General features: G+C 46.8%; 1 protein-coding gene across 2 annotated transcripts; it reads left to right on the top strand.

The window, feature by feature from the left end:
- The first annotated feature begins 50,753 nt into the window (after positions 1-50,753).
- On the top strand, positions 50,754-133,141 carry LOC134927130 (ly6/PLAUR domain-containing protein 2-like). Of its 2 annotated transcripts, none has more exons than XM_063921173.1 (4): positions 50,754-51,152; positions 72,444-72,500; positions 118,330-118,449; positions 130,741-133,139. In XM_063921173.1, the coding sequence occupies exons 1-4, from the start codon at positions 51,101-51,103 to the stop codon at positions 130,971-130,973; spliced, it is 462 nt and encodes a 153-aa protein (XP_063777243.1). In that variant the 5' UTR covers positions 50,754-51,100; the 3' UTR covers positions 130,974-133,139. The 2 variants fall into 2 exon arrangements, with proteins under 2 accessions (XP_063777243.1, XP_063777242.1); XM_063921172.1 differs by lacking the exon at positions 50,754-51,152 and adding an exon at positions 51,906-52,119 and having other exon boundaries at positions 130,741-133,141.
- The last annotated feature ends 11,038 nt before the right edge of the window (positions 133,142-144,179 follow it).

Genomic DNA, 144,179 nt, shown 5'->3' with positions numbered 1-144,179 from the left:
TGAGTATACTGGGTCCTAGAGACAAAAGCTATGTCGATTTCTGCTTGACGTGTCCTGTAGAATATACATTGGACAGATGATGCCGACTTAAGAGGCATATGGAAGGCTGAGGATTGTGTGGAGAAAGGTTCTCGGGCCTGGTCTCCACAGCTATAGCTGGTAATTCTGATATTTTGCCTTATATTCCTGCACAGCCTAGGAAAGCACGACATTATTAAATGCAGCTTGTCGAATAAAGAAACAAGAAAGTCTGAGGTGCGTCCTTTCTTGTCAGAGCCGGGGGCAGAGGAAAGAAGCTGTACAACACAGCTAGTCCCCAGGAACAGAAGTCCTCCCCGGCCTCTACAAAAATCCACCGCATGTCGCTGGGGCTCCACAGGCGGAGCTAGGCCCGGTGGGGACACGCCTTCGTAAGTTCAGCCACAAGTGGGTTCACTCCCTGTTAGATCCCTGGGCAATAGAAATTGTATCGCAGGGATACAGGCTGGACTGTGAGAAGATGCCCCCTCACCGAGGACCCGGCGGGCTTCCCCCCAAGAGAGGGAGCCAGTGTTAACTGCAATTCGTAAATTGTATCTTCAACAGGTGGTGGTCAAGGGTCCTCTCCTTCAACAAGAGGGTGTTATTATTCGACCATGTTATAATCCCGAAACCAGACGGTTCGGTTAGACCCATATTGAATTAAAATCCCTGAACATATACCTGAAAAGGATCAGGTTGAAGATGGAATCGCTAAGAACGGTCATTGCAAGCCTGAAATGAATCGGGACATAAGGGAGCATACCTTCGTGTCCCCATTTATCCACCTTATCAGGCGTACCTCATGAGGTGGATAAATGGGGACACGAATCCTCGGTACGGGATTGTCATTACCAATTTCACCAAGGTAATGGCGGATATGATGGTGCTCCTACGGAAGCAAGGTGTCACTATTATCACATACTGGGATGATCTCCTCATAAAAGCGAGATCAAGAGAGCAGTTGCTGGACAGCGTATCACCTTCTCTGGAAGTGAAACGGCAACACAACTGGATTCTATATATTCCGAAGTCGCAGTTGGTTCCTACAGCTCATCTGCCTCGCCTAGGCATGATCCTAGACACAGACCAGAAGAGGGTTTATCTCCCGATAGAGAGAGCTCAGGAGCTCATGACACTGGTCAGGAATCTATTGAAAACCAAAACAGGTGTCAGTGCTTCACTGCACTCGAGTCCTGGGAAGGATGATGGCATCATACGAGGCCATCCCCTTCGGCTGGTTCCATGCAAGGACAATGGAACTTACTGGACAAGTGGTCCGGATCACATCTTCAGATGCATCGGTTAATCACCCTATCCCCCAGGGCCAGGGTGTCTCTACTGTGGTGGCTGCAGAGTGCTCACCTTCTCGAGGGCCGCAGATTCGGCATTCAGGACTGGGTCCTGGTGACCACGGATGCAAGCCTCCGAGGGTGGGGGGCAGTTACACAGGGAAGAAAATTCCAAGGTTTGTGGTCACCCCAACAGACTTGCCTTCACATCAATATCCTGGAACTAAGGGCCATATACAACGCCCTAAGTCAAGCGGAGTTCCTGCTTCGCGACCAACCGGTTCTGATCCAGTCAGACCGCAGGGGCTCATGTAAACCGCCAGGGCGGCACAAGGAGCAGGGTGGCGAGGGTAGAAGCCACCAGAATTCTTCGCTGGGCGGAGAATCAAGTAAGCGCACTGTCAGCAGTGTTAATTCCGGGAGTGGACACGACCTCCACCCGGGAAAGTGGTGACTTCATCAGGAAGTCTTCACGCAGTTTTGCAAATTGATGGAAACTGCCTCAGGTGGACTACATGGCGTCCCACCTCAATAAAAAGATAAAAAAGGTTTTACGCTGGGTCAAGGGACTCTCAGGCGATAGCTGTGGTCGCACTAGTAACACCTTGGGTGTTCCAGACGGTCTATATATTCCCTCCTCTTCCTCTCAGACCCACGGGCTGAGAATTGTAATAAACGGAGGAGTGTGAACAATATTCTTTGCTCCGGATTGGCCAAGAAGGACTCGGTACCCGGAACTGCAAGAAATGCTCTCAGAGGACCCATGGCCTCTGCCTCTCAGTCAGGACATGTTGCAACAGGGACCCTGTCTGATCCAAGACTTACCGCGGCTGCGTTGGACGGCATGGCGGTTGAACGCCGGATCCTAGCGGAAAAGGGCATTCCGGATGCAGTTATTCCTACGCTGATAAAGGCTAGGAAAGACGTGACAGCAAGACTTTTTCACTGTATATGGCGAAAATAGGTTGCTTGGTGTGCGGCCGGGAAGGCCCTACAGAGGAATTCCAGGGAGCTCGATTCCTGCACTTCCTACAGTCAGGAGTGACTATGGGCCTAAAATTAGGATCCATAAAGGCCAAGATTTCGGCCCTATCCCTTTTTCTCTCAAAAAGAACTGGCTTCACTGCCTGAAGTTCGGACGTTGTTACAGGGGTGCTGCATATTCAGCCCCTTTTGTGCCTCCAGTGGCACCTTGGGATCTTAACGTGTGTTGGATTCCTAAAATCCCACTGGTTTGAGCCACTTAAGACCGTGGAGCTAAAATATCTCACGTGGAAAGTGGTCATGCTTTGGACTAGGCGTGTGTCAGAATTGGCGGCTTTGTCATGTAAAAGCCCATATCTGATCTTCCATATGGAAAGGGCAGAATGGAGGACTCGTCCCCAATTTCTCCCTAAGGTGGTATCATCGTTTCATTTGAACCAACCTATTGTGGTGCCTGCGGCTACTAGGGACTTGGAGGATTCCAAGTTGCTGGACGTAGTCCGGGCCCTGAAACTTTATGTTTCCAGGACGGCTAGAGTCAGAAAAACTGACTCGCTATTTATCCTGCATGCTCCCAACAAGCTGGGTGCTCCTGCTTCAAAGCAGACTATTGCTCGCTGGATCTGTAGCACGATTCAGCTTGCACATTCTGCGGCTGGACTGCCGCATCCTAAATCAGTAAAAGCCCATTCCACGAGGAAGGTGGGCTCTTCTTGGGCGGCTGCCCGAGGGGTCTCGGCTTTACAACTTTGCCGAGCTGCTACTTGGTCGGGTTCAAACACTTTTGCAAAATTCTACAAGTTTGATACCCTGGCTGAGGAGGACCTTGAGTTTGCTCATTCGGTGCTGCAGAGTCATCCGCACTCTCCTGCCCGTTTGGGAGCTTTGGTATAATCCCCATGGTCCTTACGGAGTACCCAGCATCCACTAGGATGTCAGAGAAAATAAGAATTTACTCACCGGTAATTCTATTTCTCGTAGTCCGTAGTGGATGCTGGGAGCCCGTCCCAAGTGCAGACTCTCTGCAATACATGTATATAGTTATTGCTTAACTAAAGGGTTATTGTATGAGCCGTCTGTTGAGAGAGGCTCAGTTATTGTTCATACTGTTAACTGGGTATAGTTATCACGAGTTGTACGGTGTGATTGGTGTGGCTGGTATGAGTCTTACCCTGGATTCCAAATCCTTTCCTAGTAATGTCAGCTCTTCCGGGCACAGTTTCCCTAACTGAGGTCTGGAGGAGGGGCATAGAGGGAGGAGCCAGTGCACACCAGATATAGTACCTAATCTTTCTTTTAAGAGTGCCCAGTCTCCTGCGGAGCCCGTCTATACCCCATGGTCCTTACGGAGTACCCAGCATCCACTACGGACTACGAGAAATAGAATTACCGGTGAGTAAATTCTTATTATATATATATATATATATAAGACCAGCGGTGCGGCTGCGTCACTCTGGTTTCCAGAAAGAAATACAGATACTCTCTGTGTAGTTTTACAAAAGTTTATAAAACTGAAAGCTCATACCGTGTGGGGTATAATGTGAATTTCAGCTCAGTGGCTTAATGTGAATTTGGCTCATAAGATGTGGTGTAATGTGATTTTAAGCTCATGCTGTGTGGCGTAATGTGAATTTGGCTCATACTGTGTGGCATAATGTTAATTTGGCTCATAAGGTGTGGCGTAATGTGAATTTGGCTCATAAGGTGTGGCGTAATGTGAATTTGGCTCATAAGGTGTGGCGTAATGTGATTTTAAGCTCCTGCTGTGTGGCGTAATGTGAATTTGGCTCATACTGTGTGGCATAATGTGAAGTTGGCTCATAAGGTGTGGCGTTATGTGAATTTGGCTCATAAGGTGTGGTGTAATGTGAATTTAAGCTCATATCGTATGGAATAATGTGAATTTGGTTCATATTGTGTGGTGTAATGAGAATTTCGGATCATACTGTGTGGCGTAATGTGAATTTCAGCTCATGCTGTGGGGCGTAATGTGAATTTTGGCTCATGCTGTGTGGCGTAATGTGAATTTCGGCTCATGCCATGTGGCGCAATGTGAATTTCGGCTAATGCTGTGTGGCGCAATGTGAATTTCGGCTAATGCCGTGTGGCGCAATGTGAATTTCGGCTAATGCCATGTGGTGTAATGTGAATTTCAGCTCATATGGTGTGGCGTAATGTGAATTTTGGCTCATACCATGCGGCATAATCTGAATAAGGGGCACTACTGTCAGTAGCTGGTGAGCATGGGGACATATGTGACAAATGCTGGTGTCCTGCAGAGGAGGGGTCTGATGCCATAGAAAGAGGCAGATGTAGCTCTGATTGCACACGTGTAAATTATAAACCTTACTTGTGTTATATTAAAACTGAAATGTTCGGCCCCCTAAATCTGCCATATTTTTCAGAGTGGCCCACTCAAAATCTGGGTGTTGGTGTTGGGAGGGTGCGTGGGGAGGGAATGCACATGCACCTAGGTCCACCACTCTCTAGTTCAGCCACTCGGTCAGGGATAGGTTGGGAAAGTGTAAGCAGCAATAGGGTGCAGCAGCAGCTAGGACTCAGGGATATGCCATAGCGGACAGTCAGTACCGGCCGGCGGTCGCACCATTATGTTTTATTTTATTTCTCTGGGGTATATTAGATCTACTTTATTATTAGGAAAGAGAGAAATTAGATTAAGCCATGTAGTTTTACTGCAAGAATGTAAAAAAGTTCTAGACATGTCCCTGTGTGGTGCTAGACACGCCCCAAAAGGCGGTGCTAGACACGCCCCTCCTGCGGTGCACCCCCTAATACAATTAGCTGCGCACGCCTATGTATGGTAGAGTGAGAAGGGCAGGCAGTAGGACTCAGAGCTTCATTTTGGTAGAGAGAGGAGGGCGGACAGTTGTATTTGGAGCCTCACTTTGTTAGAGAGAGGAGGGCAAGCAGCTGTACTGTTGTAGATGGAGGAGGGCAGGCAGCAGGTCTCGGAGGCTCACTTTGGTAGTTGTAGGAGGGCAGGCAGCATGACTCAAAGCCGCACTTTTCTGATGTACGTCATGACTGGGTGCAGGGGGAAAGGAGTGTCCAAAACGGGCCACTTAGCAACTGCATTTCCTTCACCCACGCTTGGTTGCACCTACGATTTTGCTCCCGGGAACCCAAACCAGAAATCACATATTCCAGCTCTTCACCAGAACAGGCTCTCATCGGAGCCCGTCTCCTGGCCAGAGGATTTTAGTAAGTCTGTGTGAAAGTATTTATTTTCACATTGCAAATTTGGGTGAAAAATTTGGGTGAAAAATATATATCACAACCACATTAAAAATGTGGATTGTGACACATATGCCCCAAAATCCTGTGTTATTTTCTGTCTTACAGTATCCTAACAGTTTAAAAAAAAAAAAAGCTTTTTCCATTATAGTATAACGTAGTGCAGAACACATTACTTTTATCTATTGAGATTGAAGACCATGGAAATCTGAGCAAAATCAGGAATGGTAGAGTCAATGCAGTGTTGGAAAAATGTGGCTGCAACCAGCTGGCTCCGCCCATGCCCTGCCCACAGAACAAGAGTAGTTACACAAAACATAGTCGAGGTAAATGCATCTTTTTCTTTAATTAACCTAAAAAAATAAAAGAATTAAACAAAGATAGCACAAGACATAAGAACACAAAATTGTTTTATATCATCGATAACAACTGTTACTCATGCGGTATAAAGACTTCTGCAGTCTGCTTAGAGTTCCCTGACCTACAGGCTCATATTTTTATGTGGTTATGGAGCATACAGGGTTGGAATGGCCCACAGGGGAACAGGGGAAACCACCGGTGGGCCCTACTGCCTCAGGCCCCGCCTCCTTGTCAGATCAGGTTTCAGACTGTGCATTTGAATTATACATATGTTACCTTATACTGCACAGGACTATGGTGTATTCTCTACAGTGCATTGTTGTCATTAATCTGGTACATTATCATGCATGAACTAGCAGTATTTACTATAATATTTATCAAGGGGCCCCGACCATGCACTCTCTAATGGTTAGCCAAGCCTCTGTGGCAGCTGGCCACACCCCCTCTGGAGACTGACCACACCCCTAAACGTGGGCTCCTACCACTACATCCCCCCGGTGGGCCCTTTATGCCCCAGTCCAACACTGGGAGCATCTAATATCTTTCTATTTCATTATGGCACTTCCTGAAATATACATTTTTAGAGTGATTAGTAGTCTGGTCTAATGTCTCGCCAGCATTGCTAATTGCCGGAATATCAGAGCCTAGATGGGACCAGGGACGGACTGGAGCTGTAATTCGGCAACAGCATCCCTTATTTTGTGTGCCTCCCAGTACTCTACTTGCCCGGCATGAAGAGAGAAGGGGCGGGCCGTGGGTGGGGTCATGGCCCCTCCTCTCCTGAGGACCATGCCTCTTCACCGGAGACCATGCTTACCATCACTGGGAGGAAGAGTGTGGGAATGCCGGAAGCTATTTAATTTTCCTTACTGCTTGCTGGATCCTCCTCACTTAGGGGGATGATTTATCAAATCTTCTGAAGAGATCAAATTCTGGCTATCATTGTGTAAGAGAGTACTAGATAAATGTGGGCAACACATCCATTGGTGCTCTGTGGAAAGTATGTTAAATCCCTCCCCCTCATTACATACTCTAGAATGTAGACCAGAGGTTCTCAAATGTGGTCCTCAAGGCACCTCAACGGTCCAGGTTTGAAGTATATCCATGCTTCGCCACAGGTGACTAAATTAGTAAGTCAGTCAATTTGATTTAACCATTTGTACTGAGCCATGGATATACTTAAAACCTGGACTGTTGGTGTGCCTTGAGGACCGCGTTTGAAAACCTCTGGTCTAGACATACTGTACAGTATGCCCAAACTTGTTCTTTCAAAAATACTAGCAAAGGGGAGCCTCTGTAAGGTCCTTAATGTCAATGAGATCCACCTAACCAAGTCCTCTATATAGACCTTTTTGGTCTATTATATTTTCATGGGGGGGGGGGGTACTCTTTCCTGTTCGCAAACTGAACCCATGGAATATGAATGTTCTACTTTCATACTTTCACTGTAACCATTGAGTGTTCCGCTCACTTGCTCCAGAAATGATCCTGCTTATTCCCCACTGGTTTCCCATGTACATGATCCAGGGGTGATAGACACAGCACAGTAGGCATTTTGGTAGCTTAGAGGGGCTCACCTTGATAACCATAGCTTTGAGTGGACAGGATATGAGTATGGATGAATTTATCATAATTAAAAAATCTTTTACTCAAGCTATGCCAGTTTATTAACTTTGGTTGTCATTCTGTAATTGCCAGATATTAATTACATTAGGATGGCTCGGGGTGAAATACACTATACCGGATTAACTGTTTTAATAGCATATGTTGATGAACAATGTCAATTAGTTTTTAATCGTTCGAATGAATAATTCTTGCTTCATTTTAACATGTGAGTAAAGCGACTAGCCCCGGCATGCATACATATAGTTTCACATTCGCTCTATAGGCATGGGTTGCCTACCAGTAGTTTAAAAGTCAACAGTACGAGGCCATTATGACGTCTACTTCCTCTGCAATGATAACAACTGTTTATGTTGATTAAGTGTGAAAAATATTTATTGGGAAGAGTAAGAGGAATATCATGTTGCGATAAATTGGATAATAATTGGCCTGACGCTTCCATGGCATGTAACATAACAATGACCTCACGTATAACTCACCTCATTATGGCCAACCAGATGGACATCAACAAATATTCTCCCTTTTTCATCCTACTTTGGACTATTTATGCTAAGCAGGCTGGACTATAAATATATGTTGCTGCTCATTCTACTACAGTATATGCACTGTACTTGTCGAAAGGTCAAAATGAGAGGACTTATCATTTGTTTCCTAGTTGCAGCCTTCTCTTTGGACTTGGGTAAGAGTTTGAGTATATTCATTGTTTGTGTGTTTGTTTGATTGGGATTCAGGCTCCAGACTAATGGATATGAGACCAAGGATCTTGAGGACTTGCTAAGTTAGACCTGCTAGTTTGATGTACTGTGTAGTAATCTCATGCTCTCGCCCTAGCGACAGAGGACAATGGCGGAACAATGCTTATGGATGTATTTTTAATGCTTATATTTCCATGGTTTATGTATTTCTTTTAAGCATTTTTTTTATATGCATTGAATTCAAATTTTAAACATAGGACAAAAGTACAAAAGAGTAGGCCATTTACAGGTACAATTGAGCATCTGACTGAGGTGGTACACAAAGAGAGGTCTTGGCTGATCATAAGTAGATATGAAGCAGTGCAGAGGTAGGCAAATCAACAGATATACAGTATAAAGAAAGACATGAAGCAAGTACAGTAACAAAGACATAATAAATGACAGGGGAGGGTAAAATATAAAGACTGGGGGGAGGCCTAAGCTGGTCCTTGGAGAATCTAAACCAGTGGTCTCCAACCTTAATTGGGGTGTGAGCTACTCAAGATAAATTAAACCTTCCGAAGAGCTACTAAATGTTTTTAAACAAAAAATCTAGCTAATAACCCAAAAAATTGAAGGTCATTTAATGTCAAAAAAAGTTTCACAGAAAAACAACATTGCATTTAGTTAATACAGTGATATCTTTGCAACTAGTAACTAAAGTTTAAGAACAGGTCATTTTTAGTGAGATGCCTGGCACTGAAAATTTCCCACGATTATTTTAAAATTTAGTAGGTAACCTTATTGTAGTGTAAGTGGAATGTTCTATGGAAGGTTCTCTCTGCCAGCCCACTGTTGGCATATTCTTTAGAGGCCCTTTGTGGAGCTATTGAAATATATAGATGGCCTCTGTGGGAGTAACTCGCCCCTACAATGATGGAAATGCAGTTGACTCCTGTGATGTCCAGATGGAGGACTGCTGTACTTAAATGGGTGCTGGGGCTCTCTCAGTGTTGAGATCGGACCCATGGGACTTGTGGAGAGCGGCCAGCGGGTGGGCTGCTGGCTGGTTTCCGTCAAACTGCCCTACGCACTGGCCTATGCCATCAGGTGATTGCCGTAAGGCGAGCTACCCAAATTACGACCATGAGCTACGGATTGGTGACCACTGATCTAAACAGTGTGGAATAGAGAACAGGAAAAATAAGATCTGAAAAGCCTTGAAGGAGCTAAACTTCTGAGCTGATGCATTATTATAAACAAACCAATTGCAGAAGCCTGGATATATTTATGGGAATTATCATGTACAGTAAGTTGGCAGATATTTTCTCCATGTTTGCCAAGCACCATATTTTATTCTGGAGCTTCTCGCGGGACTGGGTGATCTGGATGTTTCCCCTGACCGACAATAAGCACCGGGCAGCATTTAGAGTTTGTACATAAAGTTTATCAGCATGCCAATCCAAACCCTCCAGTGGGCAGCCAAGGACAAATGTCCAAGGACTGAGACAAGCAACTGCATCCCAGGACCGCCCACCAGATGTGTTCGAATGGGCCTACATGTCCGCATCTCCTAAAGCACCGATCCAAAGCAGAGTCATACTTTCTTTTCAGCCCAGTAGGTACCAGATGTCACCAATAATCGAGTTTAGAGGCATTGTCCATCACTAAAGAGAAAATAGAGGGTTTTGAGACCTCTTTCCTCACTGTAGTTCAAATGTCCTCATCCGGTGGCTCAATAGATCCACTTCCCACTATAGCTCATGGCTTGGGATAGCATTCTGTTTATTATGGATTCAGAGGTTCTCTAAAAAAGGACAAAGGTCTAGTGATGAGGTGATTGGGAAGAAACATAATGTCTCATTTAGGAAAGTTGAGCAGCCTAATAGTTTGCATCTCACGTTTTTCCCGTAGGGTACCTAGAGAGGTGCATTGTCTGGAGTCTAGAACATCAGAGACCACCTTGACACCATTGTCAGTCAATTAGGAGGTGGCTTCAAATGTGTAGTTTCCAATAGTCCCATATGGAGCATTATAAGCTGACAATAGGGTGGGAATGTACCCTTGTATATCTACTGAGGGATGGTACACAAAGGATTAATGGCAGGGAGAATACCTTACCAGACTTGGCCTCCAGATTTATCCATCTTGGAGTTTGGGATCATGCTACAGTTTGGCATAAATGGGTAGCCTAGTAATAGAGATGGATGTCTGGAACCCCGGTCATGCCAATATACAGATAGGTGGCACATCTAACATTTAAAAGCTTGTATACAAACATGTATTACACATATCTTGATATACATTATAAACTGGACACTTACTATTTAATGCTCTTCCTTATGTGATATGACTTCTCTGGAAGATCAATGATTGACTGTCATTACTGTAGTCCATTGTTATGTTTTGTTATTTGTGCAATCTTGCATCAAATAAAAATTGATTGGCGGGAAATAAGGAAAGCTAGTATACTGTATGGTGGTTTGATTCTCCACGCAAATTGCAGACCGCATCACCTTGATTGGGAAGGTCTGGAAGATGTAGCGTAGTCGAGGCAGAAGATTCGTCTTAACACAAACTATGCTACCCAGCCAGGAGATAACGGGGGGAGATGTATCAAACCTTGGAAAGAGATCAAGTGAAAAAGCTGCCCAATCAGCTTCTGCCATTTATTAAGCCGCGACATTAAAAATGAAAGATGCCCTTTGGTCGCTTTCACCCACTTCCACACTTGATCTCTCTCCAAAGTTTGATACATATCCCCCAAATTCGGTTTTGCTATATATGAAGATCCAGCTGTATGGATTTAGAAAGGAGTGTTTTAATAACACTATGGGAATATATAATATATGGGTCTATATTCTAAGCCTTGGAGAGAGAGAAAGTGGAGAGACATAAAGTACCAACCAACCAGTTCCTGTCACGTTTCGAAAACAGCCTGTAACATGGCACTTAGGAGCTGATTGGCTGGTACATTATCCTCGTCCATTTTATCTCTCTGCAAATCTGCGCTTTCCTCCCCTCACACACAGCAGCCAGCGGCTGCAAGAATTGCGATGGTGAGTGAGTTGCAAACAGATTTGAAGCTTGGCTGGTGTTTGCATAGCTTTTCGCACGGTGTACGCAGACTTGCACGGGGAGGGTATTTACTCTCTATGGGCGGCGGCTATCGCAGAGGAGAGATCAGGTTTATCCCTAAATCCTTTTAAAGCGTTTCTGTAAACAATGAAGACGTATATTTGATTCATTTAAAGTGTGACTATAACCAAGATATTAACTGTTCATTTTCACATCATTTTTATTTCTAAGGGAGTTCAATAAGCTGTTACTATTGCCCGTCTGTGACTTCCAGCTCTGAATGTAAAACCACAATAAACTGCACAGATCCTAACATGGTGTGTAAGACGGAAATACGGAGTGATTATGCAGGTGAGTACTTCACTTGTATAGTAGAGTGGCTGGCCCAACACATGGGGTAACCCCCAACCTGACCCGACCATGACCATAATACATCTATTACACCCTAGACAGACACAGGACACTACACCCCAACATGACCTGACCTCTGGACATGACCATAATACATCTTTTACACCCTATACAGACATAGGACACTACACCCCCAACATGACCTGACCACTGGACATGACCATAATACATCTATTACATCCTATACAGACATAGGACACTACACCCCCAACATGACCAGACCACTGGCCATGACCATAATACATCTATTACACTCTATACAGACATAGGACACTACACCCCCAACATGACCTGACCACTGGACATGACCATAATACATCTATTACATCCTATACAGACATAGGACACTACACCCCCAACATGACCAGACCACTGGCCATGACCATAATACATCTATTACATCCTATACAGACATAGGACACTACACCCACAACATGACCTGACCACTGGCCATGACCATAATACATCTATTACACCCTATACAGACATAGGACACTAAACCCCAACATGACCTGACCACTGGACATGACCATAATACATCTATTACACCCTATACAGACATAGGACACTACACCCCAACATGACCTGACCACTGGACATGACCATAATACATCTATTACACCCTATACAGACATAGGACACTACACCCCCAACATGACCTGACCACTGGACATGACCATAATACATCTATTACACCCTATACAGACATAGGACACTACACCCCCAACATGACCATAATACATCTATTACACCCTATACAGACATAGGACACTACACCCCCAACATGACCTGACCACTGGCCATGACCATAATACATCTATTACATCCTATACAGACATAGGACACTACACCCCCAACATGACCTGACCACTGGACATGACCATAATACATCTATTACACCCTATAAAGACATAGGACATTACACCCCAACATGACCTGACTGCTGGCCATGACCATAATACATCTATTACACCCTATACAGACATAGGACATTACACCACCAACATGACCTGACCACTGGACATGACCATAATACATCTATTACACCCTATACAGACATAGGACACTACACCCTCAACATGACCTGACTGCTGGACATGACCATAATACATCTATAACACTCTATACAGACATAGGACACACCCCCAACATGACCTGACCACTGGACATGACCATAATACATCTATTACACCCTATACAGACACAGGACACTACACCCCAACATGACCTGACCACTGGCCATGACCATAATACATCTATTACACCCTATACAGACACAGGACACTACACCCCAACATGACCTGACCACTGGCCATGACCATAATACATCTATTACACCCTATACAGACATAGGACACTACACCCCCAACATGACCTGACCACTGGACATGACCATAATACATCTATTACACCCTATATAGACATAGGACACTACACCCCCAACATTACCTGACCACTGGCCATGACTATAATACATCTATTACACCCTATGCAGACATAGGACACTACACCCCAACATGACCTGACCACTGGCCATGATCATAATACATCTATTACACCCTATACAGACATAGGACACTACACCCCCAACATGACCTGACCACTGGACATGACCATAATACATCTATTACACCCTATACAGACATAGGACACTACACCCCAACATGACCTGACCACTGGACATGACCATAACACATCTATTACACCCTATACAGACATAGGACACTACACCCCAACATGACCTGACCACTGGACATCACCATAATACATCTATTACACCCTATACAGACATAGGACACTACACCCCCAAAATAACCTGACCACTGGCCATGACCATAATACATCTATTACACCCTATACAGACATAGGACAGTGCACCCCCAACATGACTTGACCACTGGCCATGACCATAATACATCTATTACACCCTATACAGACATAGGACACTACACCCCCAACATGACCTGACCACTGGCCATGACCATAATACATCTATTACAGCCAATACAGATATAGGACACTACACCCCCAACATGACCTGTCCACTGTCTGTGAACATAATACATCTATTACACCCTATACTGACATAGGACACTACACCCCAACATGACCTGACTGCTGGCCATGACCATAATACATCTATTACACCCTATACAGACATAGGACATTACACCCCCAACATGACCTGACCACTGGACATGACCATAATACATCTATTACACCCTATGAAGACATAGGACAGTGCACCCCCAACATGACCTGACCACTGGACATGGCCATAATACATCTATTACAGCCAATACAGACATAGGACACTACACCCCCAACATGACCTTACCACTGGCCGTGACCATAATACATCTATTACACCCTATACTGACATAGGACACTACACCCTCAACATGACCTGACCACTGGCCGTGACCATAATACATCTATTACACCCTATACAGACATAGGACACTACACCCCAACATGACCTGACCACTGGCCATGACTATAATACATCTATTACACCCTATAAAGACATAGGACATTACACCCCAACATGACCTGACTGCTGGCCATGACCATAATACATCTATTACACCCTATACAGACATAGGACATTACACCACCAACATGACCTGACCACTGGACATGACCATAATACATCTATTACACCCTATACAGACATAGGACACTACACCCTCAACATGACCTGACTGCTGGACATGACCATAATACATCTATAACACTCTATACAGACATAGGACACACCCCCAACATGACCTGACCACTGGACATGACCATAATACATCTATTACACCCTATACAGACACAGGACACTACACCCCAACATGACCTGACCACTGGCCATGACCATAATACATCTATTACACCCTATACAGACACAGGACACTACACCCCAACATGACCTGACCACTGGCCATGACCATAATACATCTATTACACCCTATACAGACATAGGACACTACACCCCCAACATGACCTGACCACTGGACATGACCATAATACATCTATTACACCCTATATAGACATAGGACACTACACCCCCAACATTACCTGACCACTGGCCATGACTATAATACATCTATTACACCCTATGCAGACATAGGACACTACACCCCAACATGACCTGACCACTGGCCATGATCATAATACATCTATTACACCCTATACAGACATAGGACACTACACCCCCAACATGACCTGACCACTGGACATGACCATAATACATCTATTACACCCTATACAGACATAGGACACTACACCCCAACATGACCTGACCACTGGACATGACCATAACACATCTATTACACCCTATACAGACATAGGACACTACACCCCAACATGACCTGACCACTGGACATCACCATAATACATCTATTACACCCTATACAGACATAGGACACTACACCCCCAAAATAACCTGACCACTGGCCATGACCATAATACATCTATTACACCCTATACAGACATAGGACAGTGCACCCCCAACATGACTTGACCACTGGCCATGACCATAATACATCTATTACACCCTATACAGACATAGGACACTACACCCCCAACATGACCTGACCACTGGCCATGACCATAATACATCTATTACAGCCAATACAGATATAGGACACTACACCCCCAACATGACCTGTCCACTGTCTGTGAACATAATACATCTATTACACCCTATACTGACATAGGACACTACACCCCAACATGACCTGACTGCTGGCCATGACCATAATACATCTATTACACCCTATACAGACATAGGACATTACACCCCCAACATGACCTGACCACTGGACATGACCATAATACATCTATTACACCCTATGAAGACATAGGACAGTGCACCCCCAACATGACCTGACCACTGGACATGGCCATAATACATCTATTACAGCCAATACAGACATAGGACACTACACCCCCAACATGACCTTACCACTGGCCGTGACCATAATACATCTATTACACCCTATACTGACATAGGACACTACACCCTCAACATGACCTGACCACTGGCCGTGACCATAATACATCTATTACACCCTATACAGACATAGGACACTACACCCCAACATGACCTGACCACTGGCCATGACTATAATACATCTATTACAGCCAATACAGACATAGGACACTACACCCCCAACATGACCTGACCACTGGCCGTGGCCATAATACACCTATTACACCCTATACTGACATAGGACACTACACCCTCAACATGACCTGACCACTGGCCGTGACCATAATACATCTATTACACCCTATACAGACATAGGACACAAAACCCCAACATGACCTGACCACTGGCCATGACCATAATACATCTATTACAGCCAATACAGACATAGGACACTACACCCCCAACATGACCTGACCACAGCCGTGACCATAATACATCTATTACACCCTATACTGACATAGGACACTACACCCCCAACATGACCTGACCACTGTCCGTGACCATAATACATCTATTACACACTATACAGACGTAGGACACTACACCCCAACATGACCTGACCACTGGCCATGACCATAATACATCTATTACACCCTATACAGACATAGGACATTACACCCCAACATGACCTGACCACTGGCCATGACCATAATACATCTATTACACCCTATACAGACATAGAACACTACACCCCAACATGACCTGACCACTGGCCATGACCATAATACATCTATTACACCCTATACAGACATAGGACACTACACCCCCAACATGACCTGACCACTGGACATGATCATAATACATCTATTACACCCTATACAGACATAGGACACTACACCCCCAACATGACCTGACCACTGGACATCACCATAATACATCTATTACACCCTATACAGACATAGGACACTACACCCCAACATGACCTGACCACTGGACATGACCATAACACATCTATTACACCCTATACAGACATAGGACACTACACCCCCAACATGACCTGACCACTGGACATCACCATAATACATCTATTACACCCTATACAGACATAGGACACTACACCCCCAAAATAACCTGACCACTGGCCATGACCATAATACATCTATTACACCCTATACAGACATAGGACAGTGCACCCCCAACATGACCTGACCACTGGCCATGACCATAATACATCTATTACACCCTATACAGACATAGGACACTACACCCCCAACATGACCTGACCACTGGCCATGACCATAATACATCTATTACAGCCAATACAGATATAGGACACTACACCCCCAACATGACCTGTCCACTGGCTGTGACCATAATACATCTATTACACCCTATACTGACATAGGACACTACACCCCAACATGACCTGACTGCTAGCCATGACCATAATACATCTATTACACCCTATACAGACATAGGACATTACACCCCCATCATGACCTGACCACTGGACATGACCATAATACATCTATTACACCCTATACAGACATAGGACACTACACCCTCAACATGACCTGACTGCTGGACATGACCATAATACATCTATTACACCCTATACTGACATAGGAAACTACACCCCCAACATGACCTGACCACTGGCCGTGACCATAATACATCTATTACACCCTATGCAGACATAGGACACTAAACCCCAACATGACCTGACCACTGGCCATGACCATAATACATCTATTACAGCCAATACAGACATAGGACACTACACCCCCAACATGACCTGACCACTGGCCGTGACCATAATACATCTATTACACCCTATACTGACATAGGAAACTACACCCCCAACATGACCTGACCACTGGCCGTGACCATAATACATCTATTACACCCTATATAGACATAGGACACTAAACCCCAACATGACCTGACCACTGGCCATGACCATAATACATCTATTACAGCCAATACAGACATAGGACACTACACCCCCAACATGACCTGACCACAGCCGTGACCATAATTCATCTATTACACCCTATACTGACATAGGACACTACACCCCCAACATGACCTGACCACTGTCCGTGACCATAATACATCTATTACACCCTATGCAGACGTAGGACACTACACCCCAACATGACCTGACCACTGGCCATGACCATAATACATCTATTACACCCTATACAGACATAGGACACTACACCCCAACATGACCTGACCACTGGCCATGACCATAATACATCTATTACACCCTATACAGACATAGGACACTACACCCCAACATGACCTGACCACTGGCCATGACCATAATACATCTATTACACCCTATACAGACATAGGACACTACACCCCAACATGACCTGACCACTGGACATGACAATAATACATCTATTACATCCTATACAGACATAGGACATTACACCTCCAACATGACCTGACCACTGGCCATGACCATAATACATCTATTACACCCTATACAGATATAGGACACTACACCCCAACATGACCTGACCACTGGCCATGACCATAATACATCTATTAAACCCTATACAGACATAGGACACTACACCCCCAACATGACCTGACCACTGGACATCACCATAATACATCTATTACACCCTATACAGACATAGGACACTACACCCCCAAACAAGACCTGACCACTGGACATGACCATAATACATCTATTGCACCCTATACAGACATAGGACACTACACCCCCAACATGACCTGACCACTGGCCATGACCATAATACATCTATTACATCCTATACAGACATAGGACACTACACCCCCAACAAGACCTGACCACTGGACATGCCCATAATACATCTATTACACACAATACATACATAGGACACTACACCTCCAACATGACCTGACCACTTTCCATGACCATAATACATCTAGTACACCCTATACAGACATAGGACACTACACCCCAACATGACCTGACCACTGGCCATGACCATAATACATCTATTACACCCTATACAGACATAGGACATTACAACCCCAACATGACCTGACCACTGGCCATGACCATAATACATCTATTACACACTATACAGACATAGTACTCTACACCCCAAAATGACCTGACCACTGGCCATGATCATAATACATCTATTACACTCTATACAGACATAGGACACTACAACCCCAACATGACCTGACCGCTGGACATGACTATAATACATCTATTACACCCTATACAGACATAGGACACTACAACCCCAACATGACCTGACCTCTGGACATGACCATAATACATCTTTTACACCCTATACAGACATAGGACACTACACCCCAACATGACCTGACCACTGGACATGACCATACTACATCTATTACACCCTATACAGACATAGGACACTACACCCCAACATGACCTGACCACTGGACATGACCATAATACATCTATTACACCCTATACAGACAGAGGACACTACACCCCCAACATGACCTGACCACTGGCCATGACCATAATACATCTATTACACCCTATACAGACATAGGACACTACACCCCAACATGACCTGACCACTGGCCATGACCATAATACATCTATTACATCCTATACAGACATAGGACACTACACCCCCAACAAGACCTGACCACTGGACATGCCCATAATACATCTATTACACACAATACATACATAGGACACTACACCTCCAACATGACCTGACCACTTTCCATGACCATAATACATCTAGTACACCCTATACAGACATAGGACACTACACCCCAACATGACCTGACCACTGGCCATGACCATAATACATCTATTACACCCTATACAGACATAGGACATTACAACCCCAACATGACCTGACCACTGGCCATGACCATAATACATCTATTACACATTATACAGACATAGTACTCTACACCCCAAAATGACCTGACCACTGGCCATGATCATAATACATCTATTACACTCTATACAGACATAGGACACTACAACCCCAACATGACCTGACCGCTGGACATGACTATAATACATCTATTACACCCTATACAGACATAGGACACTACAACCCCAACATGACCTGACCACTGGACATGACCATAATACATCTAATACACCCTATACAGACATAGGACGCTACAACCCCAACATGACCTGACCTCTGGACATGACCATAATACATCTTTTACACCCTATACAGACATAGGACACTACACCCCCAACATGACTTGACCACTGGACATGACCATAATACATCTATTACACCCTATATAGACATAGGACACTACACCCCCAACATGACCTGACCACGGAACATGACCATAATACATCTATTACACCCTATACAGACATAGGACACTACACCCCAACATGACCTGACCACTGGACATGACCATACTACATCTATTACACCCTATACAGACATAGGACACTACACCCCAACATGACCTGACCACTGGACATGACCATAATACATCTATTACACCTTATACAGACAGAGGACACTACACCCCCAACATGACCTGACCACTGGCCATGACCATAATACATCTATTACACCCTATACAGACATAGGACACTACACCCCAACATGACCTGACCACTGGCCATGACCATAATAAATCTATTACATCCTATACAGACATAGGACACTACACCCCCAACATGACCTGACCACTGGACATGCCCATAATACATCTATTACACACAATACATACATAGGACACTACACCTCCAACATGACCTGACCACTTTCCATGACCATAATACATCTAGTACACCCTATACAGACATAGGACACTACACCCCAACATGACCTGACCACTGGACATGACCATAATACATCTATTACACCCTGTACAGACATAGGACATTACAACCCCAATATGACCTGACCACTGGCCATGACCATAATACATCTATTACACACTATACAGACGTAGTACTCTACACCCCAAAATGACCTGACCACTGGCCATGACCATAATACATCTATTACACTCTATACAGACATAAGACACTACATCCTCAACATGACCTGACCGCTGGAAATTACTATAATACATCTATTACACCCTATACAGACATAGGACACTACAACCCCAACATGACCTGACCACTGGACATGACCATTATACATCTATTACACCCTATACAGACATAGGACACTACAACCCCAACATGACCTGACCTCTGGACATGACCATAATACATATTTTACACCCTAAACAGACATAGGACTCTACACCCCAAAATGACCTTACCACTGGCCATGACCATACTACATCTATTACACCCTATACAGACATAGGACACTACACCCCAACATGACTTGACCACTGGACATGACCATAATACATCTATTACACCTTATACAGACATAGGACACTACACCCCCAACATGACCTGACCACTGGACATGACCATAAAACATCTATTACACACTATGCAGACATAGGACACTACACCTCCAACATGACCTGACCACTTTCCTTGACCATAATACATCTAGTACACCCTATACAGACATAGGACACTACACCCCAACATGACCTGACCACTGGACATGACCATAATACATCTATTACACCCTATACAGACCTAGGACATTACAACCCCAACATGACCTGACCACTGGCCATGACCATAATACATCTATTACACACTATACAGACATAGGACTCTACACCCCAAAATGACCTTACCACTGGCCATGACCATAATACATCTATTACACTCTATACAGACATAGGACACTACAACCCCAACATGACCTGACCGCTGGACATGACTATAATACATCTATTACACCCTATACAGATATAGCACACTACAACCCCAACATGACCTGACCACTGGGCGTGATCATAATACATCTATTACACCCTATACAGACATAGGACACTACACCCCCAACATGACCTGACCTCTGGACATGACCATAATACATCTTTTACACCCTATACAGACATAAAACACTACACCCCCAACATGACCTGACCACTGGACATGACCATAATACATCTATTACACCCTATATAGACATAGGACACTAGAGCCCCAACATGATCTGACCACTGGACATGACCATAATACATCTATTACACACAATACAGACATAGGACACTGCACCCCCAACATGACCTGACCACTGGACATGACCATAATACATCTATTACACCCTATACAGACATAGGACATTACACCCCCAACATGACCTGATCACTGTACATGATCATAATACATCTATTACACCCTATACAGACATAGGACACTACACCCCCAACATGACCTGACCACTGGACATGACCATAATACATCTATTACACCCTATACAGACATAGGACACTACACCCCCAACATGACCTGACCACTGGACATGACCATAATACATCTATTACACCCTATACAGACATAGGACACTACACCCCCAACATGACCTGACCACTGGCCATGACCATAATACATCTATTACACCCTATACAGACATAGGACATTACACCCCCAACATGACCTGATCACTGTACATGATCATAATACATCTATTACACCCTATACAGACTTAGGACACTACACCCCCAACATGACCTGACCACTGGACATGACCATAATACATCTATTACACCCTATACAGACATAGGACACTACACCCCCAACATGACCTGACCACTGGCCATGACCATAATACATCTATTACACCCTATACAGACATAGGACACTACACCCCCAACATGACCTGACCACTGGCCATGACCATAATACATCTATTACATCCTATACAGACATAGGACACTACACCCCCAACATGACCTGACCACTGGCCATGACCATAATACATCTATTGCACTCTATACAGACATAGGACACTACACCCCCAACATGACCTGACCACTGGCCATGACCATAATACATCTATTACACCCTATACAGACATAGGACACTACACCCCCAACATGACCTGACCACTGGACATGACCATAATACATTTATTACACCCTATACAGACATAGGACATTACACCCCCAACATGACCTGACCACTGGACATGACCATAACACATCTATTACACCCTATACAGACATAGGACACTACACCCCAACATGACCTGACCACTGGACATGACCATAATACATCTATTACACCCTATACAGACATAGGACACTACACCCCAACATGACCTGACCACTGGACATGACCATAATACATCTATTACACCCTATACAGACATAGGACACTACACCCCAACATGACCTGACCACTGGACATGACCATAATACATCTATTACACCCTATACAGACATAGGACACTACACCCCAACATGACCTGACCACTGGACATGACCATAATACATCTATTACACCCTATACAGACATAGGACTGTGAGCAGTCTTTTCCTAGCATTGATAGCCAGTGTTACTGGGTTGCTTAGAATCGCATCAACGTTAATATGTAATAGACTTCCAGTAACTGCCGTAAGTGGTGATAGAAATCTTTCTTAATGTCCAATATTGAATTGATACATTTGTTCCGTGGTTTTATGTTATGTTATGTTAACTCTGTGAAAATAATCTTTTAAAACATCCATTATAATCATTAGCATTTTTTGTGTGTGTCATAATATTATGTTTATTTTCCCATTCCAGCTTTTCCTTTTGATGGCTATGAGCCCGTTGTCCGAGACTGCGCTTTGCTTTCCGACTGTATTAATGAAAATAATAATTTCAATGTTGGAACGACGAATCCTATCCTTTGCTGTAAGGAAAACCTCTGCAACAACCAAGGAATCACTCCGGAGAACCTGGCAGCAGCGACTGGGCCAATAATTGGGATGTATGTGTTGGGCGTTTCAGTGGCCCTGATGGTAGTAGGGCTGTGACACCGGGATCTCTGGACCAGCGGCTCTGTGTGCTGTTTCCTGATATGTGTCTTCACAGTCATATACTACACAAAGGGCCTAATTCAGACCTGATTGTAGCAGCAACTTTGTTAGCAGATGGGCAAAACCATGTGCGCTGCAGGTGGGGCAGATGTGCAGAGAGAGTTAGATTTGGGTGGGTTATATTGTTTCTGTGCAGGGTAAATACTGTCTGCAATTTCAGTTTTAACACCCCCAGGACCGTCTTTTCGTATGGGCTTAATGGGCTCTTGCCCAAGGGCCCCAGGAGTAAAAGGGCACTAGCCTGATAGCTAAGGGTCCCCTCTTTCCAGGGGTACCAGATTTTTTAAATCGGCCCTGGGGAACCAGAGATATCCAATTTCGAAGCAGTGGTCCCCATCCAACGCTGTTAATTGCTTTTCCCAGCCAGATATCTCGGGTTCTGTCTGACTTTGAGTATTTCTGAGGGTATATTCCAAAAACCGGGACTCTCCCCTTTTTGGTGGACACTGGCAACTTGTCTCTACTATGCCCAGAACCAGAGATATCAGCCTTCCAGCAGCTGGTCCCTGCTCCAGCTCCACACGCCTAATATGCAGTTTTAGATTTTCATTGGTGAATTGCTCTGGCTTCTGACCTCTGATCCCCAAGTCCCCAGTACCTCCCGAAAGGTGGGACTATCTAGTGTTTTATCCCATTGAAAGCTAAGAAATCTATTTTCAGGAACTTGAGATATCTGCAGTCAAGCAAGCTGCCCTCCCACCGGAAAATGATAAATATTAAGCCCACTCCACTATCCACCCCTCTCCTACTTATTAAACACCCCCTACCACCCTGGAAGTCATGTACCAGGGCTTCTTCATTCAGTACAATGCCACCTTCTACAGTTTAGCCCCATCTGTGCAGTAAAGGAGTAATTAGCAGAAATTACTGCTCCAGGTCCTACATGCTGAGCGGAAGATAGAACACCCTCTACCGCCCACGGGACATCAAAGCTGCCGCTGATAGCTCCTCCCACCCCTACCGCTGCAGCATGGGTAGGGGGCCCAATGCATTGCTGTGCCCAGGGGCCTACACTGCTGTTAAGATGGCCCTGAACACACCCCACCGAAATCTAACTCTCTCTGCACATGTTATATCTGCCCCCCCTGCAGTGCACATGGTTTTGCCCATCTGCTAACAATGTTGCTGCTACGATCAGGTCTGAATTAGTTCCAAAGTCCATTTTTAATCTTTAGCTATTTCCTTACAAATGCTGGGGGTCATTCCGAGTTGTTCGCTCGCAAGCTGCTTTTAGCAGCTTTGCACATGCTAAGCCGCCGCCTACTGGGAGTGAATCTTAGCATATCAAAATTGCGAACGAAAGATTAGCAGAATTGCGAATAGACACTTCTTAGCAGTTTCTGAGTAGCTTCAAACTTACTCGGCATCTGCGATCAGTTCAGTGCTTGTCGTTCCTGGTTTGACGTCACAAACACACCCAGCGTTCGCCCAGACACTCCCCCGTTTCTCCAGCCACTCCCGCGTTTTTCCCGGGAACGGTAGCGTTTTTTCGCACACTCCCATAAAACGGCCCGTTTCCGCCCAGAAACACCCACTTCCTGTCAATCACATTACGATCACCAGAACGAAGAAAAAACCTCGTAATGCCGTGAGTAAAATTCCTAACTGCATAGCAAATTTACTTGGCGCAGTCGCACTGCGGACATTGCGCATGCGCATTAGCGACTAATCGCTCCGTTGCGAGAAAAAAATACAGAGCGGACAACTCGGAATGACCCCCCCCCTATAAACAACTATGGTGGTCATTCCGAGTTGTTCGCTCGTTGCCGATTTTCGCTATGCTGCGATTTGTTGCTAAATGCGCATGCGCAAGGCACGCAGGGCGCATGCGCTTAGTTATTTAACTAAAAACTTAGCAGTTTTGCTGTTGTTCGTGCGGCGCTTTTCAGTCGCACTGCCGATCGGTGAGTGATTGACAGGAAAGGGGCGTTTCTGGGTGGTAACTGAGGGAGTGTGCTAAAAAACGCAGGCGTGTCAGGGAAAAACGCGGGAGTGTCTGGAGAAACGGGCGAGTGGCTGGCCGAACGCAGGGCGTGTTTGTGACGTCAAAACAGGAACTAAACGGACCGAGCTGATCGCAATCTAGGAGTAGGTCTGGAGCTACTCAGAAACTGCAAAGAATTATTTAGCAGCAGTTCTACTAATCTTTCATTCACTATTCTGCTAAGCTAAGATACACTCCCAGAGGGCGGCGGCCTAGCGTTTCCAATGCTGCTAAAAGCAGCTAGCGAGCGAACAACTCGGAATCGCTTGTCATCTCCATCGCTCTGCTAATGGCAGATAAAAGAGAAGAAAACAAGATGGGCCGGTTTTGCGCTGACTGATGACTCCATTCTTCATCTTTTGCAGTCTTGATATGGATACTGAAAATTTCTGTGCATTATGTATAATTGTGTATATGACTATCAGACGGTGGAGTTCACTTTTAATTCATTCCATTGGTAGTCTTACTTATTCTAATAAACTTGTTGACTGTTGATTCTGTTCATTGTATTGTTCGGCTGCTTGTTATATGTTGTTATCTTAACCACTTAAACAACTACTTTTTCCCCCCACAAAACCGCTCAGAAATTGTAATAATTTTTTTAAAATTACTTAATATATTTTAATAAAATCTTAAAATATGTTATTTTAAAAAATATATTATTTTTATTATTATTATCCTTTATTTATATGGCGCCACAAGAGTTCCACAGCATCCAATTACAGAGTACATACACAGATAATCAAAACAGGAAAACAGTGACTTACAGGTAAAAATAATATAGGACAAGTACAGGGTATTAAACATCGCTACAGCAGCAGATGACACTGACATAAGTGTTAGGGTGGCAGAAAACCGCGGGATTTGGTGCCGTTTAAGTAAGCGAAGGATAATCACATGAGGGTTGGGGGCCCTGCTCGTGAGAGCTTACATTCTAAAGTGGAGGAGCAGCAGACAGGGGTGACACAGAGGGTTAGGATGAGATTAGGCTGAGATTGGTAAAGAAGTGGGTCTTCAGAGCCCGTTTGAAGTTTTGTAGAGAGGTGGGGAAGTAAATATTCATGGGGGTATATCTGGCGGGTGTTTTGGAGATAAAGTACCAGCCAATCAGCTCCTAGCTGCCATGTTACAGGCTGGGTTTGAAAAATGACAGTTAGGAGCTGATTGGCTGGTACTTCATCTCTTTCCACTCTGGGCCTAATTCAGTAAGGATTGCTAGCTAGCAGAATTTGCAATCCTTCTGAACGTGTGCTGACCGCCGCCTCCCCTTTGATGAAGCAGAAAATGCGATCGCATCGCAATTTCTGCTTCATCATAGAAATTAAGGTTGCCTCCTGCCGGCGCAGCTTGGTTGTGCCATCTAACTGATCGCGGCAGCTGCGTGTGGTGTCACACAGCCGCCGCAATCACACCCACGCCCCCCGTTTCCACGTCGCTGCCCCTGTTTGCCCACCTCCGCCCCTGCAATGCTCCATCTCCGCCTAGGAAATGGAGCGTTGCCGCCCTCGCCCCACCAATGCCTCTGCCTGACAGGCAGAGGCGTTCGCTTTTTTGTGGCCCCCCTGCAGAAAACGCGGGCGCAGGTGCAGGACGGGCGCTACGCATGCGCCCGCATCCTTTTCGCAATTTTTGCAGTTAGATAGTGTTTTGCGATGCAACCTGAATTAGGCCCTTTATCTCAATCCAAGGCTTAGTAAATAGATCCCCATAGTCACAGACTAAACAAAGAAGAGGAGGCGATTGACACAAGCAGCAATATAGGGGGTCATTCCGAGTTGATCTCTCGCTACGGATTTTTGCAGCGCAGCCATCATGGCAGAACGGGGCTAATCTGCGCATGTGTATGCACCGCAATGCGCAGGCGCATCGTATGAGTACACAGTGGTTCGTTACCCAGCGATGGCTTCTACGACGATTCCGTTCGCACAGCCAGTCAGAAGGAGATTGACAGGAAGAGGGCGTTTGTGGGTGTCAACTGACCGTTTTCTGGGAGTGTTTGGGAAAACGCAGGCGTGTCCAGGCGTTTGCAGGGATGCTGTCTGACGTCAATTCCGGGACCACAAATACTGAAGTGATCGCAGCGGCTGAGTAAGTCCAGAGCTACTCAGAAACTGCACAAAATGTTTTTGCAGAGCTCGGCTGCACAGGCGTTCGCACACCTGCAAAGCGAAAATACACTCCCCCGTGGGCGGCGACTATGCGTTTGCACGGCCGCTAAAAGTAGCTAGTGCGCGATCAACTCGGAATGAGGGTTATAGTGCGGACACCATTGGGATTTCTTGCACTGAAGTTTGGATGAATATGCCCTATTTGTACAGGAAGCACATGGACCTGTGTGACAAGATGCCGGCGTTTGGAAGAAATGGGATATTTTGCATATTCTGATAGGAGGCAAAGGGCGTAGTGGGTGTTACGAGCTGAAGGGTGATAGACAGACTTCTGCCTGGTCTGCCATCTCATGCATATTTGATATATGTCAGTGAGGGAGGTGCATTTACATTGTGTTCCCTGCTCAGCGTGAAGCCTCTTTCTCCCATAGAAGGGCACAATATTTATGTGTCACCTCTGAATATTGGGGACTCGCAGAGCCGGCCATAGGCATAGGTAAACTAGGCAATTGCCTAGGGCATTTGATATGCTTAGGGGCATCAGCAGCTTCTGCTGATTAAAATGATATGCAGCATGCCTATATTCTATGTGTAGCATTTCATATGCAGATACAGCCACAGTCTCACACAGTATATAGGCATGATGCATATCATTTTAATCAGCAGAAGCTGCTTGTGCATCCTAGCCACATAGCAATGCAAATAATATGCATTTTCATAAAAAAAAAAATGTGCCCGACGTTAGCATTGATGCAAGATTTATGAGGACACATCTGTATCCAAGCAGAGGCAGAGGTCACAGTGTTAGTGGCAGTGTGAGTGCTGTGTGCATGTGAGTGGGTTGGTTGTGCAGTAGTGTTTGGAATATGTATAAGGAGCATTATGTGTGTCATGTAAAAATGCATTAATAATGTGCAACATATGTGTAAGGGGCACTATGTGTGTCATTATGTGTATAAGGGCATTAATAATGTGCGGCATATGTGTAACAGGGTACTACTGTTTGTGTGTCATTATGTGTATAGGGGCACTAATAATGTGCAGCAAATGTGTAGGGGCACTATGTGTGTCATTATGTGTATAAGGGCATTAATAATGTGCAGCATATGTGTAAGGGACATTATGTGTAAAAGGGCATTAATAATGGTTGTCAAAATGTGTAAGGCGCATTATGTTTATAAGGACATTAATAATGTGTCTCATATGTGTAAGGGGCATTACTGTGTGGCATTATGTGTATAAGGTGCTTTACTATGTGGCATTGCATATAGAAAGGGCACTAGGATGTGGTGTAATGTGAATAAGGAGCAATTCAGTGTGATGTAATGTGAATAAGGGATTCTACTGTGAGGAGTAACGTTTATAAGGTAAAGTGATACTACTGTGGGATGTAATATGAATTATGGACACTATCGCATGATCTAATGTGATTAAAGTTGCAGTACTGTGTGGCGTAATTGGAATTGGGGTTACTATTGTGTGGCCATGCCCCTTGCCAGCAAAAACACATCCCTTTTTGGGCTGTGCGCCAAATGTGCCAACTGTTCCTATTTAAAATATAGGGGGTACAAACTAGAGATGAGCGGGTTCGGTTCCTCGGAAACCGAACCCGCCCGAACTTCATGTTTTTTTACACGGGTCCGAGCGACTCGGATCTTCCCGCCTTGCTCGGTTAACCCGAGCGCGCACGAACGTCATCAGCCAGCTGTCGGATTCTCGCGAGGCTCGGATTCTATCGCGAGACTCGGATTCTATATAAGGAGCCGCGCGTCGCCGCCATTTTCACACGTGCATTGAGATTCATAGGGAGAGGACGTGGCTGGCGTCCTCTCCATTTAGAGAAGAGAGTGAGACACAGTAGTAGTAATTTTGGGGAGCATTATTAGGAAGAGTACTACTATACTACTACTACTTGCTGAAGTGATATAGATTAGATAGTGTGACTGTATTAATTATCTGACTTGTGGGGGAGACACTGACAGTGGGGAGCAGTTAGAGTCTGAGAGCAGGACTCAGGAGTACATATAACGTACAGTGCACACTTTTGCTGCCAGAGTCAGTGCCACACTGCCATTGTGACCACACTGACCACCAGACCAGTATAATATATTTTGTGATTGTCTGCTTAGGAGTACTACTTGCAAGTTGCTGATAGTGTGACCAGTGACCTGACCACCAGTTTAATAATCAATCACCACCACCAGTTTAATATATATATATATATATATATATATATATATATATAATTGTATATAATATATATATATATATATAATATTGTATACCACCTACCCGTGGTTTTTTTTTTTTTTCATTCTTCTTTATACATACTACTATAGTAGCTTACTGTAGCAGTCTGCGGTGCTGCTGAGCTGACAGTGTCCAGCAGGTCCGTCATCAGTCATTACATAATAAATATATATAAATGTCCGGCTGCAGTACTAGTGATATTATATATACATATATATTGATTTCATCTCATTATCATCCAGTCTATATTAGCAGCAGACACAGTACGTTAGTCCACGGCTGTAGCTACCTCTGTGTCGGCACTCGGCAGTCCATCCATAATTGTATACCACCTCCCCGTGGTTTTTTTCTTTTCTTTCTTCTTTGTACATACTACTATAGTATAGTAGCTTACTGTAGCAGTCTGCGGTGCTGCTGAGCTGACAGTGTCCAGCAGGTCCGTCATCAGTCATTACATAATAAATATATATACCTGTCCGGCTGCAGTTCTAGTGATACTATATATACATATATATTGATTTCATCTCATTATCATCCAGTCTATATTAGCAGCAGACACAGTACGTTAGTCCACGGCTGTAGCTACCTCTGTGTCGGCACTCGGCAGTCCATCCATAATTGTATACCACCTCCCCGTGGTTTTTTTTTTTTCTTTCTTCTTTGTACATACTACTATAGGATAGTAGCTTACTGTAGCAGTCTGCGGTGCTGCTGAGCTGACAGTGTCCAGCAGGTCCGTCATCAGTCATTACATAATAAATATACATACCTGTCCGGCTGCAGTACTAGTGATATTATATTGATTTCATCTCATTATCATCCAGTCTATATTAGCAGCAGACACAGTACGTTAGTCCACGGCTGTAGCTACCTCTGTGTCGGCACTCGGCAGCCCATCCATAATTGTATACCACCTCCCCGTGGTTTTTTTTTTCTTTCTTCTTTGTACATACTACTATAGTATAGTAGCTTACTGTAGCAGTCTGCGGTGCTGCTGAGCTGACAGTGTCCAGCAGGTCCGTCATCAGTCATTACATAATAAATATATATACCTGTCCGGCTGCAGTACTAGTGATACTATATATACATATATATTGATTTCATCTCATTATCATCCAGTCTATATTAGCAGCAGACACAGTACGTTAGTCCACGGCTGTAGCTACCTCTGTGTCGGCACTCGGCAGTCCATCCATAATTGTATACCACCTCCCCGTGGTTTTTTTTTTCTTTCTTCTTTGTACATACTACTATAGGATAGTAGCTTACTGTAGCAGTCTGCGGTGCTGCTGAGCTGACAGTGTCCAGCAGGTCCGTCATCAGTCATTACATAATAAATATACATACCTGTCCGGCTGCAGTACTAGTGATATTATATTGATTTCATCTCATTATCATCCAGTCTATATTAGCAGCAGACACAGTACGTTAGTCCACGGCTGTAGCTACCTCTGTGTCGGCACTCAGCAGTCCATCCATAATTGTATACCACCTCCCCGTGGTTTTTTTTTTTTCTTTCTTCTTTGTACATACTACTATAGGATAGTAGCTTACTGTAGCAGTCTGCGGTGCTGCTGAGCTGACAGTGTCCAGCAGGTCCGTCATCAGTCATTACATAATAAATATACATACCTGTCCGGCTGCAGTACTAGTGATATTATATTGATTTCATCTCATTATCATCCAGTCTATATTAGCAGCAGACACAGTACGGTAGTCCACGGCTGTAGCTACCTCTGTGTCGGCACTCAGCAGTCCATCCATAAGTATACTAGTATCCATCCATCTCCATTGTTTACCTGAGGTGCCTTTTAGTTGTGCCTATTAAAATATGGAGAACAAAAATGTTGAGGTTCCAAAATTAGGGAAAGATCAAGATCCACTTCCACCTCGTGCTGAAGCTGCTGCCACTAGTCATGGCCGAGACGATGAAATGCCAGCAACGTCGTCTGCCAAGGCCGATGCCCAATGTCATAGTACAGAGCATGTAAAATCCAAAACACCAAATATCAGTAAAAAAAGGACTCCAAAATCTAAAATCAAATTGTCGGAGGAGAAGCGTAAACTTGCCAATATGCCATTTACCACACGGAGTGGCAAGGAACGGCTGAGGCCCTGGCTTATGTGCATGGCTAGTGGTTCAGCTTCACATGAGGATGGAAGCCCTCAGCCTCTCGCTAGAAAAATGAAAAGACTCAAGCTGGCAAAAGCACCGCAAAGAACTGTGCGTTCTTCGAAATCCCAAATCCACAAGGAGAGTCCGACTCCAATTGTGTCGGTTGCGATGCCTGACCTTCCCAACACTGGACGTGAAGAGCATGCGCCTTCCACCATTTGCACGCCCCCTGCAAGTGCTGGAAGGAGCACCCGCAGTCCAGTTCCTGATAGTCAGATTGAAGATGTCAGTGTTGAAGTACACCAGGATGAGGAGGATATGGGTGTTGCTGGCGCTGGGGAGGAAATTGACCAGGAGGATTCTGATGGTGAGGTGGTTTGTTTAAGTCAGGCACCCGGGGAGACACCTGTTGTCCGTGGGAGGAATAGGGCCATTGACATGCCTGGTCAAAATACCAAAAAAATCAGCTCTTCGGTGTGGAAGTATTTCACCAGAAATGCGGACAACATTTGTCAAGCCGTGTGTTGCCTTTGTCAAGCTGTATTAAGTAGGGGTAAGGACGTTAACCACCTCGGAACATCCTCCCTTATACGTCACCTGCAGCGCATTCATAATTAGTCAGTGACAAGTTCAAAAACTTTGGGTGACAGCGGAAGCAGTCCACTGACCAGTAAATCCCTTCCTCTTGTAACCAAGCTCACGCAAACCACCCCACCAACTCCCTCAGTGTCAATTTCCTCCTTCCCCAGGAATGCCAATAGTCCTGCAGGCCATGTCACTGGCAATTCTGACGATTCCTCTCCTGCCTGGGATTCCTCCGATGCATCCTTGCGTGTAACGCCTACTGCTGCTGGCGCTGCTGTTGTTGCTGCTGGGAGTCGATGGTCATCCCAGAGGGGAAGTCGTAAGCCCACTTGTACTACTTCCAGTAAGCAATTGACTGTCCAACAGTCCTTTGCGAGGAAGATGAAATATCACAGCAGTCATCCTGCTGCAAAGCGGATAACTGAGGCCTTGACAACTATGTTGGTGTTAGACGTGCGTCCGGTATCCTCCGTTAGTTCACAGGGAACTAGACAATTTCTTGAGGTAGTGTGCCCCCGTTACCAAATACCATCTAGGTTCCACTTCTCTAGGCAGGCGATACCGAGAATGTACACGGACGTCAGAAAAAGACTCACCAGTGTCCTAAAAAATGCAGTTGTACCCAATGTCCACTTAACCACGGACATGTGGACAAGTGGAGCAGGGCAGGGTCAGGACTATATGACTGTGACAGCCCACTGGGTAGATGTATGGACTCCCGCCGCAAGAACAGCAGCGGCGGCACCAGTAGCAGCATCTCGCAAACGCCAACTCTTTCCTAGGCAGGCTACGCTTTGTATCACCGCTTTCCAGAATACGCACACAGCTGAAAACCTCTTACGGCAACTGAGGAAGATCATCGCGGAATGGCTTACCCCAATTGGACTCTCCTGTGGATTTGTGGCATCAGACAACGCCAGCAATATTGTGTGTGCATTAAATATGGGCAAATTCCAGCACGTCCCATGTTTTGCACATACCTTGAATTTGGTGGTGCAGAATTTTTTAAAAAACGACAGGGGCGTGCAAGAGATGCTGTCGGTGGCCAGAAGAATTGCGGGACACTTTCGGTGTACAGGCACCACGTACAGAAGACTGGAGCACCACCAAAAACAACTGAACCTGCCCTGCCATCATCTGAAGCAAGAAGTGGTAACGAGGTGGAATTCAACCCTCTATATGCTTCAGAGGTTGGAGGAGCAGCAAAAGGCCATTCAAGCCTATGCAATTGAGCACGATATAGGAGGTGGAATGCACCTGTCTCAAGCGCAGTGGAGAATGATTTCAACATTGTGCAAGGTTCTGATGTCCTTTGAACTTGCCACACGTGAAGTCAGTTCAGACACTGCCAGCCTGAGTCAGGTCATTCCCCTCATCAGGCTTTTGCAGAAGAAGCTGGAGACATTGAAGGAGGAGCTAACACGGAGCGATTCCGCTAGGTATGTGGGACTTGTGGATGGAGCCCTTAATTCGCTTAACAAGGATTCACGGGTGGTCAATCTGTTGAAATCAGAGCACTACATTTTGGCCACCGTGCTCGATCCTAGATTTAAAGCCTACCTTGGATCTCTCTTTCCAGCAGACACAAGTCTGCTGGGGTTCAAAGACCTGCTGGTGACAAAATTGTCAAGTCAAGCGGAACGCGACCTGTCAACATCTCCTCCTTCACATTCTCCCGCAACTGGGGGTGCGAGGAAAAGGCTCAGAATTCCGAGCCCACCCGCTGGCGGTGATGCAGGGCAGTCTGGAGCGACTGCTGATGCTGACATCTGGTCCGGACTGAAGGACCTGACAACGATTACGGACATGTCGTCTACTGTCACTGCATATGATTCTCTCACCATTGAAAGAATGGTGGAGGATTATATGAGTGACCGCATCCAAGTAGGCACGTCACACAGTCCGTACTTATACTGGCAGGAAAAAGAGGCAATTTGGAGGCCCTTGCACAAACTGGCTTTATTCTACCTAAGTTGCCCTCCCACAAGTGTGTACTCCGAAAGAGTGTTTAGTGCCGCCGCTCACCTTGTCAGCAATCGGCGTACGAGGTTACATCCAGAAAATGTGGAGAAGATGATGTTCATTAAAATGAATTATAATCAATTCCTCCGTGGAGACATTCACCAGCAGCAATTGCCTCCACAAAGTACACAGGGAGCTGAGATGGTGGATTCCAGTGGGGACGAATTGATAATCTGTGAGGAGGGGGATGTACACGGTGATATATCGGAGGATGATGATGAGGTGGAGATCGTGCCTCTGTAGAGCCAGTTTGTGCAAGGAGCGATTAATTGCTTCTTTTTTGGTGGGGGTCCAAACCAACCCGTCATTTTTAAGTCACAGTCGTGTGGCAGACCCTGTCACTGAAATGATGGGTTGGTTAAAGTGTGCATGTCCTGTTTATACAACATAAGGGTGGGTGGGAGGGCCCAAGGACAATTCCATCTTGCACCTCTTTTTTCTTTAATTTTTCTTAATTTAATTAATTAATTAATTTTTCTTAATTTAATTTTTTGCGTCATGTGCTGTTTGGGGAGGGTTTTTTGGAAGGGCCATCCTGCGTGCCACTGCAGTGCCACCCCTAGATGGGCCCGGTGTTTGTGTCGGCCACTAGGGTCGCTTATCTTACTCACACAGCTACCTCATTGCGCCTCTTTTTTTCTTTGCGTCATGTGCTGTTTGGGGAGGGTTTTTTGGAAGGGCCATCCTGCGTGCCACTGCAGTGCCACTCCTAGATGGGCCCGGTGTTTGTGTCGGCCACTAGGGTCGCTTAGCTTACTCACACAGCTACCTCATTGCGCCTCTTTTTTTTCTTTGCGTCATGTGCTGTTTGGGGAGGGTTTTTTGGAAGGGCCATCCTGCGTGCCACTGCAGTGCCTCTCCTAGATGGGCCCGGTGTTTGTGTCGGCCACTAGGGTCGCTTAGCTTACTCACACAGCTACCTCATTGCGCCTCTTTTTTTCTTTGCGTCATGTGCTGTTTGGGGAGGGTTTTTTGGAAGGGACATCCTGCGTGACACTGCAGTGCCACTCCTAGATGGGCCCGGTGTTTGTGTCGGCCACTAGGTTCGCTTTGCTTACTCACACAGCTACCTCATTGCGCTTCTTTTTTTCTTTGCGTCATGTGCTGTTTGGGGAGGTTTTTTTGGAAGGGCCATCCTGCGTGCCACTGCAGTGCCACTCCTAGATGGGCCCGGTGTTTGTGTCGGCCACTAGGGTCGCTTATCTTACTCACACAGCTACCTCATTGCGCCTCTTTTTTTCTTTGCGTCATGTGCTGTTTGGGGAGGGTTTTTTGGAAGGGCCATCCTGCGTGCCACTGCAGTGCCACTCCTAGATGGGCCCGGTGTTTGTGTCGGCCACTAGGGTCGCTTAGCTTACTCACACAGCTACCTCATTGCGCCTTTTTTTTTCTTTGCGTCATGTGCTGTTTGGGGAGGGTTTTTTGGAAGGGACATCCTGCGTGACACTGCAGTGCCACTCCTAGATGGGCCCGGTGTTTGTGTCGGCCACTAGGGTCGCTTAGCTTACTCACACAGCTACCTCATTGCGCCTCTTTTTTTCTTTGCGTCATGTGCTGTTTGGGGAGGGTTTTTTGGAAGGGCCATCCTGCGTGCCACTGCAGTGCCACTCCTAGATGGGCCCGGTGTTTGTGTCGGCCACTAGGGTCGCTTATCTTACTCACACAGCTACCTCATTGCGCCTCTTTTTTTCTTTGCGTCATGTGCTGTTTGGGGAGGGTTTTTTGGAAGGGACATCCTGCGTGACACTGCAGTGACACTCCTAGATGGGCCAGGTGTTTGTGTCGGCCACTAGGGTCGCTTAGCTTAGTCATCCAGCGACCTCGGTGCAAATTTTAGGACTAAAAATAATATTGTGAGGTGTGAGGTATTCAGAATAGACTGAAAATGAGTGGAAATTATGGTTTTTGAGGTTAATAATACTTTGGGATCAAAATGACCCCCAAATTCTATGATTTAAGCTGTTTTTTAGGGTTTTTTGAAAAAAACACCCGAATCCAAAACACACCCGAATCCGACAAAAAAAATTCGGTGAGGTTTTGCCAAAACGCGTTCGAACCCAAAACACGGCCGCGGAACCGAACCCAAAACCAAAACACAAAACCCGAAAAATTTCCGGTGCTCATCACTAGTACAAACACCAAAATAAGGACTGCTATGGATGAGGGGTGGTGGTGCTGGGAAAGAGGTACAAGGTCAGAGGCGGAACCAGCGGTGGTGCTAGGGGGCACCAGCCAAAATTTTGCCTAGGGCATCATGTTGGTTAGGGCTGGCTCTGGGGACTCGGCCTATGATTGTAGAGACACCTATTTTTTTCACCTTCCACAGACACTTTACACAGGACATTGAATTTATAGGCACAACTCCACCCATGCAATAATATGTTATGTAGTGACAGGTTGTACAGACATCCGTGATGTTCCCTCACTCTGATTAGGGTAGCATGTAAAGTTTGCGAATAGAAGCAGTGGACCAGGAGAAATGACTGATGGGTAATGTAATAAAGCGGACACTGAATGGAGTTTGAAGTAACATTTTTCCAGTGTACCTATTTTCATCAAAACCCGCAATCCAGGGTAACTAGTTGTCGCGGGATACTGCTGGGAGAGTATTATATGCAGTATTGTGACACGCAGGACATGCATATGCCAGAGAGGAGTAGAGGAACATTTGTGTTACAGACATGTTCTCACTTACTGCTTGTTTGTAGTTGTACACTATATGGTGCAATACACTGAAGCGCTCTGAGATGGGCAATAGTGGGTGATGGGGTGAGGCAGTGGTTGACTGGAGAGGCAGCAGGAGATGGGGAGGTAGTGGGTGATTAGGCATAGATGACATCTATGAGGTGGCTGCAGGCACAGACATTTATTGGTTTATTTACTGGGGGTGGGGTCCGGGGCCCATAACAGAGCAGAATGGTTGGCTTGGGAAGGAAGAGGGAAGGCAGAGAGTGACAGGGATAGGCAGTGAGTGATGGAGAGGCAGAGGGTTACTGAGGAGTAGGGATTCACAGGATGATAGTGGGTGATGGGGACTGAGGAGACCGGGGTGAAAGGGAGGCAGTGATGGGGAAAAAGTGGGTGATGGGGAGGCATTGGGTGATTGAGGAGGCAGTGAGAGATATGGAGATAGTGAGTGATGAGCACAGACATTGGGTGATTGGGGAGGCAGTGGGTGACAGGGAAATTGTGGGTGATGGGGAGAGGCAGTGGATGACATTGTCAGGTGACTGTAGGCAGAGACACTCATTGGTTTACTTAATGGTGGGGCCAGGGCACATGGCAGAGCAGTGTAGTTAGCTTGGGAAGGCAGAAGGTGACAGGGAGAAGGCAGTGGGTGATAGGGAGAGGCAGTGGGTGACTGGGGTGATGCAGAGGCAGTGATGGGGAGGCAGTGGGTGATTGGAGAGGCAGTGGGTGATGGGGAGGCAGTGGGTGATTGGGCAGGCAGTGGGTGATTGGGCAGGCAGTGGTTGACGGGGAGGCAGTGGTTGATTGGGGAGGCAGTGGGCGACATGGAGATAGTGGGTGATGGGGAGAGGCAATGAGTGACATCTGTGAAGTAGAGACACTCATTGGTTTACTTGCTGGTGTGGCCGGTTCCAGGCCCTTGCCAGAGCAGCGTGGCCCCGGCCCCACTAATAAGTAAACCAATAAGTGTCTTTGTCTGCAGAGGCTCCTCCTCTCTGCTTCCTGAGTGACTGGGTCTGGCTGGGTGCTGACAAGGGGGCGGTGCCACCAGTGATGATGTCTCGATCTCAAAAGGGGCAGGCAGGAGGAGTAGTCCTGGCCCCTTTCTGCAGTGCTCAGTCAGTGAGATGGGTTGGCACTGCAGACAGGGGGCACCGGAAGTTCCGCCCATCATTTCTGGCAAGCCAGCATCGCTGAATGGGAGCGGACATCACCGGTACCACGTAGGGAAAGATAGGGAAAGTATTAATCTATCCCACGCCAAGGTGGCATACCCCCGATTGACATTCTGCTTCAACCTCCCTAAAACCGCTAAAAAGAGTCTAAACATTGATTTTATTTATTTTAATTGTTTTTATTTTATTTATTTCATTGAGTTCATTTTGTTTATTTTTAATTGTATTCATATATGCATACATAATGGGGGTCATTCCGAGTTGATCGCTAGCTTCTGTTGTTCGCTGCGTAGCGATCAGTGAAAAAAAGGCTAATCTGCGCATGCGTATGCACCGCAATGTGCACATGCGTCATATAGGAATGAAGTCCATTGTGGTTTTGCACTGGTTCTAGCCATGATTCCAATCGCACGGCCGTTCGCAAGGAGATTGACAGAAAGAGGGCGTTTATGGGTGTCAACTGACTGTTTTCTGGGAGTGTTTGGAAAAATGCAGGCGTGGCCGGGCGTTTGCTGGGCGGGTATCTGACGTCATTACCGTGTCACTCGTTGCAGCAATCATCGCACGGGATAAGTAACTACAGGGCTGGTCTTGTTTTGCACAAAATGTGTTTGCAAGCGCTCAGCTGCACAGGCGTTCACACTCCTGCAAAGCTAAAATACACTCCCCCGTGGGCGCGACTATGCGTTTGCAATGCATGGCTGCTAAAAACTGCTAGCGAGTGATCCACTCAGAATGACCCCCCAATGTCTTCTTACACAACACAGAAACACATATAGCGCTCGTTACCAGCTAATGCTGGATTGATCCCCGTTTCCAGCTTGGTCAATCAACTGTTCTAGGCACTACTCTTCACTATATATATTTATATCTTAACAGTCCGGAGAGGAGGAGAGTGTGTGTATATGTAATCACCGGGACAACCTTTTTCAGCACCTACTGTTCCGGCACCCTACCACCTGTACATACATTCTTTCTGTCGTGTATCTGACCGCCATCCATATCCCAGTGTCCTCTCTCTATGGCCACAAGACTTCCATGCTGTAGTGTCGTTGTACGTTGCTGTGTTGTGTACAGACGGCCATCTGTGTATTGAGGCAGCGCATTGGTTTCTCCAAAGTGTTGTGGCGCAGGGAGAGTGGCGGGCCCTGGAGGCAGCCCGGGCCCCATAGCAGCTGCATCCCCTGAACCCATGGTAGTTTCGCCACTGATTCTGTTGCACAGAAGTGTTTATATCTCATAGTGAAAAATCTAAATAGCTGTTATAAGTTGTTTTAAATCTGTACTATGTTGAAAAATAATAGTGAATTATAGTGAATAAGTGTGGTATACTAACCACTCAATGGGGGTCATTCCGAGTTGTTCGCTCGTTATTTTTTTCTTGCAACGGAGCGATTAGTCGCTAATGCGCATGCGCAATGTCCGCAGTGCGACTGCGTCAAGTAAATTTGCTATGCAGTTAGGTATTTTACTCACGGCATTACGAGGTTTTTTCTTCGTTCTGGTGATCGTAATGTGATTGACAGGAAGTGGGTGTTTCTGGGCGGAAACTGGCCGTTTTATGGGTGTGTGCGAAAAAACGCTACCGTTTCTGGGAAAAACGCGGGAGTGGCTGGAGAAACGGGGGAGTGTCTGGGCGAACGCTGGGTGTGTTTGTGACGTCAAATCAGGAACGACACTGACTGAACTGATCGCAGATGCCGAGTAAGTCTGGAGCTACTCAGAAACTGCTAAGAAGTGTCTATTCGCAATTCTGCTAATCTTTCGTTCGCAATTTTGATAAGCTAAGATTCACTCCCAGTAGGCGGCGGCTTAGCGTGTGCAATGCTGCTAAAAGCAGCTAGCGAGCGAACAACTCGGAATGACCCCCAATGTTCCGATTAGATTAGCGGAGGTTGAATCAGGATGCACATGTTTGTAGCCTTAGTTTAGGTGAGGCCAGCAGGGCGTTTAGTGCAGTGTCTTAAGTGCTTAGTTCTAAAGTATCATGAGTATTTGAAATCAATATTGACGTTATACTGACGTTAAACCGAAGGGAAACATACCATAACCCAACACTACCGCAGAAGGACTACTTCAAAGCCACAAAATCTCCTCAGCAAACACCTGATGTTTGCATAACTTGCCCACTATACTGAACATCCTGTTTTCTAAACTGCAAGAACTTTCCATTTCACCTGCAACTACCTGTACTGTGGGGCTGATTCAAAGCTGATCGTAGATGTGCTAAATTTAGCACATCTACGATCAGATTCTCAGACATGCGGGGGAACGCCCAGCACCGGGCAAGGGTGCAAAAGCATTGCACAGCGGCGATGCTTTTGCTCCCAAGTAGCTCCCTGCCCGCGCAGCCTACCCGCCGCGTCCTGGGTCACAGCGACTGTGTGTGACATCACGAAGCCGCCGCAGCCCACCCCTGCAACGGTCCGGACACACCTGCGTAGTCCGGACCGCGCCCCGCCAACTGCGTTCTAACGCTGTTGACACGCCTCCCTCGGGACCCGCGACAGACTCTGCCTGTCAATCAGGCAGAGGCGATCGCAGCCCTGAGATGCTTTTAGCATCTCACTGGACTCCTGGGGTGCGCGGGCGCACTCTGCAAAGGACTTCAGACTGTGATCGCTGCTGCTGCAGCAATCCAGTCTGAATTAGGCCCCTGTATTTGTACTTTCAATTTTTCACAAACATCTGAATGCACATCTGAACCAATGTCTTTTGCCTACTATATACTTAATAGTCCTGACTGAATTTGCAACTTCCCATTTTATTATTTACTAGTCTTCATTTTATTTTTAACATCCTACATTATTTACCTACTGTCTTCCACTACCTCACTGCCTCATTGTATGCCTTCTACCTCCTTCATAAATACCTGTATCATCTGATGTGCTTTCCTGCCCAACACCTATTTGTACACTTGCCATCATTTGTCCTCCTACCCCCAATCCCTACTCCCTGAGTCGTTCCCTGAGTTGGTCCCTGATACTGATCTTCTCAGCCAGCTCTCACCTTCTCCCCAGACTCAGCCCACCCTCCTTCACATGCAACCCAGCCAATCTCATCCACATCTCCTCCGTCCCTTCCCTCTCATTCTCTTGTCCGCTGTGGAATGCCAGATGCATCTGCAATAAACTGCCCGTAATCCACAACCTCTGCATTTCTCACTCTTGTAACCTTTTCGCCATTAACAAAACCTGGCTTTCCTCCTCTGACACCTCCTCTCCTGCTGCCCTCTCCTTTGGGGTCCTCTCCTTCACTCACTCTGTCAGACCTTACAACCACCAAAGGCAGTGGACTGGGCATCCTCTACACCTTTTGCGTCTGCCTATCTAAACCCTTCCTTTCTTTTTCCACCTTCGAGGTCCACTCTATCCATATCTTCTACCCCATTCATCTCTTTGTTGCTTTCCTCTACCATCCCCCAGACTCCTCCTCCCCCCGATTCCTCAGCAACCTTGCTGCCTGGCTTCCCCACCTCCTCTCCACTGACATACCCTCATTCTTGGCGACTTTAAAATCCCTATTGACATCACTAATCCAGCATCCACCAATCTTCTTGCCCTTTCCTACTACTTCAACTATTTTCAATGAACCACCTACCACACCCATTGTCTTGGCCACTCCCTTGACCTTGTATCTCTCTGACTTCTCCAACTCTCCCTTCCCTCTCTTTGACCACCATCTACTCTCCTTCACTGTCTCATCTCCTTCACTACTCCCAATACCCAAGTCCACCGTCACAAGATGCAATCTCGAAAACCTTTGTCTCTCCTTTATCCACCATGGCCTGCCCCAACCATATGGCCTTCTTCTACAACATTACCCTCACCTCTGCTTTCAGTTCCATTGCCTCCATCTCTTCTGTCCCCCTCCGCCGTTCCTAACCCCAACCCTGGCACTCCAAACTGACCAAGTTTCTGCAAAAATGATTGCGCACTGCTGATCACCTCTGGAAGAAATCTTGCTCTCTGGTGGACTTCCTCCACTTCAAATTCATTCTCTGTTCCTACAGCTCTGCTTCCCATGGCAAGCATTCCATCTTCCAGTCACTCATCTCCTTTCAGTCCTTCAATCCCCGCTGCCTCTTTGGCACTTTCAACATTCTCCTTTGCTCACCCCCTCCTCACTGTGACTGAATTTTCCTCCTTCTTCTCTTCCAAAATTGAAGCAATCCGTAATGAAATCTCCTCCCATCTCCCTGCTGCAGCCCCACCATTTGCTCCCCATAGCCACCCCACCTTGTGTTCCTTCCATCCCACCATGGGTGACAAAGTCCACTCCCTCATCTTGTCCTCTCCCTCCTCCAACTGCCCCCTGGAACCCCTCCCTTCTCACCTCCTCTGCTCCCTCTCTGTCACTACCTGGTCTGACCTTGCTCACCTCTTCAACTTATTCTCTCTACCGACTCCATTTACTCACAATTCAAGCATGTCTCACCTATTTTTAAAAACCTTACCTCGATCTATCCTCACCAACTAGCTACCACCCCATTTCTGTTCTTCCATTGCCTCCAAACTACTTGAGTGGCTTTTCTGCAACCATCTTACCAGCTACCTGACAACTCCATTCTTGATCCTCTCCAATCTGGCTTTTGCCCACTTCAATCCACCGAAATTGCCCTGGTGAAAGTCACCAATGACCTATTTTTGGACAAATCCAGGGGCCACTTCTCTCTGCTCATCCTCCTGGATCTCTCTGTGGCCTTTGGCACCATGAGTCAACCTATCCTCAGACTATTGATCTCTCTAGCACCATCAATGCCTAGTTCACCTCTTATTTCACCAACCACTCCTCTGTGTCTTCCTCTGGCTCCACCTCACCTCCTACCATCCTTTTTGTTTGTGTTCCACAGGGTTCTGTCCTTGGTCCCTTGCTCTTCTCCCTGGGAGAACTCATCAGTTCCTTCAACCTCCAATATCACCTCTACGCTGATGACACACACTATACCTCTCCGGACCTCTCCCCTTCCATCCTCTCTCAGGTATCCAGCTGCCTCTCTGCCATCTACTCCTGGCTGTCTGAGTGCTTTCTGAAAATCAACATAGACATAAGCTTACTCATCATCTTCCCACTAACAGAGTCTCCAGCCCCACCATTTCTCTGCCATTGTTGATAACACTATCACCTACCCTGTTTCTCAACTCCGATGCTTGGGTGTTACCCTTGACTCCACCCTTTCCTTCACATTCAATCTCTGGCTTAATCCTGTCATGTCCAGCTAAACAACATTGCATGCTTCAGGCCGTTCCTCTCCCAGATTGCTACCAAACTGTTTATCCACTCACTAATCATTTTTCGCCACAACTACTGCAACGTTCTCCTCACTGGCCTCTCACGTTCCCATTTCGCTCACCTCCAATCTGTTCTCAATGCTGCAGATAGACTTATTTTCCTCTCCCGTCATTCCATTCCCCTACAAAATCCTCTTCAAACTCCTTACCCTCACATACAAGGCCCTCTCTAACTCCAATGCTCCCTACATCTCCAACCTCATCTCCTCAGCTCCATCTCCTCCTGCCCCCTCCGATTTACTTGTGACCATCGTCTCTCATCTATACTGGTTACTGCACCTCACGCTTGAATCCAAGATTTCGCCCATGTGGCCCCTCCTTCAGTGGAACAAGCTTCCTTCATCTATCAGGCTCTCCCCGGCGTTGCTTCAAACATGCACTGAAAACCCACCTGTTCATCAAAGCAAACCCTTCCATCACATAACCTTGTCACCAGGTCACTCACCCTCCTACCTCGGCCATCTCTACCTCACCTACTGTACTTCCTGCCTGCAGGTCTCCATCCACAAGGTCATGCCTCATGTCATCTTTCTCCCCTCTCCCTTAGATTGTAAGCTCCTAGGAGCAGGGTTCTCCTCCCTTCTGTTCTCAAAGCTCTCTTCTCTAGCACTTCATTGACAGCCTTCACCTACTTCCAGTAGTAGTGACCATTTAGCCCAGACTTCTTCTCGCTCTTCGCTGTTCACCTCTTCTGGTTGCTCTACTCCTGCTAGCTGTGCCGTCACTATTGGAGACAGGTTCCACCCTTCGCCGATTACTCCCTCGCTCAGCTTGCTTCCTAGCTATATTGTGTAGTGAGAATTTTAATGCTAATTGCTACTTGTACTCTGTTTATGTTCTGCCTCCTGTAATGTAATGTTCTGTACTGCGTACTGTCCTACCGTTGCCAGATTTACTGCGCTGCTGACCACCTGTAGCGCCTTATAAAGAAATTTAATAATAACCTTAAAAACTCTCAAAGGCGACTTCTTTTAAGCTAATGAACATTGGAGTATAACAAATGGAAATTGTGTTTGCTTCATAGCAGGAACGTGCAGTCAGGGGAGGTAGGTGGCAGTGCCTCCCCTGTCATTAATGATTAAAATAATATAAAGAAGATACATATGACACATATTCTGTGTCATAAGTATCTGCTTTATATTAATCGAATCCCATTCCCTGCCTATATGTGTTTGGGAGGCACCGATCGTGGTGCCTCCCGGTGTGAATGGGAAAGATATGGAAACGGGGGCAGGCGCGGGCCGGGCCTAGCAATGGGCATTAAAAGCCCATTGAAAATACATGGGAAAGCGGCACCATTAGAGGTGCCGCTTTCATACAGGGACATGCTTTCAACCCATGAAAGCACGCCCCTGTCAGTGAGGCCACAGTGATTGGCCAGCGGATCCGTCACTGGATCCGCTATCAATCACTGTTGTGGGCGCGGTGGAGGTGCGGGCATCGGCGGAGGTGCTGGCGGCGGAGGTGCGGGTGGCGGAGGTGCGGGCGGCAGTGCAGTGTTTGGCAGCGGATCCAATTTCAAAAATGGCGCCTCAGCGTCATTTTTGAAATTCAAGATGGCTCGCTGCGTCATCGCCCCGCCCCCTCCGGCTGACTTATATAAGTCAGCGCGAGAGAGCGGCTGTCAGTCAGATGGCGGAGGAGAAGCGGAGAAGAGCTCCTCAAGACAGAAGACGCCGCCCACCAGGTGAAGACGCTGGAAGCCCTGGGGAAGGCGGCGGCCATGCAAAAGAGCTTAAAGGCCACCGCCTCCCAGGTGAAGACGCCGGAGGAAGATGCTGGAATCCCTGGGGAGGCGGCGGCCTTGCAAAAGAGCTTAAAGGCCACCGCCTCCCAGGTGAAGACGCCGGAGGAAGACGCTGGAATCCCTGGGGAGGCGGCAGCCTTGCAAAAGAGCTTAATGGCCGCCGCCCCCAGGTGAAGACGTCGGAGGAAGACGCTGGAAGCCCTGGGGAGGTGGCACCCCCCCAGGTGAAGACGCCGGAAGCCCTGGGGAGGCGGCGGCCATGCAAAAGAGCTTAAAGGCCACCGCTCCCAGGTGAAGGCCCTGTCGAATAAACTTTTTTTTTTTAAAGACAGTGTGGTGTTTTTATTTTAATATTTTCTTTACAGGTGGACTACAGGTGCCAGCAGGCCATTTATGTCCAGGCATGCTGGCACTTGTGGTTCTCCAAGTGCCAGCATGCTGGGGCAGGCTTGCTGGGACCTGTAGGGCACCTGTAAAGAACAATATTACTATTCTTTACAGGTGGACTACAGGTGCCAGCGGGCTATTTATGTCCGGGCATGCTGGCACTTGTGGTTCTCCAAGTGCCAGCATGCTGGGGCAGGCTTGCTGGGACCTGTAGGCCACCTGTACAGAACAATATTAACAAGGAACCCCGTATCCACCGCCACCACGGGTGCGGGGCATAGCACTGGGCTATCAGCCCAGTGCTGGTTATTGCTCGGTAGGGGGGCCCCATTTTTATTTTTTGGGGTCCCCACTTCCGAGGAATTCCAGCCCTGAGCTGACTAGTTTGGGGGGGGCAGATTAATGCTATGGCAGGGGACCCCATACCGCGTGTCTCCCCTACTATGGCATTACCCCCCTGGCTGGTTCTGCCTGGTGCTGGTTTCACCAATGTAAGGGGGGGGGGGGGGGGGGCTACACTTTTCCCCCCCACTCTATTGCAGGGGGGGGATTGTTAGCTGCTTGTGCCTCCCCAGCCACTGACCTCACCGCATGCCACTGCAGTGCTGTTTCTTGCGGCGGGCGAGCCGTGCAACCGCACGAGGCGCCGCCGCGGCACTTCTTGAACACTTTAAAATCCCCCCTCCTCCATCCTCCCGAGTACCCAGCTCGGGGGGCGGAGTTTCGTGGAACGACGCGGTGCGCCGAGGGGGAGTCAAGCCAGCGGCGCCGCGAAGAAGAGGGAGAGGCGGCTAAGAGCGGGAAGAATCGCTTCAACTGTAAGTCAGCCTCTCCCTCTCTCCCCCCCCCCCTCTGCCACCTGCCATCATATATAAAAAGGGGACACTCGCCTGCCATAATGTGTTAAATGGGGACACCTGCCTGCCATACTGTGTAAAATGGGGACACCTGCCTGCCGTACTGTGTAAAATGGGGACACGTGCCTGCCGCACTGTGTTAAATGGGGACACCTGCCTGCCATACTGTGTAAAATGGGGACACCTGCCTGCCGCACTGTGTTAAATGGGGACACCTGCCTGCCATACTGTGTAAAATGGGGACACCTGCCTGCCGCACTGTGTTAAATGGGGACACCTGCCTGCCATACTGTGTAAAATGGGGACACCTGCCTGCCGCACTGTGTTAAATGGGGACACCTGCCTGCCATACTGTGTAAAATGGGGACACCTGCCTGCTGCACTGTGTTAAATGGGGACACATGCCTGCCATAATGTGTAAAATGGGGACACCTGCCTGCCACACTGTGTTAAATGGGGACACCTGCCTGCCATACTGTGTAAAATGGGGACACCTGCCTGCCATACTGTGTAAAATGGAGACACTTGCCTGCCGTATTGTGTAAAATATGGACACTTGCCTGCTGTACTGTGTAAAATGGGGACACGTGCCTGCCGTACTGTGTAAAATGGGGACACGTGCCTGCCGTACTGTGTAAAATGGGGACTCTTGCCTGCCGTGCTGTGTAAAATGGGGACACTTGCCTGCCGCACTGTGTAAAATGGGGACACGTGCCTGCCGTATTGTGTAAAATGGGGACACCTGCCTGCCGCACTGTGTTAAATGGGGACACCTGCCTGCCATACTGTGTAAAATGGGGACACCTACCTGCCGCACTGTGTTAAATGGGGACTCCTGCCTGCCATACTGTGTAAAATGGGGACACCTGCCTGCTGCACTGTGTTAAATGGGGACACATGCCTGCCATACTGTGTAAAATGGGGACACCTGCCTGCCGCACTGTGTTAAATGGGGACACCTGCCTGCCATACTGTGTAAAATGGGGACTCCTGCCTGCCATACTGTGTAAAATGGGGACACCTGCCTGACATAATGTGTAAAATGGAGACACTTGCCTGCCGTATTGTGTAAAATATGGACACTTGCCTGCCGTACTGTGTAAAATGGGGACACGTGCCTGCCGGACTGTGTAAAATGGGGACTCTTGCCTGCCGTGCTTTGTTAAATGGGGACACTTGCCTGCCGCACTGTGTAAAATGGGGACACGTGCCTGCCGAAATGTGTAAAATGGGGACGCTTGCTTGCCGTACTGTGTAAAATGGGGACACCTGCCGGCCGTGCTGTGTAAAATGGGGACAATTGCCTGCCGTACTGTGTAAAATGGGGACATGTGCCTGCCGTATTGTGTAAAATGGGGACTCTTGCCTGCCATAATGTGTAAAATGGAGACACCTGCCTGCCGTATTGTGTAAAATGGGGACTCTTGCCTGCCGTATTGTGGAAAATGGGGACACTTGACTGCCGTATTGTGGAAAATGGGGACACTTGCCTGCCGTAACGTGTAAAATGGGGATTTAATGTATCAAGGGCATTGCGGTGTATGGCATAATATATATTTTTATTTTTTTCCTGTGCTCACCGTCATCTGTCGGTGCAAGGTGAAAAACTGGGGTGTAAGGTAGTCGATTCAGACGAGGCCACGCCCATTTTACAGAGACCGCGCCCATTTTATTGAGTCCACGCCCCCTTTGCCGGGAGCGCGCATACCTTTTACTTTTTATATCTATGGGGGGGGGGGCGCATTTTTTTGTTATGCCAATGGGGGGGCGCATTTTTAAATCTCGCACTGGGAGCCAAATTGGCTAGAAACAGCCCTGCGCCACTGCTTCATAGAGCACCTGAATGACTGACCAGCCAAGAATAAACGCTCAGCCTGCAGGATTTAGGAACATAATTGAGGAATCATGCTGTAGCTGTGTGTGTACAGTTTGCTTACCAAGTTTGGGTTTTAGGCAATCTACATTACATGTAACTTTGTTGCATTTTTGTGGCATTACCACTATTAGTAGTGTGAGTCATTGCAAAGAAATAGTACACATTGGGGGTCATTCCGAGTTGATTGCTCGTTGCCGATTTTCGCAACGAAGCAATTAAGGCGAAAATGCGCAAGTATTTTAGCTCAAAACTTAGTAGATTTACTCACGGCAGAACGAAGATTTTTCATCGTTGAAGTGATCGGAGTGTGATTGACAGGAAGTGGGTGTTTCTGGGCGGAAACTGACCGTTTCCTGGGAGTGTGCGGAAAAACGCAGGCGTGCCAGGATAAAACGCGGGAGTGTCTGGAGAAACGGGGGAGTGGCTGTCCGAACGCAGGGCGTGTTTGTGACGTCAAACCAGGAACGAAACGGTCGGAGCTGATCGCAGTGTAGGAGTAAGTCTCGAGCTACTCAGAAACTGCTAAGAATTTTCTATTCGCAATTCTGCTAATCTTTCGTTCGCAATTCTGCTAAGCAAAGATACACTCCCAGAGGGCGGCGGCCTAGCGTGTGCAATGCTGCTAAAATCAGCTAGCGAGTGAACAACTCGGAATCACCCCCATTATTCTGTAGTAATTGTTCCTTAAAGTTTTTATTATATCTGTTGAAGTTGTACTTCCACTTATAAAACAATGTAATTAAACCAGCTAATTAAAATTAGGAATTAGGTTAACGTTCCCCGAGTACAAGTAAGGTGCAATATTTATAGTGTTGCATTACTATATTATAGTGTGTGAAGTGTTATCGCTACTGTAATTAAATTCTTAAGGAGATCTGAGAAACAAACTGTCAAAGAGCTCCAGATTAATAAAGTGGATATTATTGTATTAATGGTGTAAATTATTGCATTGGGGTTTGGGGACCACCTGCCTCTCTGCTGTGGGTGTGGAAAAGAATTCACATTGGGAACCTCTAGCGTGGTGAGAAATTCCATATTAAAGATCCAGAAATATTAATTGGCTATTACATAAGCAGCTCTATTCATTAACCCTGACACCTAAGTAATAATATATTGAATCACCTAGCAATGCGGCATATTATTGTTTAAACTCTCTAACACAATACAGGACAAGTGCATCTGTGTGTAAACACTTTAAGCAACATGCCTTCTAATCTCCCATAAGGCACTAATTCTGCGTGTTATTTACAGCAGCCCCCGTTACCTCCCAGTCACCGCTCGAGATTGCTCCATAGTCTGCGTATACAGGGGGGTCATTCCAAGTTGATTGCATGCTGCAACTTTTTCATCCCGTGCGATCAACTAGACCCCGCCTATGGGGGAGTGTATTTTTGCATAGCAAGGCTGCGATCGCTTGTGCAGCACTGCTATGCAAAAAAAGTTTTGTGTAGAACAAGACCAGGGTAAGAGTTAATTACCCTGTGCGATCAATCCAGCGTTGCAGGTCCCGGAATTACATCAGACATCCGCCCTCCAAACGCCTGGACATGCCTGCGTACGCCGCACCACTCCCAGAAAATGGTCAGTTGACACCCACAGACGCCCTCTTCCTGTCAATCTCCTTGCGATCGGCTGTGCGAATGCATTCTTCATTAAATCCATTGCCCAGCAACGATCCGCTTTGTAGCTGTACGACGCGCCTGCGCATTGCGGTGCATACGCATGCGCAGTAGTAACCTGTTTGCATCGCGCTGCAAAAAACGTCAGTGAGCGATCAACTCGGAATGACCCCCATAGTTCTTCGTACGTGCGCCCAACGCATGCAAAGATGAAAAACATCGCTACACTGCGTTCGATATCGCCGCTGCATCCGAATCAGGCCACAAATTTATAAATGCTAAATATTCCACATAATTAATCAGAACATACAATATTTTATTTGGTACAGGTTTTGCAGTGAGGAGATTCTATCTTTACTGTGACATATATCTTTCTGTGTCTCAGGCTGGTTTGTTAAGTATCTAAAAAAAAAAAAGGAAAAAAAGGAATTTTTGTGGGTGGCAGGATATAAGTAGTAACTGCCGGAACCTCCTCATTCTGCCCCGAAGGTGGATACTTGAAGTAGCAGTGTAAGGGAAATCTGTTGTCCTAAGCCAGGAGTGAGTGCTGTCTGGGGGACCTGCTGAAATCTGAACCCTCTGCTCACCGTCAGCATTTTATTAACTCTTTAAATAATGAGATTGCACATTCATGAGTGATTTTATGAACTGTGTCAACCGAGGTGACAGCTGGAAGAGCTGGTTTCATTCATTCTTGGAAAAGAACATCTACAAAAAAAAGGAACCAACGTCTACGCCTCTATCATTTTCACAATCCTCTAACGAGGGCAGAGGACCTTTTCTACATCGCTCACATCCAAGAGGAGATTCTGTAAAACTCAAGAGAACTGAAAAGTCAAAATGAAACCCTTCCTCATATCTGCTGTGAGCCTGGCTCTGTGCCTCCTGCTAGGTAAGGATCCAACTATTTGCTACCTGTGTTAAACTAGAGAATTGCCTAAAGCCACAATGCTCAGTACCTAGCACAGATCATTAAAAGCCAAGTGCAAACCTAAACGTTTCAAAGATGACATGTTCTACCTAGTCTGCCGTTTACTTACAGCATGAACGGGTTGTTCTAAGGCAGGGATGTGATTATTCCAAAGATGTGCAAATATGTTCTCTACAGTTCTTTCTAAATTGCAGTATGTCTTCTGTAATTCTATTCTAAGCATCTAGTATTCTTCCAGTACGATAATATGTTGTGCATTTACTCCTGTGCATTCCGAATATGTTTGCAAGTAGTGTCCACCTGCTCTAGAGCTCCATATACTTTGGACAATTCTGCCCTCCTGAAGCTTGTGGGTACATTCTCTAGCAGAGTGTATCTAACCAATGCCTTTTTGTGAAGTCTGTTTGTGGCATACTGGAATGTTAGGAGACAAGAGATATTTGAAAGTTCCAAAAGCCATTTGATTCTTATCAGTGAGTGGGGAAGTTTATGGCCCACAAACCAGTTAAACCAGTCACTTGCAGACCCTGCCACATGAAGGGGGTTAGGACTGGAAGTGTAGGGGGTTTTGAGTAGAAGGAACAAAGCACAGGCTAGGGGCAGTGTGAGCTGAGGACTGAGATGGAGGGCACAGGCTAAGTGACCAGGAGAACCACAGTCTGGGGACTGTGGAACAAGCATGGTACTCCACAGTACCTGGCATTATGGAGAGAAGAGCAGCGTGTGGGTGTTGCTATGAAGAGAGGGAGAGCCCATATCTGCAGTGTAACAGGAGAGCCAGCAGCTTCAGTGAGAGATGGAGAGTGCAGTGTGAGAACCACAGTATGCAGAGTACAGTGGATGGAACCAGGAACAAAGGGGATCCCACCTTCAGGGGTACCCAAGAAGCAGGACGGGAGGTGTGAGTCTTCGGGAGAGGACTATCTGGGTGAGTGGTAGGAAACCACGTGTGGTGGAAGGCCCCCAGTAACGTGCCCATGAGATATCCCATTTAGATAGAGCCTCAAAAACTGTTTAGGCCTCTGTATATGCATCACAGCCCCATCATGCCCCTTGATATGCCCCATCACCCATTTACAAGTACTGTATGCCCCACATGTGCCTCAGAGATCACTCCTGCCCCCTTATACTGTATGTCTCAGAGCCCATTCATGCCGCTTACATGCCTCAGAGTCTATTTATTTCTCCTTATATGTCTCAGAGCCAATTTAGCCCATTCATGCCCCCTCGATTAGTGTGGTGACGGTCGCCACCAGGCCGAAGCGTAGCAAGTGCAGCTAGCTCACAAGGGGACATGCTGCACTTGAGGTTGGGATTCCACCATCAGCAATTCGACCACCAGGATCCCGACAGTTGGGATTTCATGCTGAATCCTTCAAAATAGCATCAATTCTTCTAGGTACACTTGCACACAGTTTTTGAAGGAACTCAGCTGGAAGGTTGTTCCAAACATCTTGGAGAACTAACAGTAGATCTTCTGTGGATGTAGGCTTGCTCAAATTCTTCCATCTCTTCATGTAATCCCATACAGACTCGATGATGTTGAGATCAGGGCTCTGTAAGGGCCATATCATCACTTCTAGGACTCCTTGTTCTTCCTTACGCTGAAGATATTTCTTAATGACATTGACTGTATGTTTGGGGTCATTGTCCTGCTGCTGAATACATTTGAAGCTTATCAGACGCCTCACTGGTGGTATTGCATGATAGATAAGTACCTGCCTGTATTTCTCAGCATTGAGGACACCATTAATCCTTACTAAATCCCCAACTCCATTTGCTGAAATGCAGCCCCAAATTAGCAAGATACCTCCACCATGCCTCACTGTTGCCTGCAGACACTCATTATTGTACCACTCTCCTGCCCTTTGGTGAACAAACTGCCTGCTGTTACAGACTGTAACTCATCAGTCCAGAGTACCTGCTGCCATTTTTCTGCACCCCAGTTCCTATGTTTTTGTCCATAGCCATGGCCACGTTTCCACTTCGAAGGTATGGTGTTTTGGCCGTAATTCTTCCATTAAGACCACTTCTGGCACAAACTTCTCCGAACAGTGGATGGGTGTACCTGAGTCTCACTGGTTTCCTCTAGTTCTGAGCTGATGGCACTGCTGGACATCTTCCAATTTTGAAGGGAAGTAAGCATGATGTGCCTTTCATCTGATGCACTAGGTCTCCTTGGCCGACCACTGTGTCTACGGACCTCAACGTTGCCCGTTTCTTTGTTCTTCTTCAAAAGAGATGGAACAGCACATATATACTGAAACCCAGGTATGTATATCTTCTATATATTTGCCCAACTCTGTGATTCTGTGCCTGGCCGTAACGCTGGGCGGAGTCACAGGCACAGATCTGGCCAGGAACAGTCCCCTCTCCATCTCCGCCCAGTCCCCTCCCCATCTCCGCCCAGTCCCCTCCCCATCTCCGCCCAGTCCCCTGTCTCCCTTCTCCCGGTACACTCTCTGGTGACAGAGCAGCCGCTGACTGTGAGCGGAACTCACACTACCCGCCTCACAGACTAGCGGCTGCTGCAGAGTTCAGGGGGACATGCTGAGCACTGGCAGCTGCTCTCGCTCCCCCTCCCACCCGCGGCAACCACCCGCATCTGCCCCCACCCGCGGCACTCTCGCCCTCTCCCCCTCCCGCAGCACCAACATCCGCGGCACTCCCGCTCAGAGGCGTCACTTACTGTTATAACACCCGGTGCGGTCGCGGGTGAAAAGGGGGCGTGGCTTCGTGGAAGGGGCGTGGCTTTACGTCCCGACCCGCTTTTTCGGCACATTGTGGGTCGGGGGATACGGCCTTCACCCGGACACTGCTGAATCTGCAGTGCTGGCTTCTGCGCTGTGACAGGAGCCGGGTTGCAGCATCCAGCTGCTGTCACTGAGCAGGAGCCGGCACTTTGGTGTCACCCCTCAGAGGGGAACACCCGGGTGCGGCCCGCACCCCCCGCACCCACGTTGTGGCGCCACTGCTCCTGCCCCCTCCCCCACCCGTAGCACAAACACCCGCCGCATCCACTCACCACCCGCGGCACTCCCGCCCCCTCCCCCACCCAGAGCACAAACACCCACGCCACCCACCCGCGGCACTCCCACCCTCTCCCCCACCCGCAGCACCAACACCCGCGCCACCTACCCGCGGCACCCACCGCATCCACCCACCACCCGTGGCACTCCACCCCCTCCCCCACCCGCACCACCCGTGGCACTCTGCCCCCTCCCCCACCCACAGCACCAACACCCGCTGCCCCCCCTGCGGCACCCAACGCATCCCCCACATCCGCTCCCACCCGCGGCACTCCCGCCCCCACCCGTAGCTCCCACACCTGCAGCACCCCCGCCCCTCCCCCACCCGCAGCAACCCTGCCCCTCCCCCATACCCACCCTCTTCCCCACCCGCAGCACCAACACTGCGCCACCTACCGCGGCAACCACCGCATCCACCCACCACCCATGGCACTCCACCCCCTCCCCCACCCGCAGCACCAACACCCGCACCACCCGTGGCACTCTGCCCCCTCCCCCACCCACAGCACCAACACCCGCTGCCCCCCCCTGCGGCACCCAATGCATCCCCCACATCCGCTCCCACCCGCGGCACTCCCGCCCCCACCCGTAGCTCCCACACCTGCAGCACCCCCCGCACCTCCCCCACCCGCTGCAACCCTGCCCCTCCCCCATACCCACCACTCCCCCCCGCTGCACCCTTCACCCAACCCGCACCACCACCACATCTGCCCCTCCTGCACCCGCACACCCCCCAACCCTCGGAATCCCAGCAGCTGCCTCCCACCACCCAACTGCACCACCACTGCTCCAGCCCCTGCCCCCCTCCGCACTTGTCCCCCCACCCATGGCACCATGCCCCCACCCCCAGCACCCCCCTTCCCCATCCACGGCACTCCCACACCAGCTTCTCCCACACCCACATCACCCCTGCTCCCAACCCCCCACCCATGGCACCCACGCCCCTCTGGCACCCCCGCCCCTCTCCTACGCACAGCATTCCTGCTCCCGCACCCCCACCCCTCCCCTACCTGTAGCACCCGCCCCTGCAACCGTGGTACACTCAAACCCAACCCCCCAAATGCACCACACCGGCAAACCGCCCCCTCCCCCACCCTTGGCACCCCCCCACTCCACCCCCATACCCACCTCTCCCCCCGCTACACCCCTGCATCCTCCACTCCACCCGCACCACCACCGCATCTGCCCCTCCTGCACCCACCCCTCCCCCATCCGCAACACCCCTGCTCCTGCACCCCCTTCCCCACCCACGCCACACCCCCAACCCTCAGAACCCCCGCAGCCGCCTTCCACCCCCCATCCGCACCCGCCACTGCCCCCCCACACCTGTCCCCCACCCATGGCACAATGCCCCCATGCCCAGAACCCCCCCCCCCTCCCCTACCCACGGCACTCCCGCACCAGCTTCTCCCACAGCCCCCCCAACCCTCCCAAACCCACATCACCCCTGCTCCCAACTCCCCACCCATGGCACCCCGACCCTCCACTATGCACAGCACCCCTGCTCCCGCACCCCCACCCCTCCCCTACCTGCAGCACCCCCCCACCCGCCCCTGCAACCATAGCACCCTCACCCCCACCCACCCCCGACCGCACCACCCCGGCTAACTGCCCCCTCCCCCACCTGCGGCACCCCGCCCCTTCTCCACTCCACCCCCATACCCACCTCTCCCCCGCTACACCCCTCCACCCCACCCGCAGCACCACCACCGCATTTGCCCCTCCTGCACCCGCCCCTCCCCCATCCGCAACACCCCTGCTCCCGCACCCCCTCCCCCACCCGCGCCAACCCTCGGAAACCCCGGCAGCCGCCTCCCACACCCCAACCGCAGCACTACTGCACCCGTCCCTGCCCCCCGCACCTGTCCCCACACCCATGGCACCACACTCCCACCCGCAGCCCCCCACTCCCCCACCCACGGCACTCCCACACCAGCTTCTCCCACAATCCCTCCCACACCCATATCACCCCTGCTCCCAACCATCCACCCATGGCACCCCGCCCCTCCCCTACGCACAGGACCCCTGCTCCCCCATCCCTCCCCTTCCTGCAGCACCACCCGCCCCCGCAACCGTGGCACCCACCCAACCACACCACCCCGCCAAATAGCCCCCTCCCCCACCCACAGCACCCCTGCACCCGCCCCTCCCCCCCAACACCCACACACCTGCCCCTCCACCACCTGCAACACCACCACAGCCGTCCCTCACCAACTGCGTTAACCCAGCACCAGCCCATTGTGTATAAGTGGCGCTGCTACCTGTGCACACTGTGTGTATAAGCGGTTCTGCTACCTGTGGGCACTGTGTGTATAAGCGGCTTTGCTACCTGTGGGTATTGTGTGTATACGCCGCTCTGCTACCTGTGGGTATTGTGTGTACACGTGGCTCTGCTACCTGTGCTCATTGTGTGTATAAGCACCTCTGCTACCTGTGGGCACTGTGTATAAGCGCCTCTGCTACCTGGAGGTATTGTGTGTATAAGCGGCTCTGCTAGCTGTGGGCACTGTGTGTATAAGCGGCTCTGCCCCCTGTGGGTATTGTGTGTATAAGCGGTTCTGCTACCTGTGGGTCATGTGTGTACATGTGGCTCTGCTACCTGTGCCCATTGTGTGTATAAGCGCCTCTGCTACCTGTGGGCACTGTGTGTATAAGCGCCTCTGCTACCTGGGGGTATTGTGTGTATAAGCGGCTCTGCTACCTGTGGGCACTGTGTTTATAAGCACCTCTGCCCCCTGTGGGTATTGTGGTGTATAAGCGGTTCTGCTACCTGTGGGTAATGTGTGTATAAGCGGCTCTGCTACCTGTGGGTATTGTGTGTATAAGCGGTTCTGCTACCTGTGGGTATTGTGTGTATAAGCGGCTCTGCTACCTGTGGGCACTGTGTGTATAAGCGCCTCTGCCCCCTGTGGGTATTGTGTGTATAAGCGGCTCTGCTACCTGTGGCCACTGTGTGTATAAATAGCTCTGCTACCTGTGGGTATTGAGTGTATAAGCGGCTCTGCTACCTGTGGCCATTGTGTGTATAAGCGGCTCTGCTACCTGTGGGTATTGTGTGTATAAGCGGCTCTGCTACCTGTGGCCACTGTGTGTATAAATGGCTCTGCTACCTGTGGGTATTGAGTGTATAAGCGGCTCTGCTACCTGTGGCCATTGTGTATATAAGCGGCTCTGCTACCTGTGGGTATTGTGTGTATAAGCGGCTCTGCTACCTGTGGCCACTGTGTGTATAAGCGGCTCTGCTACCTGTGGGTATTGAGTGTATAAGCGGCTCTGCTACCTGTGGCCATTGTGTGTATAAGCGGCTCTGCTACCTGTGGCCATTGTGTGTATAAGCGGCTCTGCTACCTGTTGGCACTGTGTGTATAAGCGCCTCTGCCCCCTGTGGGTATTGTGTGTATAAGCGGTTCTGCTACTTGTGGGTAATGTGTGTACATGTGGCTCTGCTACCTGTGGGTATTGTGTGTATAAGCGCCTCTGCTACCTGTGGGCACTGTGTGTATATTATAAGCGCCTCTGCTACCTGGGGGTATTGTGTGTATAAGCGGCTCTGCTACCTGTTGGCACTGTGTGTATAAGCGCCTCTGCCCCCTGTGGGTATTGTGTGTATAAGCGGTTCTGCTACTTGTGGGTAATGTGTGTATAAGCGTCTCTGCTACCTGTGGGTATTGTGTGTATAAGCGGTTCAGCTACCTGTGGGTATTGTGTGTATAAGCGGCTCTGCTACCTGTGGCCATAGTGTGTATAAGTGGCTCTGCTACCTGTAGCCACTGTGTGTATAAGCGCCTCTGCTACCTGTTGGGTATTGTGTGTATAAGCGGCTCTGCTACCTGTGGGTATTGTGTGTATAAGCGGCTCTGCTACCTGTGGCCATTGTGTGTATAAGCGGCTCTGCTACCTGTGGGTATTGTGTGTATAAGCGGCTCTGCTACCTGTGGCCATAGTGTGTATAAGCGGCTCTGCTACCTGTGGGCACTGTGTGTATAAGCGGTTCTGCTACCTGTGGGTATTGTGTGTATAAGCGGCTTTGCTACCTGTGGCCATAGTATGTATAAGCGGCTCTGCTACCTGTGGGCACTGTGTGTATAAGCGCCTCTGCTACCTGTTGGGTATTGTGTGTATAAGCGGCTCTGCTACCTGTGGGTATTGTGTGTATAAGCGGCTCTGCTACTTGTGGCCATTGTGTGTATAAGCGGCTCTGCTACCTGTGGCCACAGCACCTTGGTATCTTATCTACAGTGCATTGCTGTTACTCATCTGGTACTTCATAATGCAGACACTAGCAGTATATACTACACTATGTTATTCATTGTGCCCTGTGGTCACTCTGCACGCCCTCACAAAGGCCTACGCCCCCTTGACAATCGCACGCCCTCCCCCCTTACAATATTTACCCATTGCCATAAAAAAAAAATCAGGTAATACTCCATGTAATAACAATTATAGCACAGCTGAAGCCCGTGCAGGGGATAATGGGTCGTAGCCTCTTGCAACGGTATTTTCTCTCTAACCCCTTGCCTCTCTTTATCCTCTCCCTACCACCCTGACTCTCCCTATCCTTTACCGATCGCACAGCGTGTCTGTACATTCCCTTTCTCCCCCCCTACGCCTCTCTATCTCATCTCAACCGGACACCATTTCTGTATGCCCTCTATACTGCCCTGCGTTTCTGATGCTGTTATCTACCGCCCTGCGCATGTTCAAAACCGTGCAGAGGTTAACGGGGCGTAGCCTCTAACGACGGTGTGAAGAGCGCCCGTAGGGCGCGATGAATCACCTAGTATATATATATATATATATATATATATAGTCCCAGAAGAAAAGAAACCAGCACCTCCAAATTACTGCATAATAAAATCTTTATCAAAAAATAAGACCTTAAAAGCACCAGAGGCAAGAAACATTAGTAGAAGCACATGGGGTGTCAAAAAACTGCATAATATCATATCACCATTTCAACGTGGTAAGTAGTGCAAGCCTCCAGCAACAAACAGGTAGGTCGATAGCTGTTTCGGTGCTCAGAGGCACCTTCCTCATGGACAGTGAACCTGTAATGAAAAGTGTGTCTCTTATACCCACCAGAAACGAGTAAAGTATGCTCACCTAATTGGAAACTGGGCGCAGCTGTATCAATCCGGCATCGTCTCCACAAAACAAAGAATAAACTACAACCTACTAGTAATGGGCAATATTATAGTAAATCATTAATTAATGCCCCAAAGCAACTAGATTACAATACTCTATATATACTGGCAGGTATATTAGACACACCTAAACATGCTAAACAAAAAAGTGAAAAAACAAAAACAAAAAAAACAAGAACAAGGACACTAAGATTAGATTTACGTTATCATTTAGTGAGATTTCTATCAACTATCTTGATGTGTGTATAGTTAAACAGGGGGATGAATTATCCACACAAATTTACAGGAAAGCAACCGACAAAAATACGTTGCTATCAGCAGATAGCTTCCATCCGGCCCCTTTAAAGCGGGGTCTTCCTCTTTCACAGCTATTACGAGTAGTACGTATTACATCTAATGTGGCGGAGCTACCACGGGCATTGGAAGAAATGGGCACACGCTTTGTACAAAGGGGATATGCACAAAATGAAATCAATGATGCTATTACAACATGTATAAATACCAAACGGGAGGATGCTTTGGAATCCAGAAAGAAGGATGCCACAACTGATCGAATGATTTTCTCCTCTACTTATTCTATAGCCTCAAGACATATTCGTGATGTCATACTTAAACATTGGCACATCATTCAGGCTGATGCGACTATAGGAACATTGGCCCTCATTCCGAGTCGTTCGCTCGGTAAATTTCATCGCATCGCAGTGATTTTCCGCTTAGTGCGCATGCGTAATGTCCGCACTGCGACTGCGCCAAGTAATTTTGCAATGAAGATAGTATTTTTACTCACGGCTTTTTCTTCGCTCCGGCGATCGTAATGTGATTGACAGGAAATGGGTGTTACTGGGCGGAAACAGGCCGTTTTATGGGCGTGTGGGAAAAAACGCTACAGTTTCCGGAAAAAACGCGGGAGTGGCTGGAGAAACGGAGGAGTGTCTGGGCGAACGCTGGGAGTGTTTGTGACGTCAACCCAGGAACGACAAGCACTGAACTGATCGCAGATGCCGAGTAAGTCTGAAGCTACTCTGAAACTGCTAAGAAGTTTGTAATCGCAATATTGCGAATACATCGTTCGCAATTTTAAGAAGCTAAGATTCACTCCCAGTAGGCGGCGGCTTAGCGTGTGCAATACTGCTAAAATCGCCTTGCGAGCGAACAACTCGGAATGACCTCCATTATGCAAAAATGTTCCACTCTTTTGCTACAAGAGGAGTAAGAACATTAAAGATATTATAGCACCATCAGATATTGGTCCGATCAGATCTAAATGTTGGTTACAACCCAAGTTGGGTGTTTTCAAATGCCATGGGTGTGCAAACTGCAGTTTCCTGACGCTAGGAGATTCTTTTTTTGATCATCAGAATGGCAAGAGATTCAAAATAAAGCATCATTTGGATTGCAACAGCCGGTATGTTGTATATCTTATATCCTGTCCGTGCCGTCTACTATACGTTGGGAAAACAATTAGGACATTGAAGGAGAGAATTTCAATGCACCGTTCCTCTATAAAAAAAGCCTATGTTACATTGGACTTGAATACACCACCAGTGGCTAAGCACTTTGTGATGAGTGGACATACCATTAAAGATTTTCGCTGCATGCCAATAGATTGTGTCCCCCCACTGAGACGAGGGGGTGATCGTGGACGTATTTTACTCCAGCGTGAAGCCCATTGGATAGCCCGACTCAATTCTGTTGCACCGAATGGACTAAATGAGAGTCAAGGATTTGGTTGTTTTCTATAGGATACAATAATCTGTTAGGGACTATATAGCCTGATAAAGTTATTTTGTTCCTATTCTTGGTTTTTTGGTTTTTGTTTTTTCACTTTTTTGTTTAGCATGTTTAGGTGTGTCTAATATACCTGCCAGTATATAGAGTATTGTAATCTAGTTGCTTTGGGGCATTAATTAATGATTTACTATAATATTGCCCATTACTAGTAGGTTGTAGTTTATTCTTTGTTTTGTGGAGACGATGCCGGATTGATACAGCTGCGCCCAGTTTCCAATTAGGTGAGCATACTTTACTCGTTTCTGGTGGGTATAAGAGACACACTTTTCATTACAGGTTGACTGTCCATGAGGAAGGTGCCTCTGAGCACCGAAACAGCTGTCGACCTACCTGTTTGTTGCTGGAGGCTTGCACTACTTACCACGTTGAAATGGTGATATGATATTATGCAGTTTTTTGACACCCCATGTGCTTCTACTAATGTTTCTTGCCTCTGGTGCTTTTAAGATCTTATTTTTTGATAAAGATTTTATTATGCAGTAATTTGGAGGTGCTGGTTTCTTTTCTTCTGGGACTATTGTAACATATTATGTATCCAGCACTCCTAACATGGACAATACTGTGTGCGGCAGGCTATACCACTAATCTATATATATATATATATATATATATATATATATATATTTGCATGTGGAATGGCACTCTTGGTTCAGATTCCTGTGTAATGCCGGGGTGCCCTCCTCTGGTTTGCATACATGGGATGTGTCTATATAGAATAGACCAGGCGGCACTCCTCCGGTCTTTAAAACAAGTGGATTAAAGCTACACTTGCTTTAAAGACCGAAGGAGTGCAGCCTGGTCTATTCTATAGAGTCACATCCCATATATATATATATATATATATATATATATATATATATATATATATGTGTGTCCAAAAATCAGAGGCGGCACTCAGAGGCTGGTGAATAAATGAATGCTGTATTCAAGTGAGGTCAACGTTTCAGGGACCACCTCCCCGTCTTCAGGACCCGAAACATTGACCTCACTTGAATACAGCATTCATTTGTTCACCAGCCTCTGAGTGCCGCCTCTGATTTTTGGACACTAAGCATTAGGGGCGGGTTCCCTGGGGAAGGCACCAGAGCACACCCTTTGGGGGGAGGCTTGGAGTACCGGAGCTACACTTTTGATATATATATATATATATATATATATATATATATATATATATATATATATATATATATATATATATATGTCTGTCCTATATCCAAAATGCACCCTAATGGCTATTAACACTATCCCCCTACTTAATGACATGGACAGATGGATTTTAGAGCTAGGCAACACAATGAAGCCACCATAGATATATGCACTCAAATAAATATTTATACAATGTATATTTATATACATTTAATGTGGGCAGAAGTTGGTGGTGGTCTGTGCTCTTAATAATGCATACTGTACTGTAGATCAGGTCAGAACATGTTAAAACTAGGGGCCCAGTTATCAACAGGTGCTAAAACTCTTTGCGTATTATAAATGGTGCTCCAACTAACCAGCTTCCAACTGTCATTTTTCACACAAAAGACAGGCGCTGACACATGACAGTTTGGAGCTGATTGGCTGGAGCACTATTTATCATACTTAAGGAGTTTTATCATCCACATTGCGTTTTAACACTCATTGATAAATAAGCCCATAAGGGATCTGCTTTAGAAGGTAGAGGTACCAACTTCTATTTGGTAGCTTATTTGTTAAGGGGTTGTGGTGATAACTGTGTCATGTGTATTAGCGTCACTGTGGTAATGTGTAATTAATGTGTCATTAAATAACAAAGAAAATAGTATTGCGAAGTGTGAACATCGTAAGTTCAATAATGTCCATACTGTCAGATGATTATGACAGGGTTCAATTAAATATTATACAATAGTCTATTATTATTATTATTATTATTATTATTATAATGATGATGATGATGATGATGGTGATGACTGCAGCAGCAGCATTCAGGGAAAATAGCCAGCGTACAAGAAAGAGTTTCCTACTGCTCATTGTAATGTGGTATTAAATGAACTGGAGAGGATTATAGTACATAATGTAAACTGGTGCACTGTAATGTGGCGTAATATGAATTAGTGGCTCTGTAATGTGGCGTAATATGAATTAGGGGCACTGTAATGTGGCATAATATGAATTAGGGGCACTGTAATGTGGCATAATATGAATTAGGGGCACTGTAATGTGGCACCATATGAAGGTGAGGCACTATAGTGTGGCGTAATATGAATTAGGGGCACTGTAATGTGGCACAATATGAAGTTGAGGCACTATAGTGTGGCGTAATATGAATTAGGGGCACTGTAATGTGGCACAATATGAAGTTGAGGCACTGTAGTGTGGCGTAATATGAATTAGGGGCACTGTTATGTGGCACAATATGAAGTGGAGGCACTGTAGTGTGGCGTAATATGAATTAGTGGCAGTGTAATGTGGCACAATATGAAGTTGAGGCACTATAGTGTGGCGTAATATGAATTAGGGGCACTGCTATGTGGCACAATATGAAGTTGAGGCACTATAGTGTGGCGTAATATGAATTAGGGGCCCTGTAATGTGGCACAATATGAAGTGGAGGCACTGTAGTGTGGCGTAATATGAATTAGGGGCACTGTAATGTGGCACAATATGAAGTTGAGGCACTGTAGTGTGGCGTAATATGAATTAGGGGCACTGTAATGTGGCACAATATGAAGTTGAGGCACTATAGTGTGGCGTAATATGAATTAGTGGCAGTGTAATGTGGCACAATATGAAGTTGAGGCACTATAGTGTGGCGTAATATGAATTAGGGGCACTGCTATGTGGCACAATATGAAGTTGAGGCACTATAGTGTGGCGTAATATGAATTAGGGGCCCTGTAATGTGGCACAATATGAAGTAAAGGCACTATAGTATGGCATAATATGAATTACTGGCAATGTAATGTGGCACAATATGAAGTTGAGGCACTGTAGTGTGGCGTAATATGAATTAGGGGCACTGTAATGTGGCACAATATGAAGTTGAGGCACTGTAGTGTGGCATAATATGAATTACTGGCAATGTAATGTGGCACAATATGAAGTTGAGGCACTATAGTGTGGCATAATATGAATTAGGGGCCCTGTAATGTGGCACAATATGAAGTTGAGGCACTGTAGTGTGGCGTAATATGAATTAGGGGCACTGTTATGTGGCACAATATGAAGTGGAGGCTCTTTAATGTAACGTAATATTACATAGTTACATAGTTGATGAGGTTGAAAAAAGACAAATGTCCATCGAGTTCAACATGTATTATAACATTTGATATAATTTAAATGCTGTATCCCTGGATATTTCTTTCATCAAAGAATTTATGTAATCCATTTTTAAACTTATTAACTGAATCCACCATTACTACCGGGATGCGGTCAATATACCGCCGGATGGGATCCCGGCGGTCGGAATACCGACACCGGGATCCCGAACGGCACAATCCCGACAAATTCTCCCTCTGTGGGAGTCCACGACACCCATAGAGGGAGAATAAATGAGTGTAACGAGACACCGTGCCCGCAGCGAGCCCGCAAGGGGCTGCGTTGCGCTCGCCCCCCTGTCGGGATTGTGCCGGTCGGTATACCGGTGTTGGTATTTCGACCGCCAGGATTCCGTCCGGCGGGATCTCGTACTGATCCCTTACTACCTTCTCTGGGAGAGAATTCCAAATCCTTACTGCTCTTACTGTGAAGAACCCTTTTCTCCGTTGTGTATGAAAAAATTTTTCTTCTAACCTCAGGAGGTGTCCTCGTGTCCTATGTAGCGTTGTTTTTGATAAACAGATCATTTGATAAATCCTTGTATTGTCCCTTTATGTATTTATAAATATTAATAATGTCCCCTCTCAATCGCCTATTTTCCAGTATAAACATATCAAGCCTTTTAAGTCTTTCCTCATAATTCAGTGCCTCTAAACCCTTAACCAGTTTGGTGGCTCACCTCTGAACCCTTTCATGTTCCAAGATATCTTTTTTATAGTGTGGTGCCCAGGACTGTACACAATATTCCAGGTGTGGCCGCACCAATGATTTATACAGTGGCAGGATTACACTCTTATCCCTTGTCTCCATTCCCCGTTTTATGCATGCTAACACCTTATTTGCTTTTGTTGCTGCATTTTGACATTGCGTACTGCTACTAAGTCTATTATCGATGAGCGCACCCAAATCCTTTTCAACTACCGTTATCCCTATACTTTCCCCATTTAGTTTATAGGCTGCCCGATTGTTCTTAGTCCCAAAGTGCATAACTTTACATTTGTCTATATTGAATCTCATTCTCCATTTGTCTGCCCAGACCTCAAGTCTAGATAAATCATTCTGTAGAGACTCAACATCCTTGTCTGAATTAATTACTCTACATAGTTTAGTATCGTCTGCGAAAATTGACACTGTGCTTTTTAGGCCCACTCCTAGGTCATTAATGAATATGTTAAACAGCAATGGCCCGAGTACTGAACCCTGCGGTATTCCACTGAGTACTGAAGCCCATTCAGGGAACATCCCATTAATCCCCACTCGCTGTTCCCTGTTGTACAGCCAATTACTCACCCAAGTACAAATAGTGTTTCCTACCCCAAGCTCTCTTAATTTGAAAATTAATCTCTTATGTGGAACTTTGTCAAAGGCCTTAGCAAAGTTCAAAGAGACCACAGCCACTGCTTTACCCTGATCAATATTATCGCTCACTTTTTCATAGAAGCTTATTAAGTTAGTTTGACATGACCTGTCCTTCACAAAACCATGCTGATTCCTAGTAATAACCTTGGAGGTATCCAAGTACTCTAGTATGCTATCCCTTAGTATACCTTCCAGCATTTTCCCCACTATAGATGTCAAACTTACCGGTCTATAGTTACCGCTATGAGTTTTAATACCCTTTTTAAATATTGGGACTACCTCTGCTATACAGTATGCCAGTCTTTCGGTATCATTCCTGATGTAATTGACTCACTGAAAATAAAATATAGGGGTCTCGATAGCTCTGAGTTAAGTTCCATAAGAACTCTGGGGTGAAGTCCATCCGGCCTAGTAGATTTATTTATCTTAATTTTACTTGGTCTCTCCCGGACTACTTCCTTGTTTAACCAAGTACTTAGCAATGGTTCGTTATTATAGCTTATGTTGTGCTGTACTCTCATCAACCGGTCCTCTCTCGTGAATACTGATGAAAATAATTTATTCAATAAATCTGCTTTTTCCCTATCATCATTAATCAAGACATCCAACTCACCCTTTAATGGCCCAATATTCCCCTTTTTTAACCTTTTACCATTTACATATTTAAATAACTTTTTGGGGGTTTGTTTTACTCTCCTTTGCTATTTGTTTTTTGTTTTCTATTTTAGCTGCTCTGATTTCTGTTTTGCATTTTTGTTACATTCTTTGTAGAACTGGAATGATTCCGCCTTCCCATCAGACTTAAATGCTTTGAAAGCACGCCTCTTTTAATCCATTTGTTCCTTGACCTTCTTATTAAACCACATCGGTTTGAATTTACTACTCCTGTTTTTGTTGACCTTGGGAATAAACAAATGAGTGTACTTATTGAGCACAGTTGTAAAAACATCCCACAGTTCAACCGTATTTATACCATGAAATACAGTTTCCCAATTGATGTCCTTCATTGCTTGTTTCAGCAAGTTGAAATGAGCTTTTCTAAAGTTAAAAGTCTTATTTAGACCCTTATAGTGTTGTTTTTGGATATCGAATGTGATATCGATATCGAATGCTGATATCGAATGTGATCATATTGTGATCGCTATTTCCTAAGGTCTCCCCTACTTTAGTATTTGATATTATTTCCTCATGATTAGTTAGTACTAGGTCCAGTATAGCCCTATGTCTAGTTGGTTCCGCGATTACCTGGGACAAATATTGATCTTTTAGCACGTTTAAGAACCTGTTACCCCTAGCTGTATTTACTGTTTCGGTGTTCCAATATATGACCAGGTAATTAAAGTACCCAACAATAATGACGTCCCCCATTCCTGCAGCTTTTTCAATTTGCTGCAAGAGTTGTAATTCATCAGACACACTAATATCTGGTGGTTTGTAGCATGTCCCTATTAAAAGCTTTTTTGTATCTTTACCCCACTCGAAATCTCAACCCATAATGATACGTTATCTCCAATCCCCTCGTAAATGACCTCCTTTAAATATGGTTTTAAGAATGGGTTAACATAAAGAAAAACACTCCCTCCCTTTTTATTAGTCCTATCTCTCCGGAAGAGGGTGTACCCCTCCATGTTTGCTGCCTAATCGTGAGAATCATCCCACCATGTCTCTGTAATGCCTATTATATCATATTGGTCAATATGAATTAGGGACACTGTAATGTGGCACAATATGAAGTGGAGGCACTGTAACTGTAATGTGGCATAATATGAATTTTGGGCACTGTAATGTGGCATAATATGAATTTTGGGCACTGTAATGTGGCACAATATGAAGTGGAGGCACTGTAATGTGGCACAATATAAAGTGGAGGCTCTGTTATGTAGCATAATATGAATTAGGGGCACTGTAATGTGGCATTATATGAATTAAGGGCAATGCAATGTGGCATAATATGAATTAAGGGCACTGTAATGTGGCATAATATGAATTGGGGCACTGTAATGTGGCATACAGATGGGTCCACATTTATCTTGACCTTTAATAGGATTAACTGAGACTGGCCAGTCGTACTTAATCCCTTGCTGTAATGACTTAATCCCCTGCTGTATTTTCTCTGTATTGTATTGCAGCTGAGAACAATAGATGAAGAGTTTATGCTAATAAATCATGTTGTGCCTAGGCGCAGAAAACTAGTCAAGATAACCGTGGACCCATCTGTAATATGAATTGGGCCACTGTAATGTGGCAAAATTTGAATTAGGGGAACTGTAATGTGGCATAATAGGAATTAGTGGCAATGTAATGTGGCACAATATGAAGTGGAGGCTCTGTAACGTGGCATAATATGAATTAGGGGTACTGTAATGTGGCATAATATGAATTAGGGGCACTGTAATGTGGCATAATTTGAATTAGGGGCAATATAATGTGGCACAATAGGAAGTGGAGGCTCTGTAATGTGGCATAATATGAACTGGGGGCATTGTAATGTGGCATAATATGAACTGGGGGCACTGTAATGTGGCATAATATGAATTAGGAGCACTGTAATGTGGCATAATTTGATTTAGGGGCAATATAATGTGGCACAATAGGAAGTGGAGGCTCTGTAATGTGGCATAATATGAATTGGGGGCATTGTAATGTGGCATAATATGAACTGGGGGCACTGTAATGTGGCATAATTTGAATCAGGGGCACTGTAATGTGGCATAATTTGAATTAAGGGCAATATAATGTGGCACAATAGGAAGTGGAGGCTCTGTAATGTGGCATAATATGAACTGGGGGCATTGTAATGTGGCATAATATGAATTAGGGGCACTGTAATGTGGCATAATTTGAATTAGGGGCAATATACTGTGGCACAATAGGAAGTGGAGGCTCTGTAATGTGGCATAATATGAACTGGGGGCATTGTAATGTGGCATAATATGAACTGGGAGCATTGTAATGTGGCATAATATGAACTGGGGGCATTGTAATGTGGCATAATATGAACTGGGGGCACTGTAATGTGGCATAATATGAACTGGGGGCATTGTAATGTGGCATAATATGAACTGGGGGCATTGTAATGTGGCATAATATGAACTGGGGGCATTGTAATGTGGCATAATATGAACTGGGGGCACTGTAATGTGGCATAACATGAACTGGAGACAATGTATGTCATAATGTGAATTGGGGGCACTGTGTTGCATTTATTTATTCAATAAATCTGCTTTTTCCCTATCATCATTAATCAAGACATCCAACTCACCCTTTAATGGCCCAATATTCCCCTTTTTTAACCTTTTACCATTTATATATTTAAATAACTTTTTGGGGGTTTGTTTTACTCTCCTTTGCTATTTGTTTTTTGTTTTCTATTTTAGCTGCTCTGATTTCTGTTTTGCATTTTTGTTACATTCTTTGTAGAACTGGAATGAGTCCGCCTTCCCATCAGACTTAAATGCTTTGAAAGCACGCCTCTTTTAATCCATTTGTTCCTTGACCTTCTTATTAAACCACATCGGTTTGAATTTACTACTCCTGTTTTTGTTGACCTTGGGAATAAACAAATGAGTGTACTTATTGAGCACAGTTGTAAAAACATCCCACAGTTCAACCGTATTTATACCATGAAATACAGTTTCCCAATTGATGTCCTTCATTGCTTGTTTCAGCAAGTTGAAATGAGCTTTTCTAAAGTTAAAAGTCTTATTTAGACCCTTATAGTGTTGTTTTTGGATATCGAATGTGATATCGATATCGAATGCTGATATCGAATGTGATCATATTGTGATCGCTATTTCCTAAGGTCTCCCCTACTTTAGTATTTGATATTATTTCCTCATGATTAGTTAGTACTAGGTCCAGTATAGCCCTATGTCTAGTTGGTTCCGCGATTACCTGGGACAAATATTGATCTTTTAGCACGTTTAAGAACCTGTTACCCCTAGCTGTATTTACTGTTTCGGTGTTCCAATATATGACCAGGTAATTAAAGTACCCAACAATAATGACGTCCCCCATTCCTGCAGCTTTTTCAATTTGCTGCAAGAGTTGTAATTCATCAGACACACTAATATCTGGTGGTTTGTAGCGTGTCCCTATTAAAAGCTTTTTTGTATCTTTACCCCACTCGAAATCTCAACCCATAATGATACGTTATCTCCAATCCCCTCGTAAATGACCTCCATTAAATATGGTTTTAAGAATGGGTTAACATAAAGAAAAACACTCCCTCCCTTTTTATTAGTCCTATCTCTCCGGAAGAGGGTGTACCCCTCCATGTTTGCTGCCTAATCGTGAGAATCATCCCACCATGTCTCTGTAATGCCTATTATATCATATTGGTCAATATGAATTAGGGACACTGTAATGTGGCACAATATGAAGTGGAGGCACTGTAACTGTAATGTGGCATAATATGAATTTTGGGCACTGTAATGTGGCATAATATGAATTTTGGGCACTGTAATGTGGCACAATATGAAGTGGAGGCACTGTAATGTGGCACAATATAAAGTGGAGGCTCTGTTATGTAGCATAATATGAATTAGGGGCACTGTAATGTGGCATTATATGAATTAAGGGCAATGCAATGTGGCATAATATGAATTAAGGGCACTGTAATGTGGCATAATATGAATTGGGGCACTGTAATGTGGCATACAGATGGGTCCACATTTATCTTGACCTTTAATAGGATTAACTGAGACTGGCCAGTCGTACTTAATCCCTTGCTGTAATGACTTAATCCCCTGCTGTATTTTCTCTGTATTGTATTGCAGCTGAGAACAATAGATGAAGAGTTTATGCTAATAAATCATGTTGTGCCTAGGCGCAGAAAACTAGTCAAGATAACCGTGGACCCATCTGTAATATGAATTGGGCCACTGTAATGTGGCATAATATGAATTAGGGGAACTGTAATGTGGCATAATATGAATTAGTGGCAATATAATGTGGCACAATATGAAGTGGAGGCTCTGTAACGTGGCATAATATGAATTAGGGGTACTGTAATGTGGCATAATATGAATTAGGGGCACTGTAATGTGGCATAATTTGAATTAGGGGCAATATAATGTGGCACAATAGGAAGTGGAGGCTCTGTAATGTGGCATAATATGAACTGGGGGCATTGTAATGTGGCATAATATGAACTGGGGGCACTGTAATGTGGCATAATATGAATTAGGGGCACTGTAATGTGGCATAATTTGAATTAGGGGCAATATAATGTGGCACAATAGGAAGTGGAGGCTCTGTAATGTGGCATAATATGAACTGGGGGCATTGTAATGTGGCATAATATGAACTGGGGGCACTGTAATGTGGCATAATTTGAAGCAGGGGCACTGTAATGTGGCATAATTTGAATTAGGGGCAATATAATGTGGCACAATAGGAAGTGGAGGCTCTGTAATGTGGCATAATATGAATTAGGGGCACTGTAATGTGGCATAATTTGAATTAGGGGCAATATACTGTGGCACAATAGGAAGTGGAGGCTCTGTAATGTGGCATAATATGAACTGGGGGCATTGTAATGTGGCATAATATGAACTGGGAGCATTGTAATGTGGCATAATATGAACTGGGGGCATTGTAATGTGGCATAATATGAACTGGGGGCACTGTAATGTGGCATAATATGAACTGGGGGCATTGTAATGTGGCATAATATGAACTGGGAGCATTGTATTGTAGCATAATATGAACTGGGGGCATTGTAATGTGGCATAATATGAACTGGGGGCATTGTAATGTGGCATAATATGAACTGGGGGCACTGTAATATGGCATAACATGAACTGGAGACAATGTATGTCATAATGTGAATTGGGGGCACTGTGTTGCATAATGTGTACTGGCAACCTTACAATGTGACATAACGTGAACTAGGGCACTGGTATGGGGCATAAAATTAACAACTGTGGCAGAGATCTGTCTCTCTAGAAACACTGGGACAAGGGCTACTTCAAATGTTACTACAGGGGCCACAAAGTTCTCAATACGCCCCTGTTCATATGGCCTGTTATGTTCAAAACTGTTTGGTGGTGGAATTACCTGCTAGGGGGCACCAACAAATTTCTTGCCTAGGGCATTAGACTGCTTAGGGACGGCTCTGATGGCAACTATTGCGTTAATGAGCGTTAGTAATAAGAAAGTCTCTGTTGTAAATCAGACAACCTGTTAAGATTGCAGTATACAGTACCAGGTATTAAAGCAAGTTAAGGGCTTTTTCAGGTCTGTTAGCAATCCAAAAAAGCATACTAATGGGAACAACCATGCTGCACTGCAGGTGGGGCAGATGTAACATGTGCAGAGAGAGTTAGATTTGGGTGTGGTGTGTTCAAACTGAAATCTAAATTGCAGTGTAAAAATAAAGCAGCCAGTATTTACCCTGCACAGAAACAATATAACCCACCCAAATCTAACTCTCTGCACATGTTACCCCCCTGCAGTGCACATGGTTTTGCCCATTAGTGTGCTTTTGTGGGCTGAAAGTCCTAGGTCCTTCATCCTAAATAACAGCATATCTAATTAAATAAATGGTAAATGAATATGCAGAAATTTTAATTGTTATATGTTCGTATGTTAGTTTCATATTTATGGTGATTAATACTTCAATTTGCTTTTTATTTTTATAGGTACACCAATTTATGCAACCACCTCGTCCAGTCCTACTCAAAATACCTCACCCAATGGTTAGTATTTGGATATTAATTGTTTCATTTAGTTTTGTAGCTCTTTATATTTTTTATTATTCGCTAGGATGTATGATTTTGTTGGACAAGTTTTCTGACCGGCGCCCAGAGCCGGCCCTAGGTATAGGCAAACTAGGCAATTGCCTAGGGCATCTGGTATGCCTAGGGGCACAAGCAGCTTCTGCTGATTAAAATGATATGCGGCATGCCTATAGTCTGTGTGTAGCATTTCGTATGCAGATACAGCCACAGTCACACACAGTATATAGGCATGCCGCATATCATTTTAATCAAGAGAAGCTGCTTGTGCATCCTAGCCACATAGCAATGCAAATAGGATGCATTTTCATCAAAAACAGGCACCTGACGTTAGCAGAGCTACCAGTTGACTCGCGCCAGGCATCTCCTGCTGCATGGTGTAAGATTTATGCATCCAAGCAGAGGCAGAGGTCACAGTGTTAGCGGCCGTGTGAGTGCTGTGTGAGTGGGTTAGTTGTGCAATAGTGTTCAGCATATGTGTAAGGGTCATTATGCGTTTAATGTGTATAATGTATTAATAATGTGCAGCAAATGTGTATAGAAAGGGCACTAGTGTGTGGTCTAATGTGAATAAAGAGCAATATGTTATGGTGTAATGTGAATAAGGAGCAACATGGTGTGGTGTAATGATAATAAAGAGCAATATGGTGTGGTGTAATGTGAATAAGGAGCAATTCAGTATGATGTTATGTGAATGAGGGGCACTACTGTTGAGGAGTAACGTATATAAGGTAAAGTGGTACAACTTCGTGATGTAATGTGAATAAGGGATACTATCGCATGATAAATTGTGAACAAAGTTGCAGTACTGTGTGGCATAATTTGAATTGGGGGTACTATTGTGTTGCCATGCCCCTTCCCAGCAAGAACACATACCTTTTTGGGCTGTGCGCTGAATGTGCACACTGTTCTTATTTAAATTACAGGGGGTAGGAAAACCAAAATAAGGACTGGTATAGGTGAGGGGTGATGGTGCGGGGAAAGGGGTGCAGGGTTAGAGGAGGAACTAGCGTTGGTGCTAGGGGGCACCAGCCAAAATCTTGCCTAGGGCATCATATTGGGTAGGGCCGGCTCTGCCGGCGCCACCAGAGAGATACCAGTTACAATAATGATTAAAGGGTAGGTACAGTATCCTTCAGCCTTGGAGAATGAGGAACTTCCCAAAATGTTCAGGGTTTGGGGGTTTTATCAAAGAGATAGGTGTTTTGTGTATTTCTCTGATGCTGGAATTTAGGTACAGAGCCAGATATACTGATTGGACCAACAGTAGTGGAGATCTAATTTATTAATCACATAATAATGAGAACATGGGGGTATATTTACTAAGGTCCCGATTTTGACCGAGATGCCGTTTTTTCTTCAAAGTGTCATCTCGGTAATTTACTAAGCAAAAATCACGGCAGTGATGAGGGCATTCGTAATATTTTGGAAGTCCTTGGAAAAAATCACGAATCAATACACCATCGGTCAAATACGCCTGCAATTTGGTAGAAATCGGTCATTTACTAAAAAGTGCAAAACACAAACACTGCCGACAATAGCCAAACACTGCCGTGCTAAAATACAAATCGTGAAAAAGTGCTAAAAAAAAACAGACCTGCTTTTTTATCCCGTGTTTGTATAGGCATGCACGGATCCATGAGATCCGTGCATGTTTATCAGTGGGAAGGGGTGGGAAATGTTATAATTTTTCAAAAAAAAAATGCGTTGGGTCCCCCCTCCTAAACCAAACCAGCCTCGGGCTCTTTGAGCCGGCCCTGGTTGCAAAAATATGGGGAAAAAATTGACAGGGGTTCCCCCATATTTAAGCAACCAGCACCGGGCTCTGCGCCTGGTCCTGGTTCCAAAAATACGGGGGACAAAAAGCGTAGTGGTCCCCCGTATTTTTGAAACCAGCACCGGGCTCCACTAGCTGGACAGATAATGCCACAGCCGGGGGTCACTTTTATACAGTGCCTTGCCGCCGTGGCATCAAATATCCAACTAGTCACCCCTGGCCGGGGTACCCTGGGGGAGTGGGGACCCCTTCAATCAAGGGGTCGTCCCCCCAGCCACCCAAGGGCCAGGGGTGAAGCCCGAGGCTGTCCCCCCCATCCAATGGGCTGCGGATGGGGGGCTGATAGCCTTTGTTCAAAGTGAATGATATTGTTTTTAGTAGCAGTACTACAAGGCCCAGCAAGCCTCCCCCGCAAGCTGGTACTTGGAGAACCACAAGTACCAGCATGCGGCAGAAAAATGGGCCCGCTGGTACCTGTAGTACTACTACTAAAAAAATACCCCAATAAAGACAACACACACACACACCTTGAAAGTATAACTTTAATACATCCATCCACACCTCCATATACACATACTTACCTTATGTTCCCACGCAGGTCGGTCCTCTTCTCCAGTAGAATCCATGGTGTACCTGTTGAAAAAATTATACTCACATAATCCATGGTTGAAGGCTCCTCTGCTTGTAATCCTTTTGTAATCCACGTACTTGTAAAAATAAAAAAACGGATACCCGACCTCGCACTGAAAGGGGACCCATGTTTTCACATGGGTCCCCTTTCCCCGAATGCCTGGAACCCCCTCTGACTTAAGTCCAAGAAGGTTCCATCAGCCAATCAGGGAGCGCCACGTTTGGCACCCTCCTGATTGGCTGTGTGCTCTTGTACTGTATGACAGGCGGCACACGGCAGTGTTACAATGTAGCGCATATGCGCTCCATTGTAACCAATGGTGGGAACTTTTTGCTCAGCGGTGAGGTCACTCTCGGTCAACCGCTGAGCAAAAAGTTCCCACCATTGGTTACAATGGAGCGCATAGGCGCTACATTGTAACACTGCCGTGTGCCGCCTGTCATACAGTACAAGAGCACACAGCCAATCAGGAGGGTGCCAAACGTGGCGCTCCCTGATTGGCTGATGGAACCTTCTTGGACTTAAGTCAGAGGGGGTTCCAGGCATTCGGGGAAAGGGGACCCATGTGAAAACATGGGTCCCCTTTCAGTGCGAGGTCGGGTATCCGTTTTTTTATTTTTACAAGTACGTGGATTACAAAAGGATTACAAGCAGAGGAGCCTTCAACCATGGATTATGTGAGTATAATTTTTTCAACAGGTACACCATGGATTCTACTGGAGAAGAGGACCGACCTGCGTGGGAACATAAGGTAAGTATGTGTATATGGAGGTGTGGATGGATGTATTAAAGTTATACTTTCAAGGTGTGTGTGTGTGTTGTCTTTATTGGGGTATTTTTTTAGTAGTAGTACTACAGGTACCAGCGGGCCCATTTTTCTGCCGCATGCTGGTACTTGTGGTTCTCCAAGTACCAGCTTGCGGGGGAGGCTTGCTGGGCCTTGTAGTACTGCTACTAAAAACAATATCAATCACTTTGAACAAAGGCTATCAGCCCCCCATCCGCAGCCCATTGGATGGGGGGGACAGCCTCGGGCTTCACCCCTGGCCCTTGGGTGGCTGGGGGGACGACCCCTTGATTGAAGGGGTCCCCACTCCCCCAGGGTACCCCGGCCAGGGGTGACTAGTTGGATATTTGATGCCACGGCCGCAAGGCACTGTATAAAAGTGACCCCCGGCTGTGGCATTATCTGTCCAGCTAGTGGAGCCCGGTGCTGGTTTAAAAAATACGGGGGACCCCTACGCTTTTTGTCCCCCGTATTTTTGGAACCAGGACCAGGCGCAGAGCCCGATGCTGGTTGTTTAAATATGGGGGAACCCCTGTCATTTTTTCCCCATATTTCTGCAACCAGGATCGGCTCTAAGAGCCCGAGGCTGGTTTGGTTTAGGAGGGGGGACCCCACGCAATTTTTTTTTTTACATTTAAACATTTTTTTTTTTTACAAGGTGCACAATGAAGCCCAGCACGGATCTCTCAGATCCGGCCGAGATTCATTGTATTAAAGTCGGCAGTGTTTTACAAGTCACTCACGTAAAACACTGCCAAAAAAAACGAATGACATCGACATCGGAAAACCCGAAAATGCAGAATACGGCAGCTTAGTAAATTAGTTGTAATCAATTCAAAAAGTTGCATATTTACACTTTCAATGTCATTCGTGATTGAACTTTGACCTCAAACGGGAAAATACGAATCTTAGTAAATTTACCCCATGATGTTTAGAAAAGATCACTCAAGTGATAATGAGAAAGTTTTATTCATTGAATTAAATAATTAAAACATAGATGTTCATTACTTTCCCCCCAGTATCAAATGATAGATACAAATATATAGCAGGTTATAATTACAGATTGAGTATCCCATATCCAAAATGCTTGGGACCAGAAGTAATTTGGATATCGGATTTTTCCGTATATTTTGGAATTTCATACAATAATGAGATATCACGAGGATAGGACCTAAGTCTAAGCACAGAATACATTTATCTCCTATATAATAGCCCAGATCTGTGACTCTGTGCCTGGGCCTTTAACGCTGGGCGTGGCTATGAGCTCTCATTGGGTATGCGGCAGGTCTATCACACCCAGTCCACAGCTGATTGGGAGAGAAACGCCCTCCCACACAGGTTACATCCAATGGGAGGCTCTGCCCTTTGGCTGCTGTGTTTTCACAGAGCAGGATTAGCAATGGGGCTGATGGAGCTGCAGCTCCAGCCCCACACCCCAGAATAGTCCCCCTGCATCTGCAGCAACACACCCTCCTACAATTGAATTTACACATAAAAATCACATCAAATTTGAAAAGGAGGCGTGGCCACGGGTACAGCTGCGTGGCCACGTCCCTTTTCCTATACTTTCAATGGAAGTTTGGAGAGTCAAAAATTGGTACAGACCATAAAAAAAAGGTCCTGTACCTGCCAAAAAGGTGCAGCTGGAGGGTATGCCACTGCACCTGCAGCAAGTCTCTGCACTGTAGATAGGGGAAAAAACATCCTTTTACTGCAGCGTCCTATGTCCTGCTGCAAGTCCGCCTGCCCCCTCCGGCATCAACAATCCCCACTCCCTAGCCGCTGCGCAGGTGGAACAAAAGCTGCTGCGGCTACCGGCACAGATGTGTATGAAAGCGGCGCAGCAGAAGGCTTTCATAGCCCTCCCTGCGCCGCATACGCTCTGAACCCCAGAGCCTCCTCTGCGTGTGATGTCACAGAAGTGCCTCCCCGCCACAGCTGCGCCCAGATCCCCAGAGGCCCTGACTCTGCAACAAAGCACCTGGGCTGCCGGCCTGGAAGCCCTGAGATGGCTAATGTAACGGATATAGAGGGTGATATCGCGGAGGGTAATGTCTGGACGCTGAATCAATGTAAAAGGTGGCAGTGCTATGCAGTGCAGTGGGCGTGCAGCCTGGACCGGTGCTAGGGTGTTCGGAACCACCCTGCAAACTATAAATTTGCACCCTCGCATACTTTACAAAGGCACAGCGCACATAATACCCCCTGTAGTAGAGACACTTACACATGTAACGCCCCCTGTACCAGTGACACTTACACATGTAACGCCCCCCTGTACCAGTAATGCTTACACAAGTAACAACCCCTGTACCAGTGACGCTTACACACGTAACGCCTCCTGTACCAGTGACGCTTACACACGTAACGCCCCCTGTACCAGTGAGCTTACACACGTAACGCCCCCCTGTACCAGTGACGCTTACACACGTAACGCCCCCTGTACCAGAGACGCTTACACACGTAACGCCCCCTGTACCAGAGACGCTTACACACGTAACGCCCCCCTTTACCAGTGATGCTTACACACGTAACGTCCCATGTACCAGTGACGCTTACACACGTAACGCCCCCTGTAGCAGTGACGCTTACACATGTAACGCCCCCCTGTACCAGAGACACTTACACACGTAATGCCCCCTGTACCAGTGAGCTTTACACACATTACGCCCTCTGTTCCAGTGCCGCTTAGACATGTAACGCCCCCTGTAGCAGTGCCGCTTACACACATTATGTCGCAGTCACACATACACACAACAGACATATATATATATATATATATATACAAGAATAGATGAAAACAAGCGCCCACGAGTGTAGTTAATATACATGCAGGGAGGGAAGGGTGCAAAAAGATGGTGATATAAACCGGCTTAAAACACTTATCTGAAAATAGAGAAGCTTTTTCTCATGGAGCTCTCTCTTATGGTTTAGTTACATGTAAGAGAAGAAACAGCAAAACATGGGCCCTCATTCCGAGTCGTTCGCTCGGTATTTTTCATCGCATCGCAGTGAAATTCCGCTTAGTACGCATGCGCAATATTCGCACTGCGACTGCGCCAAGTAATTTTACAATGGAGATAGTATTTTTACTCACGGCTTTTTCATCGCTCCGGCGATCGTAGTGTGATTGACAGGAAATGGGTGTTACTGGGCGGAAACACGGCGTTTTCGGGGCGTGTGGATAAAAACGCTACCGTTTCCGGAAAAAACGCAGGAGTGGCCGGAGAAACGGGGGAGTGTCTGGGCGAACGCTGGGTGTGTTTATGACGTCAAACCAGGAACGACCAGCACTGAACTGATCGCAGATGCCGAGTAAGTCTGAAGCTACTCTGAAACTGCTAAGTAGTTTGTAATCGCAATATTGCGAATACATCGGTCGCAATTTTAAGAAGCTAAGATACACTCCCAGTAGGCGTAGGCTTAGCCTGAGCAACTCTGCTAAATTCGCCTTGCGAGCGATCAACTCGGAATGAGGGCCATAGTGTGTACCGTTTTTTTTTTAAATTCCAAAGTATACAACTGTCTTGTATGCCTAATTAGGGAATCAGCATTTTCCCAATTATAAGCAATATATAGCCTAGACAGTATAATTTTGTTAAAAAAACATAAATTTAATACACAAAAAAACATAAAATGGCCGAATAAAATGCGTACAAGATAGCAAAATATATAAGGCTTATCTGTCCATATATGGAGTATTAGCAGTCAATTCTATCCAATATGCCATAGAAGAGTAGCCGTATAAAATGCGTACAAGATAAAAGATGTATTAGGCTTATCTGTCCTTAACTCCTCTAGTTTAAAGCCACACCACTTTACACTCCTTCGCCAGCTGGAAGTTATTGTTTAGTGCGCCTCATGTGCGTTCCACCGTCTTCCGCCCAGCCGGAAATGACGTCACCATAGCGATGCGGTTCACATGCGTTCCATCGCTACTTCCACCTGTGGCGCTGTACAGCACAGCGTTCTTTCACTGCTGTAAATATTCTCTTCTTTAGTCGTTTTTCTGTATAAATAACTATTGATATCACCATTTGAGTGCTATTTAGATTATTATACAATATATTTCTCAGTGTTCTGGCAAATTATAACAAGATCACAGGAAGTGATGTCATCACTAATGGCCATGAACAACTACCATTTCTTGCTATAAATAGAGCAGGCTTGCTCAGTGTGTCCATCCCCTTGATGAAGTCTGGATGCTGACGGACGAAACTCGTTGGGCCTACCTACAGACATCTCCTATTAAGGACAGATAAGCCTAATACATCTTTTATCTTGTACGCATTTTATTCGGCTACTCTTCTATGGCATATTGGATAGAATTGACAGCTAATACTCCATATATGGACAGATAAGCCTTATATATTTTGCTATCTTGTACGCATTTTATTAAGCCATTTTATGTTTTTTTGTGTATTAAATTTATGTTTTTTTAACAAAATTATACTGTTTAGGCTATATATTGCTTATAATTGGGAAAATGCTGATTCCCTAATTAGGCATACAAGACAGTTGTATACTTTGGAATTTTTTAAAAAAACGGTACACACTATATTTTGCTGTTTCTTCTTTTACATGTAACTAAACCATAAGAGAGAGCTCCATGAGAAAAAGCTTCTCTATTTTCAGATAAGTGTTTTAAGCCGGTTTATATCACCATCTTTTTGCACCCTTCCCTCCCTGCATGTATATTAACTACACTCGTGGACGCTTGTTTTCATCTATTCTTGTATTTATTCATATGTGACTACCAAACACATTATCACGCATTATAAGCTGCCGCCCAGATAAGATACTGGGAAGTGTTTCTAAATAATACCTGCAAGGTGATAACTAATTAAAATAAGGTATAGATATCACAGAAATTGTATTTCTAGCGCCGCATTCTCTATTTCTTTAATATATATATATATATATATATATATATACAAACACACACATACATACTGTACATACATTACACACATACAGTCACACATATATACAGTATATACAGACACTGTATATACACACACACACTCACTCTCTTTCCAGACACTTACCTAATGAAGTCTGGCTGGCCGAAGCTGTAGCAGCTCATCCTCCTGCTGCAGCATGGTCCCGTCTAGCTCCGCCCCTCATTCCCATATAGCTCTGCCTCCTTTGACTGTATGTCACACAGGGGAGGGAGAGAGGAGGCTTTGCGCTGCCGGCGCCGAGGGGAAGAGGTTTTGTGCTGATAGCGCCGCTGCATGTGTGACAGCAGCCAGCAGCAGCAGCAGCAGGGATAGCAGCAGCAGCTCAGCACAGGGATGCAGAGCAGGGAGAACACCTCCCCTTCCTGGTGCCTCCCTGCACTGCATCCCTTTGCTGAGCGGCTAGCGCCGGCCCTGTGTGCAGTGTCACTGACACTGCACAGCACTCTCACCTTTTACATTGATTCAGCCAGTCACTCAGTTCTGCCAGCCAGTCACTATTGTTAGCACCAGTGTCCCAACGCTCCACATTACAGGGAAGTAGATGCACTAAATAAATTACAGCTCCCAGCAGCCCTTAGCCCCGAACCATTCCTACCCTTAGGGCAACTGCGAGCTATAGTTTATTGAGTGCATCTTCTTCCCTGTAATGCGGCGCATTGGGACACCAGCGCTAACAATAGTGACTGGCTGCTTGGCTGCTGTGCGACTCTCCGGGAGAGCCACTGCCAAAGGGAGGACAGCAGCTTAGCTGCTTCCAGGAGAAGCATTACTTGCCCCTCCCCCACTCACAGTACCTCCGGGCCCCATCCGTGGCACCCCCACACCCCCCCTCCACCACCCGCAGTAGCTCCGGACCCCTCCCCCACCAGCAGCAACCCCGCACCCGCCCCTCCCGCCGCATCTGCCCCTCCCCCACCCGGGGCACCCTCGCAACTGCTCCTCTCCCACCCACGGTGGCTCCGGACGCCCACCCGTGGCACCCATGCACCCTCCCCCACCTGTGGCACCACCGCTCCAGCCCCTCCCCCACCTGCGGCACCACCGCAACTGCCCCTCCCCCTGCACCCCTGGATCCCATCCGCGTCTTCCCCGCACCCGCCACTCCCCCAACCAAAGCACCTACTAGGTGATTCATCAGGCCCTGCGTGTGCTGCTCACGCCGTTGCAAGGGGCTTTGACCTCTTAACCATTGCACGCCCTTTGTCCATGCAATATTTAACCACTCACACAATTATGATTGGAGGGAATACTCCATATAATAAAAATGGTGTGCAAGGGTTAAGGGGGTGTAGCCCATTAAGATGGTGTGAAGATGAATCATATAGTGTATTTATATCCTTCTGGAGATATGGTCTCCAGAACTGGACACAGTATTCTAGATGAGGCCGTACCAATGACCGATACAGTGGCATTATTACGTCTTTTTTCCTGCTACCGATTCCTCTGGCTATGCAGCCAAGCATCTGACTTGCCTTTCTCATTGCTTTGTTGCATTGCTTTCCTGCCTTCAAGTCACTTGAAATAGTGACTCTTAAATCCCTTTCCCCCTCAGTAGTTTCCATTATAGTACCCTAGATACTATATTTAGCCTTTGGGTTTTTGAGACCCAAGTGCATGATTTTGCATTTTTTTAGCATTAAACTGTAGTTGCCACGTTCTTGACCATTTCTCAAGCCTACCTAGGTCATCAATCATTTGTTTTTTTCCTCCCGGTGTGTCTACCCTGTTACATATCTTTGTATCATCTGCAAAAAGGCATACTTTCCCTTCAATACCATTTGCAATGTCACTAACAAAGATTTTAAAGAGAACTGGTCCAAGTACACATCCCTGGGGTACTCCACTGGTAACATTTCCCTCCATAGAGTGCACTCCATTTACTACAACTGTCAGTTTCCTATCCTGCAACTAGGTTCTTAATAATCCACCCCCACGCTTTCAAGTTTATTTAGCTGTCTGTGATGTTGGACAGTGTCAAATGCCTTACTAAAGTCTAGATATGCAGCTCCCCCTTGATCTATTATTTTCAGCACTGAGTCAAAAAAGTCAATAAGATTTGTTTGGCATGATCTCCCACCAGTAAATCCATGCTGTTTTGGATCCTGTAAGTTGTTTGATTTAAGATATTCCACAACTCTTTCTTTTAATAGTTTTTCCATTACTTTCTCTACTACTGATGTAAGGCTTACTGGTCTGTAGTTACTTGCTTCTTCCTTGCTTCCACTTTTGTACAGTGGAACTACATTCGCTCTTTTCCAGTCCTCTGGAATGGCACCTGTATTTAGTGACTGGTTAAATAATTCTGTTAATGGTGCCACCAGCACATTGTTTAGCTCTTTTAGTATCTTTGGGTGTATCCAGGGCCGGTGCTAGGGTGTTCGGCGCCTCCCTGCAAACTATTAATTTGCGCCCTCCCTCCCATGTGTTTGATGGTGCAGCGGTGGCAGGTCCGTGAGGCTACTGCCAGTGGCTCTGTGCCCACAGTGCATATGCACTGTGCCAGGCACCACTGGCACAGTGTTAGTTACGACCCTGTGCAGGATATCTAGGGGAGGGCAGCACAGTGGCTGTGAGAGAACATGTGGGGGTGGGGACGACACAGCAACTGAGTGACACAGTGACTGGGACTGAACACAGAGGGGGGGATTGTGACACAATGACATAACACAAACTGGGGGAGGGGGGTGACAGAGTTTTGTGACAGGGCACAGAGGGGGGGTGTGACACAGTTACAGAACACGGGGGGGGCACAGTGACAGAACGTTGGAGGTGACAGTGACAGAACACGGGGGGGTCGTGATACAGTGACAGAACACGGGGGGGGGTGACACAGTGACAGAACATGGGGGGGTGACGTAGTGACAGAACACGAGGGGGGGTGACGCAGTGACAGAACATGGGGGGAAAACAGTGACAGAACATGAGGGGATACACAGTGACAGAACATGGGGGGGATACACAGTGACAGAACACGGGGGGAAACACAGTGACAGAACACGGGGGAAACACAGTGACAGAACATGGAGGGGATACACAGTGACAGAACATGGGGGGAACACAGTGACAGAACATTGGGGGGATACACAGTGACAGAACATGGGGGGGGGAAACACAGTGACAGAACACGGGGGGGGGAACACAGTGACAGAACATGGGGGGATACACAGTGACAGAACATGGGGGGATACACAGTGACAGAACACGGGGGGGGAAACACAGTGACAGAACATGGGGGGATACACAGTGACAGAACACGGGGGGGGACACAGTGACAGAACATGGGGGGATACACAGTGACAGAACATGGGGGGGGATACACAGTGACAGAACATGGGGGGGATACACAGTGACAGAACACGGGGGGGATACACAGTGACAGAACACGGGGGGGACACAGTGACAGAACATGGGGGGATACACAGTGACAGAATACGGGGGGGGAACACAGTGACAGAACATGGGGGGATACACAGTGACAGAATACGGGGGGGATACACAGTGACAGAATACGGGGGGGGGAAACACAGTGACAGAACATGGGGGGATACACAGTGACAGAACACGGGAGGGATACACAGTTACAGAACACGGGGGGGGATACACAGTGACAGAATACGGGGGGGATACACAGTGACAGAACATGGGGGGGATACACAGTGACAGAATACGGGGTGGATACACAGTGACAGAACACGGGGGGGGGACACAGTGACAGAACATGGGGGGATACACAGTGACAGAATACGGGGGGGGGAAACACAGTGACAGAACATGGGGGGATACACAGTGACAGAACATGGGGGGATACACAGTGACAGAACACGGGGGGGATACACAGTGACAGAACATGGGGGGATGCACAGTGACAGAACACGGGGGGGGATACACAGTGACAGAACACGGGGGGAAACACAGTGACAGAACATGGGGGGATACACAGTGACAGAACACGGGGGGGGAAACACAGTGACAGAACATGGGGGGATACACGGTGACAGAACACGGGGGGGGGGACACAGTGACAGAACATGGGGGATACACAGTGACAGAACATGGGGGGGATACACAGTGACAGAACATGGGGGGGATACACAGTGACAGAACACGGGGGGGATACACAGTGAAAGAACACGGGGGGGACACAGTGACAGAACATGGGGGGATACACAGTGACAGAATACGGGGGGGGAACACAGTGACAGAACAAGGGGGTAACACAGTGACAGAACATGGAGGGGATACACAGTGACAGAACATGGGGGGAACACAGTGACAGAACATTGGGGGGATACACAGTGACAGAACATGGGGGGGGAAACACAGTGACAGAACACGGGGGGGGCACAGTGACAGAACACGGGGGGGGAACACAGTGACAGAACATGGGGGGATACACAGTGACAGAACATGGGGGGATACACAGTGACAGAACACGGGGGGGGAAACACAGTGACAGAACATGGGGGGATACACGGTGACAGAACACGGGGGGGGGACACAGTGACAGAACATGGGGGGATACACAGTGACAGAACATGGGGGGGATACACAGTGACAGAACATGGGGGGGATACACAGTGACAGAACATGGGGGGGATACACAGTGACAGAACACGGGGGGGATACACAGTGACAGAACACGGGGGGGGACACAGTGACAGAACATGGGGGGATACACAGTGACAGAACATGGAGGGATACACAGTGACAGAATACGGGGGGGATACACAGTGACAGAATACGGGGGGGGGGAAACACAGTGACAGAACATGGGGGGGATACACAGTGACAGAACACGGGAGGGATACACAGTTACAGAACACGGGGGGGGATACACAGTGACAGAATACGTGGGGGATACACAGTGACAGAACATGGGGGGGATACACAGTGACAGAATACGGGGTGGATACACAGTGACAAAACACGGGGGGGGGGACACAGTGACAGAACATGGGGGGATACACAGTGACAGAATACGGGGGGGGAAACACAGTGACAGAACATGGGGGGATACACAGTGACAGAACATGGGGGGATACACAGTGACAGAACACGGGGGGGATACACAGTGACAGAACATGGGGGGATGCACAGTGACAGAACACAGGGGGGGGGATACACAGTGACAGAACACGGGGGGGGGGATACACAGTGACAGAACACGGGGGGAAACACAGTGACAGAACATGGGGGGATACACAGTGACAGAATACGGGGGGGGGAAACACAGTGACAGAACATGGGGGGATACACAGTGACAGAACATGGGGGGATACACAGTGACAGAACACGGGGGGGGGAACACAGTGACAGAACATGGGGGGATACACAGTGACAGAACACGGGGGGGGATGCACAGTGACAGAACACGGGGGGGGGGGAACACAGAGACAGAACACGGGGGGATACACAGTGACAGAACACGGGGGGGAAACACAGTGACAGAACATGGGGGGATACACAGTGACAGAATACGGGGGGGGGAAACACAGTGACAGAACACGGGGGGCACATTGACAGAACACGGGGGGGGGACACAGTGACAGAACATGGGGGGATACACAGTGACAGAACACGGGGGGGGAACACAGTGACAGAACACGGGGGGAACACAGTGACAGAACACGAGGGGGGGATACACAGTGACAGAACACGGGGGGGGGGGAAACACAGAGACAGAACACGGGGGGGAAGCACAGTGACAGAACACGGGGGGGGGGAAACACAGTGACAGAATACGGGGGGGGGGGAAACACAGTGACAGAACACGGGGGGATACACAGTGACAGAACACGGGGGGGGGAAACACAGTGACAGAACGTGGGGGGATACACAGTGACAGAATACGGGGGGGATACACAGTGACAGAATACGGGGGGGTAAAACACAGTGACAGAACATGGGGGGATACACAGTGACAGAACATGGGGGGATACACAGTGACAGAACACGGGGGGGGGACACAGTGACAGAACATGGGGGGGATACACAGTGACAGAATACGGGGGGGATACACAGTGACAGAATACGGGGGGGTGAAACACAGTGACAGAACATGGGGGGATACATAGTGACAGAACATCGGGGGATACACAGTGACAGAACACGGGGGGGGGGGACACAGTGACAGAACACGGGGGGGGGGAAACACAGTGACAGAACATGGGGGGGATACACAGTGACAGAATACGGGGGGGATACACAGTGACAGAATACGGGGGGGGAAACACAGTGACAGAACACGGGGGGGATGCACAGTGACAGAACGTGGGGGGATACACAGTGACAGAACACGGGGGGGGGACACAGTGACAGAACATGGGGGGGATACACAGTGACAGAACATGGGGGGGATACACAGTGACAGAACACGGGGGGATACACAGTGACAGAACACGGGGGGGGGGGATACACAGTGACAGAATACGGGGGGGGAAACACAGTGACAGAACATGGGGGGATACACAGTGACAGAATACGGGAGGGGGGAACACAGTGACAGAACACGGGGGGGATACACAGTGACAGAACACGGGGGGGATACACAGTGACAGAATACGGGGGGGGGGAACACAGTGACAGAACATGGGGGGATACACAGTGACAGAATACAGGGGGGGGGTGGAACACAGTGACAGAATACGGGGGGGGGACACAGTGACAGAACATGGGGGGATACACAGTGACAGAATACGTGGGGGGGGGGCGGAACACAGTGACAGAATACGGGGGGGATACACAGTGACAGAATACGGGGGGGGAAACACAGTGACAGAACATGGGGGGATACACAGTGACAGAATACGGGGGGGGGAACACAGTGACAGAACATGGGGGGGATACACAGTGACAGAACACGGGAGGGATACACAGTGACAGAACATGGGGGGGATACACAGTGACAGAACATGGGGGGATACACAGTGACAGAATACGGGGGGGGGAAATACAGTGACAGAACACGGGGGGGACGACACAATGACAGAATACGGGGGGGAGACACAGTGACAGAACATGGGGGGGATACACAGTGACAGAACACGGGGGGGATACACAGTGACAGAATACGGGGGGGGGGATACACAGTGACAGAATACGGGGGGGATACACAGTGACAGAATACGGGGAGGATACACAGTGACAGAACACGGGGGGGGATACACAGTGACAGAACATGGGGGGATACACAGTGACAGAATACGGGGGGGGGAAACACAGTGATAGAACATGGGGGGGTGACACAGTGACAGAACATGGGGGGATACACAGTGACAGAACACGGGGGGGGAAACACAGTGACAGAACATGGGGGGATACACAGTGACAGAACACGGGGGGGATACACAGTGACAGAATACAGGGGGGATACACAGTGACAGAATACGGGGGGGATACACAGTGACAGAATACGGGGGGGATACACAGTGACAGAACATGGGGGGGATACACAGTGACAGAACATGGGGGGGATACACAGTGACAGAACATGGGGGGGATACACAGTGACAGAATACGGGGGGGGGTGACACAGTGACAGAACATGGGGGGATACACAGTGACAGAACATGGGGGGGATACACAGTGACAGAATACGGGGGGGATACACAGTGACAGAATACGGGGGGGGGAACACAGTGACAGAACACGGGGGTGATACACAGTGACAGAACATGGGGGGATACACAGTGACAGAATACGGGGGGGAAACAGTGACAGAACATGGGGGGATACACAGTGACAGAATACGGGGGGGATACACAGTGACAGAACACGGGGGGGGGGGGATACACAGTGACAGAACATGGGGGGGATACACAGTGACAGAACATGGGGGGATACACAGTGACAGAATACGGGGGGGGGGAACACAGTGACAGAACACGGGGGGTGGTGACACAGTGACAGAACATGGGGGGAAACACAGTGACAGAACATGGGGGGATACACAGTGACAGAATACGGGGGGATACACAGTGACAGAACACGGGGGGGGATACACAGTGACAGAACATGGGGGGATACACAGTGACAGAACATGGGGGGATACACAGTGACATAATACGGGGGGGGAAACACAGTGACAGAACACGGGGGGGGGTGACACAGTGACAGAACATGGGGGGATACACAGTGACAGAACACGGGGGGGGATACACAGTGACAGAACATGGGGGGGATACACAGTGACAGAATACGGGGGGGGGTGAAACAGTGACAGAACACGGGGGGTCGTGATACAGTGACAGAACACGGTGGGGGTGGTGACACAGTGACAGAACATGGGGGGATACACAGTGACAGAATACGGGGGGGAGGTGACACAGTGACAGAACACGGGGGGGGTCGTGATACAGTGACAGAACACGGGGGGTGGTGACGCAGTGACAGAACATGGGGGGGTACACAGTGACAGAACACGGGGGGGATACACAGTGACAGAATACGGGGGGGATACACAGTGACAGAATACGGGGGGGATACACAGTGACAGAATACGGGGGGGATACACAGTGACAGAACACGGGGGGATACACAGTGACAGAACATGGGGGGGATACACAGTGACAGAACATGGGGGGGATACACAGTGACAGAACATGGGGGGGATACACAGTGACAGAATACGGGGGGGGATACACAGTGACAGAATACGGGGGGGGGTGACACAGTGACAGAACATGGGGGGATACACAGTGACAGAACATGGGGGGGATACACAGTGACAGAATACGGGGGGGATACACAGTGACAGAATACGGGGGGGGAACACAGTGACAGAACACGGGGGGGATACACAGTGACAGAACATGGGGGGATACACAGTGACAGAATACGGGGGGGAAACAGTGACAGAACATGGGGGGATACACAGTGACAGAATACGGGGGGGGATACACAGTGACAGAACACGGGGGGGGGGATACACAGTGACAGAACATGGGGGGGATACACAGTGACAGAACATGGGGGGATACACAGTGACAGAATACGGGGGGGAAACACAGTGACAGAACACGGGGGGTGGTGACACAGTGACAGAACATGGGGGGAAACACAGTGACAGAACATGGGGGGATACACAGTGACAGAATACGGGGGGGATACACAGTGACAGAACACAGGGGGGGGGATACACAGTGACAGAACACGGGGGGGGGGATACACAGTGACAGAACATGGGGGGATACACAGTGACATAATACGGGGGGGGAAACACAGTGACAGAACACGGGGGGGGGGGGTGACACAGTGACAGAACATGGGGGGATACACAGTGACAGAACACGGGGGGGGGGATACACAGTGACAGAACATGGGGGGGATACACAGTGACAGAATACGGGGGGGTGAAACAGTGACAGAACACGGGGGGTCGTGATACAGTGACAGAACACGGTGGGGGTGGTGACACAGTGACAGAACATGGGGGGGATACACAGTGACAGAATACGGGGGGGGGGGGGATACACAGTGACAGAATACGGGGGGATACACAGTGACAGAATACGGGGAGGATACACAGTGACAGAACACGGGGGGGGATACACAGTGACAGAACATGGGGGGGATACACAGTGGCAGAACATGGGGGGATACACAGTGACAGAATACGGGGGGGGAAACACAGTGATAGAACATGGGGGGGTGACACAGTGACAGAACATGGGGGGATACACAGTGACAGAACATGGGGGGGAAACACAGTGACAGAACATGGGGGGATACACAGTGACAGAACACGGGGGGGATACACAGTGACAGAATACGGGGGGGATACACAGTGACAGAATACGGGGGGGATACACAGTGACAGAATACGGGGGGGATACACAGTGACAGAACACGGGGGGGATACACAGTGACGGAACATGGGGTGGATACACAGTGACAGAACATGGGGGGGATACACAGTGACAGAACATGGGGGGGATACACAGTGACAGAATACGGGGGGGGTGACACAGTGACAGAACATGGGGGGATACACAGTGACAGAACATGGGGGGGATACACAGTGACAGAATACGGGGGGGATACACAGTGACAGAATACGGGGGGGGAAACACAGTGACAGAACACGGGGGTGATACACAGTGACAGAACATGGGGGGATACACAGTGACAGAATACGGGGGAGAAACAGTGACAGAACATGGGGGGATACACAGTGACAGAATACGGGGGGGATACACAGTGACAGAACACGGGGGGGGGGGATACACAGTGACAGAACATGGGGGGGATACACAGTGACAGAACATGGGGGGATACACAGTGACAGAATATGGGGGGGGGAAACACAGTGAAAGAACACGGGGGGTGGTGACACAGTGACAGAACATGGGGGGAAACACAGTGACAGAACATGGGGGGATACACAGTGACAGAATACGGGGGGGGAAACACAGTGACAGAACACGGGGGGGGGGTGACACAGTGACAGAACATGGGGGGATACACAGTGACAGAACACGGGAGGGGGATACACAGTGACAGAACATGGGGGGGATACACAGTGACAGAATACGGGGGGGGTGAAACAGTGACAGAACACGGGGGGTCGTGATACAGTGACAGAACACGGTGGGGGTGGTGACACAGTGACAGAACATGGGGGGATACACAGTGACAGAATACGGGGGGGAGGTGACACAGTGACAGAACACGGGGGGGGGGGTCGTGATACAGTGACAGAACACGGGGGGTGGTGACGCAGTGACAGAACATGGGGGGGTACACAGTGACAGAACACGGGGGGGATACACAGTGACAGAATACGGGGGGGATACACAGTGACAGAATACGGGGGGGATACACAGTGACAGAATACGGGGGGGATACACAGTGACCGAACACGGGGGGGATACACAGTGACAGAACATGGGGGGGATACACAGTGACAGAACATGGGGGGGATACACAGTGACAGAACATGGGGGGGATACACAGTGACAGAATACGGGGGGGTGACACAGTGACAGAACATGGGGGGATACACAGTGACAGAACATGGGGGGGATACACAGTGACAGAATACGGGGGGGATACACAGTGACAGAATATGGGGGAAAACACAGTGACAGAACACGGGGGGGATACACAGTGACAGAACATGGGGGGATACACAGTGACAGAATACGGGGGGGAAACAGTGACAGAACATGGGGGGATACACAGTGACAGAATACGGGGGGGATACACAGTGACAGAACACGGGGGGGGGATACACAGTGACAGAACATGGGGGGGATACACAGTGACAGAACATGGGGGGATACACAGTGACAGAATACGGGGGGAGAAACACAGTGACAGAACACGGGGGGTGGTGACACAGTGACAGAACATGGGGGGAAACACAGTGACAGAACATGGGGGGATACACAGTGACAGAATACGGGGGGGATACACAGTGACAGAACACGGGGGGGGATACACAGTGACAGAACATGGGGGGATACACAGTGACAGAACATGGGGGGATACACAGTGACATAATACGGGGGGGGAAACACAGTGACAGAACACGGGGGGGGGGGTGACACAGTGACAGAACATGGGGGGATACACAGTGACAGAACACGGGGGGGGGATACACAGTGACAGAACATGGGGGGGATACACAGTGACAGAATACGGGGGGGGGGGTGAAACAGTGACAGAACACGGGGGGTCGTGATACAGTGACAGAACACGGTGGGGGTGGTGACACAGTGACAGAACATGGGGGGATACACAGTGACAGAATACGGGGGGGAGGTGACACAGTGACAGAACACGGGGGGGTCGTGATACAGTGACAGAACACGGGGGGTGGTGACGCAGTGACAGAACATGGGGGGGTGACGTAGTGACAGAACACGAGGGGGGGTGACGCAGTGACAGAACATGGGGGGAACACAGTGACAGAGCATGGGGGGGATACACAGTGACAGAACACGGGGGGGGACACAGTGACAGAATACGGGGGGGTGACACAGTGACAGAACACAGAGGAGGGGGGTACAGCGTGACATCAGGGTGTCTGTAATATCCCGAGATCCTGGAGTCTCAGTGGGTATATTACCCTAGGAGCTTGCAGCCCGGGCCGTACCCTCCCCCTGCCGAATGACCTGACCTGCTGTGCATCGCTCAGAGCCGCCCACTCGGGATACCAGATATCTGACTCAGCGCTGCCTGTCTCTCTCTGCCCACAGAGGCCACCACAATGCTGGTCTACTTACTTGGGGCCAGGCAAGCGCGTTTCCCCTTGTGCGCCGATCACAGCAGCTGTAAAGACTCTGGGGGGGGGGTGCTTCATGGCGGCAGCGGAGGGGCACAGCCTGGCTGATTGCAGCAGCAGCAATATGAGGTGCCTGTGGGGGCGGTGCTTGCTGCAATCACACTGGGTGAGCTGGAGGGGTGGGGTTTGCTGAATGCTGACCTGTCCCACTCTGGACTCCGGAGAGGACATACATATCACACATAGCTGCCGGCGCCGCTGCTCTGTAATAGTGTGACAGGCGCAGTGGCAGCCGGCAGCACCAAGACAGCAAAGGGATGCAGAGCAGAGACAGTGCCTCTCCAGGCCGGCGCCTACCTGCTCTATTTCCCTTTGCTGAGCGGGTTCCGCCGGGCCTGCCCATCACACACACACACACACACACACACACACACCCCTCCCCCTTGGCGGGTAACGCCAAGATCATGGATTAATATTTACTTACATTAACACGTCTCAAATTTACATCTCTATAGATTTACCAGATTTTTAACACTCATTTATATTTACAATTTATATTTACAATCGCGAAAAGCAGAAACTCTCGTTGAAGAACGGGTAGAACAGCTAGGAGATATACAGTGCATCCGGAAAGTATTCACAGCGCTTCATTTTTTCCACATTTTGTTATGTTACAGCCTTATTCCAAAAGGAAATAAATTCATTTTTTCCCTCAAAATTCTACATGCAATACCCCATAATGACAATGTGAATAAAGTTTTGAGATTTTTGCTAATTTATTAAAAATAGAAAACTAAGAAATCACATGTATATAAGTATTTACAGCCTTTGCTCAATACTTTGTTGATGCACATTTGGCAGCAATTACAGCCTCAGGTCTTTTTGAATATGATGCCACAAGCTTGGCACACCTATCTTTGGGCAGATTCGCCCATTCCTCGTTGTAGCACCTCTCAAGCTCCATCAGGTTGGATGGGAAGCGTCGGTGCACAGCCATTTTCAGATCTCTCCAGAGATGTTCAATCGGATTCAAGTCTGGGCTCTGGCTGGGCCACTCAAGGACATTCACAGAGTTGTCCTGAAGCCACTCCTTTGATATCTTGGCTGTGTGCTTAGGGTCATTGTCCTGCTGAAAGATGAGCCATCACCCCAGTCTGAAGTCAAGAGTGCTCTGGAGCAGGTTTTCATCCAGGATGTCTCTGTACATTGCTGCATTCATCTTTCCCTCTATCCTGACTAGTCTCCCAGTTCCTGCCGCTGAAAAACATCCCCACAGCATGATGCTGCCACCACCATGCTTCACTGCAGGGATAGTAATGGCTTGATAATGAGCGGTGCCTGGTTTCCTCCAAACGTGACGCCTGGCATTCACACCAAAAAGTTCAATCTTTGTCTCATCAGACCAGAGAATTTTGTTTTTCATGGTCTGAGATTCCTTCAGGTGCATTTTGGCCAACTCCAGGCGGGCTGCCATGTGCTTTTTACTAAGGAATGGCATCCATCTGGCCACTCTACCATACAGGAAAAAAAGCATTTTGTTTCCCCCATCACCCTGAATGATAGCAGTAACCGGCATAAATCCCACACAATATTAGAATTCAGAGATCTTGGTTACATATATTTGCGCAAATGTATGAATAATCTCCCAAGCCGCTTAATTAACACTTATCACTTACTAATTTCTTTAACACTATTTCTTATTTTAATTTCATCTAATTTTTGTATCACTTTCTTTATAGCTTCGGCTTCCTAACACTAATTTATTAACACTATAGTTTTTTCACTGGTATGCTGCCCTGGGCTTTCTAGCTTATGCTGATTTTTGGGGTGCCACACCCTACATCTAGATATAGTGCTAGGGACCCCCAATATACAGAGAGGCATTGGCACGGCTTGGGGGCTTAATCATACATTTAAGAAAATATATGTAACACCTATATATGTAACACATATGTAACAAATCTCTGAATTCTAATATTGTGTGGGATTTAAATCTGGTTACTGCTATCATTCAGGGTGCTGGGGGAAACAAAATGTTTTTTTTTTCTTGCTTAGAAATACCCCTCCCTTTCAAGCACCTGAATGATATCACTAAGCTAACTGAGCATCTGCCACTATATATATCTTACTCTACCATACAGGCCTGATTAGTGGATTGCTGCAGAGATGGTTGTCCTTCTGGAAGGTTCTCCTATCTCCACAGAGGAATGCTGTAGCTCTGACAGAGTGACCATCGGGTTCTTGGTCACCTCCCTGACTAGGGCCTTTCTCCCCCATAACTCAGTTTAGATGGCCGGCCAGCTCTAGGAAGAGTCCTGGTGGTACCGAACTTCTTCCATTTACGGATGATGGAGGCCACTGTGCTCATTGGGACCTTCAAAGCAGCAGATATGTTTCTGTACCCTTCCCCAGATTTGTGCCTCGAGACAATCCTGTCTCAGAGGTCTACAGATGATTCCTTTGACTTCATGCTTGGTTTGTGCTCAACCATGCACTGTCAAGTGTGGGAACTTATATAGACAGGTGTGTGCCTTTCTAAATCATGTCCAATCAACTGAATTTACCACAGGTGGACTCCAGTTATAGGAACATCTCAAGGATGACCAGTGGACACAGGATGCACCTGAGCTCAATTTTGAGCTTCATAGCAAAGGCTGTGAATACTTATGTATATGTGGTTTCTTAGTTTTTTATTTTTAATAAATTTACAAAAATCTCAAAAAAAACGTTTTTCACGTTGTCATTATGAGGTATTGTGTGTAGAATTTTGAGGGAAAAAAATAATTTATTCCATTTTGGAATAAGGCTGTAACATAACAAAATGTGGAAAAAGTGATGTGCTGTGAATACTTTCCGGATGCACTGTATGTATGTGTGTGTGTATATATATATATATAATACGAAAAACAGACAATAAATTTTTTTTTTAAAAACCATCATAAAATGAGAAAATGATAAAGACAATTTTTTTTTACCAAATAGTTATTAAAACATAAGACTCATTTTAAAAAATGTTTTAAAAAAATCATCAAATGGAAAAATATATAAAGAAAAATGTATTACATGAAAAGGTGCTAGAGTCTCTGCGACGCTTTTCTCAGTGCAATGGACCACTTCCTTAGGAAATGGTCTGTTGCACCGAGAAACGCATTGCAGAGACACCAGCACTTTTTCATGTAATAAATTTGCCACTTTATGATTTATTTATTTTCTTTAGTCTCTTTTGTTTTAATAACTATTTGGTTAAAAATATTTTCCAACAGCTTTCAGCAGCTGTTTCCTAATTTCTTGTATATACTGTTCTTGTATCCAGAGTACAATCTTTCCTCCTTTATTGGAAAGATTATTTATTATTATTATTATTATTATTATTATTATTATTATTATTATTATTATTATTGTAGCCTCTCACTTCTCTAATGCTTTCAAAGCCAAATGTTCTTTTCTACTGAGATTATACATTATTGATAGTTTCTTGTTGATGACAAGTTCATCAAGATCTCTGGAGACTAGATCCATATACACTTTGGCTTGAGGACATGTTTCGAAGCTTGGGGAATACAGTAGGTTGTTTTTCGAGGGTAGATGTTTTATTATATGTAGGGTTGGATGAATTTCCTTATTCTCTTCAGACAGTCCTTCTAAAGCCAACAGTGCCTCTTTTCCTTCCTCACCAGACCATGACTGATACGGTTGTCTATTCTCTAACTTTCTATGCAAGGGCAGATAGCTCAATGAATAGAGTGTCCGACTGCAATGTATTAGGCAATGGGATCGAATCCCAGGCATATCAGCATCCCAAAATGTAATCAATGACAAGGTGACTCAACAACAAAGAGCTCTCAATTCAAGTCCATGAATGGTGTTTAGGTATTAGCAACAAAAGGGGTGGGTTTAGGAGAAAGGGACGGTCAGGAGATGCTGACCTTCAATAAGGGAGGAAGCTGCAATTGAAAGTAATTAGTCAATTCATAATTGACAAGTGCTGCCAACAATGCCCCCTACCCTGCAGCGTTACAGTATATGCGGAGCACTAGTTACAGCCCTGATGAGGAGTTAAGATCAAGTTTCTGAAATGCAGTCCTCAAGGCACCCCAATGTTCCAGGTTTTAGGTATATCCATGGCTCAGCAAAAATGGTTAAATCAAATTGACTGAGGTGCTAATTAAGTCACCTGTGGCCAAGTATGGGTAAACTTAAAACCTGGAACATTGGGATGCCTTTGGAACTGCATTTGAGAATCTCTGGAATAAGGGGAAATCACACATGACATGACAACACGGACCAAGAGACCTGAGAAAAGAAGACAGCATACATACCTGGCATATAAATAAATGAATGGTCCAATCTATAATGGGGAGACCCTTCCATATTATATCATGTTGTCATTCCAACCGCTTTTCTGGCATGGTCTAGTAGACAATGGTAAGGTCAATAAAAAAGGGAGCCAGATTATAGAATAAAATTCCGCACGAGATTCCACATGTATAAAGCATTCAATCCAATCCATCTTGTACAGACATGCCAAATGGGGCAGCATAAGAGAGATAGAAATGGGGTCTTTATGTATACATCAGGACAGAATTGTTTTATTTGAAGCAGCAGCTATACGGGCGAGTAGCAATCGAACCCATTTCAATCTGGGATATGAGGTCGAAGGGGTGTAATGATTCCAAAATGCCCAGGAAATATGAACCATAAAAGTTATACCCAAAACATAAAAAATATCCAAAAGGCCTGTACCACTGAGCACGTCTACAGTGGAGCATTTAAAACAATTAGAATTATCAGAAGCTTTGGTAAGAAACCAAAGTTTAGGAGTGTAGGACACTCTATGGAGTAGTATTTCCGCATAAGAAGATGAGACCACAACAGTTTTCAAGTCAACCCCCATAGAAGTATCCCTCCTTTTGGCCATCCCTGTAGTCAATTTGTAGATATCTAACCTCCGTGTAGTATAAGTATATATCAGTGATGTGGAGTAGGAATTTTGGAGTCTTAGTTGTACTGTACTATCAAAAGAACAGCAGGTTTTAAGCGTGATAACAGTTGAGTAATATAACTACAATCCTGAGCGTAAACAAAAAGAAGAAAATCAAGAGAAGGGTAGTTCTCTTTAAGTCGTGGCAAGGTGAGGACAGAGGAGCATTCAAAATTAGATGCCAAGATCAAGTCCCTGGAGGTGCCAATATCAGGTCTCTGGAGGTGCCAAGATCAGGTCCCTGGAGGTGCCAAGATCAGGTCCCTGGAGGTGCCAAGATCAGGTCCCTGGAGGTGCCAAGATCAGGTCCCTGGAGGTGCCAAGATCAGGTCCCTGGAGGTGCCAAGATCAGGTCCCTGGAGGTGCCAAGATCAGGTCCCTGGAGGTGCCAAGATCAGGTCCTTAGAGGTGCCAAGATCAGGTCCCTGGAGGTGCCAAGATCAGGTCCCTGGAGGTGCCAAGATCAGGTCCATGGAGTTTGTATTGGAAACCAAGGGCAAAATAATGACTGGGATAAGACCAAGCCAAGCCTTCTCCGAAGCGTACGCCAGGCAATAGAAGGTGTAAAGAGAAGGGGATTAGTAAGCAAAGTGGGAGAAAAAAGGGTAGTGGACGAATGCAGCCAACTTACTAGGTCCAAGGCCACAAAAACAAAATGACTGGCTCCTCCAATCCATGGCATACCTATAATTGTCCACCAGAACATAATCCTGCTAAAACACAATAGTTGCTGCAATTGAAATAAAGAAATGCAAGTCTATTTGTCAACCCATATGAAGTTATTCAGGTCCATATTAATGGTTTTAATATCTCATTTAGTCAGTATAAAGGGGAGCATTTGGAGTGGGTAGAGAAAGCAAGGAATTTTAAATAATTGTCCCAAATATGATACCGGAAAATATTTCCATCTTGCAAAGTCCAACAACATTCGATCAATAAAGTAAGGGAAGTTGGAGGAACCTAATTCTGAGGGAGAAGGTGGGATCTTCAAACCTGGGTAAATGTCCCTGGGCCCATCAAAAAGGAAAAGTATCACCCACCCAGTCTTGGCATCTGCGTGAAGTGCCAGCGCTTCAGTTTTAGTAAAATGAATAAGAAAGCCAGAAAATACTGTATATACTAGAGATGAGCGCCTGAAATTTTTCGGGTTTTGTGTTTTGGTTTTGGGTTCGGTTCCGCGGCCGTGTTTTGGGTTCGACCGCGTTTTGGCAAAACCTCACCGAATTTTTTTTGTCGGATTCGGGTGTGTTTTGGATTCGGGTGTTTTTTTCAAAAAACCCTAAAAAACAGCTTAAATCATAGAATTTGGGGGTAATTTTGATCCCAAAGTATTATTAACCTCAAAAAACATAATTTACACTCATTTTCAGCCTATTCTGAACACATCACACCTCACAATATTATTTTTAGTCCTAAAATTTGCACCGAGGTCGCTGTGTGAGTAAGATAAGCGACCCTAGTGGCCGACACAAACACCGGGCCCATCTAGGAGTGGCACTGCAGTGTCACGCAGGATGTCCCTTCCAAAAAACCCTCCCCAAACAGCACATGACGCAAAGAAAAAAAGAGGCGCAATGAGGTAGCTGACTGTGTGAGAAAGATAAGCGACCCTAGTGGCCGACACAAACACCGGGCCCATCTAGGAGTGGCACTGCAGTGTCACGCAGGATGTCCCTTCCAAAAAACCCTCCCCAATCAGCACATGATGCAAAGAAAAAGAAAAGAAAAAAGAGGTGCAAGATGGAATTATCCTTGGGCCCTCCCACCCACCCTTATGTTGTATAAACAAAACAGGACATGCACACTTTAACCAACCCATCATTTCAGTGACAGGGTCTGCCACACGACTGTGACTGATATGACGGGTTGGTTTGGACCCCCCCCAAAAAAGAAGCAATTAATCTCTCCTTGCACAAACTGGCTCTACAGAGGCAAGATGTCCACCTCATCTTCACCCTCCGATATATCACCGTGTACATCCCCCTCCTCACAGATTATCAATTCGTCCCCACTGGAATCCACCATCTCAGCTCCCTGTGTACTTTGTGGAGGCAATTGCTGCTGGTCAATGTCTCCGCGGAGGAATTGATTATAATTCATTTTAATGAACATCATCTTCTCCACATTTTCTGGATGTAACCTCGTACGCCGATTGCTGACAAGGTGAGCGGCGGCACTAAACACTCTTTCGGAGTACACACTTGTGGGAGGGCAACTTAGGTAGAATAAAGCCAGTTTGTGCAAGGGCCTCCAAATTGCCTCTTTTTCCTGCCAGTATAAGTACGGACTGTGTGACGTGCCTACTTGGATGCGGTCACTCATATAATCCTCCACCATTCTATCAATGTTGAGAGAATCATATGCAGTGACAGTAGACGACATGTCCGTAATCGTTGTCAGGTCCTTCAGTCCGGACCAGATGTCAGCATCAGCAGTCGCTCCAGACTGCCCTGCATCACCGCCAGCGGGTGGGCTCGGAATTCTGAGCCTTTTCCTCGCACCCCCAGTTGCGGGAGAATGTGAAGGAGGAGATGTTGACAGGTCGCGTTCCGCTTGACTTGACAATTTTGTCACCAGCAGGTCTTTCAACCCCAGCAGACCTGTGTCTGCCGGAAAGAGAGATCCAAGGTAGGCTTTAAATCTAGGATCGAGCACGGTGGCCAAAATGTAGTGCTCTGATTTCAACAGATTGACCACCCGTGAATCCTTGTTAAGCGAATTAAGGGCTGCATCCACAAGTCCCACATGCCTAGCGGAATCGCTCCGTGTTAGCTCCTTCTTCAATGCCTCCAGCTTCTTCTGCAAAAGCCTGATGAGGGGAATGACCTGACTCAGGCTGGCAGTGTCTGAACTGACTTCACGTGTGGCAAGTTCAAAGGGCATCAGAACCTTGCACAACGTTGAAATCATTCTCCACTGCACTTGAGACAGGTGCATTCCATCTCCTATATCGTGCTCAATTGTATAGGCTTGAATGGCCTTTTGCTGCTCCTCCAACCTCTGAAGCATATAGAGGGTTGAATTCCACCTCGTTACCACTTCTTGCTTCAGATGATGGCAGGGCAGGTTCAGTAGTTTTTGGTGGTGCTCCAGTCTTCTGTACGTGGTGCCTGTACGCCGAAAGTGTCCCGCAATTTTTCTGGCCACCGACAGCATCTCTTGCACGCCCCTGTCGTTTTTTAAAAAATTCTGCACCACCAAATTCAAGGTATGTGCAAAACATGGGACGTGCTGGAATTTGCCCATATTTAATGCACACACAATATTGCTGGCGTTGTCCGATGCCACAAATCCACAGGAGAGTCCAATTGGGGTAAGCCATTCCGCGATGATCTTCCTCAGTTGCCGTAAGAGGTTTTCAGCTGTGTGCGTATTCTGGAAAGCGGTGATACAAAGCGTAGCCTGCCTAGGAAAGAGTTGGCGTTTGCGAGATGCTGCTACTGGTGCCGCCGCTGCTGTTCTTGCGGCGGGAGTCCATACATCTACCCAGTGGGCTGTCACAGTCATATAGTCCTGACCCTGCCCTGCTCCACTTGTCCACATGTCCGTGGTTAAGTGGACATTGGGTACAACTGCATTTTTTAGGACACTGGTGAGTCTTTTTCTGACGTCCGTGTACATTCTCGGTATCGCCTGCCTAGAGAAGTGGAACCTAGATGGTATTTGGTAACGGGGGCACACTGCCTCAATAAATTGTCTAGTTCCCTGTGAACTAACGGCGGATACCGGACGCACGTCTAACACCAACATAGTTGTCAAGGACTCAGTTATCCGCTTTGCAGTAGGATGACTGCTGTGATATTTCATCTTCCTCGCAAAGGACTGTTGAACAGTCAATTGCTTACTGGAAGTAGTACAAGTGGGCTTACGACTTCCCCTCTGGGATGACCATCGACTCCCAGCGGCAACAACAGCAGCGCCAGCAGCAGTAGGCGTTACACGCAAGGATGCATCGGAGGAATCACAGGCAGGAGAGGACTCGTCAGACTTGCCAGTGACATGGCCTGCAGGACTATTGGCATTCCTGGGGAAGGAGGAAATTGACACTGAGGGAGTTGGTGGGGTGGTTTGCGTGAGCTTGGTTACAAGAGGAAGGGATTTACTGGTCAGTGGACTGCTTCCGCTGTCACCCAAAGTTTTTGAACTTGTCACTGACTTATTATGAATGCGCTGCAGGTGACGTATAAGGGAGGATGTTCCGAGGTGGTTAACGTCCTTACCCCTACTTATTACAGCTTGACAAAGGGAACACACGGCTTGACACCTGTTGTCCGCATTTCTGGTGAAATACCTCCACACCGAAGAGCTGATTTTTTTGGTATTTTCACCTGGCATGTCAACGGCCATATTCCTCCCACGGACAACAGGTGTCTCCCCGGGTGCCTGACTTAAACAAACCACCTCACCATCAGAATCCTCCTGGTCAATTTCCTCCCCAGCGCCAGCAACACCCATATCCTCCTCATCCTGGTGTACTTCAACACTGACATCTTCAATCTGACTATCAGGAACTGGACTGCGGGTGCTCCTTCCAGCACTTGCAGGGGGCATGCAAATAGTGGAAGGCGCATGCTCTTCACGTCCAGTGTTGGGAAGGTCAGGCATCGCAAACGACACAATTGGACTCTCCTTGTGGATTTGGGATTTCAAAGAACGCACAGTTCTTTGCGGTGCTTTTGCCAGCTTGAGTCTTTTCAGTTTTCTAGCGAGAGGCTGAGTGCTTCCATCCTCATGTGAAGCTGAACCACTAGCCATGAACATAGGCCAGGGCCTCAGCCGTTCCTTGCCACTCCGTGTGGTAAATGGCATATTGGCAAGTTTACGCTTCTCCTCCGACAATTTTATTTTAGGTTTTGGAGTCCTTTTTTTTCTGATATTTGGTGTTTTGGATTTGACATGCTCTGTACTATGACATTGGGCATCGGCCTTGGCAGACGACGTTGCTGGCATTTCATCGTCTCGGCCATGACTAGTGGCAGCAGCTTCAGCACGAGGTGGAAGTAGATCTTGATCTTTCCCTAATTTTGGAACCTCAACTTTTTTGTTCTCCATATTTTATAGGCAGAACTAAAAGGCACCTCAGGTAAACAATGGAGATGGATGGATTGGATACTAGTATACAATTATGGACGGACTGCCACGGTTAGGTGGTATAAAAAAACCACGGTTAGGTGGTATATATTATAATAATAATACAATTATGGATGGACGGACTGCCTGCCGACTGCCGACACAGAGGTAGCCACAGCCGTGAACTACCGCACTGTACACTGGTTGATAAAGAGATAGTAGTATACTCGTAACAACTAGTATGACACTATGACGACGGTATAAAGAAAGAAAAAAAAATACCACAGTTAGGTGGTATATATTATAATAATAATACAATTATGGATGGACGGACTGCCTGCCGACTGCCGACACAGAGGTAGCCACAGCCGTGAACTACCGCACTGTACACTGGTTGATAAAGAGATAGTAGTATACTCGTAACAACTAGTATGACACTATGACGACGGTATAAAGAATGAAAAAAAAACCACGGTTAGGTGGTATATATTATAATAATAATACAATTATGGATGGACGGACTGCCTGCCGAGTGCCGACACAGAGGTAGCCACAGCCGTGAACTACCGCACTGTACACTGGTTGATAAAGAGATAGTAGTATACTCGTAACAACTAGTATGACACTATGACGACGGTATAAAGAATGAAAAAAAAACCACGGTTATGTGGTATATATTATAATAATAATACAATTATGGATGGACGGACTGCCTGCCGACTGCCGACACAGAGGTAGCCACAGCCGTGAACTACCGCACTGTACACTGGTTGATAAAGAGATAGTAGTATACTCGTAACAACTAGTATGACACTATGACGACGGTATAAAGAAAGAAAAAAAAATACCACGGTTAGGTGGTATATATTATAATAATAATACAATTATGGATGGACGGACTGCCTGCCGACTGCCGACACAGAGGTAGCCACAGCCGTGAACTACCGCACTGTACACTGGTTGATAAAGAGATAGTAGTATACTCGTAACAACTAGTATGACACTATGACGACGGTATAAAGAATGAAAAAAAAACCACGGTTAGGTGGTATATATTATAATAATAATACAATTATGGATGGACGGACTGCCTGCCGACTGCCGACACAGAGGTAGCCACAGCCGTGAACTACCGCACTGTACACTGGTTGATAAAGAGATAGTAGTATACTCGTAACAACTAGTATGACACTATGACGACGGTATAAAGAAAGAAAAAAAAATACCACAGTTAGGTGGTATATATTATAATAATAATACAATTATGGATGGACGGACTGCCTGCCGACTGCCGACACAGAGGTAGCCACAGCCGTGAACTACCGCACTGTACACTGGTTGATAAAGAGATAGTAGTATACTCGTAACAACTAGTATGACACTATGACGACGGTATAAAGAATGAAAAAAAAACCACGGTTAGGTGGTATATATTATAATAATAATACAATTATGGATGGACGGACTGCCTGCCGACTGCCGACACAGAGGTAGCCACAGCCGTGAACTACCGCACTGTACACTGGTTGATAAAGAGATAGTAGTATACTCGTAACAACTAGTATGACACTATGACGACGGTATAAAGAATGAAAAAAAAACCACGGTTAGGTGGTATATATTATAATAATAATACAATTATGGATGGACGGACTGCCTGCCGACTGCCGACACAGAGGTAGCCACAGCCGTGAACTACCACACTGTACACTGGTTGATAAAGAGATAGTAGTATACTCGTAACAACTAGTATGACACTATGACGGTATAAAGAATGAAAAAAAAACCACGGTTAGGTGGTATATATTATAATAATAATACAATTATGGATGGACGGACTGCCTGCCGACTGCCGACACAGAGGTAGCCACAGCCGTGAACTACCGCACTGTACACTGGTTGATAAAGAGATAGTAGTATACTCGTAACAACTAGTATGACACTATGACGACGGTATAAAGAAAGAAAAAAAAATACCACGGTTAGGTGGTATATATTGTAATACAATTATGGATGGACGGACTGCCTGCCGAGTTCCGACTGCCGACACAGAGGTAGCCACAGCCGTGAACTACCGCACTGTACTGTGTCTGCTGCTAATATAGACTGGTTGATAAAGAGATAGTATACAATACATACAACAATATACTACTATACTGGTGGTCAGGCACTGGTCACCACTAGTCACACTGGCAGTGGCACTCCTGCAGCAAAAGTGTGCACTGTTTAATTTTAAATTAATATAATATTATGTACTCCTGGGGGCTCCTGCTATAACAACCTGCAGTGCTCCCCAGTCTCCCCCACAATTATTATAAGCTTTGCCTTTTATACATTGATGTGCAGCACACTGGGCTGAGCTGAGTGCACACAGACTGAGTCACACTGTGTGACTGGCTGCTGCTGTGTATCGTTTTTTTTCAGGCAGAGAACGGATATAGCAGAGAACGGATATATTATATTAAAATAAATAAAAGTTAACTAACAACAACTGCACTGGTCACTGTGGTAAACTCTGTCTGACTCTGCACAATCTCTCTCTCTCTTCTAATCTAATTTCTAATGGAGAGGACGCCAGCCACGTCCTCTCCCTATCAATCTCAATGCACGTGTGAAAATGGCGGCGACGCGCGGCTCCTTATATAGAATCCGAGTCTCGCGAGAATCCGACAGCGTCATGATGACGTTCGGGCGCGCTCGGGTTAACCGAGCAAGGCGGGAGGATCCGAGTCTGCTCGGACCCGTAAAAAAAACATGAAGTTCGTGCGGGTTCGGTTTCAGAGAAACCGAACCCGCTCATCTCTAGTATATACTCGAGTATAAGCCGACTTTTTCAGCACATTTTTTTGTGCTGAAAAAGCCCCCTCGGCTTATACTCAAGTCAGTGGAAGGAGGGACACGGAGGGCACAGCGCGCGGCTCTCCTGTGTCCCTCCTGCGTCTCCGTCTCCGGCGGCGTGTGTGTGTGTTAAATGAACTGCCCGTTCGTGAGCTCTGATTGGCTCACGAACCGGCACTTCATTTAATACACACACGCCGCCGGAGACGGAGACGCAGGAGGGACACAGGAGAGCCACGCGCTGTGCCCTCCGTGTCCCTCCTTCAGAAGACAACGCGGGAGCGATGGAGGGTAAGTACCCTTCCTGGCACTGTGGGGCATATCTGGCAGCATGAGGGCACATCTGGCACAGTGGGGCATATCTGGCAGCATGAGGGCACATCTGGCACTGTGGGGCATATCTGGCATATCTGGCAGCATGGGGGCACATCTGGCACTGTGGGGCATATCTGGCAGCATGAGGGCATATCTGGCAGCATGAGGGCATATCTGGCACTGTGGGGCATATCTGGCATATCTGGCAGCATGAGGGCACATCTGGCACTGTGGGGCATATCTGGCAGCATGAGGGCATATCTGGCACTGTGGGGCATATCTGGCAGCATGAGGGCATATCTGGCACTGAGGGCTGTGTACGGCTAGAGCTGCATTTCCCACCCTAGGCTTATACTCGAGTCAATGAGTTTTCCCAGGTTTTTGTGGTAAAATTAGGTGCCTCGGCTTATATTCGGGTCGACTTATACTCGAGTATATGCGGTAAGTGGACATCTTGAAGTATTGCCAAAAGGGAGGGTGCTCACTAATATACAACAAGAGGTCATCTGCAAAAGCAGAACCTTTCATATCGTGAGCTCCAACAGAGATCCCCCTCCAAGAGACATCCCAAGCAAAAGTTTGAATCAATGGATCTAAGGCAATATTGAATAGCAAAAGGGTGGGGTCAACCTTAACGAGTACCTCGATATAATATAAAGGAAGAGGTGTTGAGGCCATTAATTGTAAGGAAGGCAGTTGGCTTAGCATAGAGCGTTTAAAAAATATGTATAATTCTAAGCAGTATTGTTGAAAGGGAAGGACTCATAAAATATGGAACCAGGATACACGGTCTTCTCTCCTATTCTTGCTATTTCAGTTGTATAAATACTTAGTAATTTCCATGCACGTTTAGTAAGCTATATCTTCCCTCTCTTTGCTTAGCCCTTCATCTAACTCAAGCACTAGGGAGGGGATCAGTATGAGATCTCAGCGATCGGGATCCTGGCGGTCAGGAGACCAATGCTGGGATCCCAATGGTGAGCGCAGCGTGTCCCCTCGTGGACTCACCACGCTACGGTCGCCACAGAGTTCTATTCCCCCTCCACCACCCAAGTGGGGAAACCAGCCGGTGGTCGGGTACTCTGACCTCTGGTATTGCAGATGGTATTGGGATTCCGGCGTCGGTTTATTGACCAACGGGATCCCATCCAGCGGTCAATTGACTGCCTCCCCAAGGGAGATTAGACTGCTGTGATCACCTTCCTTATAGTCTGTTGATATATAAAAATAATGAAGAATATTAAGATATCAATTAAAAAAAAAACCCTATTAGACAGTGTTAATTAATTCTCTTGGAGGGCTTTTGTTAATTTATAGCTCAGTTGTACACAACCATATAAAGGAGACCTCTGTGCATATGCAAATAAATACTTCAGGCATGCTGTAATGGCACAGACCCACAAAAAGAACATTTTGTTTAGTTACCAAGGATATTTGAATTAATTTTGAGGTTGTTGAATTAAAAACTGAAAGTAGTTTTTTTCAAATTGGCTCTAGTTCTTGAGGTAATGGATGGGGTATAGTTTGAATGCTGGCGGTCAGGTGCAGGAATCCCAACACCCATCAAAATCCCGACACATTCAGCATCCCGAACATAAGTATGGCAGTGAGGGTTAGGCTTAGGCTGCAGGAATGGAGGGTTAGGGTTAGGCTGCGGGAAGGGAGGGTTAGGATTAGGCTGCAGGAATGGAGGGTTAGGGTAAGGCTGCGGGAAGGGAGGGTTAGGGTTAGGCTGCATGAAGGGAGGGTTAGGCTGTGGGAAGGGAGGGTTAGGGTTAGGCTGCAGGAAGAGGGGGTTAGGGTTAGGCTGTGGGAAGGGAGGGTTACGTTTAGGCTGCATGAAGGGAGGGTTAGGCTGTGGGAAGGGAGGGTTAGGGTTAGGCTTCATGAAGGGAGGGTTAGGGTTAGGCTGCGGGAAGGGAGGGTTAGGGTTAGGCTGCATGAAGGGAGGGTTAGGCTGCAAGAAGGGAGGGTTAGGCTGCAAGAAGGGAGGGTTAGGGTTATGCTGTGGGAAGGGAGGGTTAGGGTTGGAGCAGAGGTGTCACTAGGGTTGGTGTCACCCGGTATGGCAACTTATGGTGTCACCCACATGCACCTCCTTCCGTATCACACCACGTGTGTGTGTGTGTGTGTGTGTGTGTGTGTGTGTGTGTGTGTGTGTGTGTGTGTGTGTGTGTGTGTGTCTATATACAATCTGGCACTCCAAGTACTTTAAAACAGTATGAATGCTAGTGCCCTTCTTAAAAAGAATTTAAACAAGGAGTGTCGGCCACACAAGTTTCATATATCTCCTATATTATAGCCATATTCTGTGACCTTGTGATTCATTTGCTAACGCTGGGCGGAGTCACAACAGTGGGCGGAGTTAGTCAAATGAGTCACAGAGATCTGGCTAAATCTACAGGAGACTAGGAGCAGAAGCAGATAGCATGGGCATTGGGCATGGCACAGGCAGGGGTGCATACCTCCCAGCTTTCTGCAGGAGCTTTATCCAGGCAGAAGGAGGGAAACACACTCGGCGAAAAGGGGGCGTGGCTTCACGGGAGGGCCCCCGTTTCGTCAGTGAGGGGGCATGCCCAGTGCTCTGTGAGCTGCTGGCATGCTCCCAGGGGCTGATTATGAGTCCGGGGGGCACAGGGCACTTGAGACAGGGGAGCCCTATCTCATTGCTGTGCCTGCTGCGGGTTGGGGGCGTGGCCTAATCGCGGCCCGCGCGGCCACGCCCCCTTATGCAAATTCCGATTTTTATTTTTATTTTTTTATGGGATTTTGGCCCCTCAGCTAGGGCTAAATCCAGAGGAGGTGGTCGCTCCCCCTACACACCCGCACAGAGAGAAGAAAGCAGGGAGACTGCTGCCTCCCTGCAACACCACAGACCTGCCAATATGCAGCAGCGTGTGCTGACTGTAGCACAATGCTGCCGCTGTTGCTGGCAGGACGGGGGGAGCTTCTGAGCTGGGACAGAGCTACTCCAGCCGGGGGGCCCCCTAAAACTGTGGGGCCAACGGTACGTATCCCCTGGCCACCCCCACCCCCCCTTACTCCGGCTCTGCTGCTGGAACCCCCCCCCCGTAATCCGTACCACCTGATGCCCCCTCTCCCTCTGTCTCCACTATTCACCGCTGCTCTGCCAAGCAGAACAGCGAGTACAGGAGCTTTCCAACTGCCCCCCCCCCCCCCCCCCACCGCCGGACACTGCGACCCGCGGGTGGGACAGTGGGACAGACCCCAAAAAATGGGACTGTCCCGCGAAAATCGGGACATTTGGGAGGTATGGGGGTGTGTGAGGGGTATGTCTGCAGACACCCTCCTCCATCAGCGGTCCCCCCCTCACCCACCCCTCCCCCACCAATGGCACCCCCGCACCTGCCCCTCCACCACCTGCAGCACCTCTGGACCTCCTTTCCCATCCGCCGCAACACCCGTACCTGCCCCTACCCTACCCATGGTGCTTGCGGTCCCCTACCCAACCCCCGGCACACCCATCCCACAGCACCTCCGGAACCCTTCACCCATCCACAACATCCCCACACCTGCCCCTCTCCCACCCGTAGCACCCCTGCCCCTCCCCCACCTGCAGTGCCTCCGGACCCCTCCCCCATCTGCATCCCCCACTCCTCTGCCCCCCCCCACGCGCAGCACCTCCCGAACCTTCCCCATCCGGGCCCCACCCCCACTTCTGCCTCCCCTCCACCCGCAGCATCTACAGACACCATCCGCAGTCCCCCCCCGCACCCGCTACATTCTGTACATCGTGCCCTGCAGGTGCTGTTCACGCCGTCGCAAGGGGCTGCGCCTCCTTCACCATCGCACGCCCTTTCATTGTGCAATATTTAACCACTAACAAAGGAATGCAGGTAATACTCCATATAATACAAATATTAAACCCCAGAAAGGCATGCAAGGGTTAAGGGGGCGTAGCCCCTTGCGACGGTGTGAAGAGCGCCCGTAGGGCGCGATGAAACACCTAGTATATATATATATATATATATATATATATACTGTATATATATATATATATATATATATATATATATATACACACACATATATATATATATATATATATATATATATATACAAATAGAGAATTCAGCACTCACCATAGCAAGCTCACTTGTCCTCACAACATCAATAAATAAATGATGGGGGTTTAGTTAGTGAATTGGCCAATGCACGGAAGCCTGCATACCGCTCCACGGTACCCCACCTACATGCAGGTCCTACACTATCACAAAGCCTTAAGAATTAAAACCTGGCAACTGTATCACATAATATAACTGCAAATATGCCCACTAAGTTTAATGTATACCTGCCACATATCTAGTGGCTTTTAAAGGCATACTAGTCACCTGACACAGCCGGTAAATTACTAAGGAGCAGCTGACACAGGTTTAGAACAATTGAGATTACACAGGGGTGCATGAAAAGGCCTGTGACCATGGTTAATAAGAGTTAACCAAAGATTAACCCCATAATATACAAACAAATATAAAAAACCACAGCACTCGCCACCCCAGAAGCGGGGTGCAGTGTCTGCACTCACCACTCATAGGGTGGGGTGCATGCAGCCCATGGCCACCTACCCAAATACATACAAATAGAGAATTCAGCACTCACCGTAGGACCTGCATGTAGGTGGGGTACCGTGGAGCGGTATGCAGGCTTCCGTGCATTGGCCAATTCACTAACTAAACCCCCATCATTTATTTATTGATGTTGTGAGGACAAGTGAGCTTGCTATGGTGAGTGCTGAATTCTCTATTTGTATGTATTTGGGTAGGTGGCCATGGGCTGCATGCACCCCACCCTATGAGTGGTGAGTGCAGACACTGCACCCCGCTTCTGGGGTGGTGAGTGCTGTGGTTTTTTATATTTGTTTGTATGTATATATATATATATATATATATATAGTAGAAGTATCCTTCCCCACCTGTGGCTCAGGTGTTTAGCAGCGAAGGAACAGGCGGCACTCCATGGACTTGTGTTCTCACAAGTCCATGGAGTGCCGCCTGTTCCTTCGCTGCTAAACACCTGAGCCACAGGTGGGGAAGGATACTTCTACTACATGATTACTAGGTAGGCACCCTGGCATTTTTTCATTTAATCAGAGTGCCGGATGTCTTTTTCTGTATATATATATATATATATATATATATATATATGTATACATACCCTCCAACATGAACCGCCCCACTAGGTACAAAATGCTCTGTTTCTGGACTTCCCTCTTAATTTATTATTGCCATCACCTGTGAAGAAACAGCTTTCTTATCATTCAACTAGCTCAACACAGGTGATGGAAATCATAAATTAAGAAGGAAGTCCAGAAACAGAGCATTTTGTACCTAGTGGGGCGGTTCATGTTGGAGGGTATGTATATACATATATACATATATATCTCTTCGGGAAAGGGGGCAAAGCCACTCAAAAGGGGGTATGTCCTTTAGTGTAGTTTACCACACTACATACCCCTTATACACATTATGCACCACAATAGTAGGACCCCTTATACTGGTGCCCCTTTCACATTATACCACAAAGTATGAGCCAAAATTCACATTATAGCACACGGAATGAGCCGAAATTCACATTATAGTACATGGTATGAGCCGAAATTCACATTATAGCATACGGTATGAGCTGAAATTCACATTATAGCACACGGTATGAACCAAAATTCACATTATACCACAAAGTATGAGCCGAAATTCACATTATAGCACACGGTATGAGCCGAAATTCACATTATAGCACATGGTATGAGCCGAAATTCACATTATAGCACACGGTATGAACCAAAATTCACATTATAGCACACGGTATGAGACGAAATTCACATTATAGCACACGGTATGAGCCGAAATTCACATTATAGCACACAGAATGAGCCGAAACTCCCATTATAGCACACGGTAGCCGAAATTAACATTACAGCACACGGTATGAGCCGAAATTCACATTATAGCACACGGTATGAGCCAAAATTCACACTATAGTATACAGTATGAGCCAAAATTCACATTATAGCACACGGTATGAGACAAAATTCACATTATAGAATACAGTATGAGCTAAAATTAAAATTTTAGCACACAGTATGAGCCGAAATTCACATTATGCCACATGGAATGAGACAAAATTCAGGGAGAGTTACAGCAGGGACAGGGAGAGTGACAGAGGGACAGGGAAAGTGACAGCAGGGACAGGGAGAGTGACAGAGGGACAGGGAAAGTGACAGCAGGGACAGGGAGAGTGACAGCAAAGACATAGGGACAGGGAGAGTGACAGAGAGAGGGACAGCAAGGGCATACAGTAGGGACTAGGGAGAGAGAAGGGCAGCAGGGTAAGATTACCTATTTAACAGCCGGAGCAGAGGATGATGTGGTCTGCGGTGCATGAGGAGGCTGTGGTCGGCATGGGGCGGAGGAGGCTATGGGCAGAGAAGGACTGAGGGTGGCTGAGGAGGCTGAGGGTGGCGGCTGCGCAGCAGAGGAGGCAGAGGGCGGCAGCGGTGCAATGGAGGAGGCTGTGGTCGGCGGCCTTTGGTGGTGCGGCACTGGCTCCTATGACCCGGCGCTACTATTTCCAATCTGCCGCGGACCGGCAGCCAATGACTGGCTGCTGGTCCACGGCAGATTGGATAGGAGTAATAGGAAATGTTTGGTTACACAAAGTTGCATTATTTGAGGCAAGAACACACGGACTGACTACTAATACGAGAGTGCCGAACCAGCTGCTCACGACACACATATATATCTCTCTCTATACATACACACATGTACATACACAATGCATACACATATATATGTATATAGATATGTAAACACACACGCACACGCACACACACACACATCATCGGCCGCCCCCCCCCCCCCCTTACCCCTCATCATACTTTTCATGGCGACTGCAATGGCTGGCTCCCACTGTAAAGTATATAAGGTTCTTCCCAGGCTGCTCTTCTGCTCCAGCACGTCCTGAGTCTGTCTGCACAGCTCCTGTCCCTCCTCCCAGGCAGCATTCAGTGCGCACCAGCAAGGAGAGAGGCAGCTGCTGCAGAGAGGGGAGGGTGGCCCCTCCTCCCCTCCCCCCCTGGCTGGGACACTGACTGGCGGCGGGCGCAGCGCTGACGGCGGCAATACAGTGAGTCAGTGTGACTCAATGTAATGCCGGCGGCTGTGGGCCCCTTGACAGCGGCGGCCTTCGGTGCAATGCTCCGCTGCTAGTTCCGCCGCTCTGTCTCGCCTCTCAGGTTAATTTAATGGGATGCGAATGCGCGGCTCAATTTAATGGGATGCGGGTGCACGGCTCTATTTGGTGTCACCCCATTGAAGGGTGACACCCGGGTGCGGCCCGCACCCACCGCACCCCCCTCATGATGCCACTGGGTTGGAGGAGAGGGTTAGAATACTTACCCACCAGGTGTCGGGATTCTGGGAGTCAGGATGCCGTTGTTGGTCTTGTGACCATCGCCATTCTAAGCGCCAGGATCCCGTTCCTAACCCTAATGGATACCCTCAATTAGCCATTGAACTGACAATTTTTTTTTAACCAAAAAAACGCTCCGAAATTGTCTGGGTTTTTTTTTACGAGTGAATTATAGGTGAAAAATACCTTATCCAAAATGATTTTTTTTTTTTGTTAAATTATTTTTTCTTAAACATTGGAACATCAGTTGGGAAGATCGGTAACATTGGGACATCGGTAACATCGCGACCATTGCGACCAGAGCCGGCCCTAACCAATATGATGCCCTAGGCAAGATTTTGGCTGGTGCCCCCTAGCACCACCGCTGGTTCTGCCTCTGACCTTGCACCTCTTTCCCAGCATCATCACCCCTCACCCATAGCAGTCCTTGTACCCCCTATATTTTAAATAGGAACAGTTCGCACATTTGACGCACAGCCCAAAAAGGGGCATCTTCTTGCTGGGAAGGGGCATGGCCACACAATAGTAACCCCAATTCCAATTACGCCACACAGTACTGCAACTTTATTCACATTTTATCTTGTGATAGTGTCCATAATTCATATTACATCCCACAGTAGTATCACTTTACCTTATAAACATTACTCCTCACAGTAGAGCCCCTTATTCACATTACATCACACTGAATTGCTCCTTATTCACATTACACCACACCTTGTTGCTCTTTATTCACATTAGACAACACAGTAGTGCCCTTTCTATATGCAACGCCACATAGTAGAGCACCTTATACACATAATGCCACACATTAATAATGCATTTATACACATAATTCCACACAGTAATGCCCCTTACACATATGAGACACATTAATGTCCTTATAAACATAATGCACCTTACACATTGTGACAACATTTATTAATGCCCTTTTACACATAATGTCCCTTACACATATGGCGCACATTATTAATGCCCTTATACACATAATGACACACATAGTGCCCCCTACGCATTTGTTGCACATTATTAGTGCCCCTATACACATAATGACACATACAGTAGTACCCTGTTACACATATGCCGCACATTATTAATGCCCTTATACACATAATGACACACATAGTGCCCTTTACACATATGTTGCACATTATTAATGCATTTTTACATGACACACATAATGCTCCTTACACATATTCTGAACACTACTGCACAACCAACCCACTCACATGCACACAGCACTCACACTTCCACTAACACTGTGACCTCTGCCTCTGCTTGGATACAGATGTGTCCTAACAAATATTGCATCAATGCTAACGTTGGGCACCTTTTTTTAATGAAAATGCATCTTATTTGCATTGCTATGTGGCTAGGATGCACAAGCAGCTTCTGCTGATTAAACTGATATGCAGCATGCCTATATACTGTGTGCGACTGTGGCTGTATCTGCATAAGAAATGCTACACATAGAATATAGGCATGCCGCATATCATTTTAATCAGCAGAAGCTGCTGATGCCCCTAGGCATATCAAATGCCCTAGGCAATTGCCTAGTTTGCCTATGCCTATGGCCGGTTCTGATTGCGACTTTACTTTTTACCCCCAAAACAGCTGCCAGGTACACAGAGCAGGGGGGTGGGGCTGGGGGTGGCTTGGGGGGTTTGGTATACACTTTCCCAGTGGCTGCTATTGTTTGCAGCCACTGGGTGGGGGGTCCTGCCATGCTGACCAATCAGCAATGATCGGCAGCACTGCAACACTGAGGGGAGGGTGCAGGGAGCCAGAGGAACCTTCCGGTCCCTCTGACAGCAGCAGCGGAGGGAAGTCTCCCTTCCCTGCCGCTGCTAACACTGTTTATCTTACTGGTCGCATCCTGTGCAACAAGGTCTGATAAAACACTTGATGGTACAGTATGGTCGCATCTGATGCCACCATGCTAGGCAAGTGGTTAGGGAACCTTGTTGTTACGCGTGCATATGGAAATTTCCTAGATTATTCTAGAAGATGAGACACAAGAGTAGTCTACTCCATGTTCTTACTAGAATACTCTCCCTCTGTATTTGATTGGCCACCGTCAGTTGACAATTCAGCGGTTCGCGTTGTCAATTTTTTTTTCTTGCTACTTGTCCGTGTACAGATGTAGCCATGCTCGTCATCACTTTTGCCATGTATGCTTCTTAAGGGCCCTACACATTGAGCGATCCGCCACCGAGCTGCCCGACGGCGGATACGGCTGACGGGTGACCCGGCGGCGGGGAGGGGGGGGGCAGTGACGGGGGGAGTGAAGTTTCTTCACTCCCCCCGTCACCCGGCTCCATGGAAGTGCAGGCAAATATGGACGAGATCGTCCATATTGGCCTGAATGCACAAGCGACGGGGCACCAGCAATGAACGAGCGCGGAGCCGCGCATCGTTCATCGCTGGTGCCTCCACACTCAAAGATATAAATGGTATCTCGTTCATTAATGAACGAGATCGTTCATATCTTTAAGTATTATCGCCCAGTGTGTAGGGCCTATTAGATGCGGCATAACTATAGCGCAGGTTTACATGATATAGCGTTGTGATGCATACTAAGGTGCAAGAATGTCCCCAGTATGCAATACACAGCTTCACCACTGGGTGGCAATTGCTCAACTAAGTAATACTACTGTACAGTGGTCAAAACAATAGCTGTGGATAGATATGCAATGCACACAGTAATACCATAGTATACAATAGGAAGTTGTACTGTACTGTAAATAAAGTTCTTTGGGGGAGATTCAAATGTTTGAATAGTCAGTTGGGAGTCTGTTTTTTTCCTATCTAATAGACAGGAAAAAACAGTTTCGGCAGTGAAATGCAGCAGAGATTGGCAGTGATACTGTAGCATGCAAAAGGTGGCCTCCAGGGGCGCTGTTTGAAATGACCACATTGTGTCAAAATCGAACAAAGTGCTTTGATGTATGTTTTGATGGCAGTGTCTTTTTCACGACAAAAACAAAACATTAGAGTCATCTGAATCTTTATGTCAGTGCTGGTGTGTAAGAGCAAAGAGCGTGCTTTCTGTGGCTGAGTGGTAGCTTTACTGAGCCCCATAGTTCCGGTTTCGATTCACGGAAATGGGAAGTGAATATTTTCTTTTATTTTTATTTTTTTGTGTAAAAACATTTAGAAATTTGATCAATATTGCAATTGGATATATATGTTTAGCCTCTTTATGAGCCACAGACACACATACTGTACACAGCTCCAGGGGGGCTGCTCGCTAACAATAAATGACTGCACAGTCATTTATTGTAAATGAATGCTGGGCCCCAGGTGCACTGCGTACTAGGACCCCTACAGTAACTAGAAACGTGAACACAGAAGAAGATTAGCTTGCATTATGAACTGATGGTGCGTCTCCGACACACACAGTACTGTATATCCACCATAATATAATGCATTGCTTCTGTATAGTGTACTGTACATTTGAGATGGAAATAAAAAAGCATGTAAAAGAAAAGTAGTTCTTAAACTGGAAACATCATTTGACTTTACAATGGAGACCTCAGGCATGTGCAATGGTGGTTTACAAAAGCGACACCTGGTGGATGAACACTGGTATTGCACTTGCTGGAGACTCAGTTCATTACACCGTGACTGAATATGCCACCTTGCGACTAATTATGCCACCCTGCGACAAGACTCAGACATACATAATGCGACTAGTTTGTCGTACTACAGTACATGTCACGTGGCTACATCTGCATCTCCAAAATTAGAGCCAATCTAGAAAATACAATGTCTTATTTGTAATCAGCACTACAAAGTTACCCCAAAATCATTCTAATATGATTGGCAATAAAATGTATGTTGATCAGTGTTATATTAGGAATAAATGTATACCTATGGAACTCACTTAGGAAAATTCAGGAACAGTATAATAGTACAGTAGCCCAATTTATAAAATCAACACTTAAATTAAATTAATTGGTACGGTCTGGTTTAAAGGTCAAATGGGATGCCATGTACTGTAAGCTCAACCTTTATTTGACTGGGTCCGCTGACTACCCTGATTTTGCTTGAATAGTTAAGTATACCTTTACCTACCATTGGGGGTCATTCCGAGTTGATCACTTGCTAGCAGTTTTTAGCAGCCGTGCAAACACATAGTCGCCGCCCACGGGGGACTGTATTTTCACTTTGAAGAAGTGTGAACGCCTGTGCAGCAGAGCGCCTGCAAACACATTTTGTGCAAAACAAAACCAGCCCTGTAGCTACTTATTCTGTGCGATGATTGCTACGACGAGTGACACGGTAATGACGTCAGATACCTGCCCAGCAAACGGCCGGCCACGCCTACGTTTTTCCAAACACTCCCAGAAAACGGTCAGTTGCCACCCAGAAACTCCCACTTCCTGTCAATCTCCTTGCGTTCGGCTGTGCGATTGGAATCGTCGCTAGAACCAGTGCAAAACCACAAAGGACTACGTACCCATACAACGCGCGTGCGCACTGCGGTGCATACGCATGCGCAGATTAGCCGTTTTTTTCACTGATCACTATGCAGCGAACAACGTCAGCCAGCGATCAACTCGGAATGACCTCCATTGTATGCTGGGGCAGGCAAGACTGCCAGGAGTAAAAATGGAAGAATCTGTATTTTCACAGTTGTGGGTGAGACATTCTGAATGGTTTCTTTACTAATTTTTTTCCTGCCATCGTAATAATATAAAACAGCTATATTTTATTAAATTAAATGATTAAAAAAAATGAAAATATGAATTACTCATTTTCCTGTCACTTCTATAGTGACAACCTTGACGTGTTACTATTGCCCGGAACCAACTGCCAGCGCTCAGTGTTCGGACACAAAAGTCTGCAAGGGCAAGGAAACATACTGTCTGATAACAGCGGAGAGCTCCAATGTAGGTGAGTACTTCCATCACATATATATAATGGTGACACATGGTGTGAACTGTCATTATTCAGGTGCAATAAAGTTATCATGTAATGAATAACATAGAAAATTATATCATGGGATATTTAATGCTTGAAAGGGCACCTACCAGTGCCGTAACTACGTGTGGGCCAATGGTGCGTAGGCGCATCCGCTGACCCACACACCTCGCACAGGACTGCGCCGCACAAGAGAAACCAGCCTGCAGCCGACAAACTGTAGCGCCCGGCAACCTTGTCAGCGTGTAATATAAATTGGCTGCCGGGCGCTGTAGCTTCTTGCCTACATGCTGTGGTCTCCCTGGCGCTGTTGCAGGCTGGCGTAGCTGCTCCCCCGCCCCCGACGCTGTTATCTTGCGGCGACGGCATCTAGGAACAGAGAGGTGACTTCCCCCGTGCTGTGGGCTCCAAGGAAGAGTGGCTGCACCCCTGACGGCAGGCAAGTCTCTCTGTCCCTTTCTCTTTCTCTCTCTCCCCCCTCCCCCCCCCCCCTCCACTCTCTCTCTCCTTCTCTCCCTCTGCCTGTGTAAAAAAAAAAAAGGGGGAAAGGGGGGACTGCCTGTCTAATGTGTACACAAAAAAGGGGGACTGCATGTCTAATGTGTAAAAATGGGGGACTGCCTGTCTAATGTGTAAAAATGGGGGACTCTGCCTGTCTAATGTGGAAAAAAGCGGGACTGCCTGCTTAATATATAAAAAGGGGGACTGCCTATCTAATGTGTAAAAATGAGGACTCTTCCTGTCTAATGTGTAAAAACGAGGACTCTTCCTGTCTAATGTGTAAAAACGGGGATTCTGCCTGTCTAATGAGTAAAAATGGGGACTGCCTGTCTAATGTGTAAAAATGGGGAACTGCCTGTCTAATGTGTAAAAATGGAGGACTCTGCCTGTCTAATGTGGAAAAAAGGGGGACTGCCTGCCTAATATGTAAAAAGGGGGACTGTCTGTCTAATGTGTAAAAATGAGGACTCTTCCTGTCTAATGTGTAAAAAGGGGGACTGCCTGTCTAATGTGGAAAAATGGGGGACTCTGCCTGTCTAATGTGGAAAAAAGGGGGACTGCCTGCCTAATATGTAAAAAGGGGGACTGTCTGTCTAATGTGTAAAAATGAGGACTCTTCCTGTCTAATGTGTAAAAAGGGGGACTGCCTGTCTAATGTGGAAAAATGGGGGACTCTGCCTGTCTAATGTGGAAAAAAGGGGGACTGCCTGCTTAATATGTAAAAAGGGGGACTGTCTGTCTAATGTGTAAAAATGAGGACTCTTCCTGTCTAATATGTAAAAAGGGGGACTGTCTGTCTAATGTGTAAAAATGAGGACTCTTCCTGTCTAATGTGTAAAAAGGGGGACTGCCTGTCTAATGTGGAAAAATGGGGGACTCTGCCTGTCTAATGTGGAAAAAAGGGGGACTGCCTGCTTAATATGTAAAAAGGGGGACTGTCTGTCTAATGTGTAAAAACGAGGACTCTTCCTGTCAAATGTGTAAAAACGGGGATTCTGCCTGTCTAATGTGTAAACAGGGGGACTGCCTGCCTAATGTGTAAAAGGAGGGACTCTGCCTGCCTACCGTGTAAAAAGGGGGACTCTGCCTGCGTACAGCGCGCACTGGCACCATTTTGTAAAGGGGGGGGGGGGGCGCTGATGCTGTGTCTTGCACACAGCGCTAAAATGTGTAGTTACTGCACTGGCACCTACACATATACTATGTGCTGGGCTCCATGTAAAACTCCAACACCATACATAATGCCATGACCATAATACATCTATTACACCCTATACAGTCCACTACACCCCTGAACATGACCTGACTACTGGCCATGACCATAATACATCTATTACACCCTATACAGATATAGGACACTACACCCCCAACATGACCTGACCACTGACCATGACCATAATACATCTATTACACCCTATACAGACATAGGACACTACACCTCCAACATGACCTGACCACTGACCATGACCATAATACATCTATTACATCCTATACAGACAGAACACTACAACCTAACATGACCTGACCGCTGTCCATGACCATAATACATCTATTACACCCTATAAAGACATAGGACATTACACCTCCAATATGACCTGACCACTTGACATGACCATAATAGATCTATTACACGCTATACAGACATAGGACATTACACCTCCAACATGAGCTGACCACTGGCCATGACCATAATACATCTATTACACCCTATAGAGACATAGGACATTACACCTCCAACATGACCTGACCACTGGCCATGACCATAATACATCTATTAAACCCTATACAGACATAGGACACTACACCCCCAACATGACCTGACCACTGGCCATGACCATAATACATCTATTACACCTTATACAGACATAGGACATTACACCCCCAACATGACCTGACCACTGGCCATGGCCATAATACATCTATTACACCCTATACAGACATAGGACATTACACCTCCAACATGACCTCACCACTGGACATGCCCATAATATATCTACTACACCATATACAGACAGAACACTACACCCCAACATGACCTGACCGCTGGCCATGACCATAATACATCTATTACACCCTATACAGACATAGGACACTACACCCCAAACATGATCTGACCACTGGACATGACCATAATACATTTATTACACCATATACAGACATAGCACATTACATCCCCAACATGACCTGACCACTGGCCATGACCATGATACATCTATTACACCCTATACAGACATAGGACACTACACCCCCAACATGACCTGACCACTAGCCATGACCATAATACATTTATTGCACCCTATACAGACATAGGATACTACACCCCAACATGACCTGACCACTGGAAATGACCATAATACATCTATTACACCCTATACAGACATAGGACACTACACCCCCAACATTACCTGACCACTGACTATGATTATAATACATATATTACACCCTATACAGACATAGGACACTACACCGCCAACATAATCTGACCACTGACCATGACCATAATACATCTATTACACCCTATACAGACACTACACCCCCAACATGACCTGACCACTGGACATGACCATAATACATCTATTACACCCTATACAGACATAGGACACTGCACCCCCAACATGAACTGACTACTGACCATGACCATAATACATCTATTACACCCTATACAGACATAGGACACTACAACCCTAATATGACCTGACCACTGGCCATGACCATAATACATCTATTACACCCTATACAGACATAGGACATTACACCTCCAACATGACCTGACCACTGGACATGACCATAATACTAGAGATGAGCGCCTGAAATTTTTCGGGTTTTGGTTTTGGGTTCGGTTCCGCGGCCGTGTTTTGGGTTCGAACGCGTTTTGGCAAAACCTCACCGAATTATTTTTGTCGGATTCGGGTGTGTTTTGGATTCGGGTGTTTTTTTCCAAAAACACTAAAAAACAGCTTAAATCATAGAATTTGGGGGTCATTTTGATCCCAAAGTATTATTAACCTCAAAAACCATAATTTACACTCATTTTCAGTCTATTCTGAATACCTCACACCTCACAATATTATTTTTAGTCCTAAAATTTGCACCGAGGTCGCTGTGTGAGTAAGATAAGCGACCCTAGTGGCCGACACAAACACCGGGCCCATCTAGGAGTGGCACTGCAGTGTCACGCAGGATGTCCCTTCCAAAAAACCCTCCCCAAACAGCACATGACGCAAAGAAAAAAAGAGGCGCAATGAGGTAGCTGTGTGAGTAAGATTAGCGACCCTAGTGGCCGACACAAACACCGGGCCCATCTAGGAGTGGCACTGCAGTGTCACGCAGGATGGCCCTTCCAAAAAACCCTCCCCAAACAGCACATGACGCAAAGAAAAAAAGAGGCGCAATGAGGTAGCTGACTGTGTGAGTAAGATTAGCGACCCTAGTGGCCGACACAAACACCGGGCCCATCTAGGAGTGGCACTGCAGTGTCACGCAGGATGGCCCTTCCAAAAAACCCTCCCCAAACAGCACATGACGCAAAGAAAAAAAGAGGCGCAATGAGGTAGCTGACTGTGTGAGTAAGATTAGCGACCCTAGTGGCCGACACAAACAGCCGTGAACTACCGCACTGTACACTGGTTGATAAAGAGATAGTAGTATACTCGTAACAACTAGTATGACGACGGTATAAAGAATGAAAAAAAAACCACGGTTAGGTGGTATATAATACAATTATGGTTGGACGGACTGCCTGCCGAGTGCCGACACAGAGGTAGCCACAGCCGTGAACTACCGCACTGTACACTGGTTGATAAAGAGATAGTAGTATACTCGTAACAACTAGTATGACGACGGTATAAAGAACGAAAAAAAAACCACGGTTAGGTGGTATATATTATAATACAATTATGGATGGACGGACTGCCTGCCGAGTTCCGACACAGAGGTAGCCACAGCCGTGAACTACCGCACTGTACACTGGTTGATAAAGAGATAGTAGTATACTCGTAACAACTAGTATGACGACGGTATAAAGAACGAAAAAAAAACCACGGTTAGGTGGTATATATTATAATACAATTATGGATGGACGGACTGCCTGCCGAGTTCCGACACAGAGGTAGCCACAGCCGTGAACTACCGCACTGTACACTGGTTGATAAAGAGATAGTAGTATACTCGTAACAACTAGTATGACTATGACGACGGTATAAAGAAAGAAAAAAAAAACCACGGTTAGGTGGTATATAATACAATTATGGATGGACGGACTGCCTGCCGAGTGCCGACACAGAGGTAGCCACAGCCGTGAACTACCGCACTGTACTGTGTCTGCTGCTAATATAGACTGGTTGATAAAGAGATAGTATACAATACTACTAATATACTGGTGGTCAGGCACTGGTCACCACTAGTCACACTGGCAGTGGCACTCCTGCAGCAAAAGTGTGCACTGTTTAATTTTAATATAATATTATTTATCATGTACTCCTGGCTCCTGCTATAACAACCTGCAGTGCTCCCCAGTCTCCCCCACAATTATAAGCTTTATATACAATACATTGATGTGCAGCACACTGGGCTGAGCAGTGCACACAGACTGAGTCACTGTGTGACTGTGTATCGTTTTTTTCAGGCAGAGAACGGATATATTAAATAAAACAAACAACTGCACTGTCTCTGGTGGTCACTGGTCACTGTGGTCGTCAGTCACTAAACTCTGTCTGCACTCTGCACTCTCTTCTAATCTACAGTATCACAGCAATCTCTCTCTCTCTCTCTCTTCTAAATCTAATCTAAATGGAGAGGACGCCAGCCACGTCCTCTCCCTATCAATCTCAATGCACGTGTGAAAATGGCGGCGACGCGCGGCTCCTTATATAGAATCCGAGTCTCGCGAGAATCCGACAGCGTCATGATGACGTTCGGGCGCGCTCGGGTTAACCGAGCAAGGCGGGAAGATCCGAGTCGCTCGGACCCGTGAAAAAAAAAGTGAAGTTCGTGCGGGTTCGGATTCAAAGAAACCGAACCCGCTCATCTCTACATAATACATCTATTACACCCTATACAGACATAGGACATTACACCTCCAATATGACCTGACCACTGGACACGACCATAATAGATCTTTTACACGCTATACAGACATAGGACATTACACCTCCAACATGAGCTGACCACTGGCCATGACCATAATACATCTATTACACCCTATACAGACATAGGACATTACACCGCAACATGACCTGACCACTGGCCATGACCATAATACATCTATTAAACCCTATACAGACATAGGACACTACACCCCCAACATGACCTGACCACTGTCCATGACCATAATACATCTATTACACCCTATACAGACAAAGGACACTACACCTCCAACATGACCTGACCACTGGCCATGACCACAATACATCTATTACACCTTATACAGACATAGGACATTACACCCCCAACATGACCTGACCACTGGCCATGGCCATAATACATCTATTACACCCTATACAGATATAGGACATTACACCCCCAATATGACCTGACCACTTGCCATGACCATAATACATCTATTACACCCTATACAGACATAGGACACTACACCCCAACATGACCTGACCACTGGGCATGACTATAATACATCTATTACACCCTATACAGACATAGGACACTACACCACCAACATGACCTGACCACTGGCCATAACCATAATACATCTATTACACCCTATAGAGATATAGGACATTACACCCCCAATATGACCTGACCACTTGCCATGACCATAATACATCTATTACATGCTATAAAGGCATAGGATATTACACCTCCAACATGACATCACCACTGGACATGCCCATAATACATCTATTACACCCTATACAGACAGAACACTTCACCCCAACATGACCTGACCACTGGCCATGACCATAATACATCTATTACACCCTATACAGACATAGGACACTACACCCCCAACATGACCTGACCACTGGCCATGACCATCATACATCTATTACACCCTATACAGACATAGGACACTACACCCCAACATGACCTGACCACTGGCCATGGCCATAATACATCTATTACACCCTTTACAGACATAGGACACTACACCCCCAACATGACCTGACCACTAGACGTGACCATAATACATCTATTACACCCTATATAATAAACATAGGACACTACACCCCCAACATGACCTGACCAGAGGACATGACCATTGTACATCTATTACACCCTATACACACACAGGACACTACACCCCCAACATGACCTGACCACTGGCCATGACCATAATACATCTATTATACCCTATACAGACATAGGACACTACACCCCCAACATGACCTGACCACTGACTATGACCATAATACATCTATTACACCCTGTACAGACACAGGACACTACACCCCAACATGACCTGACCACAGGCCATGACCATCATACATCTATTACACCCTATACAGACATAGGACATTACACTCCCACCATGACCTGATCACTGGACATGACCATAATACATCTATTACACCCTATACAGACATAGGACATTACACCCCAACATGACCTGACCACTGGCCATGGCCATAATACATCTATTACACCCTATACAGACATAGGACACTACACCCCCAACATGACCTGACCACTAGACGTGACCATAATACATCTATTACACCCTATATAATAGACATAGGACACTACACCCCCAACATGACCTGACCAGAGGACATGACCATAATACATCTATTACACCCTATATACACACAGGACACTACACCCCCAACATGACCTGACCACTGGCCATGACCATAATACATCTATTATACCCTATACAGACATAGGACACTACACCCCCAACATGACCTGACCACTGACTATGACCATAATACATCTATTACACCCTATACAGACACAGGACACTACACCCCAACATGATCTGACCACAGGCCATGACCATCATACATCTATTACACCCTATACAGACATAGGACATTACACTCCCACCATGACCTGATCACTGGACATGACCATAATACATCTATTACACCCTATACAGACATAGGACACTACACCCCCAACACGACTTGACCACTGGACATGGCCATAATACAGCTATTACACCCTATACAGACATAGGACACTACACCCTCAACATGACCTGACCACTGTCCGTTACCATAATACATCTATTACACCCTATACAGACATAGGACACTACACCCCAACATGACCTGACCACTGACCATGACTATAATCCATCTATTACACCCTATATAGACATAGGACACTACACCCCCAACATGACCTGACCACTGGCCATGACCATAATACATCTATTACACCCTATACAGACATAGGACACTACACCCCCAACATAACCTGACCGCTGGCCATGACCATAATACATCTATTACACCCTATACAGACATAGGACACTGCACCCCCAACATAACCTGACCACTGGATGTGACCATAATACATCTATTACACCCTATACAGACATAGGACACTACACCCCCAACATGACCTGACCACTGTCCATTACCATAATACATCTATTACACCCTATACAGACATAGGACATTACACCCCCAACATGACCTGACCACTGGACATGACCATAATACATCTATTACACCCTATACAGACATAGGACATTACACCCCCAACATGACCTGACCACTGGATATGACCATAATACATCTATTACATCCTATACAGACATAGGACACTATACCCCCGACATAACCTGACCACTGTACATGACCATAATACATCTATTACACCCTATACAGACATGGAACACTACACCTCCAACATGACCTGACCGCTGTACATGATCATAATACATCTATTACACCCTATACAGACATTGGACACTACACCCCAACATGACATGACCACTGGACATGACCATAATACATCTATTACACCCTATACAGACATAGGACACTACACCCCCAACATGACCTGACCACTGGCCATGACCATAATACATCTATTACACCCTATACAGACATAGGACACTACACCCCCAACATGACCTGACCACTGGACATGACCATAATACATCTATTACACCCTATACAGACATAGGACACTACACCCCCAACATGACCTGACCACTGGACATGACCATAATACATCTATTACACCCTATACAGACATAGGACATTACTCCCCCAACATGACCTGACCACTGGATATGACCATAATACATCTATTACATCCTATACAGACATAGGACACTATACCCCCGACATAACCTGACCACTGTACATGACCATAATACATCTATTACACCCTATACAGACATGGAACACTACACCTCCAACATAACCTGACCGCTGTACATGATCATAATACATCTATTACACCCTATACAGACATAGGACACTACACCCCAACATGACCTGACCACTGGACATGACCATAATACATCTATTACACCCTATACAGACATAGGACACTACACCCCAACATGACCTGACCACTGACCATGACTATAATCCATCTATTACACCCTATATAGACATAGGACACTACACCCCCAACATGACCTGACCACTAGCCATGACCATAATACATCTATTACACCCTATACAGACATAGGACACTACACCCCCAACATAACCTGACCGCTGGCCATGACCATAATACATCTATTACACCCTATACAGACATAGGACACTGCACCCCCAACATAACCTGACCACTGGATGTGACCATAATACATCTATTACACCCTATACAGACATAGGACACTACACCCCCAACATGACCTGACCACTGTCCATTACCATAATACATCTATTACACCCTATACAGACATAGGACATTACACCCCCAACATGACCTGACCACTGGACATGACCATAATACATCTATTACACCCTATACAGACATGGAACACTACACCTCCAACATGACCTGACCGCTGTACATGATCATAATACATCTACAGTATTACACCCTATACAGACATAGGACACTACACCCCAACATGACCTGACCACTGGACATGATCATAATACATCTATTACACCCTATACAGACATAGGACACTACACCCCCAACATGACCTGACCACTGGACATGACCATAATACATCTATTACACCCTATACAGACATAGGACACTACACCCCCAACATGACCTGACCACTGGACATGACCATAATACATCTATTACACCCTATACAGACATAGGACATTACTCCCCCAACATGACCTGACCACTGGATATGACCATAATACATCTATTACATCCTATACAGACATAGGACACTATACCCCCGACATAACCTGACCACTGTACATGACCATAATACATCTATTACACCCTATACAGACATGGAACACTACACCTCCAACATAACCTGACCGCTGTACATGATCATAATACATCTATTACACCCTATACAGACATAGGACACTACACCCCAACATGACCTGACCACTGGACATGACCATAATACATCTATTACACCCTATACAGACATAGGACACTACACCCCCAACATGACCTGACCACTTGCCATGACCATAATACATCTATTACACCCTATACAGACATAGGACACTACACCCCCAACATGACCGGACCACTGGACATGACCATAATACATCTATTACACCCTATACAGACATAGGACACTACACCCCAACATGACCTGACCACTGGCCATGACCATAATACATCTATTACATCCTATACAGACATAGGACACTACACCCCAACATGACCTGACCACTGGCCATGACCATAATACATCTATTACACCCTATACAGACATAGGACATTACACCCCCAACATGACCTGACCACTGGCCATGACCATAATACATCTATTACACCCTATACAGACATAGGACACTACACCCCCAACATGACCTGACCACTGGACATGACCATAATACATCTATTACACCCTATACAGACATAGGACATTACACCCCCAACATGACCTGACCACTGGCCATGACCATAATACATCTATTACACCCTATACAGACATAGGACACTACACCCCAACATGACCTGACCACTGGCCATGACCATAATACATCTATTACACCCTATACAGACATAGGACACTACACCCCAACATGACCTGACCACTGGCCATGACCATAATACATCTATTACACCCTATACAGACATAGGACACTACACCCCCAACATGACCTGACCACTGGACATGACCATAATACATCTATTACACCCTATACAGACATAGAACACTACACCCCAACATGACCTGACTGATGGACATGACCATAATACATCTATTACACCCTATACAGACATAGGACACTACACCCCAACATGACCTGACCACTGGCCATGACCATAATACATCTATTACACCCTATACAGACATAGGACACTACACCCCAGCATGACCTGACCACTGGCCATGACCATAATACATCTATTACACCCTATACAGACATAGGATACTACACCCCCAACATGACCTGACCACTGGCCATGACCATAATACATCTATTACACCCTATACTGACATAGGATACTACACCCCCAACATGACCTGACCACTGGCCATGACCATAATACATCTATTACACTCTATACAGACATAGGACACTACACCCCCAACATGACCTGGCCTAATAATAAATAATAAATCTTATGCATTGTTAAACATTGCGAATGTTATGAGAATTAAACGCTTGAGTCGCATTATTATGACCACCTCCTACATGTGATGTTGGCAGCGCATAGCCCATGAAGTAAGTCACGTGTCATGCGCTGGCATGGTGGGTATATAAGGTGTACAATAGGCCGTCTGCACACATATCACTCATTGTTGTCATTGGTATAAGGGGCGATATATCCGAGTTGCAAAAAGGGATTATTATCAGCTTTCGGGCCAAGGGTGGCGGTTTTTCTTACACAGCGCAGTTTGTGAACTGTCCGCATGCTGTTGCGTTGAAGGTGTACCGTGACTGCACAAATGGCGCCACTGTGAATAACTGATGTGGAAACTGCGGAGCATCGCGTGCCACTAATGTGAAAGGTGCGTGAGGGCCAACCGATGCGCTACAGTGGAGTAGCTCACCAACACCAGGGCCAGATTAACAATGGGGTAGATGGAGCTACAGCTCCAGGCCTCCACATACAAAATGGGCCATAATCATGGCAGCATGATGATTAGTAGCCACCAGCCAGCACTGATCACACCTTCCCCATTTTTCACAATAGGCCCTTGAATATTTTCAGCTCCATGCCCATGTGGTCCTTAATCCGTCCCTGACCAACACAATGAACCTGTGCAAACCTACCAGCACCTTATTGATTCAATCCCAGCCCGTCTAGCTGCTGTCCTTGCTGCACATGGCGGTTACTCCGGCTATTAGCTGGTGGTTATAATAATATGATCATAAGCACAACTCTGTATTCTTTCCTTATCTGTCCCCTCTATATATAAGAAAAAAACACATAAAATTGGTTAGATTGATATGGCCTCTCATACGCAAATGGGCCTTAGGTGAGAGCCTACTGTACTGTAGGTTGCTCTTATGTATTATCTGGCTCTGCCCATAAATACCATACAGATAAAACCAAACTCACTCCGGCAACACAAACAGACGCAGTCCGGGTTGAGCACGTTGACACCGGCTGATCCTGTGAGTTGGCTGCTCTTACTGGGTGTGCTGCTGTATGTATTACTTTATGTCTGTTACTGCTGTGAGCAGCCAGTATAATCAGATATCATTTTACCGATGTTTTGCATTCTAGGTTTTCCTTTTGATGGGACAGAGGAAGTGACCCGGGACTGCGGCACATTCTCCGCCTGCGCCTTGCAAAGTGATGATGAGGACCTTGGAGATACAACAACTGTCATTTGCTGTAATAAACCTTTCTGCAACTATATGGGCCTCTCTGTCAATAGCTCAGCAATAGTGGCCCGCCCGGAAATCGGGATGTATGCAGTAGGAATTTCAGTGGCCTTGATCACAATCAGACCGTGACTGGAATCCTTGGACAACCAACGATGTCTGCATGGAAATGACGCGTTTCCCCATAGTTGTCCTCACGCTCAATATTTAAAATAATGTTTTCATCTTTATCAATTTTTTCCCAAAAGCTAGAAATAAGGATCATTATATGTTTGTCTTCTCCATCATTGTATATGTGAATATTAAAATGGAAAGTTTCCATTTAATGCCCCCCATTGGCAGCCCAGGAACATGTTTACTTCATTCTGTCAGATCGGCTGTTTCTGTGTAACATATGTAAAGACCGTTCAATATCTTTTCGGTATCCGGTCTACAGATCTACACTAAAAAGGTCTATAGTCGAAGATCGACCACTAATGACATAGGTCGAGAGGGTCAAAAGGTCGACATGTAAACGTTGGACAGGTCAAAAGGTCGACAACTTCACAGGTCCAACATGACAATATTTTTTTTCTCTTTACTTTCTTCAACAATTGTGTTGATTATTTCCATGTCAACCTCTTGACCCTGTCAAACTTTTGACCCCATCAACCTAATGCACGTCAACCACTAGTAGACGTAATGATCCACACCCATCTTTTCTACACTTTACTTCAGCAAATGTATTGTCTAATGAGAACACCCTCCCCCCCAACCATTGTATCTACCTCTGCCTATAGTAATATCATATACTGCAGGGCATTGACTTCAAGGGTGGTATTCATGTGACCGCCGATCAGCTGACCGACAGTCACATGACCTCCTCCGTGAGCCCGACGGCTCACTATCCCGATGGTCGGCATGCCGACCAACAGGGACTATTTCAACTCGTGGGTGTCCAAGACACCCATAGAGTGGGAATAGAACCCGTGGCGACCGCAGGTCGCCACCGAGCCCGCAAGGGGCTTGCTGCACTCGCCCCTCCCCGCCGGGATCCCGGCGTCGGTATGCTGCCGGGATCCCGGCGTCGGTAAGGTGACCGGCGGTCAGGAGACCGCCGGTCACCAGTACTACACCCGACTTCAACATACAGTATACTGTATCAGGCCAATAAATGGCTACACCCTAGAAATCAGATGGACATTTTTATATGTTTATACTGTAGGTCACTGAAGTTGGAATGAGTAAAGGTCTGTTGCCAACTCAGATTGTAACACACAATTCACTATTGGAACTCTGACAGACACACACCAGGCTGCTATTATTTATGGTGCTGGTTCAGCGAATCCAATTTATCACCCATTGGAAACAGTAATTGTTCCATAGTGTTCCCTTTGTTCATATGCTTCATTGGTCCAATATAATCGTTGGTAACCATATATAAAGTTCCTGTTAGGGACCTTTACTGATTGAAGATTTTTATTCGATTTTAATTAATTCTGTAGTATTTTCCCACATTGGAAAACCGATCTGTTTTCAGACTATTTCAAACCGGCACTTCTAGCGACATACTTCTGTATATCATATTTGCCTATAAATATTGATACTTGCCCCTGAAGAAGTCCTTTTGGGACGAAACGCGTTGGATTCTGTGTCATTTTGTTTTTCATTTACCACCATCTGAATGAATATCTGACAAAAGCTATTTGTCCTGTTCATGTTGGATCAATCAATACATCAATGTAAAATTTGCTGTTAATCTGAGCTTAACTGCTCTTATATGTGGTACTGTAAAATAAATTTTATTTATCTAAAGGAGTTTGTGTTTTACAAAGACTTTTTACTGGTACTATACAGCTGTCTTACACATTATTATCATCTGGTTGTTAACAAACACCATTAGCGCCCTCAGAATTTTTTTCATATTCTTTCACGGACATTTTTATATGTTTATACTGTAGGTCACTGAAGTTGGAATGAGTAAAGGTCTGTTCCCAACTCAGATTGTAACACCCAATTCACCATCACTGATCCACTATACATTGTGCATTTCAAAAAGATGAATGGTTTCTAATTATAGGACTGAGATCATCAATCGGGAGATCTGTTCTGTTGCGGAGAAACGCGTGCTTTATATATGTTCTCTGAAACTTATTGAGAAGCTTATCTCTCTTTGGTTGCAGTTAGGGGTCACAATTTCCAACACTGTTTACCCACCGGTACCAGACAGAATTCTTCTGTAGATTACTCCATATATGGCCGGCCTTGAATGTGACTGTATATGGGAGTAGGTCTATTTCCATGCATTTTTACACAGAAAAATAACCAAATTGTATTTGTATTAATGATAATGTTACAGTGTCATGCAATAAATTATTCTTATCACTTATCTATATAGTGACAACTTATGCAGTGCTGTACAGATATTATATTGTATGCTATTCTTATCAGCAGGCCACGGGGGTACAAAGGGTACATCCATCCTGCACAGCATCTAAACAGCGCAGTGAGGTGAGACGCGGTAGCTGGGAACGCCCCCAATATGCAGAAAACAGGGTTGTGTCATGAGGCCACGCCCCTCTCACCAGAGAACTCGCCCCCTCACACTGACACTACGCCCCTTTTCAAACAGGAATAACTGCTGCGCACAAGGATACCAATTCCATGGGACTAAAAGTTGGGAGGTAAGGGTTACCCCAGTCACCTGGTACCGTCAGTGCGCATAGTATGAATGACGCTACACTGCAATGATGCTTGGCGCTGCGCCCCTTCCGTGTTCTATCTATGCTTGCCTCTCTGCTGCTGCGGCCACGGTCAACCTAAGAGGAGCAAGAACAGGCAGCCTGACGAAAACGAGGATCCGCGACTGGAACTGTTGGGCAATGGGCCGCAACAAGCAGCAGGCTCGGACCATTTCCTGCAGACACCTTTCCCAATCTTCAGCGATCAGAGTGACACTAAAGGGCCATATACACTAGGACGATAATGCCCAATTTCATACGATTTTGGGCATTCGGCCCGATATATCGGATGAAATCGGGCATTTTGGAGGCGTTTCCGATCCGATGCGCGTTCCCGCGAGCATCGGTTCGGATCCTCCAGATTGAATGTGCTGCACATTCAATCTGGTCCGACCCCGTAGGCGTGGCTGGGTTCGCCCAGGATCGGCCAAGATACATCGTATGCAAAAGGACAGCATACGATTTATCTTGGCCGATCCTGCCCCCCGGAAGGCTGCCGGGGGTGATCACCCGCGACATGTCAGACGGTAGTGTATGGAGCACTTAACGTCAGTAAGCCGGAACACCAGTGTGTCTGGTAAGGGACAGAGTAATTGTACTTCATTTAATTCCATTCTAATGAAATCCATCTGACTATATACCCCTGTTCATTGAATATGGCCCTTTGTTTAACATGCAACGGAATAAATGTGTAGTGACACATGAGGGGAGGCACTAAACAGTGGAGGCCCAGTGACACTGGGGGTGTGGGCGGGGCTGTGCCACTGGGATCTATTACCACTAGGAGGTGGGTCTTGATAAGGCTGGGAATCTTTTTCCACTGGGGGGGGGGGGAGCTATTTTTTAGGTGGCCAACAATTTTACAGTGGGGGCTTATGGACACGGGAGATGAGAGGGTTAAAAACACCATCTAGGCCATTTAAAAAAAAAAAATGTTTAAATATATTATTAAAAATACTTTGGAAACTTTATTAAATAAAAAGAGACCCTGACAAATTCTGAGCGGTTTTTGGAGAAAAAAAAATCGTCAGGTAAGTGGTTTAATAAATTTAAAAAAAACAGAGTTCGGCACTCACCATAATAAACTGACTCGCCACAATACATAAATAATAGGGTCTTGGTTGACGATGTGATCAGGGCATTTAAGCTTGCAAGTCCGACACTCACAGAATTATGAAAACCTGGTAACTGCAATCACTGCTACTAGTTATATACCTATGTAGACAAAAGTGATTGGACACCCCAGCGCAAGCAAAATGGCGTGCTCCTGCAGCAGACACACGTGTTCATGAAGGTATAAACATTTGCTAAAGAAATTGTTTGCCGGCAGGTGCTAACCATGGGGGTAATTCAGACCTGATCGCTCGCTAGTGTTTTTTGCAGTGATGCAATCAGGTCAGAACTGCGCATGCGTATGTACCGCAATGCGCAGGTGCGTCGCACGGGTACAAAGCGGATCGTTGCTGTGCGATGGGTTTTACGAAGAATCCATTCGCATACCTCCCAACATTGGCTTCTTGGGCAGAGGGACATCCGCACGGCGTAGCCGTGCCCGATTTTCGAAAGGGCGTGGCTTATCGGACAGGGGGCGTGGCTTTGTGGTAGTGCCACCATTTTTTCGTCACTGAGGGGGCATGCCCAGCACTCTGTGAGCCGCTGGCATGCCCCCTCTCCCTCTGTCATCTGTGAATAGACGCTGTGCGCATGCGCACATCGTCTATTCACCGCTGCTCTGCTAAGCAGGGCAGCGAGAGACTCCCAACTGCCCCCTCCCCACCGCGGGACACTGTGGCCCGCGGGTGGGACAGCGGGATAGTCCCCAAAAAACGGGACTGTCCCGCGAAAATCGGGACAGTTGGGAGGTATGCATTCGCACAGTTGATTGCAAAGAGATTGACAGGAAGAGGGCGTTTGTGGGTGGCAACTGACCGTTTTCTGGGAGTGGTTGGAAAAACGCAGGCGTGTCCAAGCGTTTGCAGGGCGGGTGTCTGACGTCAATTCCGGGCTGAAGTGATCGCAGCGGCTGAGTAAGTTCTGGGCAACTCAGAAACTGCACATAGTTTAATTGTACCGCTCGGCTGCACAAGCGTTCGCACACTTGCACAGCTTAAAATACACTCCCCTGTAGGCGGCGACTATCTGCTCGCAGCGCTGCAAAAAACTGCTAGCGAGCGATCAAGTCTGAATTACCCCCCAAGTGTCTTGTCATTAATGTGTGGAAGAAGAACGGTCATTGTAGGAATGCAACTCACCCTGGAAGACCTCGAAACTGCAACCCAGGGACCGGACCGAGCTAACCAGGGAGCTGCAGAAGAACAGGGGTCGTCCCGTGCATATCACTGTACACAAGTTCCAAATGGCCACTAATGTACTGGTTTCCACAAGAACAGTTTGAATGGAGGCCCATGCACTTGGATCGATTTGATTTGGATTTCTCTTCTGTTCAATCACTTTGCATTTTGTTAATTGATCAAAATAATCTATTAACACTTCTATTTTTTAAAGCATTCTTATTTTGCAGCATTTTTTCCGCACCTGCCTAAAACTTTTGCACAGTACTTTATATAAATATATATATTTGTAAATATTTTTGTTGCCTACGTTCATCATGGGAACGTTTTAATATCTGAACCTAAATTAAGGGATGTAAGGGTGTGGGAGTCAAGGTTGGGGGACCCCCGAGATATCAGTGTACTGGGCAACATGATTTCTGTTGCTGCCCCTGCTTATCAGTCCTTGCCCCACAGGAGCTTTAGAACTGAAGTTCATGCCGAGAAACTTACACACTAGTGTTCACTTTGTCACATTTCAATTAACATACAAGTAAGTTATGGAGTGTGGGAGGAACATTGCAGAATGTAAAGGAAAAACAAGCAAATATGATGAAAACATGCAAACTCCACACTGAAAAGCCATGACCTCAGTTATGACCTAACCACTACACCACCATGCTGTCCCAATAAATCTATGTTCTTGTCTGCATTCTTCGGTTTCTCTCTAGACTCAAGCACCAAATAAATCTGAATTCAACGTGATGCCTCTAACAAAACGGTATCCGGACTCCAGGTCGACAGCACAAAGGTCGACACACCTTAGGTCGACGCCAATTGGTCGACACACCTTAGGTCGACATGGACAAAAGGTCGACAGGAACAAGGTCGACATGGAAAAAGGTCGACATGAGTTTTTCACGATTTTTTTCTTTTTTTGAACCTTTTCATACTTAACGATCCACGTGGACTACGTTTGGAACGGTAAAGTGTGCCGAGCGAAGCGGTAGCGGAGCGAAGGCACCATGCCCGAAGCATGGCGAGCGAAGCGAGCCATGCGAGGGGACGCGGTGCACTAATTGGGGTTCCCGGTCACTCTACGAAGAAAACGACACCAAAAAAACATAAAAAACTCAGGTCGACCTTTTTCCATTTCGACCTTGTTCCTGTCGACCTTTTGTCCATGTCGACCTTTTGTCCATGTCGACCTAAGGTGTGTCGACCAATCGGCGTCGACCTAAGGTGTGTCGACCTTTGTGCTGTCGACCTGGAGTCCCAGACCCAACAAAACAAGACTTTTCAGACTTATACCCCTTTCAGACAGAGAAAAGAACACAGTAATTTCCCGGCTCTGGAAGAGTAGACCCGCAATTTTTTTCTGTCTGAAAGGGTCAACACAGGACTGAATTCCCGAGACTTCAACCCAGATTTCTACCTGGGTTTTTCCCGAATCGTACTCGGGTTGCCGGCTGTCTGAAAGGGTCTGACCCGGGATTTTAGAAATGGGTCACGGTTAACAGCGCTGATTGGCTGAGCTGGCGGGCCACTGGCAATTGGCTGAGCAGCAGGGTCTCTCTGATTGGCTGAGCGGACGTGGCACTGGCACTGGAGTATTAGCCCTCTCCGCCAGAAATTGCTCCCTTCTCCTCTTGGCATAAGACTGTGCCAGGTAGCGCAGTGCAAGCAGCTGCACCAGGCTCTCATTTGCTGTGTGAAACAGCAAAAAACAGCTGTTACTCGTCGGCCATGGTTAATGCAATGCTGTGATCTGTCACCACCCACTTTTCATGACCTCATCTCTGTGTGCCATAAAAACAGTCCATTTCTTATAACACAAAAGTCTATTGCACGGGTTCTGTCTGACAGGGGTTGACCCGGGAATAATCCGGGTTAAATGTGCTGTGTGAAAGGGGGTTAGGAACTGTAACCCAGGTTTTTCCCGACTTCACAAAACCGTAAAAAACCCGGGAAATTTAGATTTTTCTGTCTGAAACTGGTATTATACAGCTTTCAGACAGGCTGGGGCTTCAACTTGGCTACTACCTGGCTTTCGGAACACAGGATGGATCCCAGTCCCAGCTAAGTACCCCCTTTCACACAAGAGATGAAATTCCCAGCAAGCATTTGGGCCTGGGAATTTGTAGGGGCAAGATGGCTTAACCCACGTCTTTTCTCTGTGTGAAAGTGTCAACCCATGTCCAAAGACCAAAGTCCTCGACCCCGGTCATGACCAGAGTTGAAGCCCCAGCATTTTAGACCTGGGTAGACCCCTTCACACAGAAGAAGGCCCCAGGTCGAACCGGCTTGCTCCGGCAAATTACTGTGTCAAAATCTCTGTGTCCAAAGGGTATTACTAACTTTTAATTATATCTATTGCTTTACATGTCTAACATTCCTGGCATCTGACTGGCTGACCAGGGATTAAATGACCACCGCTCCGGGTGCACTGGACAGGGGTGTGGTATGACATTATGTCCACCCCATAATATTGATTAGGTCTCAGAACGTTAAAATTCAGGATGTCGACACGTTCAGAGTGGGGGGAGAGAAAGAGAATTCCAGAGATAGGGAGCAGCACAATCTTGGAGGCAGGGATAGGAGGAAGTAATCAGTAAGCAGGAGAGGCGGCATGCATTTGTGGAGTGAAGAGGACGGGTGAGAGCATGAAGGGAGATAAGGTCAGAGATGTAAAAAGAGAAGAATGGGTTAGAGCCCTTGAATTGTAATGGGGTAGAAGCTTGAATTGGATTCTGAAAGGGTAGGGGAGCCAGTGTATAGCCTGTAAGACGGGGGAAGTGGATGTAGTGCGCTTGGAGAGAAAGATGAGCGGGATGTATAGATGCAGAATAGGAGAAGGTCTAGAAACACAACTGTGGGAGATATCTACTATTAGTGGAAGTGGGTGGAAGTGAAGTCACGGGAGGAGACAGAGAAGGAACATTTACAGTGAAGGATTTTTAGGAGGAGAGGGGGGGGGGAGTCTACAGTGTCAAAACCAACAGAGAAGTCGTGGAGAATGAGCAGAGAGTAGGGGTCCTTGGATTTGAAAGCAAGGAGGTAATTGCAGACTTTCTGAGGCAGTCTCAGTGGAGTGGAGAGGATGGAAGCCAGACTTAAATGGGCCAAGCAGAGAGTGGGAAGAAAGAAGAAGTCACCTTTGAGAAAAGTCATGTGATTGTGACGAAACGCGTTAGGACTTCTTTACTTGTCTCTTCCTGAGCACACATCTAGCAGTGCTTTGGATCCCTCTGCAGTGCGGCTAACAACACAGCAGACTGCGGCTTCCTCTCACACATAGCCAGGTGACTCAACCATCCGAGGACACCCAGATAGTGATGCCTTCCCCCCTAGAGGGTCACTGACAGCTCCCCCACACTGGACGTATCAACAGCCACACACTACAGATGGAGCCTCGCTCATCTAGCCTTCGCGGCTGCACCATGGTGCACCAAGGTTTATTAGCATAAGCCTTTCATCTATTGTTCTCAGCTGCAATAGAATACAGAGAGATCAAAAAATTAGGGGATTGGTAAAATTAGGGGATTCTGTACTGGAAAAGGACTTAGATAGCAAGCTAAGCAGTAGTACCCAAAGTAGGACTGCAGCAAAGAAGGCTAATAAGATATTAGCATGCATAAAACGGGGTATTGATGCTAGGGACGAGAGTATTATACTCCCGTTATATAAATTACTAGTGAGGCCACACCTTGAATACTGTGTACAATTCTGGGCACCGTACTACAAAAAGGATATCCTGGAGCTAGAAAAGGTACAGAGGAGGGCGACCAAACTAATTAAGGGCATGGAGACGATGGAATACAAGGAAAGGCTTGAAAGACTAGGCATGTTTACATTGGAAAAGCGGAGACTAAGAGGGGATATGATCAACATCTACAAATATATAAGAGGACAATACACAGAGCTTGCGCGGGACCTGTTTTTGGTTAGATCAACACAGAGGACTCGTGGACACTAGCTCAGGTTAGAGGAGAGGAGATTCTGCACAATACGGCGTAAAGGCTTTTTCACGGTAAGGACAATACGTGTTTGGAATTCCCTGCCCGAGGGAGTTGTAATGGCGGAATCTGTCAACACCTTTAAGAATGGGTTAGATAAATTCCTATTGGATAAGGATATCCAGGGGTCTGGTGCATAGTCATGCATTATAGTTACTATAAATAGGGATAAAATGCAACGGCTGACAGCAGCATCAGTCAGAAATTTTAGTCAAAACATCATGCATAGGACACCACAAATAGGTTGAACTCGATGGACAATTGTCTTTTTTCAACCTCAGATACTATGTTACTATGTACTATGTAACAATACATCAGGGGATTAAGTCATTACAGCAGGGGATTAAGTCCGACTGCCCTGGCTCAATTAAACCTATTAAAGGGATAGATGAGCAGGGCTCCATCTGTATATTATCAGGTATATATTGTTTATTGTGCCATCCACAACACTGGATACACATGTACCCTAACTACATTGCCGGGTATTCCAAGTGCCACGCATTGCCGTATCTTGATCAATATCTAAGTACTCGTATATATTGGAGCAATACAGGTCAATGGCTGCAGTGTGTTTTATGGACAGAATACATTTTCTATTACATGTGCTTATGCGGATAAACCGGAAAACATGACCTGCTATTAACCCTAAAATTCCCAGGTGTATAGGATTTATAACATTGTTTATTCATGTATGCTGCACATTGAAAGAAGTGTCACTAAATGTGTCTCTGGCAAATTGCTACCATCCAAGAGTAATACTGATTGTGTTACCGATGTGGCATATTTACCTGTAACTATTTAGTGATTATATCGACACAAGTATATTATATCAGTCCATGCTACAGGCTTGTTATTGTGTACTAGGGGCCCGATTCAGACCCGATCGTTGTTGTGCGATATGGCACAACGGATGATTATCGAATGATTACGCATGCGTATGCACCACAATGCGCAGGCGTGTTGCCAAACAGCGACAGGATGGTGCGAAAATTTTGATCGCTTGGTGTTCGCAAGGTGATTGACAGGAAGAGGACGTTTTTGGGTGGTAACAGGTCGTTTTCTGGGAGTGTCAGGAAAAACGCAGGCGTCCCCAGAGCCGGCCTTAGGCACAGGCAAACTTTGATATGCTTAGGGGCACCAGCAGCTTCTGCTGATTAAAATGATATGCAGCATGCCTATATTCTGTGTGTGACTGCGGCTGTATCTGCATACTAAATGCTACATTGCAGTGTATTCCTGGAAATCACTGTAATGTAGCATTTCGTATGCAGATACAGCCGCAGGCGCACACAGAATATAGGCATGCTGCATATCATTTTAATCAGCAGAAGCTGCATGTGCATCCTAGCCACAAAGTAATGCAAATAAGATGCATTTTCATAAACAAAAGGCGCAAAAAATCTTGCCTCATATTAGTTAGGGCCGGCTCTGGGCGTCTCCAAGCGTTTTCAGGGAGGGTGTGTGACGTCAGCTCCGGCCCCGATCAGCCTGATGTGATCGCACTGTAGGAGTAAGTCCTGGGCAGCGCACTCACTGCACACACTGGAAAAATCATTCTATGGTGAGTGAGTTGTGAGCAGATTTCCAGGTATCCTCTGTCTGGCACAGTTTTCGCACGGCGTACACATGTATTCGCACACTTGCACAGGGCGGGTTTTCACTCTCTATGGGAGGCGGCTATCTGATCGCAGACCACTGCAAAAACCCAGAGGACCAATCAGGTCTGAATCGGACTCCATATGTAGTCCTTTCTGTATGTAATATTACATGTTATTTATATGTTTACTGGCATTTCGGCTTTATAATTGAACCAAGGTTCTTATCTAATATGCTCCATGAGTTTGTAGGCAGAAGGGAGAACAGATATTGGGGGTGATTCCGAGTTGATCGTAGCTGTGCTAAATTTAGCACAACTACGATCAGCTTCCCTGACATGCGGGGGGACGCCCAGCACAGGGCCAATACGCCCCGTATGTCAGGCCCGACCCCCGTTGCACAAGTACGAAAGCATCGCACCGCGGCGATGCTTTTGTACTGGTAGAGTAGCTCAGCGCAGCTCCTGTGAGCTGGCAGGGAGCTACTCGTCGCTGCTCGGGTCACAGTGGCTGTGTGTGACGTCACTCAGCCGCTGCGGGGCCCCCCCCCAATGGTCCGGGCACACCTGCGTTGCCCAGACCGCGCCCCCTAAATGGCGGCCAAACGCCGCCGGCACACCCCCTCCCGCCCAGCAACCGCCTCTGCCTGTCAATTAGGCAGGGTCGATCACAGGGCTAAGACAGCCATCGGCTGTCTGGTACGCACCAGCGCACTGCGGCGCCGGCGCATGCCAAGTTCAGACCTGATTGCTGCTGTGCGAAAACACACAGCATCGATCAGGTCTGAATTAGCCCCATGGGTCGGTAGTTGGAGAGAGTGTTAGGATCAAGGGTAGGTTTTTAAGGAAAGGGGATATAAGGTCACCAGGGCCGACATTAAGGGGGTATTGTGGGTACACTTGTCTCGGGCCCGGCATCTCTAACAGAGAGTGGAGGGCCTGGGCCGCTCATGCCGTCCGCTGCTGTCACTACCACTGCCCACTCTCCTGTCTGCACTGGGCCGCGGGCTGCCGCCCACCACCCGTGCAGCAGTTCCTGCAGGAGCTGCAGGGGAAAGATCCCTGTCGGCTGCCGTACTCCTGTACAATAAAGTTATTGTACAGTGCGGCCATCGCGCCGCGCCAGTGAAGAGAAGTCGCGGAACTGAGGAGCAGAGGAGTGGGAGTGGGATGGACGGTGAAATACGCAAGACCACATACCAGGGTGGAAGGTATGGTACTTTTTCGGGTGTATATTATACGTCCCAGGGTGAGGGTGGGGGGCCAGTTCAGCCTATGTCACAGGAGGGTGTGGGCTAGCATATGCCCGAAGAGGAGGCAATGGGCGTTGTTGTTGCACACATGTTTCAATGTGCCTGTTCACACCTATCTGGTAGTTGTTAATTGCGCAGTTTGTGTCACATTGCTATCTGTCTGGAAACACCTCAGAACGTTTATAATTAAGGCAGGTCATGTCCAGTGGGGTGGGGGTGGGGTCCGGCCTGTTCCGTCAGTCCTGGGCCCCACAATTTCTGATAGCAGCCCTGAAGGGCACACTAAAGGCATAAGGGTCAGTACCTGATGAGAGGTAGACATTGAGAAGGTGGCTACGATGGGAATAGGTAGAAGGAGAGAGGTAGCGGAGGAAAGGGGAGGGCATATGGGCAACATGTCATGTCCTGTTGTATGGAGTCAATTTTTGGATGTGAAATGGGTGTCAAAGAACAGAGAATGAGGAGGGGTGTGTGTGTGTGTGTGTGCGTGTGTGCGTGTGTGTGTGTGTGTGTGTGTGTGTGTGTGTGTGTGTGTGTGTGTGTGTGTGTGTGTGTGTGTGTGTGTGTGTGTGTGTGAGTGCCATTGATCCGCTGCAAAAAAAAATGGATCCCTTGGTTTGGACTGCAAGCTTAAATGTTTTGATCAGAATATGAACTATGGGGGTGATTCCGAGTTGTTCGCTCGCTAGCAGATTTTAGCAGCATTGCACACGCTAAGCCGCCGCCCTCTGGGAGTGTATCTTAGCTTAGCAGAATTGCGAACGGAAGATTAGCAGAATTGCGAATAGAAAATTCTTAGCAGTTTCTGAGTAGCTCGAGACTTACTCCTACACTGCGATCAGTTCAGCCCGTTTCGTTCCTGGTTTGACGTCACAAACACACCCTGCGTTCAGCCAGCCACTCCCGCGTTTTATCCTGGCACGCCTGCGTTTTTCCGCACACTCCCTGAAAACGGCCAGTTTCCGCCCAGAAACACCCACTTCCTGTCAATCACACTCCGATCACTTCAACGATGAAAATTCTTCGTTCGGACGTGAGTAAATCGACTAAGTTTTGTGCTAAAATACTTAGCGCATGCGCACTGCGTACCATGCGCATGCGCATTTTTGCCTTAATCGCTCCGTTGCGAAAATCGCCAACGAGCGATCAACTCGGAATGACCCCCTAAATCCCTAAGTTTTATGCTATTGTCTCAGTTATACCTGCATGCCTTTAATATTTTATAGAAAAATTATTACTTATTCTCCAAAAATATTCTAAAATGGCCTGGGCGGATTTGTTGGCATCCCTTAGAAAAGATTGTAAACAATTTGATTATAGTGATACAATATTTGTAATTAATTGCCTTCTTGAATAAGCATCACACATGTCTTCAATCTTCTAAGTAATTCAGCCTATTTGAAAAGTAGTCACTCTGCTGGTTGGTATAACCGTGTGTACCATACTGAACATGGGGGGTCATTCCGAGTTGATCGCTAGATAAAA

Source organism: Pseudophryne corroboree, chromosome 5, assembly GCF_028390025.1.
Source record: "Pseudophryne corroboree isolate aPseCor3 chromosome 5, aPseCor3.hap2, whole genome shotgun sequence".
Taxonomy (NCBI): Eukaryota; Metazoa; Chordata; class Amphibia; order Anura; family Myobatrachidae; genus Pseudophryne; species Pseudophryne corroboree.
Note: the sequence above shows the minus strand (reverse complement) of the source record. Positions and strands in the feature narration are given on the sequence as shown.

Coding starts and splice junctions, on each gene's coding strand:
- LOC134927130 (XM_063921172.1), top strand. CDS start 51,927: ATGAAGAGAGGGAGAGCCCATATCTGCAGTGTAACAGGAGAGCCAGCA. Junction 52,120..72,443: donor TTCGGGAGAGGACTATCTGG/GTGAGTGGTAGG, acceptor TTATTTTTATAG/GTACACCAATTTATGCAACC. Junction 118,450..130,740: donor AGCGGAGAGCTCCAATGTAG/GTGAGTACTTCC, acceptor TTTGCATTCTAG/GTTTTCCTTTTGATGGGACA.